Raw genomic sequence first — 144,179 nt, forward strand, 5'->3', positions numbered from 1 at the left:
ATGTATGTACGTAGGTATGTTTCATACTTGTACGTAGGTATGTCTCATGTATTTACGTAGGTATGTCTGGTGTGTATGTAGGTTTAGGTATGTGTGTATGTATGTACGTATGTATGCATGTATGTATGATCAAGTGATTCGCATCGCTCGGTGCATCTTGGGACCATTTTGGCTGAGGACGACTTCCCTTGCCCTAGAGCTTGGTTGGTTCCTTTTAGTTGGGTAGTTTCGGGGGTGTCTACCATAAAGGTGCATGAGTGGTTTTTGGTTTGCTAAGGGTGGTTGGCTCTTTGCTTGCGCAACAACTTCCACCCGGCATGCCCTCAAGTTGCTGTCCACAAGGTCTTTTGGCTCTTTTATCGAGGCAACGACAAGCGTCGTTTTAGTGGCGTCTTGACTGCAGCTCAGAGCCTAAATTGATTCTTAGGCATGCTTTAAACCCCATGAAAATCTGATTCTACCATCTTCATAGCGTCCCCCCTATATTTTATTATTATTACTATTATTATTATTATTATTATTTTTATTATTGTTTTTTATTTATCTTTGTATGTTTTAATTTATTTTTTAATTTCTATTTTCTAGCTAAAAAAGTCTTTTTTTAGCCGGAGGTCCTCACGGAAGCAATCTCTCTACCCTGGAGTAGAGAGGGGGATGAATTTCCTTTACCGTGGGTGGAGAATTCTCTCGACTCGTGGTAACAGAAACGACTTCTCTTCTAGTTTAGGGTAGAGGAAGGATTGTCTACACCTTACCTCCCCCATACCTCGCAGGCGCGGGATTGGGTATTGTTGTTGTTGTTGTTGTTGTATGTAAATAATGTTATAAATTATATGCAATTAAAAATAAAATAAATAACATGTATATACTATTACTATTACTAGCACCTATAACCTACTACTTATATTGTAACATAAAAACATTTTGGGATATGTATTAGAGATGTATAGATCTTCGAACATTCTTGACGAATGGTTTCTATGAGATTCTAGGCAGAGGGTTTGGACTTCCGATTTAAAGGGTCCTATGGCTCAAGCCCCTAGATCTAAATTAGCCATTCGAAGGGAAATGGGTGATTGGAAGCTTATCTAATACGGCAAGTATCCTAAAATGGAAAACACTGATAAAAGTAGAAACTCTCTAGTCATAGAAACTTAGTAAAATAAGAAACTTTCTAAAAATGGAAACTTTATAAAAATAGTAACTTACTAGGAATAGAAACTTAGTAAACGAACTATACTTAAACACATACTTAAACTTAAACATGGGCAAAACACTTAACTACTCTTAAATGTCAATAGGTTGACTTTCCTGCTCACTCGTTCAACTCTTTATTCCGAGGAATAACTCTCTCTACTTACTAAGGTGATTTTCATAGCCCCACTTTTACTATTTACTTAACTATTTATAACTTTTAGGATGAGACACATGCTTGCTTTATAACTGTTTTACACTTAGACACAAGTACTAAATTGTTAACTATGCTGTCATGCTTTGATTCATGCTAAATCCCTACCGTAATATCGTCAATTGCTACGTTTAAATGCAAACTTAATTATTGTGAGTAGGCCTATTGAGAGTAACGTCTCTAACCATTCGACCGTTGGTCTTTGGTTACATAATAATGATTCCACGACACTGACAGTACAAGGTGTCATAGGGTAAATTTTTTAGTAGCGATATTACAAACTGCAGCAACACTTTTAGATTGATATATTTGGTATCAATCAAACTTAAACTAAATCTTGTGGTCTAATGCATATTATATAAACCTATGAACTTCACTCAACCTTTTTGGTTGACACTTTAAGCATGTTTTGTCTCAGGTGATGAATAAGATGATTGTTATGACTGCTACTTGATGAATTGAATGCTGCATAGAGTCTTCATTTCATTACATCTACTTTGCATTTTAAAACTATTACTATTTCAGTTTAGATTTGATGTAAACATTCTTAATGCTTCCGTTGTTTTATTAATAAAGGTTTATTTCAAAACGTCTCATATAGAGTCGTTCTCGTTTATACAACTGTAATTTGATATAATTAGTCACAATATTTGGGGGTGTGACTAATTATATCAAATTACAGTTGTATAAACGAGAACGACTCTATATGAGACGTTTTGAAATAAACCTTTATTAATAAAACAACGGAAGCATTAAGAATGTTTACATCAAATCTAAACTGAAATAGTAATAGTTTTAAAATGCAAAGAAATGAAGACTCCATGCAGCATTCAATTCATCAAGTAGCAGTCATAACAATCATCTTATTCGTCACCTGAGACAAAACATGCTTAAAGTGTCAACCAAAAAGGTTGAGTGAAGTTCATAGGTTTATATAATATGCATTAGACCACAAGATTTAGTTTAAGTTTGATTGATACCAAATATATCAATCTAAAAGTGTTGCTGCAGTTTGTAATATCGCTACTAAACAAGTTTACCCTATGACACCTTGTACTATCAGTGTCGTGGAATCATTATTATGTAACCAAAGACCAACGGTCGAATGGTTAGAGACGTTACTCTCAATAGGCCTATTCACAATAATTAAGTTTGCATTTAAACGTAGTAATTAACGATATTACGGTAGGGATTTAGCATGAATCAAAGCATGACAGCATAGTTAACAATTTAGTACTTGTGTCTAAGTGTAAAACAGTTATAAAGCAAGCATGTGTCTCACCCCAAAAGTTATAAATAGTTAAGTAAATAGTAAAAGTGGGGCTATGAAAATCACCTTAGTAAGTAGAGAGAGTTATTCCTCGGAATAAAGAGTTGAACGAGTGAGCAGGAAAGTCAACCTTTTGACATTTAAGAGTAGTTAAGTGTTTTGCCCATGTTTAAGTTTAAGTATGTGTTTAAGTATAGTTCGTTTTACTAAGTTTCTATTCCTAGTAAGTTACTATTTTTATAAAGTTTCCATTTTTAGAAAGTTTCTTATTTTACTAAGTTTCTATGACTAGAGAGTTTCTACTTTTATCAGTGTTTTCCATTTTAGGATACTTGCCGTATTATATAAGCTTTCAATCACCCATTTCCCTTCGAATGGCTAATTTAGATCTAGGGGCTTGAGCCATAGGACCCTTTAAATCGGAAGTCCAAACCCTCTGCCTAGAATCTCATAGAAACCATTCGTCAAGAATGTTCGAAGATCTATACATCTCTAATACATATCCCAAAATGTTTTTATGTTACAATATAAGTAGTAGGTTATAGGTGCTAGTAATAGTAATAGTATATACATGTTATTTATTTTATTTTTAATTGCATATAATTTATAACATTATTTACATGTTTTGGTAAAAATAATAACTTAAGTAAAAAGTAAAAAGTAAAATAGTAAAAAAAAAGTAAAAAGTAAAAAGTAAAAAAAATAAAAAGTAAGAAAAGAATACTTACTAGTAGTAATTCTTCAAAGAGAGAAATGAGAGATTAAGGTGCAAGTTTGAAATGAGAAATGTATGTGGTATTTATAGTTAAAAATAGTAGGTGAAAAAGAAAAAAAAAATAATAAAAATTTCAAGAATGCCATATTTGACAAAAATGAAAAAAATGTGGAAAATGTTTTTGATAAGATTGTTTTTGAAAAAAAAAATAAAAAAAAATATTAGTCAAATTTCATGGGCTCATTATTTAATTTATAAAAAAATCTCTTTTTTTATAAGCTATATATATATATATATATATATATATATATATATATATATATATATATATATATATATATATATATATATATATATATAATGATTAAAATAACTTATCATTTAATTAATAATTATGTTACATATAGTTTTAAATATAATACGCATTAATATTAATATTAACTAAAGTTATTTTATATAATTAGTGTAAACTTTAGTTAACAAAAAGTGTCGACTAAAAATAAATATTGGATCAACGTCGAATTTAATTATATATTACGTATGGATAACAACCCTATTGGCAAATTAGTCAATTCAAGTATGAAAATATGAGGGTTGTTATAGTACCTACCCGTTAAAAGAAATTTCGTCCCGAAATTTAGTTGTTGCCATCAATCGGCGTTGTTCGTACATAGACGAGGATATTTACGTTTTATTTGGTTTTCACGTTCCCAGGTATGATCGAGGCCTTGCGTGAATTCCAATGGATAGAATATTGTTCTGTTTCAAGAATTAAAATTATACAAACCATAATTTCTACAAGTTCTTCTACGAAGTGCATTTTATTATTAATGCGGAGATCATTCAAAATGATAATGTTATATAAGTCATTTCAGTAAATTGGATATATAAAATGTGTTATGAATAATATTGAGCTCATTTAAACCTTGAGCTTTTATGCCACCACGCTAGGGTAGACAAAATAGAGAGGAGTTCATGAAAATCATAGTCGTGAAATTTTATAGAGATTGTCATTCTTTACAACAAGAATGATGAAATTAAATGAAGAGTATAAACGAAGCTATCACAAAAGAGTGAAATGAGGAAATTAAATGTTCGCCTTAACTTTTGACGTAGTCACGATTGATTTCCGGAATTTAAGAAATTTAAAGGAAATTTTCGTAATCTATAAGATTTGATTCTCCGGTAATTAAGGAATTTATGATTTTCTTTGATTAAATGCGGTGAATTGCCTCGATTGCTGTGTCTAGAATTTCGCTATAAATTAGCTTCTTTTGTTTCATTATCTTCACTACTTCTATACCTTCTTCCTCAAATCATACTTCCAAAAGATTCGTCAATATGCTTCATCCAGTTCTAATTTTGGATATAGTCCTGACTTTTATATCTATCGTTCTTCTTTTTTATCTGTCACCGGAAGAGTCTATTCACTTCCACTATTACCTTGGGTTTATAGTGTTTTTAATTCTCCCGTGTCTTTACGTTGCGATACGTATTGATATACATGGTTTGTAATTTCCGTGTTGCTATCGGGCTTTATATTTTCCCTTATATGTCGGAGCTCTATGCTCTTGTTTTTCCTTCCCGACTTCAAGTCAAGCGAGTAATGGTCCAGAATTCGTAGGTATGGAGTTTCGAATGGACCTACTGTTCTAAGCGTAATATCATGATTTGATTTGGTAAATTACCAGATTTACTGAGGATAGAACTATCAAGAATATATTTTCTTGATATGCTCAGAGATTAAGTAGAATGTAAGAGTCGTGTAACATGGCAAATGATGATTATAAAGTCTATAAATCATCATCTTCCATTAAAAATTTAGCATGACTTACTGTAATATAATCACGTTGGCCTGACGTCATTATATTATACTAACTCATGCTTCAATTCCCAACACTTCTTCAAAAAATTTGTAATTTAAACTTGAATTTTAAAGAATATAGAAACTAATACAGTTTCCTTTATGATATAATAAAGATATCGCAAAGAGATAATTAATTGCGGACAAGAATCGTTATGTAGATATCTTCAGAAATATAGAGGATATTTATAACGAAGGATACAATGATATCTTAGAATTTTCTAAGATCAAAAGAATGAGGAAAATTCTTCTGTAAGGATTTAAGATAAGTAAGGAGCAAGGTATTCATTAAGGATTTCAGCAGATACTGAATCATCTGGATTCTTTGAATATAGGGTTTAGTCCTTGTATTTGTCCTTGGTCTCCTTCATGGTTAGCTCAATCCGTTTTTCAGTTCCAAATCTGAGCTTTTTCAATACGTCATTCTTTATCATCAAACTTTTGACCATTAAGACCATCTATAGCTTTTGCTGCTTCGTCAGCATTCTCAAGGTTAACGAATCTGAATCATTGATTATCAATCCGAGATGGTTTCAAGAAATTTCGTTTTTAGATGATTAAACGCTGATTATAATTGTCAACGGATCTAATGGATGACGAATAGCCGTTGTTGATTTCAAAAGTAAGGAATGATAATTTCGATGGTTTGATGTGATAATTTATCATAGAATACGAATGAATATAATACATGAATGTAGTGATCTTTAGGAAGATAACACTTGCTAAAGCTTTAATTGGATTCTGATATGTCAAAATCAGAATATGTAATTGAATTTGTATGAAAATGGTTATTCTTTAGTGAACGGATACATATATATGTGGATGTAAGTAGTATAGTTATTGATTATTGAATCAGATTTTGAAGAATGTACAATGTAACATATTAATGCGAGATATAAATATTTCTCGGGTTTTACCTACCCGCTAAAATATTTTCACAATTAACAGTTTGTACAAATAAATTTTAATTACAATCTTTATGAAGATATACGTTCATATATGTATTCTTCAGATGTAATATAGATTTAATGAGTTAATATAATATTAAACTCATTTGATTTATGATTGAAACGAGAATAAATAATCTCCAAAACCTTAGAGATTTCATTATTGTTGCGATATATTTCGCTAATGAAGTTATGAATCAATACTTCATCGTTCATTGTTATTGATATACCTCGGTATATGATGTTGGTGTTCGTGGAATCCTTGTGAAATTTACAAGACACGAATAATGTTTTCTAGAAAGTTTCGAGTATGTCGAAAATGAAAGTGTAAAACCAAACATGTAATTGAATAATACACTTGGTTTATTATGAAATGGAGTTTATTGTGTTGAAGCAGTGATTAACGATTGTTAAGTCATTAATAAAGGATGTACATCATAGCATATTAGTGATATGATTTATCCAAGTAGTACATACTAGTTAAGATTCACACGTAATAGCTTAGTACGAAAAGATTTATTATTGTTCCAAACCATATATATATAAAGTATACATATATAATTCTTCAGGAAGAATGAGTTAATACATCTTAACTCATTATTACTAATATTCCTTGGTATATATGGGGCGTATGATGTTGATATCCGAGGCACCGAGTGTGATGTTGAGGCGTGGGATGCAGATGTCGTTGTTGGTACTGGTGCTGTTGGTGGTGATGTTGATGGTGCTTACAGTGCTTGTGGTGTTAGTGATGTTGGTGGTACTGATGGTGGTGTTGGTTATGCTGGTGGTGCTGCTGATGCTCTTAGGTTTTGCACCATATTTTCTAAAGCCACTACTCGAGTGCGAAGCTCGTTGACTTCTTCTATTATTCCGGGATGATTGGCGGTTCGGACGAGTGGATAAATAAGATCTGAAATTCTAGATATTATATATTCGTGAGGGGATATCCTGGAAATGAGGGTGAAAATGGTGTTCCGAATTGGTTCGCCGGTAAGTGCTTCAGGTTCTTCGCCAATAGGGCAATTTGGTGGGTGAAAAGGATCACCTTCTTCACTTCTCCATTGATTAAGTCGACTACGAACCCATCCCCAATCCATCCAGAAAAGATGATGGCTAATAGGTTCGTTCGTTCCGGTTACGCTGTCCATGGAGCTCGAGGAATCAGATGAGAAATCCATATTATGTGTTTGGAATAGGGTTTGATATGAAATGAGTGTTGGATACTGAATGATATATTCGTCTCCTTAAATATGTATATATATTAAAAGATTTCCGTAATTTACGGAAGAAATTTAGGAAAAGTGTTAGACAAGGTCTATTGGGATAGATATGATAAGATAGGATTTGGCTATACTCCAATAATGGCAGTATGACGTGTCGAGATTATAAAATGATAAGTATGTAATCTAATAATCTTTCGATTAAGGACTTTCAATTCGTATACTGTGGTAACTCAATGACATTTTTCGGTTCGCAAACCGATGCATAAAGGTATAAGGCATATAGGTACGTGATATAACAGGGAGTTATGTTTGAGTATGAATAGTAATTATTATAGGAGTTTCAAAATTCATGGATAATATTTCATGTAATACATATGTAATACACAAAACCATGATAAATGACAAAGGAATGTCGAGAATGGTGTCGCATTTAAATGTGGTGGCGGAATTGGATAGTACTTCGGAGAATGAGCAGAGTTCTTAGATTGGCTCAGCATTCTAAGATAAGTGAAGTTTCTAAAGTATAGTGTAGCATTTAACAGTTAAAGGCAACAATTAAAGGCACTATAGCCAAAGAAAGTTGTAGTCCTACATTGTTAAGGTACCTAATTGTATAAGGCACACTTAAAATGCAATCCTGGTTCTCTACAACAGTCGAATTAGGAAGCTTTGATGTAGTTGTAGGGATGGATTGGCTAACCCCGTTGAGAGCTGCAATCATGTGTTATGATAAAACCATTAATATTCCTCTTGAGAATGGTGAAACCCTAATCATACAAGGAGAAAAGAGTGGTTTTAAACTTAATATCATCTCTTGTATAAAAACCCGTAAATACCTGATGAAGGGGTATCAAGACATCTTAGCTAATGTTAAGAAAGTTGAACCGGAAAAGAAACGAATTGAAGATGTTCCGGTGGTTAGAGAATTTCCTGAAGTTTTTCCTGAAGAACTCCCTGGTCTCCCACCTCAAAGACAAGTCAAGTTTCAAATCGATCTAACTCCCGGTGCTGCACCTATTGCAAAGGCACCATATCTACTAGCTCCATCCGAAATGAAAGAATTATCCATCCAACTACAAGAACTCTTAGAAAAAGGATTCATTCGTCCTAGCTCATCTCCATGGGGAGCACCTGTTCTTTTTGGTAAGAAGAAAGATGGCACGTTGAGAATGTGTATTGATTACCGAGAACTCAACAAGTTAACTATCAAGAACCGTTATCCACTTCCGCGTATTGATGACCTATTTGACCAACTGCAAGGGTCAAGTATCTATTCGAAGATTGATCTTAGGTCAGGGTATCATCAGTTGAGAGTCAAGGAAACTGATGTTCCCAAGACTGCCTTCCGAACTCGTTACGGACATTACGAATTTCTTGTTATGCCTTTTGGTTTAACAAACGCACCAGCTGTATTCATGGATCTTATGAACCGTGTATGCAAACCTTATCATGACAAATTCGTGATTGTTTTCATCGACGATATCTTAATCTATTCCAAGAACAAGCAAGAGCATGAACGACATTTACGTTTGATCTTAGAATTGCTAAAGAATGAACAATTGTATGCCAAGTTCTCCAAATGTGAATTTTGCTTACGAACAGTTCAATTTCTCGGACATGTGGTTAATAGTGAAGGAATACATGTCGATCCAGCAAAAATCACTACTATTCAGAACTGGGAAGCGCCTAAGAATGCGAAGCATATTCGCCAATTTTTGGGACTTGCTGGTTATTACCGAAGATTTATCGAAGGATTTTCTATTCTGGCGAAACCTCTTACTAAGTTAACTCATAAGGGGAAGAAGTTTGAATGGTCTGAAGAACAAGAATCTGCGTTTAAGATTTTAAAGGAGAAATTGACCACAGCCCCGATTCTATCTTTACCTGAAGGAGACGAGGATTTCATAGTTTATTGTGATGCCTCGAATCAAGGTTTCGGTTGTGTATTGATGCAACGTCAAAAAGTTATTGCATACGCATCTAGACAACTTAAGAAACATGAGAAGAATTATACCACACATGACCTGGAGTTAGGAGCTGTGGTATTCGCTTTGAAGATATGGAGACATTACCTTTACGGAATTAAATTCACGGTGTTTACTGATCATAAAAGTCTTCAACATATCTTCGATCAGAAACAACTAAACATGAGGCAACGACGATGGGTTGAACTACTAAACGACTATGATTGTGAGATTAAGTACCATTCCAGTAAGGGAAATGTTGTTGCCGATGCTCTCAGTCGAAAGGAGCGTAATAAACCTATTCGAGTCCGAGCTTTGAACATGGTTATTCAGACTAATCTTACAACTCGAATCCGTGAAGCACAACTTGAAGCATTGAAGGAAGAAAATGTTCAACTCGAGGGACTAAAAGGTCTTGAAAAGCAACTTGAACTCAAGGGAAATGGAACACGGTATTTTAATAACCGAATCTGGGTCCCAACCTTTGGAAATCTTCGAGAACTAGTCTTGGATGAAGCACATAAGACTAGGTATTCTATTCACCCAGGCTCTAGTAAAATGTATCATGATGTGAAAGAGTTTTATTGGTGGCCTAATCTGAAATCTGATATTGCTGAGTATGTGAGCAAGTGTCTTACTTGTTTGAAAGTTAAGACCGAGCATCAAAAGCCGTCAGGTTTACTTTAACAGCCAGATATTCTGCAGTGGAAGTGGGAATGTATCACTATGGACTTTATTACTAAATTGTCCAAGACTTCTAGTGGCAATGATACTATTTGGGTCATAGTGAATCGCCTTACTAAATCTGCACACTTTTTACCGATCAAGGAAACTGATAAGATGGAGAAATTGTCACAACTTTACATCAAAGAGATTGTCTCACGACATGGAGTCCCTATTTCTATCATTTCTGATCGCGATAGTCGATTCACTTCTAGATTCTGGAAAACTTTACAATCTGCTCTTGGAACTAAACTCGACATGAGTACCACTTATCATCCGCAAAATGATGGCCAAACTGAACGAACCATTAAAACATTTGAAGATATGCTTCGTGCTTGTGTTATCGACTTCGGCAAAGGATGGGACAGACATCTGCCCTTGGCTGAATTTTCTTACAACAACAGTTACCACTCAAGTATTAAGGTTGCACCTTTTGAAGCCTTATACGGATGAAAATGTAGATCACCCCTATGTTGGGATGAACTAGAGGACGGACAATTGACTGGTCCTGAAATCATACATGAAACTACCGAAAAGATCGTACAGATTAAGAAACGATTGGAAACTTCCCGCAGCCGACAGAAGAGCTATGCTGATAAACGTCGAAAGGATTTGGAATTCCAAGTTGGTGATAAAGTCATGTTGAAAGTATCCGCTTGGAAAGGCGTCATTCGTTTTGGTAAACGAAGCAAACTAAGTCCGTGTTTTGTTGGACCTTTCAAGATTACTGAGAGAATTGGTCCCGTGGCGTATCGATTAGAACTACCTGCTGAGCTTAGTAGAGTACACGACGTATTTCACATCTCGATCCTGAAAAAGTGTCTTGCTGATGACCCACTTGTTATTCCTTTGGATGATCTCCGCATTGATGATAAAATGCACTTCATCGAAGAACCAATTGAAGTTATGGATCGTGAGATTAAATGCTTGAGACAAAGCAACATTCCCATTGTTAAGATCCGTTGGAATTCACGACGTGGCCCCGAGTATACCTGGGAACGTGAAGACCAAATGAAACGAAAATATCCCCACCTCTTCTCAACCGCCGATGCATCCGAGAAGTCTACTTGAAACTTCGGGACGAAGTTTTCTTTAACGGGGATGTACTATAACAACCCTCACATTTTCATACTTGAATTGACTAATTTGCCTATAGGATTGTTATCCATACGTAATATATAATTAAATTCGACGTTGATCAAATATTTATTTTTAGTCGACACGTTCTGTTAACTAAAGTTTACACTAATTATATAAAATAACTTTAGTTAATATTAATGCGTATTATATTTAAAACTATATGTAACATAATTATTAATTAAATGATAAGTTATTTTAATCATTATATATATTTTTAGCTTATAAAAAAAATAAAAATAAAAAGAAATAAGATTTTTTTATAAATTAAATAATGAGCCCATGAATTTTGACTAAATATTTTCAAAAACAAAAACTTATTAAAAACATTTTTAACATGTTTTTATTATTTTGTCAAAATTGACACCTTTATTTTATTATTATTTTTTCTTTTCACCAACCATTTTTACCTATAAATACATGGCTCCTCATTCATTTTTTCTTTCCAAACACAAAAACTTAAGTTATTCTCTCAAAACCTTGAAGAAAATTTGAGGTACTTTCTATTTTTATTAAATTTTTTCAATATTGTCATTTATATTTATATTTATTGTATATTCTTTGTAAAATTCGAAATTAATTATGTTTATATGTTATAATTAGTATTATAAGTGTTATGATGCATAAAAATAATTTTGATAATTTATGGAATATTATTTATAATTAAATACGAATTATGTAGTGTTTAAACGTAAAAACAATGTAAAATTCGTAATAAATACTTTTAACCAAAAATAAAATATATAAATTTTTTTTTTTGAGTTTTTAAAACTTATATAGATCTGAAAAAATTATAAAAATAATTACTTGGGTCGAATTGGTATTTATTATATAATTAAACTCTATTATTATGTAATTCGAAGGTAAATTAAGAATAAATATAAAATAATAAAAAATATTTTTTTTAATATTTTTCTACAGGTTATTAGACTGATAGAAACTTATAAAAATTATAAAAATAATTATTTGGGTTTATTTAGTAATTATGTAGAATTAAAATTGTTTTGTGAATACATTAAGGGTAAAAACAAAAATAAATACAAAAATATAATAAAAACGTTTCCATAAATTTTTCTACTAATCTATATAATTAACTAAGACTATAAAAATTATGTATGTAATTTTTAGATATTTAATTTATTATTTAGACATTTTTGAATAATGTTCGATTAATAAAACACTATTATTTTTGAAGTAATTTAGGTATTTATTTAAAGGTAATTATATTTAATATATATAAGACATACTAAGGTATAATAACTAAATATTAAATAATACTTAGGTTATATTATCACATATATAATTATTAAGTACATTAATAATTCGTTGTGTGTATACACCTAAAGTGAAGGTTAATCAAAGATAATGTATAATTCATGTAAACTTCATCGCTACTCACGGTCGTAAGTGAATGATGTCTAGGTTGCCATTTATGGGTAAGCTTGTGGATCTCGAATGCCATGACTTAGATTCTGGTCAAGAGTCCTGGGCCCCCGGTTACATCTGGTCATTCCTGACTTATTTTATAGCAACGAAGTTTGAGTAAAGTTGTACAACGTCTTGCTAAAGATTAACCCGAAATTTTTAAAATTGGAAAATTACTATAAGTGGAAACTTTCCATAAATAGTAACCTTCCGAGAATGGAAATTCTTTAGTGAACCATTACTATCAATATAGTACTATATACTATTGTCTGTTAGGCAATGTCTGATCATACGTTCTATCTCTAGGTTGAGATCTCGGTCACGTCCTTCCGTTCAATTCTTTCGTGGAATACTCTTTTGTGCTACTAAGGTGAACTTCATAGCCCCACTTTTTACTGTTTCATAACTGTTTTATAACTTTTTGGGTGAGACACATGCTTGCTTTATAACTGTTTTACGCTTAGACACAAGTACTAAATTGTTAACTATGCTGTCATGCTTTGATTCATGCTAAATCCCTACCGTAATATCGTCAATTGCTACGTTTAAATGCAAACTTAATTATTGTGAGTAGGCCTATTGAGAGTAACGTCTCTAACCATTCGACCGTTTGTCTTTGGTTACATAATAATGATTCCACGATACTGACAGTACAAGGTGTCATAGGGTAAATTGTTTAGTAGCGATATTACAAACTGCAGCAACACTTTTAGATTGATATATCTATATTGATCAACTTTAAACTAAATCTTGCGGTCTAAAACTTTGGATATTATTTATAAACCTATGAATTTCACTCAACCTTTTTGGTTGACACTTTAAGCGTGTTTTGTCTCAGGTGATGATTGAGCTAGCTGTTACTTACTACTAGATGATTGATGTATGCTTTGCTGCTTGCATGGAGTCCATCATTCATATCTATCATTTTGTTTAAGACATTTTCCATTTACTGTACTCTTATGATGTAAAACTTTGAATAATGCTTCCGCTGTTTATTTAATAAATAAAACGTCTCATTTAGAGTCGTTCTCTCTTATACAACTGTGTTATGATATGATATGATTGCCCCTTTTTATTAAGTCTGATAATCTAAGAATTAGGGAACAGACACCCTAATTGACGCGAATCCTAAAGATAGATCTATTGGGCCTAACAAACCCCATCCAAAGTACCGGATGCTTTAGTACTTCGAAATTTATATCATATCCGAAGGGTGTCCCGGAATGATGGGGATATTCTTATATATGCATCTTGTTAATGTCGGTTACCAGGTGTTCACCATATGAATGATTTTTATCTCTATGTATGGGATGTGTATTGAAATATGAAATCTTGTGGTCTATTGTTACGATTTGATATATATAGGTTAAACCTATAACTCACTAACATTTTTGTTGACGTTTAAAGCATGTTTATTCTCAGAGATTGGTATCAGAGCAGGTTGTTGTAGAGAACCAGGATTGCATCTTATGTGTGCCTTATACAATTAGGTACCTTAGCAATGTAGGACTACAACTTCCTTTGACTATAGTGCCTTTAATTGTTGCCTTTAACTGTTAAATGCTACACTATACTTTAGAAACTTTACTTATCTTAGAATGCCGAGCCAATCTAAGAACTCTGCTCATTCTCCTAAGTACTATTCAATTCCGCCACCACATTTAAATGCGACACCGTTCTCGACATTCCTATGTCATTTATCATGGTTTTGTGTATTACATATGTATTACATGAAATATTATCCATGAATTTTTGAAACTCCTATATTTGTTACTATTCAAACTCAAACGTATATAACTCCCTGTTATATCACGTACCTATATGCTTTATGCCTTTATGCATCAGTTTGCGAACTGAAAAATGTCATTGAATTATCGAGAATCTCAAAGACATTATAATGTCATCACTACTCATATTCATTACTTTTATACCTTTTATTTCTCGTTATTGAATTTTCTTGACGGATGGCGTCTACGAAACTCTAGAATGGAAGGGTTTGGATTACCGATTTAAAGGATCCTATAGCTCAAGCCCCTAGACCTGAATAGGCCATTACGAATTGAAAGTCTTTAATCGAAAGATTATCATATTACATACTTATCATTTTATGATCTCGACACGTCATACTGCTATTATTGGATTATAGACACATCATATCTTATTATATCTTATCATATCTATCTTAATAAACTTTGTCTAACACTTTTCCTAAATTTCCTCCGTAAATTACGGAAATATTTTTGCTATATATACGTATATCAAGAAGACAAATATATCATTCAATATTCAACACTCATCTCATAACAAAAACCCTTATTCCGATCAGATAATATGGATTTCTCACATGATTCCTCGAACTCCTCAAGCTCCAATGGCAGCGTAACCGGAATGAACCAACCAATTAGTCATCATCTATTTTGGATGAATTGGGGATGGGTTCGTAGTAAACTTAATCAATGGAGACAAGAAGAAGGTGATCCCTTCCACCAACCGAATTCACCTCTTGGTGAAGAACCTGAAGCACTTACCGGCGAACCCGTTCGGAACACTATTTTCACCCTCATTTCCAGGGTATCCAGTCACGAATATATAATATCTAAAATTCTAGATCTTATTCATCCACTTGTCCGAACCGCCAATCACCCCGGAATAATAAAAGAAGTCAATGAGCTTCGCGCTCGAGTGGTGGCTCTGGAGAATATGGTGCGAAACCTACGAGCACCAGCAGCAGCACCAGCAGCATAACCAGCATCACCACCAGTACCAACAGCATCACCACCAACAACATCAGCTTCACCAATAACAAACACCATAATCTGTACCTCAGATATCAACATCATACGCCCCATAGATACCAAGGAATATTAGTAATAATGAGTTAAGATGTATTGACTCATTCTTCCTGAAAATTATATATGTATACTTTATATATATATATATATATATATATATATATATATATATATATATATATATATATATATATATATATATATATATATATATATATATATATATATGGTTTGGAACAATAATAAATCTTTTCGTATTAAGCTATTACGTGTGAATCTTAAATAGTATGTACTACTTGGTTAATTCATATTACTAATATGCTATGATATACATTCCTCGTTAATCACTGCTTCATCACAATAAACTCCATTTCATAATAAACTTAGTGTATTATTCAAATACATGTTTGGTTTTACACTTTCATTTTCGATGTACTCAAAACTCTTTAGAAAACATCATTCGTGCCTTGTGAATTTCACAAGAATTCCACTAGCATCAACATCATATACCGAGGTATATCAATAACAATGAACGATGGAGTATTGATTCATAACTTCATTAAAGAAAGATTCTGCGATGATTATGTAATCTCTCAAGTTTTGAAGATTATTTATTCTCGCTTCAACCGCAAATCAAATGATTTTAATAGTATATTAACTCATTAAATCTATATTATACGTGAAGAATACATATATGAACGTATATCTTCATAAAGATTGTAATTAAAAATCCTTTTGTACAAACTGTTAATTGTGAAAATATTTTAACGGGTAGGTAAAACCCGAGAAATATTTATATCTCACATCAATATCTTACATTGTACATTCTTCAAATTCTGATTCAATAATTAGTAACTATACTACTTACATCCACATATGTATCCGTTCACTAAAGAACAACCATTTTCATACAAATTTAATTACCTATTCTGATTTGGACATATCGGAATCCAAGTAAAGCTTTAGCAAGTGTAATCTTCCTAAAGATCACTACATTCATCAATTATATTCATTCGTATTCTATGATGAATTATCACATCAAACCACCGAAATTATCGTTCATTACTTTTGAAAGCAACAACGCCTATTCATCAACCATTAGAACCGTTGACGATTACAATCAGCGTTTAATCATCTAAAAATGAAATTTCTTGAAACCATCTCGGATTAATAACCGATGAATCAAATATGGCTGCATTAAATGCAGAGGAAACAGCAAAATTGTAGATGGTCTCAATGGCCAAAAGTTTGATAATAAAGAATGGTACGTTGGAAAAGCTCAAAAGAAAATTTGGAACTGAAAAATGGATTGAGCTAACCATGGAGGAGACCAAGGATAAATACAAGGACCAAACCCTATATTCAAATAATCCAGGTAATTCTGGATCCGATGAAATCTTTAGAGAATATCTTGCTCCGAAGTTATGTTAAAAGCTTGCGGAAAATTTTTCTTCATCAACCTTCGAACTTAGAAATTCCAAAATGTCGTTATAAATATCCTCTATATTTCTGAAGATATTTTCATAACGATTCTTGTCCACAATTAAGTATCTCTTTGCGATATCTTTATAAAGGAAACTATTTTAGTTTCTATATTCAGTAAAATTGAAGTTTAAATTATAAATGTTTTGAAGAAATGTTGGAAATTGAAGTATGAGTTAGTATAATATAATGACGTCAGGCCAACGTGATTATATTACAGTAAGTCATGCTAAATTTTTAATGGAAGATGATGGTTCATAGACTTTATAATTATTATTTGCCATGTTACACGACTCTTACATTCTACTTAATCTCTGAACATATCAAGAACATATATTCTTGATAGTTCTATCCTCAGTAATTCTGGTAATTTACCAAATCAAATCGTGATATTACGCTTAGAACATTAGGTTCATTCGAAACTTCATACCTACAAATTCTGGACCATTACTCGCTTAACTTAGAGTCGAGAGCAGAATAAAAAGGTAAAGAGCTCCGACATATAAGGGAAAATACAAAGCCCGATAACAACACGGAAATTACAAATTGTGTATATCAATGCGTATAGCAACATAAAGACACGAGAGAATTAAAAACACTATAACCCCAAGAGCATAGTAGAAGTAAACAGATTCCTCTGGTGGTAAAAGAAAAAGAAGCATGACTGCATATATGGTCAATATAATAACAAATATCAATACGGGATTGAGCATATTAACAAATCTTTTGGAAGTATGAATCTAGGAAGAAAGTATAGAAGCGGTGAAGATAATGAAACGGAAGAAGCTAATTTATAGAAAAATTTCCAAACACAGCAATCGAGGCAATTCATCGCATTTAATCAAAGAAATCCCAAAATTCCGTAAATACCGGATAATCAAATCTTATAGATTACGAAGATTTCCTTTAATCCCTTGAATTCCAGAAATCAATCGTGACTACGTCAAAAGTTAAGGCGAACATTTAATTTACTCATTCACTCTTTTACGATAGCTTCGTTTATACTCTTTCTATAATCGAATCGTTCTATCCATATTATTCAATAGTGATAAAACTTTATTCTTCAACTTATATTCATCATTACAATATTCTTGTTGTAAACAATGATGATCTCTATCAAACTTCATGACTATAATTTTCATGAACTACTCTCTGTTTTGTCTACCCTGACATTGTGGCATAAACGCTCAAGGTTTAAATGAGCTCGATATTATTCATAACACATTTTATATATCCAATTTACTGAAATGACTTGTATAACATCATCATTTTGAATGATCTCCGCATTAATAATAAAATGCACTTCGTAGAAGAACTTGTAAAAATTATGGTATGTATGATTTTAATTCTTGAAACAGAACAATATTCTATCCGTTGGAATTCACGCAAGGCCCCGAGCATACCTGGGAACGTGAAAACCAAATAAAACGTAAATATCCTCATCTATGTACGAACAACACCGATTAATGGCAACAACTAAATTTTGGGACGAAATTTCTTTTAACGGGTAGGTACTATAACAACCCTCATATTTCCATACCTGAATTGACTAATTTGACTATAGGGTTGTTATCCATATGTAATATATAATTCAATTCGACGTTGATCAAATATTTATTTTTAGTTGACAAGTTCTGTTAACTAAAGTTTACACTAATTATATAAAATAACTTTAGTTAATATTAATGCGTATTATATTTAAAACTATATGTAACATAATTATTAATTAAATGATAAGTTATTTTAATCATTATATATATTTTTAGCTTATAAAAAAAATAAAAATAAAAAGAAATAAGATTTTTTTTAATAAATTAAATAATGAGCCCATGAATTTTGACTAAATATAATAAAAACTTATTAAAAACATTTTTAACATGTTTTTATTATTTTGTCAAAATTGGCACCTTTATTTTATTATTTTTTTTTTCTTTTCACCAACCATTTTTTACCTATAAATACATGGCTCCTCATTCATTTTTTCTTGCCAAACACAAAAACTTAAGTTATTCTCTCAAAACCTTGAAGAAAATTTGAGGTACTTTCTATTTTTATTAATTTTTTTCAATATTGTCATTTATATTTATATTTATTGTATATTCTTTTTAAAATTCGAAATTAATTATGTTTATATGTTATAATTAGTATTATAAGTGTTATGATGCATAAAAATAATTTTGATAATTTATGGAATATTATTTATAATTAAATACAAATTATGTAGTGTTTAAACGTAAAAATAATGTAAAATTCGTAATAAATACTTTTAACCAAAAATAAAATATATATAATTTTTTTCTGAGTTTTTAAAACTTATATAGATCTGAAAAAATTATAAAAATAAGTACTTGGGTCGAATTGGTATTTATTATATAATTAAACTCTATTATTATGTAATTCAAAGGTAAATTAAGAATAAATATAAAATAATAAAAAAATATTTTTTTAAATATTTTTCTACAGGTTATTAGACTGATAGAAACTTATAAAAATTATAAAAATAATTATTTGGGTTTATTTAGTAATTATGTAGAATTAAAATTGTTTTGTGAATACATTAAGGGTAAAAACAAAAATAAATACAAAAATATAATAAAAACGTTTTCTTAAATTTTTCAACTAATCTATATGATTAATTAAGACTATAAAAATTATGTATGTAATTTTTAGATATTTAATTTATTATTTAGACATTTTTGAATAATGTTCGATTAATAAAACACTATTATTTTTGAAGTAATTTAGGTATTTATTTAAAGGTAATTATATTTAATATATATAAGACATACTAAGGTATAATAACTAAATATTAAATAAAACTTAGGTTATATTATCACATATATAATTATTAAGTACATTAATAATTCGTTGTGTGTATACACCTAAAGTGAAGGTTAATCAAAGATAATGTATAATTCATGTGAACTTCATCGCTACTCACGGTCGTAAGTGAATGATGTCTAGGTTGCCATTTATGGGTAAGCTTGTGGATCTCGAATGTCATGACTTAGATTCTGGTCAAGAATCCTGGGCCCCCGGTTACATCTGGTCATTCTTGACTTATTTGATAGCAACGAAGTTTGAGTAAAGTTATACAACGTCTTGCTAAAGATTAACCCGAACTTTCTAAAATTGGAAAATTACTATAAGTGAAAACTTTCCATAAATAGTAACCTTCTGAAAATGGAAATTCTTTAGTGAACCATTACTATCAATATAGTACTATATACTATTGTCTGTTAGGCAATGTCTGATCATACGTTCTATCTCTAGGTTGAGATCTCGGTCACGTCCTTCCGTTCAATTCTTTCGTGTGCTACTAAGGTGAACTTCATAGCCCCACTTTTTACTGTTTCATAACTGTTTTATAACTTTTGGGGTGAGACACTTGCTTGCTTTATAACTGTTTTACGCTTAGACACAAGTACTAAATTATTAACTATGCTGTCATGCTTTGATTCATGCTAAATCCCTACCGTAATATCGTTAATTGCTACGTTTAAATGCAAACTTAATTATTGTGAGTAGGCCTATTGAGAGTAACGTCTCTAACCATTCGACCGTTGGTCTTTGGTTACATAATAATGATTCCACGACACTGACAGTACAAGGTGTCATAGGGTAAACTTGTTTAGTAGCGATATTACAAAATGCAGCAACACTTTTAGATTGATATTTCTATATCAATCAACTTTAAACTAAATCTTGTGGTCTAAAACTTTGGATATTATTTATAAACCTATGAATTTCACTCAACCTTTTTGGTTGACACTTTAAGCGTGTTTTGTCTCAGGTGATGATTGAGCTAGCTGCTACTTGCTACTAGATGATTGATGTATGCTTTGCTGCTTGCATGGAGTCCATCATTCATATTTATCATTTTGTTTAAGACATTTTCCATTTACTGTACTCTTATGATGTAAAACTTTGAATAATGCTTCCGCTGTTTATTTAATAAATAAAACGTCTCATTTAGAGTCGTTCTCGCTTATACAACTGTGTTATGATATGATTGGTCACAATTACCCCTGGTCCATTTTGGGGGTGTGACAAAACCAAATTAAAATGACCCATTTCAATCTATAATTTGTTTCGACCTTTTACCCAACCCACCCATTATTATACTTAATCTATAAAAAAATCATTTCGAATGACGAATTGGCACACAATGAGTACAATCATGAGGAAAACTAAAAGGTTACTCCGTAATAAACATGAACTTAGAGGTGGCAATTTAAACTTCTGCATGCAATTAAAAAAATAGAACTTCATCAACCATTGACTAATAAGACACCTGCAAAACACTCATGAACTTATAGGTGGCAATTTAAACCCATTTACTATTTTTTCAACCAATAAAATGGTATATGCCTTGAGGTGTGACCAAGTGAAAAAATGCCACGATAAAACCATATATAACTCCTACTAAAGTAAGCCAAAACACTATGCAACATATTAGCCATTGGATCAAAGGGTATTAGGAGGTAATTTTTTGATCTAAGGGTATTGAAAGGGGTTTTAGAAATATTTATTAGTTAATAAAAACTCTCTTTTAATGTATACTTTTAATGTATAGAGTGATATACCATTGACACTATTGTTGTTCATGCCAAAAAATACTATGAAACGTGTCTAAATCTGTCACCTTTATATGAACTTAAAGCGATATAAATACTTCCATTTTCTACATATATTAGAGAGAGAAAAAAGTTAGGAGGTAATTTTAACAGAACATTGAGGTACATACCGAGAGTCGCAGAGGGGAGAAATAGCCATATTATAATATTATCAAATACGATAATATCTTAAACGATAATAAGATCTAGTTATCAAATATCAGATGCAGGAAGATGTACCTTAAAAACCAGTGAGGTGATCAATTGCAGCATAATCTTCTGCTATCGATCCAAAAAATGTTGCTATAGATCCAAGCTCCAACGCCACACGCCAGGGTAGTCAGTAAGATGAATATTACCAATTAAATTCACCAAAACCTCCAGTTGCGCCGACTTCTTGAACCGATGCAATCTCTTTTCCAATACCAAGACCAAGTGTTATTTACTCGACGATCACTAACCATGCAATCAGGAAGAACATCTAAATGAAAGAGGAGGTTGAACCCATCCATCAAAATACCCGAATTGCACCACGCATCTTTCCAAAAACGCACACTTCGACCATCACCAATTGTTTACACATATAGTCCTGAAATATAATGTTATTGTCATGTAGCCATCAAACGGTTTTAACAATGTCTAACCAAATAGAATTCCCATTCAAGAATAAAGAAGCCGAGAAACAATCATTACCATGAATGGCGATTATCGCCTTTGCCCATAACGAATCCGGATTAACAAGAAAACGCCATCTCCATTTTTGAAGTAACACAAGATTGAAAGCCTTAAGACTTCCTATTCCCAAACCACCTTTCTCCTTGGCTGCCATGACTTGATCCCATGACACCCATGCCATCTTCTTTTTACTCGAGGAACCACCCAAAAAAAAATGAGGAACTGATACTTTCTAGCCGATTCAACACTGTTTCGGACATTTAAAAAGAGACATAAAATAAACTCCGATACTCCCAACGACAGATTTAATCAGAGTTAGACGACCCCCTATCAATAAAAGAGAAGCATTCCAACCCGATCAACGCTTAGAAAATCTTTCCACAACATCATTCCAATTTTCGATTCTGCGCATATTAACACCATTCTGCTCATATTAGCATCCGAAGGGAATCCTACATATTTGAAAGAAAACCTACAGGTGAACAAACTGTAATCGTAGCAAGGCCTTGCAATTCTTCCTCAACAACATTAATACCAAAAATATTCGATTTATCAATATTCAGTATGAGACCAGAACATGAATAAAAGGAATTAAACACCTCTATAATGAGTAACATCTATTGGAAACTCCACTCAGAAAACACAACATCATCCGCATAAAACGGGTGAGATAACAGACGACCCGAATCACGAAGTTTGATCCCACTAATGAGGCCCGAAGCAACTGAATCCTTAAGCGCTAAATGAAGACTTTTCATAACTAGAAGAAACAAAAACGGACTAAGCGGGTCACCTTAAGGAATACCTTTCTTAATGTCAAATTCCGACGAATGACTACCGTTCACTAAAATAGACACTCTGGCCGACTTCAAACAAGAAATAATCCAACGTCTCCATTTCATCCCAAAACCAAGAGTACCCATCATATAAGAAGAAGTTTTGCACTATCTTCTTATAAACTGTCCCCACCTCTAAATGTATTTATTTTAAAACAAGGTTAATATTGTTGCTAATTGGATCCAATAGGTCATCATAAGCATATTATTCTCAGTATCTTATGGGTTCTCATGTTGCTTTCACACAGCATTGAATCATTTAGTTGGTTGTTCTTGTGTGAAAAGCTTGATTCTATCGAACAAAAACATCCGAATATTCCGGCAATATCGTTATTCGTTGCTGAATTTTCAATGGAATCCTTAAATAGCACGAAGGGAGTGGCAATGACTGAAAAGGCAAAACGAAAGGCTGCGTTATCGAATTCTTGTTGGCAACTTGCGTATCAATAATGATCCAATTTTGAAATGCTTTAATGTAAATTTGTGACTTTTGACATTTGACCCATACAGCCTATTTGACCCATAGAGCCTATTTGACCGTTTTCCTTTTTATCCAATTTCTTTATTTTAGCATTAGAAAGATAACCAGAATTGACCCATTCTGAAGTCTGGGTCGAAATTTTTACCTCTAGTTGCCATGTGGGCAAGGATCTACTTTCATATTAGTATCCTTTCATAATGATCTATTTATTAGTGGCCTATGTTCTATAATCTGAGAAGAATCTGTCAAAAGGTTTCAAAAATTTCTACTCGGGGGAGTACTTGGTCGCGTGACTTTTTAGGGAGTTGGGGAATACTCGGTGTCAACCAAGTTTAACTTTGACAGATTTTGGCCGATTTTCCGAGTAATCTCGAGTTTTGGCCGAGTTTGACCGAGTCAACGACAGGAACTTATACAGAGGCAAGAACAACTTGAACACATTCATGATCATCTAGCTGACAACTCAAAAACTATATTAGCTGCCCAGGTTGACCTTTTTGATTTAGCATCTTTCATATCGAATAAATTGCATGTATTATAAATTAAATAGATGTTTTTTAAGTTTGATAGGAAGTTTTTGAGTCCAAACATGTTTGTTGCTATCGACAAGCTCTTCACTCTGCATAATGCAATTTTACGTAAATCGCGAATAATAAAAGCTTTCCTTATATAGTCTATATTAATCTTCACTCTCTACATGTAAACAAGCAATCGAGATTGACATAACGTTTATAACATTATCAATCGAACATGATTCCTAAAAAGAAAATCATCGATGAACCCTTTTAGCTTGTCTCTGTTTCTTTTCATTCTCATTGTAAATATCACATACTTGTACCCAAAAAACCTTCCCATCTTTATCAATACCTTCCTAAACCAGAAATAAGCTCTAGCAAAACAACTCCAAAAGCGAAAACATCCATTTTAGTCGTTACCACGCTATCATGCAAGTACTCAGGGGCTATGTAACCCGTTTCTAATACTAATCGACCATTGACACTAGTGTTGTTCATGCCAAAAAATAGTATGAAACGTGTCCAAATATGTCAACTTTATATGAACTTAAAGCGATATAAATACTTCCGTTTTCTACATGTATTAAAAAAAGTTAAGAGGTAATTTTACCGGAACATTGAGGTACATCCCGAGAGCCGCAGAGGGAAGAAATAGCCATGTTATAATATTATCAAATACGATAATATCTTAAACGATAATAAGATCTAGTTATCACATATCAGATGCAATCACATATCAGATGCATGCAGGAAGATGTACCTTAAAACAAGTGAGGTGATCAATTGCTGCATAATCTTCTTCTATCGATCCAAAAAATATTGCTGAAATGAAAATTTGGATCATTAGACCAACCAATGAATATACCATATTCATCTTTCTGTGGTTATATGTTTTGGGTCGGTTTATTATTAGATAGTTCTCACACTATTAAGAAAATACTTGCTAAACGAAAATATTAAAAGATCCAACACAAATGGACAAAAGATCAATAGTTCAGAGTTGAAACAAATTTTACTTACATTTGTCATCTCCTTCATTGGAATACAAATTTTGGTTTACAAATTGAAATTCATTGAAGAAACATAATATTAGTTTCAAACACAAAGGTTTTACCTTTTAGGCAAGATTCATTAAGCTTAAAAAACATAAGTACTTAATAATTAATCAAATTACTAAACTTCTCCTAGCAGTAATCAAATTTGTTACCTTTATCACCTTTTTAAATTTAAAGAAGAGAAAAGAAAGAAACATACATTACTGATACCACTATTGTCCCATCGATCTACGGGATCTTCATTAAGATCAGGTTCGATATCGGTTAATCCATCAGCATTCAATCTCCTTATCCCTTTTCTACTACACCCACTGTTGTTGCTTTTATATCCAACAACAAACACTATAGCTAGTAGAGAAAATTAAGAACAACTCAACATAACAAACATATTACTGAATTAACGATTTATGTGGTTACTAAGAAACATTATACATGCTAAAGCTAATAGTTGCTTTCAAAGGCCAAGTTCAAACCAAACATGATAACAAATTTATGCATGATCTCAATTTTTTATCACCGTGAAAGAGTTATAAAAAAGTGACTGTAATACCAGATCTGCAAAACATCCCTAATTTTCATAAGTTTAGAATTGTATGATTACTAATGTGAAAGATTAAACGATTTTCACCCTGCTACGGTTGAAGACAAAAATCCTGGTGGAATATGTATGAACTAAACATATCAATGGCATTCATCCAAAGTTCCAACTTTAACTATTAAAGCTACTAAATACAAGGAATACATACATATCTATCATGCATCATCAGTGCAACTAACGTATCATAAGATTTTAGCTTACAACCATAACATTAAAAGAACAACTTCATATACAACTAGAGTAACATAAATTCATGAAAATTAGCATTCCACAGTCTAAAAACTTATAAAAAGCCACAAGTGATTAATCATCACCTGATTACAAGTTTAAGAAAAAGGCCTTAATTGATAATAAATTAAATTCTATTAGGGACACAAAACCCAAAATGATGACCAAATCTATCAATAAGTAAAATTTAAAACCCTAATTGATGTCATAAATTTATCAACGGCAGAAAGATTCATTTATAAATCTAAACCCTAATTGATAGTCTAAACCATCAGTAACACAAAGGCCCTAATTCATACTGAAGTAAATCTATCAATGGCAATGAAACCCTAATTTTAGTTTTGAGCCCAAACTGAAGATCCAAACATAACAACTAGACCAAAACCCTAAATCACACAGAAATAACACTATCAATGGCAGAAAAAACCCTACTTGAGCCTAAACTGAAGATCCAAACATAACAACTAGACCAAAACCCTAAATCATACAGAAGTAACTCTATCAATGAAAAAAAAAAACCCTAATTACATAAAGACAGAGCAAAAATATCGAAAATTTTGAGCAAATATCACCAAATTACAAACAAATATCGAGAATTTTGATCGAAAAAAAATTTGGACCATTTCTCAATTTGTGCGTGTCATTCTTGCGCAGGGGCCATGCTAATCTTCTCTGTATCGTTCCAATTTTATCGGATGTCCCCGAAGGGACGATAGTTAGGGCTTGCCTGCGTACTATAAACTTGCAGACGAAGCAACTTCTGGTCGATGTGGGACTAGCTACAGTAGCCTAACCAAACTATATCTCTGGTAAATTTTACGGAGTAACTTTTTTGGATTGTATTTTCTTTTGATTTAAAAAAAAAAAAAAACACTCAATTCGTATAACTAGTGCGGATCCGGCCCGCGCGATGCGGCTGGGGCTTTCGGCAAGCGTGTTCATATTTAACGTAATGTGTTAAGCGCCGTTGTAGAAATCGTTGTGTTTAGCGTTTTTTAAAACGTGTCCGTTTCGAATGTAGTTAGCTTCATTTTGTTCATAAAATTATTTCGAGTCTAACGGTGTTGTCGAAAAAATTTAACTCGCGACAAACAGGAAGATAGGGGGTGTCGTTGTGTTTAGCGTTTTTTTAAAAATGTCCGTTTCGAACGTAGTTAGTTTCGTTTTGTTGGTAAAATTATTTCGCGTCTGACGGTGCTGTCGAAAATATTAACTCGCGACGAGGAAGATACGGGTTGTCGTCGTGTTTAGCGTTTTTTAAAAAGTGTCCGTTTCGAACGTAGTTAGTTTCGTTTTGTTCATAAAAATATTTCGAGTTTAATGGTGTGGTTGGTGTAATTTAACTTGTGGCGAGCAGGAAGATACGAGCTGTCGAAGTGGTTGGGTGGAGTTTTTATTTTAAGTAAGAGAATTTATGTTTTACCCCCTGAAGTTTGACGTATTTTTTGCAAGTTAGGTATAGTTGGGGGGTTAAAGTGAAAAATGAGTGGGGGAGGGGATGTCGTTTCCCCTGATAGAACGACCAAAGTTTTCACTTCCTTGATAGAACGACCAAAGTTTTCACTTCCTTTAGTATATTTGTAATGTAATTTGTTTATTATTATTATTATATTATATTATATTATACCTACATACTAAAAGTCACGCCATATTTCGCCGTTTCAGTTCTATCGGATTGTCGTTTTGAGTTTGCGTTCACATTACAAACGGTCCCTCAACTTCGGCTCAATTTACACAACGGCCCCTCAAGTTTCCACTTTTTCGGGGAAGAAACCGTAAATATATAATTTTATTAAAATAAAAGAAACCAATTCCACCCGAATTTTTAGCGGGCCCTATCTTCACTCGCTCAGTGCGAGTTAAATTTTTCCGAAACAACCGTTCAACTCGAAAAAATCAGACGAACCCAACGGGACTAACTATACGCGAAGCGGACATCGTTAAAAAAAACACTAGATAACGGGCCATATATTCTCGCTCGGTGCGAGTTAAATTTCTCCGAGACCACCGTTTAACTCGAAATAATTTTACGAACACAACGCGACTAACTATACGCGAAACGGACATCGATAAAAAAACGCTAAATATTTTGGGCTATATTACATACATATACATACACGTCCAAGAAACAACCCAACCTACTAGATATATTAGGTACCAAACAACGTATATTCAAATTCGATCGCGCGTCGAATACAAGCGCAGCAACGCGTGGTCGAATTTTTTTCTAGTTATTATTAATTATAATTATAATTATAATTATAATTATAATTATAATTATAATTATAATTATAATTATAATTATAATTATAATTATAATTATTAATTATTATTTAACTACATTAGGTACTTCTAGATTCATTAATCATCCAAATTATATGTATATATTTGTTACGGTAGGAAGGATTATCTATATCTCACCTCCTCATTCCTCACATATGCGGGATTAAGTATTGTTGTTGTGTTGAGTTATTAACTATAGTGTTCCTGGAATGAAATGCTTCACAATCTTTATGAATGAGATTGACAACAAGGACGAGATAGGTGTTCCTGAAAGAAAGAAAAAAAAGTAGCTAGTTTTGATTGTTATGACTCTGGGAGGGCTCGATTTTTTCTTCTTTGCGTTTTTTGTATATATTCTGCTCATGCTAGCCCAACAAAACCCAAATTCGTAGAGAAACGCTCATTTTATAGAAGAAGTGTCTTACCTCAGGCTGACAGTTTATGTCAAGCAACCACAGCTCCGAGAGTTGCTTTACATGGTACCACTATTTCATTTGGATGTGCCTACAACAAAAAACATTATTCTTTATAGTTATCTGTATAGCATAAAAGAATCAAGAAAATAAATGATCTGGAGGAAAGCAGCTTATACTGCATTTGTGCCTAACTAAATTAATTACAGGAAGCCAAGTTTTGGTCTACAAAATAAAGATTAAATTACAAAAATTATTTAATGTTTAAAGGTCTACACTCTTGATTTTCTTGAGATCAGATTCAACATATTTAATTCTCACCAAAGATCCGAGCTCGCAAAAGGTCACACCACGCATGGCGTTCCTCTACTTTGAGAATGGTCCGTTCGCAGGTAAAGAGGTCATTCTGTAAAACATTATAGCTATCAGCTCTGGAAATGTACTTACAGGGTAAAGTTTGAGGTCCTGTTCTTGCAAGTATGCTAGCGTTTCTCTGTTCCGTTCTGTTCAAGTGTAGTGTTGATTTCGATGAATATTTCTCCCTGTAGCTGCTTATAGTAAACGGGTCAGCTGATTTCATTTATATATATATGATATATGATTGATGGGTGATAGTTATTTGTACAGACTTACGCATTGATTGATTCGTGGATTTCAGACACATCTGTAAGTTGCACTCTTCGTGCATTATAAATTATATGAACATTTTTGGTATATTTTGTTGGACAGAGGTTATTTACATGACTGCTTTTATATAGTGTCAGGTTACTAATTACCTCTTCGTTTTTGACCCAGCAGGAACTAACAGCTATGAGGACTGGCTTTTGCAATGATTCATATAGCTGTATGTCGAAGCTCGTGGCTTGTTCGTTCCATAACGTCAACTTGGTGATGTCCTTACTGTATATGTTTAAGGCGTTGTATGGTGTTAGTAACAAACACTTTGCTCTATGTATGACATTGTAATGAAATAAATATGTTGTTTTTGTTACCTGAGATTGCTGATATCGATTTTCCGACATCGTTTTTGTGTAGTGTTTGCATCTCCGTATGGGCTTATGTCGCCGACGTAGTGAATCGACCCAATATAATCCGACTTTTGTTAGGTAATACAATTAGTAGCTGTAAAAATGAAAAATGAAAAATAAAGAATAAAAGGTGGTTATTAAGTGTGTTTACCTGTGAGAATCGGAATTTCTTTTCTTGTGTATGGTAGTTCGTAGTTTGGTGCTCTTGTAGATGGTTGTATCTCCATATGAAATGAATCTGAAGTAATGCGTCGGGAACCCAAATGCAGGGATAGATTTAAATTTTTTAAATCGGCCAAATCTTAAAGTTGTTGGACACTCTATTAGACGTTGTTGGGGCCTTGTTGGTTCGCATATGAAATTTGTGATTTTGTATGATGTATGCAGCACCCGAATCTCGAATACCAAGTTGAGATATTGTATATCGTATGCGCTCATATTTTCTTGAATTGCGTCACCTATTAGTATAGTTATGTGTAACAAATGTCAGCTATATGTTTGATATAGATAAGTATTAAATGCAAGGTTGTCGAACTCGCGACTTGGGGAGAACTCGGCAGGACGTTTTTGAGGAGTTCTCGGCGACTCGGAGAGAACTCGGATGTTGACTTTTGTTGACTTTTAGATATATAAATAATAAATTCAAAAATATATGTAATAATTCTAACTTTTCTAATTATTTTTATTAAGTTTTATACATAGATTGAGTATTTATAATAGTTAAAAACTTGATTTATTCAAATTATCATATAACCTATAAGAGTGTATTATGTTGATACTAGAATCACTAAGTTACTATACTATGGGGACTGGACTTGTATATATATAGTACAAGAATGAAGTTACAGGGCCACAAATTGACATCCTTTAGAAATATAGTAATAATCCGTATCATCTTCCCCCATAAAGTATCTGCAACTTTTTTTTATCTATTAAAACCTAATTTATAATTGCAGCCATCATATTTTTCCCTAAACCCAAACTATATTATCTTTCCTCTAAGCTTTATCATCTTCCCCATCAATTCTCATCTTCCTCATCGATTTTTGTGAAGTTTTCTTTTCAAAATATTCGCCAACAAGAGGAAATGGGACATTAGATTGAAAAAGACGCCCGGATTGAACAAATCTGATGACGATTTCAACAGATCTGGTGACGTTTTTGAACAGATCTGTGCCTTTTGACCGCGTTGGCCGAGTTATTGAACGAGTAGGAGTACGAGAACTCGTCAGGCCTTTGATTCCGAGAACTCGTCGAGACCTCGGCGAGTAAATCCGAGTTTTGCAACAGTGATTAAATGTATTACTCTACACATAATGCTTGAAAACTACAGAATGTATATTATTAAAGTTACCATTTCTTAGAGTAACATACAGCAAAAACCGAGTGGAGTTCTATCAGGCGGGTTTTTTACGATTGATTAGTGATATAGGTTGACTTCGATGATTTTCAGTGTATCGTTGGGCCTGAGATCGGCAATCGCTGTTATTCCAGCCATGTTATTAGAGACTGAAACAGTTGACAGGAAAAGTAAGATAGCAGGAAGTGATATACACTACGTAGACTGATTTCAGAAACACTCAGTTGCATCGAAGATACGGAGGGCACACCGGCAGTATCTTCATGTTCGTTAACAGGCTCAAAGGGAAATATTAGTTTGTCAGCCTGATCCCCTTTGGCGTTTTCTAGTTGCTATTAGACTATTAGAGCGTAAAGCATCGGGCTCACATACATTTAACTTATAGTCCAACAATGTGAGGCAATAAAGAAGGATATAGTTAACAATATTAAATATGTGCATATCGTATAATAGCAAATTAGAAACAGATAAGAAGCTGCAAACACGACATCTGCTAATAAAACAATGGTGCAACATAATTCTAAAAGGAGCATCAGTAACACACATAAGAAAACACATAGTATGATGGGACTATAGCAAACTGTCAACATATGCTAACGACAAAGTACACAAAAAGCGAACAAAAACATACATAAACAATAAATGAGAACTATTACCTATAATGAGGTAAACTCAGTTTATCGAAAGCAACCTACAACAAATAAGAACCCTAATTTAAAACCAAAATTGCAACTGCAGCCTTTTAGAAAGAAGTTAAAAGGTGTATAAACAAAACATCAAAGGAGAATCTTACGTGAGTGTTTTTCTGCGCAAAAAAGAAGGAACAAAAGAGATGATAACCTTTATGTTAAACTAAATAAGTAAATAAATTTAATTTCTAGGTACTGGAAGATGAACAACCATCTGTTGTTCAGGAAAACATCAAGCAATTTTTGTTTATAACCTAATGGAAAGAACAAACAAAATCAAACACCAATCAATAGTAAACTTTTACACCAATAAATAATTTTTGAGTACATGAGGCTGGAAAGAGTCGAACACTGAGGGTGAACCGATGAACATGACGGTGGTGGTTTAGCTTCCTGTTTTCTCCTCAACAGCTGCCGGTAAATCATTGATGAAGAGGGCGGTGGATGAAGGGAGGAAGATGGTGGTGGTGTTTCATATCTTTATTTTGAGGAAGATGGCGGTGGTGCTTCAGATCGTTTCTGACCTCCAGCAACGCACCACAATCGCGACCTCCAGGAAGAGTAAGTAGGTATAGAAAAGAAGAAAGAAAGACAGAGAAATAATGTTAGGGTTGGATGAAGAATGGGTGAAAAAGTGGGTGTTAGGGTTAATTATAATTATAATTTTTGAGAGCAGATGGGATTACGGTCGGTGATGATGTTTTGGAGAGATCAGGCGACATAATCTGGCGAGACAAATAGTATGTGAAGGGTTAATTTAGGGAGATTAATGTTAAGAATGTATTTATGAACTAATAGTGTTAGAGGATGATTTTTAGCCATTGGATCAAAGGGTATTAGGAGGTAATTTTTTGATCTAAGGGTATTCAAAGGGGTTTTAGAAATATTTATTAGTTAATAAAAACTCTCTTTCAATGTTATTAGTTAATAAAAACTCTCTTTCAATCTGTATAGAGTGATTTACCATTGACACTATTGTTGTTCATGCCAAAAAATACTATGAAATGTGTCTAAATCTGTCACCTTTATATGAACTTAAAGCGATATAAATACTTCCGTTTTCTACATGTATTAGAGAAAAAAAAAGTTGGGAGGTAATTTTAACAAAACATTGAGGTACATACCGAGAGCCGCAGAGGGAAGAAATAGCCTTAACGCCATCTCCATTTTTGAAGTAACTCAAGATTGAAAGCCTTAAGACTTCCTATTCCCAAACCACCTTTGTCCTTGGCTGCCATGACTTGATCCCATGACACCTGATAATCTTTAATATTATAACAGCAGCAAATTAAAGTAAAACAGTAGCAGAAATGAAAATTGCAACAGCAAAATACCAAGAACAGGGTATGAGAAGTGCAAATACAATCTAGAACAGAGTATGAAATAGAAATGGAACTTATTTAATAGATTCAAATATTAAAATACTAGCAATCAAAGATGATCTCATATGATCAATCTTTGCCAATCAGACAAGATGAACAATATCTTGCTGCCCAAACTCTATAAGAGCCGATACCAACAAACACTAATTTTCTCACTGCCCAACCCTAATCACTAAGTATATAAAGCCTTTTCATTGGGCTTGGGCTTGGGCTTGGTTGTTATCTATCACTATTGGGCTTGGGCATGGCCATGGCATGTTCTCTATCAATACCGACGTCATGAAGAAGAGGCTTGTCCTCAAGCCGAGAGTCGGGGACTTGTGTCTGAATTTTCCAAAGGTCTTCCAGAATGGCCTCGTCATCCATTGGCCATTACGGGGCTTGAACAACGGCTTTGTTGATGGTATGAATAGCTAATCGATTTTGTGGATTAATTCTGTGTAGTTTCACAATACCAGGGTCCCATAAACGAATTTCCTGAATCACACAATTGAATTTTCCAAATTGAAGTGTGATATCCTTATGTAGCTCGAATATGTTAATGAGTTTATCATTCCCAAATCGAATGTTCAATCGTGGAATAGGTATGACCATTAAGCCCAAACCATCCATCAGTGTGTTGGAGATGGAATTAAGAGTGTCTCCAATGTCAATTAAAATCACAGTAGGAGAATTGTTTAGCTTACCCATGAATTTCAAAATATTGAGTGGTGGAGAAGAATCATTAATGATGCCCAGGTGCTCCAAATCTTGGCATTCGGCATCGATAAATTTGTCGTGTGTTTCCTTTGTTTGAAAATTGGTCTGGTCGACTTCTTGACTGAATTCACCAATGACACTCCACTGAATTTTGGAGTTTGCCCAAGTGGTGCCATCTATAAAATTAGATCGCCATGCAATAAGCCATTGTCGTGTTTGTTTTTCATCTTTCACGAATGCATAAGGTGTTAAACAACTACCCATGGTGGGATCAAATGAAATAGTGTCCATGCTACGAAGATAGTTGAAATTACCAGTGGTGTCAATAGTGATGGGATCAAAGGAATTAGTAGTTTTTCTTTGTTTGTCTTCCCAATCATATTTCAAATTAGTTGATAAGGTAGCAGCAGGGTTTTTAGTTATTGTGAGTTTGTGGGTTGTTGTAGTCATAAGCTTAGAGAGTGGGCTCGAGTAAATGGGCTTGTCCAAAGGATTATTGGGGTAATTGGTGTTGTAGGCCTGATTAGAGTAAGGGCATGTTTGCAATTTGGGCTTAGAAGTGAATTGAGAATAGTCACAATTAATTGGACCTAATTGTGTAACGGGCTTACTTAATTCAGCAGAGTGATATGTCAATGGACCTGACCAACAGAAGCGTAATTGCATGTACGGCTTATTCTCTATCCTATCTGTGGAAACGGCAGCAGTAGCTATTCCCATATGAAGAGAAGGTTCAATCGCGTGAATTAAAGCAGAGGGGTTTAAGGAATTAAGTATTGTACCTGACAAATCGCTGCTCATAGCGTGAAAGGAGGTGGTTTCTGCAGTATGTAGCGATTGATTGGAAGAATTAGGGTTTAATGGACTGATCAGATTTTCTATTTTTTCTTTGAGCCCCTTTAGAAACATACCAGTTACTTGTTCCCTCGATTGATCCAGAACTAGGGTTGCCGGAGGTGATGAGCAACTCAGTGGTGGTTGTTGATTATGTTTTTGGATACTGGTAGCTATTGTCTTCTCAATTGAGTCAGGTAATTTGTTCAGTAATTCCTTGATGGAATTCACAGTAGAACATATATCTGAGATCTGGTTTGAAAGCAACTCCAATTTTTTATCATGAGCATCAACTTGTTCTTCTAATCGGGTGATGATGAAATCTTCATCTGGATTCACCATCGTTGGAGAGGATAAGGTAAGTGGCAATGGAACCATTGATAATGTTTAATATTATAACAGCAGCAAATTAAAGTAAAACAGTAGCAGAAATGAAAATTGCAACAGCAAAATACCAAGAACAGAGTATGAGAAGTGCAAATACAATCTAGAACATAGTATGAAATAGAAATGGAACTTATTTAATAGATTCAAATATTAAATTACTAGCAATCAAAGATGATCTCATATGATCAATCTTTGCCAATCAGACAAGATGAACAATATCTTGCTGCCCAAACTCTATAAGAGCCGATACCAACAAACACTAATTTTCTCACTGCCCAACCCTAATCACCAAGTATATAAAGCCTTTTCATTGGGCTTGGGCTTGGGCTTGGTTGTTATCTATCACTATTGGGCTTGGGCATGACCATGGCATGTTCTTTATCAACACCCATGCCATCTTTTTACTCGAGGAACCACCCAAAAAAAAATGAGGAACTGATACTTTCTAGCCGATTCAACACTGTTTCGGACATTTAAAAAGAGGCATAAAATTAAACTCCGATACTCCCAACGACAGATTTAATCAAAGTTAGACGACCCCCTATCAATAAAAGAGAAGCATTCCAACCCGATAAACGCTTAGAAAATCTTTCCACAACATCATTCCAATTTTCGATTCTGCGCATATTAACACCATTCTGCTCATATTAACACCCGAAGGGAATCCTAAATATTTGAAAGAAAAGCCCCTGGTGAACAACCTCTAATCGTAGCAAGGCCCTGCAATTCTTCCTCAACAACATTAATACCAAAAATATTCGATTTATCAATATTCAGTATGAGACCAGAACATGAATAAAAGGAATTAAACACCTCTATAATGAGTAACATCTATTGGAAACTCCACTCAGAAAACACAACATCATCCGCATAAAACGGGTGAGATAACAGACGACCCGAATCACGAAGTTTGATCCCACTAATGAGGCCCGAAGCAACTGAATCCTTAAGCGCTAAATGAAGACTTTTCATAACTAGAAGAAACAAAAATGGACTAAGCGGGTCACCTTAAGGAAGACCTTTCTTAATGTCAAATTCCGACGAAGGACTACCGTTCACTAAAACAGACACTCTGGCCGACTTCAAACAAGAAATAATCCAACGTCTCCATTTCATCCCAAAACCAAGAGTACCCATCATATAAGAAGTAGTTTTGCACCATCTTCTTATAAACTGTCCCCACCTCTAAATGTATTTATTTTTAAACAAGGTTAATATTGTTGCTAATTGGATCCAATGGGTCATCATAAGCATATTATTCTCAGTATCATATGGGTTCTCGTGTGGCTTTCACACAGCATCGAATCATTTAATTGGTTGTTCTCGAGTTAAAAGCTTGATTCTATTGAAAAACCATCCGAATATTCCGGCAATATCGTTATTCGTTGCTGAATTCTCAATGGAATCCTTAAATAGCACAAAGGGAGTGGCAATGATTGCAAAGGCAAAACGAAAGGCTGCGTTATCGAATTCTTGTTGGCAACTTGCGTATCAATAATGATCCAATTTTGAAATGCTTTATAGTAAATTTGTGACTTTTGACATTTGACCCATAGAGTCTCCTTTACCGTTTTCCTTATTATCCAATTTCTTTATTTTAGCATTAGAAAGATAACCAGAATTGACCCATTCTGAAGTCTGGGTCAAAATTTCTACCTCTAGTTGCCATGTGGGCTAGGATCTATTTTCATGATAGTATCCTTTCATAATGATCTACCTTTAGTGGCCCATGTTCTATAATCTGAGAAGAATCTGTCAAAAGGTTTCAAAAATTGCTACTCGGGGGAGTACTTGGTCGCGGGACTTTTTAGGAAGTTGGGGAATACTCGGATGTCAACCAAGTTTAACTTTGACAGATTTTGGCCGATTTTCCGAGTAATCTCGAGTTTTGGCCGAGTTTGACCGAGTCAACAACATGAAATTATACAGAGGCAAGAACAACTTGAACACGTTCATGATCATCTAGCTGACAACTCAAAAACTATATTAGCTGCCCAGGTTGACCTTTTTGATTTAGCATCTTTCATATCGAATAAATTGCATGTATAATAAATTAAATAGACGTTTTTTATGTTTGACAAGAAGTTTTTGAGTCAAAACAAGCAAAGATGTTTGTTGCTATCGACAAGCTCTTCACTCTGCACAATGCAATTTTGCTGGAATCGCGAATAATAAAAGCTTTCCTTGTATACTCTATTAATCTTCACTCTCAACATGTAAACAAGCAATCTAGATTGACATAACGTTTATAACATTATCAATCGAACATGATACCCTAACAAGAAAATCAACGATGAACCCTTTTAGCTTATGTCTGTTTCTATTCATTCCCATTATAAATATCACACACTTGTACCCAAAAAACCTTCCCATCTTCATCAATACCTTCCTAAACCAAAAATAAACTCAAGCAATACAACTCCAAAAGCGAAAACATCCATTTTAGTCGTTACCACGCGATCATGTAAATACTCAGGGGCTATGTAACCCGTTTCTAATACTGATCGACCATTGACACTAACGTTCTTCATGCCAGATAATAGTATGAAACGTGACCAAATCTGTCACCTTTATATGAACTTAAAGCGATATCGATACTTCTGTTTTCTACATGCATTAAAAAAAGTTAGGAGGTAATTTTACCGGAACATTGTGGTACATCCCGGGACCCGCAGAGGGAAGAAATAGTGTAACAACCCGAGTTTTTTCGTTAAAACTTCCGTTAAATACTTGACGATCGTTAGTTAAATCATACAATTTTCATACGCCAATTTTTTTTTCCAGAATAGTTAACAGTGGCTACGTGAAACTTTTTCGTATTTAAAGTAAATAAATGCGTACTTAATCCTTAGTGGATTACTTGAATTAATATGTTATATTAATTAGTGAACTTAATTCAGTTGACGAATTAAACTAGAAACGATACGATTAAAGTTAATCGCCTAGAAAACTTTTCAGTTAACGGAACTCAGAAAAACGATAGAATAATTATTCTTAATAATTATTGAACCTATGAAAGAAATTTAATTTATTATTTACTTAATAAATTAAACATGGTGATTTTGTTTCAACGACTAGTTAACGTTCCGGAGATTCGGTACGGTTAATGGCACTCGAAACGAACCACGCGCGAACGAGCTTTTACACAAAACGAGCCTGAGACCCGAGCCCGAGGCCACATGGCCATGACCTCATACCTCATCATCCTTGGTCCCATGAGTAGCCAATGCATGTTGACTATTAGTTTAGGCCCATGTTTGTTGACTTTTGGTTGTTTAGGACACTAACTATATTCTCTTAATTTCTAAGTAACAAGAGAACATGTCCCATTCTTTTTCCTATCATTCTTGCTCCATGATTGCAGCCCCATACACACCAAATAATCCCATACCTTCATCCCTACAATTCTCCATCAAGTTTTGATCTCTTGTTTTTGCTTCTTTGATCAATATTGTTGCTTGCATCGTTCTCTACGCGTTTGTATAAACGATTTTGTGATCAAAGGTATAAACACATAAACTCTAATCTCTAAAATCAGATTGTTATTAAGGTTTCATGGATTAGGTTGTCTATTGCTCAAGTCTTGATGTTTGATGAATACTAGATGCGATAAATTGCTCGTCTTAATTGTTTTATGCGAAAACCGAATTTGTATTTGATGTGTACAGTAATTTTAATTTTTCAATTGTATGATATTATATTATAATTAGATTTCTTGCGAAAAACTATTAATTTTAGGCTTTGGATTCGCTTTATTTCATTTCCGGATGATCAAGTTATGGCCAATTGAAATTAACGTTGTGTTTTTGTGATTGATCAGAAATATGGGTTTGATAGACCACGAATTGAATTGTGAAATTTATACCATTGGATAGGTAATTTAAAAACACTCAGTTTACACTAGGATATCATGTCGTTTGCTTATGTAAAACCCGAGATATGCTTGAATTAGTGTAAAAGTAGTTTTATACAGCACTTGCATGAAAACGACCTTGTATGATAAAATGTGTTAGATTCTGTGATTAAAGCTTTGCATATTTGAAATCTACACAAAAATTAATTCATCTTTCATGTAGATATCATAGGCTAATTGTATCTAGATCTTCAGCTAATCGCATACGAATGTGACTAGCGAAACTAGAATCGAATCTGTAAATTGTTCTCTGTTTTATACTCTGTGGATTGTGTTTATTGAATGAGCATGTAAGCTTCTGGAATATGAATTTTAACATGATATGTGACTTATTATTAGTTTATGTAAATCTCCGAAACCTTATGCATTGGGCACAATAGGGCCATACTTTATGTAAATTGTGATTTGAGCTGAAAAACTGAATGTTCAATTTGCATGAATAAACTGTAGAAATTGGCTAAACCAAAATTTCTTTATTTTTGATATGTGTTAGTTTAACTTGTTTGTGAACTATGGCCACTGGTCTTGTATCGATTGCATGTTCCTAACTCCGGTTATAGCTAAAACCAAATCAGTGCGCGGTCAGAAACTGACTTGGTGAACCCCAAATGTACCCCTTCTGATTCCTGACTTTTAATTATCGTATGAGACCCTGGACGGACTTTTTGGAATCAATTTTGAGTATACTTATGATCTGGAGTTTTCCAAGTTTACTTGAATTTTGTACTATGAGATAATATGCTAAGTTTGCTACATGTACATGAACTTTGTGCACAACGATAAACTGAAATTGTGAAATTGACCAATTATGATCTAAAACGTGTTGTTTGACTTAGGTTTGATATGTTGACCAACATTTGACACGAAACTACTGATGTTGACTTTAGTTGACTACTTTGACCAAGTTTGACTTTCGGTTTGACTTCGGTTGACTTTGTTTGACTTGCATGAATTAGTTGACTGTATGTTGACTTCTACTTTGAAACGCGTCGATTCGAGCAATAAGACAACTTATACCATGAAACCACACTTGTTTAAGACATATTTATTGACCAACCTAAATACATATACTTAGGTTGCATTACTCGGCTATAAACCGTACAAGTAAATTGTCCACTTTTCAATCCGAGCTTTATTCAAAGGTGAGTCTACAGTCCCGCTTTTTACATGTTTTCAGGGATGAGAATACACGCTGTTATACTTATATTATCAAATGCTTTTTGTATTGACACGAGTACTATATCTGCATATTGAGTTTGTACACAAAGCCTCTAGCTTGAATACTTTAAATACCATCGGTGTAGGCACAATTTAGATGGACGGATCCGTTAGGTTGACAACCTCACCCGCTATAAAAACTGTGGTGCATTTACTTTGAACATAATACATTCGTACAAGTGTATAACATTTTTATGAGGTAAAGGCAGGTATAGTGGATTCTATACTTGGGTCATTGCTAGTATTCAGGTGCTCATAGATTATGCAAACGTTTCGCAAGTTGGAGTTGTACTTGTAAAATCTCGTGGTCAAGGAAACTAAACTATATTTCTGATAACTGTTTTTCAGATACTATACAACGTTATTTAAAACTGTGGTTTACGAACAAATGAGATAAAACTTGACATGGTATTGTCTACGAATATTTGAAACTTGACATGGTATTGTCTACAAATGATTGAAACTTGACATGGTAGTGTCAACAAACTTTTGAAATGGGACACGGAGTTGTCTAACTTTTAACATTAAACCTTGGTGGTCTTCCACTAATAACCGTTTTCGAAATGTATTTCTTAAACATATTGTATTGTTTACCTAAAACTTGTAGATTCACTCAACATTGTTGTTGATCCGTTTTGCGTGTTTTATTCTTAGGTATTAATTGCTTCTGCTGTAGAATATTGCTGTTACGTAGAAGTCAAGTCAAGCACTGGGACCAGAGTTAACATTCGGTTAAAGGGATTTTTGACGGGGTGTTAAAGATGGTATCAGAGCTTTGGCTATAGGGAACTAGGATACATTAGTGTGTCTAATCGTAGGGCGCATTAGTGAAGTCTAGTCTATAGTTGTGTGTCTTGGATGACTTTTATACACCATACATGCACTATTTGCTTCACAATATGACATGTAGGGCTACACATTACATCACGTACATATACACCCTATACCCATATGATATGGACTTGAACTAAACTTTATACTACGAATCACATACGTACACGCGACGCGAGATTTAACTAAATTAAGTTGCTTACGCCATCTTGAACTTATGGAGTTATGTCGAATGGAAATGTGAGATAGCGTAATGTAATGACCGGGATTACATTACGGTAACTCATATAGAAGTTTTGACATCGCAAAATAAGGAATTGGGAGCGAGTCAAGTAGGTTACTTGGATAAATACCGTTTAGAACATAAACCGTTTAATTTCAAATATGAGTAGAAATTTACACCGTACAATTTAATTGTTATTATAACCTATAAGGAGCGTGTAATCACGTCACAATTCGTCACTACCCGACACTGTCCGTCACCCCTGATTTCTACTTGGCACTACGAAGACACTGCCTGGACATACTCATCATCTTATACCACTACTCCTTGCTATTTATCGTTGGTTACTACTACTCAACGCCGCCTCTCACCACTAGTGGCGACCGATCACTACTTCTCACTGCTTATCATTTTTGATCTACCGACATCTTACTGCAATTATTGTACCAATTACATATAGGCTAATCCTGTCGCTATCATACTTATTATATTAGATTTTGTCTGATATATTTTCTAAATTTCCTCCGTAAATTATGGAAATCTTTTTGCTATATACACGTATTCAAGGAGACAAACATAGCATCCAACACTCAATTCATATCAAACCCTATTCCAAACACATAATATGGATTTCTCATCTGATTCCTCGAGCTCCATGGACAGCGTAACCGGAACGAACAAACCTATTAGCCATCATCTTTTCTGGATGAATTGGGGGTGGGTTCGTAGTCGACTTAATCAATGTAGGCGAGAAGAAGGCGATCCCTTCCACCAACCGAATTTACCTCTTGGTGAAGAACCTGAAGCACTTACCGGTGAACCAATCCGGAACACCATTTTCACCCTCATTTCCAGGATATCCAGCCACGAATATCTAATATCCAGAATTCTAGATCTTATTCATCCACTTATCCGAACCGCCAATCATCCCGGAATAGTAGAAGAAGTCAACGAGCTTCGCGCTCGAGTAGTGGCTCTGAAGAATATGGTGCGAAATCTAAGAGCATCAGCAGCACCAGCAGCATAGCCGGCACCACCAGTACCATCAACATCACCACCAACAGCATCAGCTTCAACAACAACAACATCCGCATCCCACACCTTAACATCACACTCGGTACTTCGGATATCAACATCATACACCTCATAGATACCAAGGAATATTAGTAATTGTGAGTTAAGATGTATTGACTCATTCTTCCTAAATATATATATATATATATATATATATATATATATATATATATATATATATGTATATGTATACTTTATATATATATGGTTTGGAACAATAATAAATCTTTTCGTACTAAACTATTACGTGTGAATCTTAACTAGTATGTACTACTTGGTTAAATCATATCACTATGTACATCCTTCGTTAATGACTTAACAATCATTAATCACTGCTTCAGCACAATAAACTCCATTTCATAATAAACTAAGTGTATTATTCAAATACATGTTTGATTTTTCACTTCTATTTTCGATGTACTCGAAACTTTCTAGAAAACATTATTCGTGCCTTATAAATTTCACAAGAACTTCGCAAGCATCAATATCATATACCGAGGTATATCAATAAACAATGAACGATGAATTATTGATTCATAACTTCATTAGCGAAATATTTCGCGACAATTATGAAATCTCTAAGGTTTTGGAGATTATCTTCAATCGTAAATCAAATGAGTTTAATATTATATTAACTCATTAAATCCATGATTACATCTGAAGAATATATACGAATATAGATCTTCATAAATATTGTAATTAAAAACTCTTCTGTACAAACTGTAAATTGTAAAAATATTTAACGGGTAGGTAAAACCCGAGAAATATTTATATCTCACATTAATATGTTACATTATACATTCTTCAAATTCTGATTCAATAATCAGTAACTATACTAATTACACTCACAAGATATGTGTATCCGTTCACTAAAGAACAACTACTACATATTCTGATTTTGACGTATCAGAATCTAAGTAAAGCTTTAGCAAGTGTTATCTTCCTAAAGATCACTACATTCATGAATTATATTCATTTGTATTCTATGATGAATTATCACATCAAACCATCGAAATTATCATTCATTACTTTTGAAATCAACAACGCCTATTCGTTAACCATTAGATCCGTTAACGATTACAATCAGCGTTTAATCATCTAAAAATAAAATCTCTTGAAACCATCTCGGATTGATAACCAACGATTCAGATTCGTTAACATTGAGAATGCTGACGAAGCAGCAAAAGATATAGATGGTCGTAATGGCCAAAAGTTTGATGATAAAGAATAACGTATTGAAAAAGGCTCAGATTTGGAACTGAAAAACGGATTAAGCTAACCATGAAGGAGACCAAGGACAAATACAAGGACCAAACCCTATATTCAAAGAATCCAGGTAATTCTGGATCCGATGACATCTTTAGAGAATATCTTGCTCCGAAGTCATGCTGAATTTCTAATGGAAGATGATGATTCACAGACCTTACAATCATCATGAACCATGTTACATAACTCTTTCATTCTATTTAACTTCTAAACATATCAAGGAAATATATTTCTTGATGATTCGGTCTTTTTCGGATATTCTGGTAATTTGACAAATCAAATTGTGCTATTACATTTCCTTTCTACTTTGTATATTATGATCATTTGAAACTCCATACCTACGAATTCTGGACCATTACTTGCTTGATTTAAAGTCGAGAAGAGAAAACAAGGTGAAAACGGATACTATGACGATGAACAGCGAATGTTTCTGCATTATCACCAGCCATTGATCCGTATTATTTGACCATGTATAGAAGAACAAGTTGAAGATCTTCTTGGATAAAAAGCACGAGTCTTCGAAAAATAGGTCAGAATATAAAAGACAACAAACATGGAAGATCATAAACCATTTATATCAATAAGTATTGAAAAACAGAGGAGTGGTAGAATTAAAAATACTGTCACCCCTAGAGCATTATAGAAGAACAGAGATTCTTCTGGTGGTAGACTAAAAAGAAGAATGACTGTATACACAGTCAAAATAGTTACGAAAATCAAGAGCGGATGAAGCATCTTCACAAAATTTTCGAAAATAGAATTTTGAAAGTAAGAAGATTGAGGTTGAGAAAATAAGGACGCAGAGATGATTAATTTATATCAAAACTTTTTACCATAGCAACGCGTTAGCCGATTAAGATGATCGTATTAAATCAAAAAGAAAAGGATTCTAATTTCCTTAATTACCGGATCCAAATCTCACAGATTTCAAACGATTATATTCAAATCCCTTAAATTTAGGAGATTCAATAGTGATTACATCGAAAAGTCAAGGCGGACAACTATTACTTCAATACATCCGTTAGTGAGATATTCAGTCGTATTTTTACACGTAACCGAATCATTTCATTCATATTCTTGATGATAAGAAATTGTATACACTTAACTCGTATTCATTACGAAACCGAACGGACCTTAGAAGTCCATCCGTATAGAGATCTCGAAAGATTATTTAATCTTATCATATTATTTGACGAAACACTCGTATATGACCAAATTCTATTATTAAAAGAATGTATGAAGGCTTACGTCTGGAAAGACAAACTATTCAAGCCAAGTATAAACTTTATTTGCAAACTTAGTTATAGAATTCAAGCTCACGTTGAAACGTGGATTTCTAATGATACGAAAATATTTTATTTTCATCAATAACTGCCATCATCCAAATTTCGGGACGAAATTTTCAATAACAGGTGGGTAATGTAACAACCCGAGTTTTTCCGTTAAAACTTCCGTTAAATACTTGACGATCGTTAGTTAAATCATACAATTTTCATACGCCAAATTTTTTTTTTCCAGAATAGTTAACAGTGGCTACGTGAAACTTTTTCGTATTTAAAGTAATTAAATGCGTACTTAATCCTTAGTGGATTACTTGAATTAATATGTTATATTAATTAGTGAACTTAATTCGTGTAGCGACCCCGAAAAATCGTCAAGTGACGGCGTCGACTACGTAGGTCCCATTACATGGTCATAAGTCTTTAAGACAACGTTTGACCAAAATATGTCGCATTCATTTCAATGTAAAATGGTGTTTCAAGTTTACAAAAGAAGTTCGACGGCTAGTTACATTACAATGTTAAACGTACAATTGAAACCTATGCGGCACAATTTAAAAGTAGCCAAAAAGATGCTCCAAATATGCATGTATACTCGACATCCAAGCAAGTATCAAAAGAGTGCGGAAGCATGTATCACTTAAGCATTCAAAACCTGAGAAAAACATAGAAGAATCTGTCAACGAAAACGTTGGTGAAATCATAGGTTTAGTAAATGAGTATGTAAGTAAAATAAGTTGAACCACAAGTTATAGTATAAGTCGATTTTCCGAATCGTTTGAATTCCAAAAGTATTGTTGTTTACCGAGCACCCAATTATCAAAGCTTAACCGTATCATTTACCTCAGCATAAAAGTGTTAGAACATACACCGTACCAGAATATATTTGATTCGCTTAACGGTAGCGAACCGTCCGAATGAGGGTTAGTCAAACCCGTATGGATCCACACAACATAGTCTCGCTTACACCATCTGATGTAATTAATGATAATTGAATTGAGGATTTTCGTTCAAACTCGTCCGTATCTTTGTATTCGTATTCGTGTTCGATGTACAAAAGTATGAAAGGTATATATACATATGAAATGTATATAAGTATGTAACGTATATGTTTCTCAGCCCACGATTTAAAAATATAAAAGTTATTGAAAAAGTGGGACTATGATCTCACCTCGAGTGCACGAGTATAAAAGTACTTCACAAAGTAAACGTGTGCATGAAAGTTGCTTAGCCTTGACCTAAACAAGTAAGTTGTATCAATTTACCGGTTACGACACAAGGTCGGGTGAAATGTGCTCAATTAGTCCTATGGCTCGTTACGACTCGAATAAATAGCATGTGAATCACGTTATCAAGTTTCATGCAAGAATCAAGTATAAAATAAGATTAGAACGATTGCATAAGTGTTTTGTTAAGTTTGACTAAAAGTCAAACTTGGTCAAAGTCAACGAAAAAGTCAATGGGGTCGGGTCGGGTCCCGAACTATTTTCCTAAGCTTAGAAATCATATATGAGCATGTTAGAACAAGTTGCATGTGAATCGGAGGTGCGTAGCACAGCAAACATTATTCAAAAATCGACAAAGTTGGACAGACCACATTGGCGCGCCGCGCGGCTGTGCAGAGAAATCTGGCAGTTTTTAAGTTTTATGCACGAACCTAACTTCAAACAATCACCATTTATGACCCGCAAACAACCAAAACATGTATCTTATATCATCGGAAAGGTATTTTGACAAGGAACACAACTAACTACTTTTCATCAAGCGAAAACATCATTTACAATAACCGATTTCTCACCAAGTGGTCATTCAAGGTCCATTTTCAAAGTTTCAAGTTCTTGAAATGCATTACATGATTCGGGAATCCAATCCACACATGTGATATGCCGTTTTGAAGGTAATTACTCATGCAATACAACTAAACACTTACTAACAACATTTCATGGCATCCAAAGTATCAAAAGTTCATTTCAAGTTCATCAAACCCTAATCAGAATTCACAAAAATCACAAATCATGTATTTGAAGTTTTCTTAATCAACCTACGCATCAAAACGAAGCTAGTGATACTAGTAACACAATTAAAACATGAACTTTAACAATTTAACAACATTTAATCTTCCAAAATCAAATATTAAGCAAACCCATTTTCAAGTGTTCAAACTAGTTACTCAAATCAACAATTCGAACAAACAAAACATATATTCATGTTATACACGAGCCATAGACACTAATTAACACTTTTATAATTCAAAAACATCAAGAACACAAAATCTAGTGATTTTAGAAAGTTACCCAAATGAGATGAAATTGGTATCTAGCCGAAGAGGATGAAGAGAGGATTCCAAATATGTAATTTTTTTGATGTTAGCCTCCAAATCCGAAATTAGATGATGAATCTTGTTTGAGTTCTTGAGAGGAAAAATGGAAGTATGAAAAGAGAGAAAGGGAAAAAATGAGAGGAGGAGGTTGAAGGTTTGACTAGTTGACCTAGTCAAATCTTTGGCCTCTTTGCAAGTTTAGTCCCTCTAGTTCGGGTGCGGGTGCGTGAATTAACCAAACGAATTATTTTGAATTACACGAGAGTACGAGAGATGTTATAATCCAATAACGAAAATATTTTAAGAATTTTAGCTAATGGAGGATACGAATCGAGATACTGAGGATATTATTAAAATACAAAGACGGGCGTTAAAATAATTTAATGGAAAAATGCGGGATGTTACATTACCCACACCTTAAAAGAAATTTCGTCCCGAAATTTAGTTGGAAGCAATAGTCGTGGTTTCTTACTCGAGACCTAGTGTTGTCAATGCTGTGAATAAGTGAAGATACGTCCTCGGATATTCCCACAAATTTTGACAGTCGAGATCTCAGTTTGTATTAAGACTTGGTTTTACGATCCACAATTTCAACCATTTTCCCATGAAGGGGAGTTTGCCATCAATAGTAAGTTTATCTAGGAGAGTAGCACGTTCCTGTTCCGTAGGACACATCTCTAAGTTTGTTGCATGGAACGTAGGGTAAACGGGAACTTAATTGAGTCGAAAGTTCTAAACGGTAGGAGCGGTTCCAATACGCCCCGAGGTTTCAAAAGGATTAATATATCGCGATTTTAACTTTCCCTGATTCCCGAAACGGATTACACCTTCCCAAGGTGCGAGTTCTCAATATTACACGGTTACTGGCTTAGGATTCGAGAGGTTTACGTCGAATATCGGTATAGCCCTTTTGGCGACTACGAGTCGTCTTGAGTCCTTCTCGGACTTGTACGATCTCAACTGTTATTTCTTGAATGAGTTCGGATCCGGTGATTTGATTGCCACATGATTTGGTCCAACGAATAGGGGTATGACATTTGTGGTCATATAGGGTTTCGGAAGTGCGGCGTTAATACACGAATGGTAACTGTTGTGTGAGAGGAGACAACTAAAGGCAACAATACATGTTTGTAACATGTCTTTCCAAGATGTGAAACGTACGTTTGTTTGGTCCGTTGGTTGTGGATGATACATGGTACTCATGTTTAAACGTGTCTCTAAGGCTTCTTGTAACACTAGAAGTGAAACGAGTATTGTGATCCGAGATAATCGACAATGGTACACCGTGTTGGAATAGAATTAAGATATGTTTGAACAAGCTAGTTAGGGTTTGAAAACGTTCATTGGAACAAGTTCCTTACCGGCTACAGAGAACATTTTTCAGGGCTATTCACCCTCGTGGTGAATACTAGTAATACATGATGAGTCTCTCTCTCCATTGAGAAAGTATATAAAAGGTTTCCTTATACAAAAGTACAAGCAAAAGGACAGGAGTGGAATGAGAACTTAGAATAGGATGAGCTCACATCCTGAGGTAGCCATATCGCGCATCTAGTGGTCAAATGTTGAGACCTGGTGGGAAAACGAGATAGAACACATAGTTGTATAGTTCGGGGTTGAGTAGTAGTTGTCCGTATCAGGAGCATGAGGATGATAAGTCAAAGAGAAAGGAAGTATCCTTGGATTGTGTGTTATCTTGGGTCCCAGTAATATCAGACGGTCATAGTGAAATAACAGTGTTATGTAACGTGGTACGTGGTGATGAGAAGATTGATCGGATCCATAATTAAGTATTCCAATCGTTCGTGCAAAAATAACGAATTTCAGTTTCCTTGATTTCGAGTCGAGAAAGTATGCCTTTCGGGCGTTCGAGTAGAAATATTTCCATATTTGAATTTCATTGTGTTAAATGAATTTAGTTAGTAAGGTTGGGGTGAATAATCGCGTTAAAAGTTCGGACACAGAGAGGTTTAGTCCTTTCCTGGGGGAGTTAACGGGGTTAAAGGACGAGTAACACGAGAAAAAGTCAAAAATGAATCTGCGGTAATAATCGGCGAGATCTAAGATTTTACGAGTACAAGTCAGAGTCGTGAGGGTTTCCCGATTACGTGTGGCTTCGATTGCGAGATTTATTGTAATACCCTGACCACTAACAACATGGTCTAGAAATTGGACTTTGTTTAACCAAAGTTCACACTTGGAGATTTTGGTATAGAGTTGCTCTTTCCTCAAGAGTTCAAGCGTAAGACAAAGATGTTGTTCGTCTTCTTCTTTGCTTGAATTGAATAGGTTAGATCATCACATATGAATATGATGACAGATCTGTCTAGATAAGTTTACATATGTAGCGACCCATCAGGCCCATCAGGCCCATGAATACGGAGGAAGCCTTTGTTAAACTGAACGACACTATAAGAAATTCATAACTATCGTAACGAATTTTGAAAACCGTTTTGGAGATAACCGGAATGGGGGTTGATTTTGGAATACACACGGAATTCTTGTGATTGATCAAGAGGTCATCGGTACGGGAAAGGGAATATCGGTTCTTAACCGAAAATTATTTAGTTCACGATAATCTATACACATGTAAGGGATCATTTTCTTCTTAACGAATAGGTTTTGAGTTCCCTAGTTCTATAGGTGTCAAGTCAAAATTCAAATTCTCCACCCAAAAAGTTTAACGTAATAGTTTTTCGTCGGTCACCTGAATGGCATAGGTAGTGTCTAGGGGATATGGTGGTGTGCAAAGAGTACGAGTCAAGGCCTTGGTCATAAAACGTCTAACGGTACCCGAATTGAATAAACATAAAATATAAGGGTTGTTGAGAAGAAACGTACCCGTGACTAGTTGTCACCTCGGGCTTCCTCGGTGTTAATGTTGAAAGCTCGGCCGCGTGTATTGGGGATTGTCTTCTTCTCCGGGCACGCATTCTTAAAATGACCCGGTTGGCCACATTCGAAACAAACGCCCGTCCGGTGTGCATTGGGCGCCTTTTGGGCGACGGGAGCGACGCTCCTACAATCGTTGGCCGTATGACCACTTCCTTGGCACCGGTGGCAAGTTAACTTACCACATTCACCATAATGACGGTTGCGGCATTTGTTGCAAAATGGTTTGCTACATTCGCCATAATGATGTTTGTGGCACTTGTTGCAAGATGGTAGACTTCCGGCATAGCCTTTCTTGTCGTTGGAGGTGAAAGGCTTCTTGGCGGGGTTGTTGTTGTAGTTGCTCAATTCGGGGGCTTCCCATTTTCTTTTGTTGCCACCCGACTTATCCTCGGCTTTATATGCCGACACCTCAATTTCGTCCACCGTTTCGATCAATTGGCGGGCCATATTCAAAGCCTCTTGGTGATTAGCGGGTTTGGATGACATTACTCCTTGTTTGATGCTCTTAGGAAGACCATCCATGTACAGCTCAACCCTTAGAGACTCGGTACTCACGAGATTTGGGCACATCAAGGCTAGCTCAGAAAATCGTTGATTATAGGCCTTTAGGTCATTCCCGACCGCTTTTAAAGTTCTTAGCTCGTGTTCAAGCTTGCGGGTCTCTTCGCGCGGGAAGTATTCGGTGATCGTCTTTCCTCTTAAGTCGACCCAAGAGAGAGCGTGGGCTTCGTGGATACCCACCGATTGTACATACGTATTCCACCATGTGAGAGTGATACCGGCGAAGGTGTGAGTGGAAAATCTGACCTTGTCTTGGTCCCGACAACCGCTTATGCTAAAGACGGCTTCTGTTTGCTCAAACCATCGGGTGAGCACGACCGGTCCCCCGGTTCCATCAAAAGTGTGAGGTTTGCACCCCATGAAGTTCTTATAGGAGCACCCTTCGTTTGAATTACCGGCTCCATTGTTGTTGTTGTTGTGATTGTTGTTATTGTTATTGTTGTTGGAAGAGTGACCGGCCATGGCCGCATCCACGTCGGTGGCTATCATTCGTTGTATAGCTTGTTCGGGAGTTTCGGGAGGAGCGCGTCGACGAGCCATTGTTCCTTCAAGACACAAGAATATCGTTGGTTAGTATTCTCAATAATACCAACCGTGATATGGAATAAGGATAAAGAGAAAATTTCCTTAACCCGCCTTAAATTCTTTATGTCATAATGTCGGAACGTCCATGTGAACCACCGTAATATAATCCCGGAAATTATATTACCCTGATTCACATGTGCATTTAACATTACTTCATAAAGTCAAGGTGGCGTGTCAATCAAATTTAACAACGTGATATCAAAATCGAATAAGAGTTAGATATGATAGGAGAGTTCGAGTATAATGCACAAATAGTCAAGTAGTTCCTACCTCAGTCTATATGCCGGTTGTAGTCTAGATTCACTAATGTACCCTATGACTTGGGGTCGACACCAATGAACTCTAAATCCCTACAACCAACGCTCTGATACCACTTGTAGCGACCCCGACAAATCGTCAAGTGATGGCGTCGACTACGTAGGTCCCATTACATGGTCATAAGTCTTTAAGACAACGTTTGACCAAAATATGTCGCATTCATTTCAATGTAAAAGGGTGTTTCAAGTTTACAAAAGAAGTTCGACGGCTAGTTACATTACAATGTTAAACGTACAATTGAAACCTATGCGACACAATTTAAAAGTAGCAAAAAAGATGCTCCAAATATGCATGTATACTCGACATCCAAGCAAGTATCAAAAGAGTGCGGAAGCATGTATCACTTAAGCATTCAAAACCTGAGAAAAACATAGAAGAATCTGTCAACGAAAACGTTGGTGAAATCATAGGTTTAGTAAATGAGTATGTAAGTAAAATAAGTTGAACCACAAGTTATAGTATAAGTCGATTTTCCGAATCGTTTGAATTCCATAAGTATTGTTGTTTACCGAGCACCCAATTATCAAAGCTTAACCGTATCATTTACCTCAGCATAAAAGTGTTAGAACATACACCGTACCAGAATATATTTCATTCGCTTAACGGTAGCGAACCGTCCGAATGAGGGTTAGTCAAACCCGTATGGATCCACACAACATAGTCTCGCTTACACCATCTGATGTAATTAATGATAATTGAATTGAGGATTTTCGTTCAAACTCGTCCGTATCTTTGTATTCGTATTCGTGTTCGATGTACAAAAGTATGAAAGGTATATATACATATGAAATGTATATAAGTATGTAACGTATATGTTTCTCAGCCCACGATTTAAAAATATAAAAGTTGTTGAAAAAGTGGGACTATGATCTCACCTCGAGTGCACGAGTATAAAAGTACTTCACAAAGTAAACGTGTGCATGAAAGTTGCTTAGCCTTGACCTAAACAAGTAATTTGTATCAATTTACCGGTTACGACACAAGGTCGGGTGAAATGTGCTCAATTAGTCCTATGGCTCGTTACGACTCGAATAAATAGCATGTGAATCACGTTATCAAGTTTCATGCAAGAATCAAGTATAAAATAAGATTAGAACGATTGCATAAGTGTTTTGTTAAGTTTAACTAAAAGTCAAACTTGGTCAAAGTCAACGAAAAAGTCAATGGGGTCGGGTCGGGTCCCGAACTATTTTCCTAAGCTTAGAAATCATATATGAGCATGTTAGAACAAGTTACATGTGAATCGGAGGTGCGTAGCATAGCAAACATTATTCAAAAATCGACAAAGTTGGACAGACCACATTGGCGCGCCGCGCGGGTATATGGCGCGCCGCGCCATTACCTGTGCAGAGAAATCTGGCAGTTTTTAAGTTTTATGCACGAACCTAACTTCAAACAATCACCATTTATGACCCGCAAACAACCAAAACATGTATCTTATATCATCGAAAAGGTATTTTGACAAGGAACACAACTAACTACTTTTCATCAAGCGAAAACATCATTTACAATAACCGATTTCTCACCAAGTGGTCATTCAAGGTCCATTTTCAAAGTTTCAAGTTCTTGAAATGCATTACATGATTCGGAAATCCAATCCACACATGTGATATGCCGTTTCGAAGGTAATTACTCATGCAATACAACTAAACACTTACTAACAACATTTCATGGCATCCAAAGTATCAAAAGTTCATTTCAAGTTCATCAAACCCTAATCAAAATTTACAAAATCATAAATCATGTATTTGAAGTTTTCTTAATCAACCTACGCATCAAAATGAAGCTAGTGATACTAGTAACACAATTAAAACATGAACTTTAACAATTTAACAACATTTAATCTTCCAAAATCAAAGATTAAGCAAACCCATTTTCAAGTGTTCAAACTAGTTACTCAAATCAACAATTCGAACAAACAAAACATATATTCATGTTATACACGAGCCATAGACACTAATTAACACTTTTATAATTCAAAAACATCAAGAACACAAAATCTAGTGATTTTAGAAAGTTACCCAAATGAGATGAAATTGGTATCAAGTCGAAGAGGATGAAGAGAGGATTCCAAATATGTAATTTGTTTTGATGTTAGCCTCCAAATCCGAAATTAGATGATGAATCTTGTTTGAGTTCTTGAGAGGAAAAATGGAAGTATGAAAAGAGAGAAAGGGAGAAAATGAGAGGAGGAGGTTGAAGGTTTGACTAGTTGACCTAGTCAAATCTTTGGCCTCTTTGCAAGTTTAGTCCCTCTAGTTCGGGTGCGGGTGCGTGAATTAACCAAACGAATTATTTTGAATTACACGAGAGTACGAGAGATGTTATAATCCAATAACGAAAATATTTTAAGAATGTTAGCTAATGGAGGATACGAATCGAGATACGGAGGATATTATTAAAATAAAAAGACGGGCGTTAAAATAATTTAATGGAAAAATGCGGGATGTTACAATTCGGTTGATGAATTAAACTAGAAACGATACGATTAAAGTTAATCGCCTAGAAAACTTTTCAGTTAACGGAACTCAGAAAAACGATAGAATAATTATTCTTAATAATTATTGAACTTATGAAAGAAATTTAATTTATTATTTACTTAATGAATTAAACACGGTGATTTTGTTTCAACGACTAGTTAACATTCCGAAGATTCGGTACGGTTAATGGCACTCGAAACGAACCACGCGCGAACAAGCTTTTACACAAAACGAGCCTGAGACCCGAGCCTGAGGCCACATGGCCATGACCTCATACCTCATCATCCTTGGTCCCATGAGTAGCCAATGCATGTTGACTATTAGTTTAGGCCCATGTTTGTTGACTTTTGGTTGTTTAGGACACTAACTATATTCTCTTAATTTCTAAGTAACAAGAGAACATGTCCCATTCTTTTTCCTATCATTCTTGCTCCATGATTGCAGCCCCATACACACCAAATAATCCCATACCTTCATCCCTACAATTCTCCATCAAGTTTTGATCTCTTGTTTTTGCTTCTTTGATCAATATTGTTGCTTGCATCGTTCTCTACGCGTTTGTATAAACGATTTTGTGATCAAAGGTATAAACACATAAACTCTAATCTCTAAAATCAGATTGTTATTAAGGTTTCATGGATTAGGTTGTCTATTGCTCAAGTCTTGATGTTTGATGAATACTAGATGCGATAAATTGCTCGTCTTGATTGTTTTATGCGAAAACCGAATTTGTATTTGATGTGTACAGTAATTTTAATTTTTCAATTGTATGATATTATATTATAATTAGATTTCTTGCGAAAAACTATTAATTTTAGGCTTTGGATTCGCTTGATTTCATTTCCGGATGATCAAGTTATGGCCAATTGAAATTAACGTTGTGTTTTTGTGATTGATCAGAAATATGGGTTTGATAGACCACGAATTGAATTGTTAAATTTATACCATTGGATAGGTAATTTAAAAACACTCAGTTTACACTAGGATATCATGTCGTTTGCTTATGTAAAACCCGAGATATGCTTGAATTAGTGTAAAAGTAGTTTGATACTGCACTTGCATGAAAATGACCTTGTATGATAAAATGTGTTAGATTCTGTGATTAAAGCTTTGCATATTTGAAATCTACACAAAAATTAATTCATCTTTCATGTAGATATCATAGGCTAATTGTATCTAGATCTTCAGCTAATCGCATACGAATGTGACTAGCGAAACTAGAATCGAATCTGTAAATTGCTCTCTGTTTTATACTCTGTGGATTGTGTTTATTGAATGAGCATGTAAGCTTCTGGAATATGAATTTTAACATGATATGTGACTTATTATTAGTTTATGTAAATCTCCGAAACCTTATGCATTGGGCACAATAGGGCCATACTTTATGTAAATTGTGATTTGAGCTGAAAAACTGAATGTTCAATTTGCATGAATAAACTGTAGAAATTGGCTAAACCAAAATTTCTTGATTTTTGATATGTGTTAGTTTAACTTGTTTGTGAACTATGGCCACTGGTCTTGTATCGATTGCATGTTCCTAACTCCGGTTATAGCTAAAACTAAATCAGTGCGCGGTCAGAAACTGACTTGGTGAACCCCAAATGTACCCCTTCTGATTCCTGACTTTTAATTATCGTATGAGACCCTGGACGGACTTTTTGGAATAAATTTTGAGTATACTTATGATCTGGAGTTTTCCAAGTTTACTTGAATTTTGTACTATGAGATAATATGCTAAGTTTGCTACATGTGCATGAACTTTGTGCACAACGATAAACTGAAATTGTGAAATTGACCAATTATGATCTAAAACGTGTTGTTTGACTTAGGTTTGATATGTTGACCAACATTTGACATGAAACTACTGATGTTGACTTTAGTTGACTACTTTGACCAAGTTTGACTTTCGGTTTGACTTCGGTTGACTTTGTTTGACTTGCATGAATTAGTTGACTGTATGTTGACTTCTACTTTGAAACGCGTCGATTCGAGCAATAAGACAACTTATACTATGAAACCAAACTTGTTTAAGACATATTTATTGACCAACCTAAATACATATACTTAGGTTGCATTACTCGGCTATAAACCGTACAAGTAAATTGTCCACTTTTCAATCCGAGCTTTATTCAAAGGTGAGTCTACAGTCCCGCTTTTTACATGTTTTCAGGGATGAGAATACACACTGTTATACTTATATTATCAAATGCTTTTTGTATTGACACGAGTACTATATCTGCATATTGAGTTTGTACACAAAGCCTCTAGCTTGAATACTTTAAATACCATCGGTGTAGGCACAATTTAGATGGACGGATCCGTTAGGTTGACAACCTCACCCGCTATAAAAACTGTGGTGCATTTACTTTGAACATAATACATTCGTAGAAGTGTATAACATTTTTATGAGGTAAAGGCAGGTATAGTGGATTCTATACTTGGGTCATTGCTAGTATTCAGGTGCTCATAGATTATGCAAACGTTTTGCAACTTGGAGTTGTACTTGTAAAATCTCGTGGTCAAGGAAACTAAACTATATTTCTGATAACTGTTTTTCAGATACTATACAACGTTATTTAAAACTGTGATTTACGAACAAATGAGATAAAACTTGACATGGTATTGTCTACGAATATTTGAAACTTGACATGGTATTGTCTACAAATGATTGAAACTTGACATGGTAGTGTCAACAAACTTTTGAAATGGGACACGGAGTTGTCTAACTTTTAACATTGAACCTTGGTGGTCTTCCACTAATAACCGTTTTCGAAATGTATTTCTTAAACATATTGTATTGTTTACCTAAAACCTGTAGATTCACTCAACATTGTTGTTGATCCGTTTTGCGTGTTTTATTCTCAGGTATTAATTGCTTCCGCTGTAGAATATTGCTGTTACGTAGAAGTCAAGTCAAGCACTGGGACCAGAGTTAACATTCCGTTAAAGGGATTTTTGACGGGGTGTTAAAAATAGCCATGTTATAATATTGTCAAATACGATAATATCTTAAACGATAATAAGATCTAGTTATCACATATCAGATGCAGGAAGATGTACCTTAAAAACCAGTGAGGTGATCAATTGCTGCATAATCTTCTATCGATCCAGAAAATATTGCTGAAATGAAAATTTGGATCATTAGACCAACCAATGAATATATCATATTCATCTTTCTGTGTTTATACGTTTCTATGTTTTGGGTCGGTTTAATATTAGATAGTTCTCACACTATTAAGAAAATACTTGCTAAACGAAAATATTAAATGATCAACACAAATGGACGAAAGATCAATAGTTCAGAGTTGAAACAAATTTTTCTTACATTTTTGTCATCTCCTTCATTGGAAGTGTGGTGTCCATCATACACTCCGTACACAAAATCATCCTATACCCGAATACAAATTTTGGTTAATAAATTGAAATCCATTGAAGAAACATAATATTAGTTTCAAACACAAAGGTTTTGTCTTTTAGGCAAGATTCATTTTAGTTTAACATAAGTACTTAATAATTAATCAAATTACTACTAAAATTCCCCTAGCAGTTATCAAATTTGTTATCTTTATCATCTTTTTAAATTTAAAGAAGAAGAGAAAGAAACATATATTACTGATATTGTCCCATCGATCTACGGGATCTTCATTTAGATCAGGTTCGATATCGGTTTCATTTCACTGAAGCACTTTTGTCCTAAGACCATGATCCATTACGACCCAAATCCAAACAAAATCAAAGTTTAACGTTAATCCCGGTGGTCTAAATTGCTTTCATCATCATTTAAAATACCATACAGGTTACTGAACCACTAATTCATCAGAATCATCTAAAGAACTCCATCTGCACAAACAATACAACTGCCTAACTAAATCATCACTAATTATGATTCACAGTCTTGTTGTGCATATAACATTGACTAATTGTTCATGGATCATATGAGGATTAAGCTAGCCTTGATGCCAACTACTAACTAGCCTTAATATGCCCCTTTTTGTGCTAAACCTCCCTAATTTTCATAAATGTAGAATTGTATGATTACTAATGTGAAAGATTAATCGATTTTCACCCTGCTACGGTTGAAGACAAAATCCTGGTGGAATATGTATGAACTAAACATATCAATGGCATTCATCCTAAGTTCCAACTTTAAACATTAAAGCTACTAAATACAAGGAATACATACTATCATTGCATGATCAGTGCAACTAACATATTATAAGATTTTAGCTTACAACCATAACATTAGAAGAACAACTTCATATACAACTAGAGTACAATAAATTCATGAAAATCAGCATTCCACAGTCTAAAAACTTATAAAAAGCCACAAGTGATTAATCATCACCCGATCACAAGTTTAAGATAAAAGCCTTAATTTAAAACCCTAAATGATGTCATAAATTTATCAACGGCAGAAAGACTCATTTATAAATCTAAACCCTAATTGATAGCCTAAACCATCAGTAACACAAAGGCCCTAATTCATACTGAAGTAAATCTATCAATGGCAATGAAACCCTAATTTTAGTTTTGAGCCGAAGATCTAAACATAACAACTGGACCAAAACCCTAAATCACACATAAGTAACTCTATCAATGGCAAAAAAAACCCTAATTACGTGAAGATAGAGCAAAAAGATAGAGAATTTTGGGGAGAAACATCAGATTACGAAAAAATATCGAGAATTTTGGTCGAAAAAAAATTTGGACCATTTCTCGATTTATGCGTGTCATCCTTGCGCAGGGGCCATGCTAATCTTCTCTGTATCATTCCCATTTTATCGGATGTCCCCGAAGGGACGATTGTTAGAGCTTGCCTGCGTACTATAAACTTACAGACGAAGCTATTTCTGGTCGATGTGGGACTAGCTACAGTAGTTTAACACAAAATACGTAGTTACGTTCCTTACATTTGAACTATTCTCAATTTTTATTTATTTAATAAATACTTTCTTAAAAGCCAATTTTTTTTATTATTGTCAGTATTATTTTTCCTAATAACATTTGGGTGCTTCTAGTTTCATCAATTATTAAGTAAAATATAGCTTATGTAATATGTTGATTATAACAATACGAAACTTTATTTTAGAGGCATTAAAATTTAGTTTATGTAATACTAGTTTATAACTCGTAAATTTGCGAGCTTAATTTGATATAGATTAACAATAAATATATATGAATGAATGTACAAATTTAGTTACAATTTAAGAATACTAGATAGTCATACGAAATCACGGATAAATAATATTAGGGGTACAAACTCGATAAGTAAAATCACTTTTTCTTACTTTTAATTTTTTTTGTTTTAAGATTCATAAATCAGTATCAAAATATTCTCCTAATCTATATTTTTATAAGACAAAAACATTCGATGAATGATTATAATAATCGTGATGAATGATTAACTATAATAATCGTGATCGTCTAAAAATCGGTGATAAATTATAATAATCGTGATGAATGATTAACTATAATCATTCATCAAAAACGAGTGATGGATGATAAAATAATCATTCATCACTCGTTTGATGAATGATTAATTTAATCAATCATCACGATTATTATTATTCATCACCAATTTTGTTAACGATTTTGTTAAAAAAAAAAAAATTGTATTTTTTGTGTTTTCTTCTATTTGCATATTAAGAGACCCTAAAAGATGATTTCTTTTAAAAAAAAAATAAAATTCTGCTTAGCCGGTTTGTACCCGTTTTAAAACTTATCCATGCATCTTGCCCCTATATATATATTTAGGTTAAGGGGTTAGAATTAAGGTTTATATTGAGTTTTAACACGGACAGTTTATAGTTTAGCGTTTACCCTAAACTCTAAATCGTGCTAAATTTAGAAGGAAAAAAAAAAAAAAAAAAAAAAAAAACCTCAATTCAAACAAACTTATCCAATTTCGAACAAAACTAGATGAATTCGAACAATTTTGTCCAAGTTGGAACAAATTTTCATTCTACAATTTGTTAATACAAATATGAATTTGAACAAAAAAATGGCATTACAAAAATGTTGGAACCTACATTATTACAAGTGTTGGAGCTAAAATTTTCCCTCATGCTCTAATACTAAAATATAAAATGAATAAAAGAGTAAAAGAACATCAAAAACTCCATGGACTACATTTCTAATAACTCTTTGCTACCTTTCATAAGCTAACAAAGGCTTTATAATAGTCAAGATATAAACATACAATAATCAATATTTAACTACCTACTAACCACTATCTATTTAACTATCTAATATTATGTGTACGTGGATCACTACTCACAATACTAAAAAATGGGTACCCTATCTCACGTACACCTTTTGAATCCATGCATTTGTTACAATTGTGCACCAAGGAGTTTGAATTCATTTAACTCCTACTTGGGCTGCAATATCTAAATGGGTCACACTATTCTTTCTGGTTGCCAAAACAATGGGCCATACTTAGACTTTCAAGTTTACCCTAACAATTATTCCCCTAATCTTGAATTTCTTTCTAGATCTTGTCGCCGCCTACTACTGCTTTATTTTTTTCTTGATCAAAAAATAAAATTATGATCAAACAATAAAATTATGATCAAACCTGCTATTTTTCTTCTATATACGGCTGTAATTTTATGCTTTTTTATTGCTATGTCGTTGCTTCTTCCTGCTAATCTGATGCTTACTACCACTGATCAAACTACTACTTTTTATCAGCTTTACTGCTGGCGCTTTTCATGTTGTTGTGCTTTTTCTGCTGCTGTAATCAACTGCCTTTTACAGCATCTTTCTTGCTAATTTTAATCTATAAATCAACTTCTTAACTGCTGCTGAATTTTTGCAATTTAATGCTTTTTAATAGCTATTTACAGCCGTTGTTTCGTGCTTTTACAACCGGTAGTTACTGATGCACGCTTTCCTACTGCGTGCTTTCCTGCCTTATGCGCGCTTTTGCTTTCGCAACCTCTGCCGCACTTTCTGTTATTCTACTAATCTTTCATAAGATCTTTCTACTGTCTGCAAATCTGCCTTCTTACAACCTGTTGTTACATCTACTGCTACGTTTTTGATGATCAATGGTGATCATCCCTACTTTTCTCCTACTGCCTTTAGTCTATCTTATTGCGAACCAAGATCTACTACCTGCTCTAGATACCAATTGTTGGAATATACATTTTCCTTCATGCTCTAATACTCAGATATAAAATAAATAAAATAGTAAAAGAACACCAAAAACTCCACGGACTACATTTCTAATAGCTCGCTACTACCTTTCATAAACTAACCAACAAAGACTTTATAATAGCCAAGATACAAACGTACAATAATCAATATTTAACAACCCACTAACTATTATCTAATTAACTATCTAATATTATGTGTACGTGGATAACTACTCACAATACTAAAGAATCGGTACCCTATCTCACGTACATGTTTTAAATCCATGCATTTGCCTAAAATTGTGGACGGAGCCACCAAAGAGTTTGACTTCTTTAATCCTTCAATCACGTACACTCTATTTTTTCATTTAACTCCCACTTGGGCTGCAATATCTAAATGGTCCAAACTATTCTTTCTAGTTGGACTTGACTTGGACTGCCAAAACAACGCGCCATAACAAAAAGAACAGATGCAAAAACACATTTAGCATGCTTTTAGAAGATGAACTGCTACTGTAATTTGTATTACATTATCGAAATAACGAACCAGTTTCAAATTTTATATACTTATAGGCTTATGATATAGATTTGTAAAACCGTAACGTGAAATTTCGGCACTCAAAAGTATAAAAATTCTAATGAAAACCTAAAGGTTGATCAGTTTTCACCCAGCTCCTATTGAACACAAAAATCCTTGCGGATTATATGGACCAAAAATATCAAAGGCATTCATCCAAAGTTTCAAGTTTCAACCATAGAGCTACTAAATAATAGGAATACATATACATATTTATCGTGCATCATCACTGCAACTAACTTATTTTATGATTTTAGCTTACAACAACCATTTAAGCTTGAACTACAACATAAACAGAACATAATCATTCCAAAATCTAAAACTTATGAGAAGCCACAAGTTATTAATTGATCATCACCCGATTACAAGTTTAAGACAAAAACCGTAATAGATAATGAACTGAAATTTACCAGTGACACAAAACCCAAAATGAGGATCAGATATATCAAAAAGTAAAATTTAAAAACCTATTTATGTTCTAAATCTATCAACAGCATAAAGACACTAAATTATAAATCTAAACCCTAATTGAAAAAAAGAAAATTTGTTTGAAAAAACATTGAACTTTCACCAATTCCTATTGTATCATTTTCAAAATCGAGCATTTGCAGGTTTTCGATCTCGACCTTTATAATCAAGACCCATTTTCAAAATCGACGAAATGCCTTCATTTCCGACTTAGTGTCTTTCATTCTTCAATTCTGACGGTGGTGGTGTACGACGGTGATTGTGCGCTTCGATTCTCTCATGTGAATTGAGATTTTTTTTTAATGTAATGAGTAATATGCGTTGGATGGTATACAATGCGTTGGATAATACGGTTGTTAACACAACAAATAAGCTGAAATTTGAATGTAAAAGAAGATGTGTCTAGTTGAATACTTTCGTAAAATCAGAAAGTAATTCTGATCTGATTTGGTTGAAAGGTTTGTTCAATTTAGTGTAATGTGTTATGTTAATTTAAGTAAATATTGTGTGCATCAGTTACAAAAATAAAGATATATGTGAGAGACTAATAATGTAATTTTGTGTAGAAAAAATAAGTGATGTAATGTGATGCCCCGTACATAACCATCGTGTATGAATCATCAACAACAGGATCATTACAAGGTCAAATACTATATGCGGTTTCAAAATAAGTTTGCATTCATGATAAAAGGTGACGTTTAACCAACGTCAAATGTTTAACAACCAAAAGTATGCTTCTACGAATAGCAAGCAATAATAGTACGTGACCCATATGTCGTTACAAATATATCGTTTCAAAAGTAATAAAGTTTGAATGCAAGATAAAATATTTCATGCGGTGACATCTCTAATAAGCACAGCGGAAGTCTACAAGGCATTACTAGTACAACAGCGGAAGCAAGCAAACCTTAAGCACCTGAGAAAAACATGCTTAAAAACGTTAACACAAAGGTTGGTGAGCTATAGTTTAAGTATAACAGTAATGTAATGTTGGCCACGAGATTTCAGTGCTGCAAACAGCGTTTCAAAATAGTATGATAAAGTATATGTTTAACCGTGGGCACTTGGTAACTAACTTAACGTTTATCACCCCCCTAAAAGTACACTTGGCGAGTGTGTATGTTTACGAAGTATTAAACACTCGTTAAATGCTAGCGCTACTAGCCCGAGTGGGGATGTCAAACCCTATGGATCCATATCTAAGATTCGCGTTCACCGGTTCAAAAACCAATGACTAAACGTTACCGAGCTAAGGGAAAAGTTTATGCCGTTGTATAACCCACACATATATAAAGTTTAAGTACTCGTGCCTAGTATGTAAAACGTAAAATGCGCATGTATTCTCAGTTCCCAAAATAGTTAAAGTAAAAAGGGATGCTATAACTCACAGTGGAAAGTAGTAAAAGTCGATACGCGGAAAGGTAAGCAAAGTGGTTGGTCCGAAAAGTCTTCAACCTAAGTCAAAAGTTACTAAGTCAGTAAAACGTTCACAAAGGTTTAAATGTATGTAAATTAGGTCTTAAGTATCATCATCATTCATCATCAAACAAAAAGTGTAAACTAAGTTTCAAGTCAAGACTAGGGTTTGAAATAAAGGCTGACTTCGTTCAGTCTCCACGACCTCTATACAAACTGAAATGAAGTGGTCATGGCTCCGTATATGAGTCTCCTAGAGGCTGACCAATTTCCAGAACCAAACTCGTCTTCGTTTGACCGTGGTGACGGTTTAAGTGCGAGTGGGTCAGAAATTTCAGCACAACGTTAATAGGGTGTAGTGACTTTCGGGAGGCCATAGATCCTAAACCACGGATTAAGACGAGGTCTAAATGAAAAATCATCTACTCGAACCGAACTAACTAAAAATCAACTTTACAGTAGCCTAGGTAGTCTGATCAGTTCCAGAAACAGTAGCTAAAGGTGTTCCGGTGGGTTCTTGGTGCTTGATGCTCATCACGGTTCTCATCCTTGATGCGTATAGCTTCAAGTGTACAATTCGTTGATGGGTTTGCATCATCTTAACCAAGATTTGACCATCATAACACTAGTGTAAGTCTAAGATAAGTAGCACAACTCATTTAAGTGTTGCAAGTAGTTTGATGAACCAAAGTTACATCAAGATCTTAGATCCCACACATACAAGAGTTATAAAAGTAATATTAAGCTACAAACTTGAAAGTAAACTAAATAATCAAGATCTTAAGTTGTAGAACTTAGATCTTAGCTAGATCTTAAAGATCCTAGACTAGAAAGTCTAGATCTAGTGTTCTTAAGTTAGATCATAAGTTACAAAACTTGGATCTTAACTTTAATGAAACCATAAGTTATGAAACTTAGATTTTCAACTTGAAAAATGTATGTAAGCTTGTAAGCCCTTATTTACAACAAAATTAGAAGACCATAAGATATAGAAACTTAGATCCAACATAAATGTATGAAGTTATAACTAGAAAGTTATACTTCCATGTTCTTGAACTTATAAAGTTAACTTTTAGTTTCAAGAAATATGAGATCAAGATTAACTAGTAATACTTGATCAAAATAACAATATTACAACTTTAATGTACTTACAAAAGAAAGAAATAAACTAAAGTACAAGTATTATGTTCATGTTTTGTTTCATACTTAGGAAGATTCAAATCAAAGTTTGAATCTTAGGATTTAAGTCTACAAACATGAACACAAGTATGAATATGAAACTTATGAACTTTAAATCTTGAAAACACTTAAATGTAGAACCATAAACTAGTAAGTTTAGATTCTTGTTCTTGGTTCTTCATCAAACAAAAGATGGAAGTAACCAAGATTACATGAAGATACAAGTTAGAAAACTTGATCTTTAATCATAAACAAGAAACAACAACAAGTAACAACAACTACAACTAGTAAATAATGATGATGGATGGTGGTTTTAATGGAAGAAAAAGAAAGAAAATAAAGCTTGTTACTTACAATATTTGAGAGAAAAAAGAGAGAAAAATGTAAGTAAGTTGTGTGTGTGTAAAAGTGAAATGGAGACTAGTGTATAAGTAACAAAATAAAAAAAAAAAAAAATTGAACTCCCTCACACCCCATGAAGCTCACGGTTTGGAGGTGCCAAAAGGGGGAAGTCAAGTCTTCAACTTTCATGCATGGAGAGATGGGGTGAGCTTGAAATGGTATTAAAGCTAAAGGGTGTGGGAAAATGGTGTAAATGTACTAGTAACTAGATTCCTTTACTAATTAATCCAAGTTAAGTCCTTAACAAGTCATTAACATAATGTTGGGCTCCTAATAGTCCATCAAGAGAAGTAGGGTGGGCTTCCAAGTCCATTAACATGAATCCATTGATAAAAGCCCAAGTCTAAGCAAGTAAGCAACAATTAATTTAAATAAAGCCCAAGTAATTAACTAGTAACCTTAGTTAATTAAAAATGACTAATATTAATTAATCATGAATGTAAATAATATTCAAAAATATTATTCGTGTAAAGTACGTGTGTCACAAAGACAAATCGGGCCATGAAAAGTTAATCCCGGTAACAAGTAAATGTAATAAAATACATTCATTAATGCGCAAGTATTAATAATAAATATTATTAATAAAGGTTGGAAAAACCAGGGTCGTTACATTACCCACATGTTAAAGAAAATTTCGTCCCGAAATTTTAAGCTGAGGTAGATGAAGGAGTCGGGAAAAGGTGAGGATATTTCTGCATCATTTGATCCTCTCGTTCCCAGGTAAACTCAGGTCCTCGTTTGGCATTCCATCGTACTCGGACAATCGGAATCTTGTTGTGTTTCAAAACTTTGACCTCACGGTCCATAATTTCGACCGGCTCTTCCACGAAGTGGAGTTTGTCATCAATCGTAAGTTCCTCCAGTGGTATGACAAGTTCCAGTGGAGCAAGACACTTCTTCAAATTCGATACATGAAAGGTAGGATGAACTGAGCTCAATTGAGTTGGAAGATCTAAACGGTAAGCAACGGGTCCAACACGCTCCAAGATTTCAAAAGGACTAATGTATCGCGGGTTTAACTTCCCACGTTTTTCAAAATGGATCACACCTTTCCAAGGCGCGACCTTCATCATTACACGGTCACCCACGTTGAATTCAAAGTCTTTACGTTTAAGGTCTGCATAACTCTTTTGGCGATCACGGGCCGTCTTGAGTCTCGCCTGAATTTGAACAATCTTCTTAGTTGTTTCATGGACTATCTCGGGTCTGGTGATTTTTGTTTCGCCTACTTCAGCCCAACAAATAGGAGATCGGCACTTGCGGCCATACAACGCTTCAAAAGGTGCGGCATTAATACTCGAATGATAACTGTTGTTGTAAGAGAATCGGCTAGCGGCAAATGCCTTTCCCAAGCCTTTCCAAAATTAATGACACATGCACGCAACATGTCCTTCAAAGTCTGAATTGCGCATTCGCTTTGTCCGTCGGTCTGTGGGTGATACGTAGTACTCATGTCGAGATGAGTTCCCAAGGCTTCTTGTAAAGAACTCCAAAATCTGGAAGCAAAACGGGGATCATGATCTGAGATGATCGATAAGGGCACACCATGATGAGATACAACATCTTTGATGTATAGTTGAGCTAGTATCTCCATCGTATCTGTTTCCTTCATGGCTAAGAAGTGTGCAGATTTGGTAAGACGGTCAACGATAACCCAGATGGTATAGTATCCGTCCACCATCTTTGGTAACTTCGTAATGAAATCCATTGTTATCCTTTCCCACTTCCATTGCGGGATTTCCGGTTGTTGAAGTAACCCAGAAGGCCTTTGATGCTCGGCCTTAACTTTCGAGCAAGTCAAACACTTCCTAACATAAGTTGCAATGTCCTTCTTAAGATTAGGCCACCAATACTGTTCCTTAAGATCATGGTACATTTTGCCGGCTCCTGGATGAATCAAATATCTCGACTTGTGGGCTTCATCTAATATAAGGTTCCGTAGATCTCCATAAGGAGGTACCCAAATTCTTCCGGCATAGCATCGGAGTTCAGTCTCTTTAACTTCAAATCGAGAAACGAGAATGTTCAAGTATTCATGAGATATATTCTCTTCCTTGAGAGCCTCATCTTGGGGTGCTCGGATTTGGCTATTGAGGTTCGAATGAATGGTGATGTTCAGTGCCCGAACACGAAGAGGTGCCATCCTCTCCTTTTTGGCTCAAAGCGTCGGCTACAACATTGGCCTTGCCAGGGTGATAACGAAGTTCACAATCATAGTCGTTCAGCATCTCGATCCATCGACGCTGTCTCATATTCAGTTGCTTCTGATCAAAGATGTGTTGGAGGCTTTTATGATCGATGAAAATAGTGCTCTTAGTTCCATAAAGATAGTGTCTCCACAGTTTTAATGCAAAGACAACGGCTCCAAGCTCGAGATCGTGAGTGGTGTAATTTCGCTCGTGAATCTTCAGTTGTCGGGAGGCGTAAGCAATAACCTTTGTGTGTTGCATCAGTACACAACCAAAACCACTTTTTGAAGCATCGCAATAAACGACAAAATCGTCACTGCCTTCAGGAAGTGATAAGATAGGTGCGGTGGTTAACTTCTTTTTCAAGGTTTGAAATGCTGATTCCTATTCGGGTTCCCAAATGAACTTCTTGCCCTTGTGAGTCAGCGCGGTCAAAGGACGCGCAATCAGAGAGAAACTTTCAATAAATCTTCGGTAGTAACCGGCGAGGCCTAAAAATTGGCGGATGTGTGTCGGGGTAGTGGGGGTCTCCCACTTGCTGATAGCTTCAATCTTTGCGGGATCTACTTTGATACCCTGGTCGCTCACAACTTGACCCAGAAATTGGACTTCCTTCAACCAAAACTCACACTTGGAGAACTTTGCATAAAGTTGCTCTTGTCTCAAGAGTTCAAGCACTAATCGCAGATGTTGCTCATGTTCTTCTTCGCTTTTGGAGTAGATGAGGATATCATCTATGAAGACGATAACGAACTTATCCAGGTATGGATTGCAGACACAATTCATGAGATCTATAAACACGACAGGTGCGTTGGTTAAACCGAATGGCATCACGAGAAACTCATAATGACCATAACGAGTTCTGAATGCTGTCTTCATCACATCGCTTTCTTTCACCCTCAATTGGTGATAATCGGATCGCAAATCGATCTTAGAGTAAATGCTCGATCCTTGTAGTTGATCAAAAAGATCGTCAATTCGGGGAAGAGGATACCGATTCTTAATCATCAATTTGTTGAGTTCACGGTAGTCGATACACATGCGGAATGACCCGTCCTTCTTCTTCACAAATAAAATAGGTGCGCCCCAAGGCGAGAAACTTGGTTGGATAAATCCACGGTCTAGCAGTTCTTGTAATTGGCTCTGCAACTCTTGCATTTCGGAAGGTGCGAGTCGATAAGGTGCGCGAGCTACAGGTGCAGCTCCTGGCACTAAATCGATCTGAAACTCTACTGCTCTCGGCGGTGGTAATTCAGGCAATTCTTCTGGGAAGACATCGGAAAATTCGTTCACAATTCGTACGTCATCCACACTCTTCACCTCAGTTTCTAATGTTTTCACATGTGCTAAAACAGCAAGACATCCTTTCTTCATGATCTTTTGCGCTTTCATGCAGCTAATGAGATTTAGTTTCGAGCTACATCTCTCTCCGTAAATAATCAGTGGCTCACCATTTCCGTGTGGTATACGAAGAGCTTTATCTCCACAGATAATGTCAGCCCTTATCTTGGTCAACCAGTCCATATTGACAATAACATCAAAGCTTCCCAACTTAATGGGTATCAAGTCAATCTCGAAATCCACACCAGCTATGTTGATAATAGCTCCTCGGCTAACTTGGTCAACTTTCTCAAGTTTTCCATTGGCTACCTCTACAAGCATACTCTCCTTTAAAAGAACTAACGACCAATTTATCTTAGAGCAAAAGTGTCTACATACATAACTTCTATCGGCACCAGTATCAAACAGAACAGAAGCTAATAGATTATTGATAGTGAATATACCTGTCACCAAGTCGGAGTTCTCACGGGCATCCCTTGCATTTACATTGAAAGCTCGCCCACGCGGTGGTCCGCCGTCCTTTCGCTTGTTGGGACACTCATTTCTGAAGTGGCCCGTCTGTCCGCATTCATAACACTTTCTCAGTCCATTGGGGTTCGGCTTCCCAGTCATGGCGGTGATCTTGCAGTCTCTGCCAATATGCCTGGTCTTTTTGCATTTTTCACAAACAACGTTACAGTACCCGGTATGGTGCTTGTAGCACTTCTTGCACTGTGGCAGACTACCCTTGTGGTTGGGGTTCGAGTTGGTATTTGAATTAGGGTTGTTTCCCTTGAAACCTTCATGTCGCTTGGCCGGATTTTGATCATAGGCTCTCCCCTTGTTGTTGTCCCATTTACGCTTCTCACTACTACCCGCTTCGAATTTTGCCTTCTCCGGTTCATCACTGATGATTTGGTTCATTAAGGTATGCGTCATGAGCATTGCTTCTGGGACATTAGGTGGCTTAGACGAGGTGACATTTCCCTTAATGGACTTAGGAAGTCCCCACAAGTACCTTTCCATGCGCTTAAACTCCGGGGTAACCATGGTAGGACACATCAGGGCTAATTCTAGATACCTACGGTTGTAACCATCAAGATCGTTTCCCACAACCTTCAACTGCATAAACTCAATCTCCATTTTTTGGATCTCTGTTCGGGGACAGTATTATTCAATCATGGCCCCCTTGAACTCTTCCCACGGCGTAGCATATGCCTTGTCAATACCCTTTGCTTGAGCCAGTGTGTTCCACCAAGTTAGTGCACCGTCTGACAGCGTACATGAAGCATACTTGGTTTTGTTCGCCTCTGAGCAGTTACTAACTCGAAACACAGATTCTAATTTCTCAAACCACCTAGTGAGACCAACTGACCCCTCAGTTCCACTAAAGTTGTGGGGCTTGCAGCTTTGAACCTCTTTGTATGTACACCCATTACGAATGGGCTGGATAATCGGTGGCGGTGGAGCTTGGGGGTTCATTTCTGCTAAAGCTGCGGTGACTCGTTCATTGATCATTTCCTCGATTTGGGCTGCGGTGGGTGTTGATCTTCCTTTGGCCATTGATGTTCTAAATAAAATTTTTAACTCAAGTCAAAATCCAGTATTCAAATAGATAATAATACAGTATATGGTAACCAACATGGAATCAACACATCACATGTTTATTAAGTAGTGCAACCAGGTACAAATACCACAGAATCATCATACAGTAACGTAAATAGAACACCGTGCAAAAATTAAACAACATAAAGTTCCATTCATTAATAATAAGTTGCATACATCCGCATATGTTCGTATAGTACATAAGTAATACATGAAACTATAAATGATATTACATAATGAAATCTAATACAAATGCCCTATGGTGATGGTGGGTGTAGGATGTCCATTACGTGGGACACCTGGTCCTCGAGCTCAGTTACCCGAGAGCGGAGGGTCTCCACTTCCCTTGTCAGTTCCTCGACAGAGGGAGATGGTGGGGTAGGCAGTGCAGTCGGTACGGGTGGTGCTGGTGGTGCAGATGGTCCGGCTCCAGAAGTGGATGGTGCATAGCGGTAAGGCTTACGGATGAAGGGATCAGCATGATACGGCACAAGCCACTTACGGGCGGTAACTCTAGTCCTCAATCCATGTGCGTTAACGGACGATCTCCCTCTGTTAACCCCAGGAATAACAGTACCGTCGAAACGATACCGCTTCTTCGGCGGGTTAGAGGGTGGCTGCACGGGTGCCTCATCAGGGTCACTGGAGTCGTCGGAGGATGAGTCGTCGGATGATGAGTCGGCGGATGATGGGTCGTCTAGATCGGCTGGGGGTGGCTGCACGGGTGGCTCTCCTCGGGCGGCCATCATCAGTCGGTATCTGAAAGGCGGGATCGGCACGAGACTTCCATCGAGAAGGCGTCGGCACCAATGGTTATGCTCATTACGAACCGGTCCTTCCCCAAGTTCCGCGGGAATCACGGCACCACTGGAATGGTGCTGTGGCTCCGAGGGTCCTGGGGCAAGTGGAGCTGGAATCTCTTGTAGGTCCTCGGCTCCGTCAGAGGTGATCACTGGGCCGGGCGCATGGCTACTAGCTCCAGAGGACGAAGCGCCTGAGTCACTGGAGGGTGTAGATGACGGGATCGAGTCAGCAACAACGGTAGGTGAGGTGGCCGATGAGTCCGAGTCACTCTCCAAGTGAATGATAGTGGGCGGGGCATCCGACATCTGAACAAGGAAAAATAACTTTTTCCATGTCAGTAAGTCATAAAGCAAGCATGTATTAGGCAAAGTAACTACGACAGTCCAGATCATATATAGCAGTAAGTAGCATGGCAATAACGACAAGTATCATGCAATCAAAAGCAGATAATAGCATGCAGTAGTGAAATCAGGTAGTAGCATAAAGCATATAGCAGTAAAAGTAAGCAGCAGCATGCAGCAAGTTCCGCAGAAACAAGTAAACTAGCAAGTTGTAGATTAGTCCTATTAGTGAATCCTACTCGGGTCGGTCCAGACTCACTAATGCAACCTAATTCCCTACAACCAATGCTCTGATACCAAATGTGATGCCCTGTACATAACCATCGTGTACGAATCATCAACAACATGATCATTACAAGGTCAAATACTATATGCGGTTTCAAAATAAGTTTGCATTCATGATAAAAGGTGACGTTTTAACCAACGTCAAATGTTTAACAACCAAAAGTATGCTTCTACGAATAGCAAGCAATAATAGTACGTGACCCATAGGTCGTTACAAATACATCGTTTCAAAAGTAATAAAGTTTGAATGCAAGATAAAATGTTTCATGCAGTGACATCTCTAGTAAGCACAGCGGAAGTCTACAAGGCATGACTAGTACAACAGCGGAAGCAAGCAAACCTTAAGCACATGAGAAAAACATGCTTAAAAATGTCAACACAAAGGTTGGTGAGCTATAGTTTAAGTATAACAGTAATGTAATGTAGGCCACGAGATTTCAGTGCTGCAAACAGCGTTTCAAAACAGTATGATAAAGTATATGTTTAACCGTGGGCACTTGGTAACTAACTTAACGTTTATCACTCCCTAAAAGTACACTTGGCGAGTGTGTATGTTTACGAAGTATTAAACACCCATTAAATGCTAGCGCTACTAGCCCGAGTGGGGATGTCAAACCCTATGGATCCATATCTAAGATTCGCGTTCACCGGTTCAAAAACCAATGACTAAACGTTACCGAGCTAAGGGGAAAGTTTATGCCATTGTATAACCCACACATATATAAAGTTTAAGTACTCGTGCCTAGTATGTAAAATGTGAAGACCCGTCCTAATCCAACCGGACGAAGTTCATATCGATTATAAACGATTTACAACAGTTGATTACATCGCGAAGTACTTGACCTCTATATGGTACATTTTACAAACACTGCATTCGTTTTGAAAAGATAATCTTTCATTACATCTGAAGTTGACAGACATGCATACCATTTCATAATATATCCAACTATAATTGACTTAATAATGATCTTGATAAACTCAACGACTCGAATGCAACGTCTTTTGAAATATGTCATGAATGACTCCAAATAATATCTTTAAAATGATCAAATGCACAGCGGAAGATTTCTTTCGTACCTGAGAATAAACATGCTTTCAAGTGTCAACCAAAAGGTTGGTGAGTTCATTAGTTTAACATAAATAATCATTTCATAATTTTAATAGACCACAAGATTTAATATTTCCATTTCTCATAATCATACGTCTCATGCATAGAGACAAAAATATCATTCATATGGATTGAACACCTGGTAACCGACATTCACAATATGTATATAAGAATATCCCCATCATTCTGGGATTCTCCATCGGACATGATATAAATTTCGAAGTACTAAAGCATCCGGTACTTTGGATGGGGCTTGTTGGGCCCGATAGATCTATCTTTAGAGTTCGCGTCAATTAGGGTGTCCGTTCCCTAATTCTTAGATTACCAGACTTAATAAAAAGGGGCATATTCGATTTCGATCATTCAACCATATAATGTAATTTTGATTACTTGTGTCTATTTCGTAAAACAGTTATAAAAGTTGCGCATGTATTCTCAGCCCAAAAATATAAAGGGTAAAAAGGCAAATGAAACTCACGCATATAATTATTGTAAAACAGTTAATAAAATATTTGCATGTATTATCAGCCCCAAAAATGTAAAGAGTAAAAGGGGAATCAAATGAAACTCACGCATATAAATATTGTAAAACAGATAATAAAGCATTTGCATGTATTCTCAGCCCAAAAATGTAATGAGTAAAAAGGGAGCAAATGAAACTCACCGTACTGTATTTTGTAGTAAAAATACATATGACGATATTTGAACAATGCAGGGTTGGCCTCGGATTCACGAACCTATATCATTTGTATATAAATTAAAATGTGTAACCGTAATCGAACGAATTTATGTATTATTTCTTAAATTATATATTGTACTTATTTAGCTTGTGTATATATCTAAAATGTTTAATATCTATCTTCTTAATTATATTAATATATCTACATATATATATATATATATATATATATATATATATATATATATATATATATATATATATATATATATATATATATATATATATATATATATATATATATATATATGGTTAGTATTATAAAAATATATCATTAGTTTGTTAAATATAAGTATTTATATAACTAATATTATTATGTTTGATTTATGGTATATAAACTATTATTATAATTATAATATATGTATTAAGTATATTTTAAGTACAAAATATTTATTCGTAGCAAAAGTGATAGTTTTCGATAATAATGACTTACTAATAATGACTTACTAATAATGATAATCTCTTTTGATATTGAAAATACTAATTATAATGACTATATTGTTAGAAGTGATACTTTTGTTAATTATAATAATAGTAATACTACCGATTAAAAAAAATGATATTAATACTAATATTAGCGAAAATAATAATAACTTGTATTATTTTTTTTTATAGTAACAACAATAATAACCCTAATCACAATTATAATAATATTAGTAGTCCTAAAATGATAATTCAATAAAAAAGATTACATTATTACTAGCGATACTAATAATAATTGTTATATCACTTATTATGATATTAATAGTAATTAGTATAATACTTCTAATAAAAAAATAATAATAATAATAATAACACAACAATAATAATAATTATAGTAATATCACTAATAACAATAACAATAATAATAATAATAATAATAATAATAATAATAATAATAATAATAATAATAATAATAATAATAATTAATAATAATAATAATAATAAAAGCTAAATAAAAGGAACTACCTCAAAAAGAATTTGTTTCAAAAAAACATCACAGCCCCTGCATAGATTCGAACTTCTGACCACTAGTTAACCCGCAAGCACATCAAACCACCCGACCATTTCAATATTTCTGAGATAAACTCATTTAGATTAAATATAATCTGTATTATTCTCTACTCCATTCCCTCCTTCTTCCCAAATTCGATCGACAGGAGAAATTTACCAAATCCATAACAACAATTACTTTGTTTGATTTTTGAGACTTGCAAATGAAATAGAAACGATTCTGATGTGATTGGACTGAATTTCATAACAGAAAAGAAAAAAAAATAGCTGAAACAATCCGTGAAGTAACCTACGAACTCAATTCCTAATATCGACTTCAAGGCTGTTTTACAATATCCTTACAACATGAAAAGTGTTTTAAATCACTAATAGAAACCTTTTGATTTCTCAATTTCAACAGAAACACTTTATCAGGAACGAATTTTTGTGAAGAATCGATATTTTGACTTTTTAATATTAACGTTTGACTTCGAAATTTGGATTCGATACTAAAATTTGGAAGCTGTAACTTTCCAGATAGTTTGTTTGCAAAATTCCTAACAACCTAGCATTAACACATTTTGGAGTTTGTTTCATAATCGGGATAATTGAAAAATGAAATAAAAACAGGGTGTTCGCCTGTTTTCTTAAAAATTTTAGATTTAAAATCAAACAAGCAATGGTTGTGATAGTTTTAATTGATAATGATAATGAAAGTTTGAAAGAGTTAATTGATATCACTGTATAATTCGTTTGATTTATAATCAATTGGTCGACAAGGAAAAAAAAATCAAGCAGGTACCAAATAAAAAAAATAAAAAATAAAAAGAGATAGAGACTCCTAACAAATTTTGGACGTTTTTGCTGATCAGTTTCTGTAATGGGATCAAATTAGAGACAGTAGTACAATTTTAACATAGCTGATCGATCCATATAACAACTTGTACGATTTATTTTTCATATAATTAGGTAATGTATATTATAATTCTAAATAATAATAACAAATAAATAATAATAAGTAAAATTACTGGTTTCATATATATATATCTGTATCTATATATATATATTTTTCCGTATATATATATATATATATATATATATATATATATATATATATATATATATATATGTGTATATATAACTGTGATTATATATCTATGTTAAATTCTAAATTTTTGGAATTTAACAATTAAAAATATATATTAATACTATTAATAATACTAATAATAATATTACCAATATTAATATTATTGATAAAGGGATTAGTAAATGATAATTAATAATATGATAATATGATTACTAATGATAATTTTTAGTAATAATAATAATAAATAGTCATAACATTAATTAAAGTTTTGTCTTTAATCATTCTTATAATAATTTTTCTGTTTAATATCTCAATTTTAATAATCATAACTTTTTAATTAATTTTATAACAGTAATAATAACAGTAATATTATTAATACTGATGTTGATATTAATATTAATAGTAGTAATGAAAGTAATACTAATATTACTATAATACTATATTTTTAATTTGTAGTTACATCTAATATATTAATATTACATATTGTTAATTTATATATTAATATATATCATATAATAACATACATTTAATATTTTGTGTATTACAATATACGTATAATCATCAGTTATATATGAAAATCATATTCATATATATATATATATATATATATATATATATATATATATATATATATATATATATATATATATATATATATATATATATATATTCATTTTTATGTTACACTAAATTAATCTGTATCTTAGTTTACATATCTAGTTTTATGTTTAATTTATATTTTAAGAATTTCAAATTATTATATGTATTTACATTCATATATATATATATATATATATATATATATATATATATATATATATATATATATATATATATATATATATATATATATATATATATATATATATATATATATATGTATTTTTATTTTACAACCAATTGTTCGTGAATCGTCGGGGATAGTCAAAGGTTTATGCATTCATGTAATCTGTTCCAAAGTTTTCGAGACTCAACATAACAGACTTTGCTTATCGTGTCAGAAACATATAAAGATTAAGTTTAAATTTGGTCGGAAATTCCCGGGTCATCACATAAAACGTAAAATGCGCATGTATTCTCAGTTCCCAAAATAGTTAAAGTAAAAAGGGATGCTATAACTCACAGTGGAAAGTAGTAAAAGTCAATACGCGGAAAGGTAAGCAAAGTGGTTGGTCCGAAAAGTCCTCAACCTAAGTCAAAAGTTACTAAGTCAGTAAATCGTTCCCAAAGGTTTAAATATATGTAAATTAGGTCTTAAGTATCATCATCATTCATCATCAAACAAAAAGTGTAAACTAAGTTTCAAGTCAAGACTAGGGTTTGAAATAAAGGATGACTTCGTTCAGTCGTCACGACCTCTATACAAACTGAAATGAGGTGAGACCAGTGGCCATGGCTCCGTATATGAGTCCCCTAGAGGCTAACCAATTTCCAGAACGAAAATTGTCTTTGTTTGACCGTGGTGATGGTTTAAGTGCCAGTGGATCAGAAATTTCAGCACAACGTTAATAGGGTGTAGTGACTTTCGGGAGGCCATAGCTCCTAAACCGTAACTCGGATTAAGACGAGGTCTAAACGGAAAATCATCTAATCGAACCGAACTATTGGAAAATAAACTATAAAGTAGCCCAGGTAGTCTGGTCAGTTCCATAAACAGTAGCTAAAGGTGTTCCGGTGGGTTCTTGGTGCTTGATTCTCATCACGGTTCTCATCCTTGATGCGTATAGCTTCAAGTGTACAAATCGTTGATGGGTTTGCATCATCTTAACCAAGGTTTGACCAGCATAACACTAGTGTAAGTCTAAGATAAGTAGCACAACTCATTTAAGTGTTGCAAGTAGTTTGATGAACCAAAGTTACATCAAGATCTTAGATCCGACACATACAAGAGTTATAAAAGTAAACTAAATAATCAAGATATTAAGTTGTAGAACTTAGATCTTAGCTAGATCTTAAAGATCCTAGACTAGAAAGTCTAGATCTAGTGTTCTTAAGTTAGATCCTAAGTTACAAAACTTGGATCTTAACTTTAATGAAACCATAAGTTATGAAACTTAGATTTTCAACTTGAAAAATGTATGTAAGCTTGTAAGCCCTTATTTACAACAAAATTAGAAGACCATAAGCTATAGAAACTTAGATCTAACATAAGTGTATGAAGTTATAACTAGAAAGTTATACTTCCATGTTCTTGAACTTATAAATTTAACTTTTAGTTCCAAGAAATATGAGATCAAGATTAACTAGTAATATTTGACCAAAATAACAATATTACAACTTTAATGTACTTACAAAAGAAAGAAATAAACTAAAGTACAAGTATTATGTTCATGTTTTGTTTCATACTCAGGAAGATTCAAATCAAAGTTTGAATCTTAGGATTTAAGTCTACAAACATGAACACAAGTATGAATATGAAACTTATGAACTTTAAATCTTGAAAACACTTAAATGTAGAACCATAAACTAGTAAGTTTAGATTCTTGTTCTTAGTTCTTCATCAAACAAAAGATGGAAGTAACCAAGATTACATGAAGATACAAGTTAGAAAAGTTGATCTTTAATCATAAACAAGAAACAACAACAAGTAACAACAACTACAACTAGTAAATGATGATGGATGGTGGTTTTAATGGAAGAAAAAGAAAGAAAATAAAGCTTGTTACTTACAATATTTGAGAGAAAAATGAGGGAAAAATGTAAGTAAGTTGTGTGTGTGTAAAAGTGAAATGGAGACTAGTGTATAAGTAACAAAATAAAAAAAAAATTGAACTCTCTCACACCCCATGAAGCTCACGGTTTGGAGGTGCCAAAAGGGGGAAGTCAAGTCTTCAACTTTCATGCATGGGGAGATGGGGTGAGCTTGAAATGGTATTAAAGCTAAAGGGTGTGGGAAAATGGTGTAAATGTACTAGTAACTAGATTTCTTTACTAATTAATCCAAGTTAAGTCCTTAACAAGTCATTAACATAATGTTGGGCTCCTAATATTCCATCAAAAGAAGTAGGGTGGGCTTCTAAGTCCATTAACATGAATCCATTAATAAAAGCCCAAGTCTAAGCAAGTAAGCAACAATTAATTTAAATAAAGCCCAAGTAATTAACTAGTAACCTTAGTTAATTAAAAATGACTAATATTAATTAATCATGAATGTAAATAATATTCGAAAATATTATTCGTGTAAAGTACGTGTGTCACAAAGACAAATCGGGCCATGAAAAGTTAATCGCGGTAACAAGTAAATGTAATAAAATACATTCATTAATGCGCAAGTATTAATAATAAATATTATTAATAAAGGTTGGAAAAACTAGGGTCGTTACATGTAATATGTGACAAACATGAGGGACCAATAATATAATTTTGAAATGAGGGTGACTTGAAATTTACCTGTTATAACAGGTTAAATACATATAATAGAATAATTTAAAAAGTTGAATGTATACATTAAAAAATCTGAAATTTGAATGTATATAATAGAAATTTGATGAAAGTTTAATGTATTTTTATAAATTTTATCTTGAATAAAAATCCCACTTATTGAAAGAAAAAAAAACCTCATTGATAATCAAAATCATCAGTAGCATAAAAAGCCTAATTCATAAAATACATCTATCAATGGCAACGAAACCCTAATTATAGTTCTGAGCCCAAACTGAAGATCTGGACCACACAAATTTGGACCATTTCTCGATCTGTCCATGTCATTCTTGCACAAGGGACATGTTAATCTATTATGAATCGTTCCAATTTTATCGGATGTCCCCGAAAGAACAATAGTTAGGGCTTGCTTGGATTCTATAACTTACAGGCAAATCAATTTTTGGTCGATGTGAGACCAGCAACAGTAGCCTAATCAAACAACATACCGTAGATCTTAGTTTTTTGAATTATTCTTATTTTATACTCTATAATACGTATGTTGTATGTAACTAAAATATTTAATCTAACTTATTAGGTTTTATTTATATATTTATTTATTATTTACCGAGTATTAATACTCTTAATATTAAATACTGTACAGCCCCGGCGCCCAGCTCCGCTGGAGAGGCCTCACCTGATCTGAGAAGTGCTAATTTGGTTCGGATAGACTTCATTCAAGAACGCCGCCCTCTAGTCGGGTGGGCACCGGCCGATATTTCGACCAGATCCCCCTAAAAACCGTCTCACCATTGGAATCCCATAAGAAATTAGTCATAACACTTTTCATCTTAGAAATCCCGGTCTTAGGGGGACCCCTCGGACCTTTCATTAGCAACACTAACCCAATCTCGATCGATGAAGAAAAGATCCAATCGATCTTATTGGTCCAAATAACCATCTTATTATTATCTTAAAATTTTTTTTGTCAACTTTAACCTTTTAATTTTTTTTTCTTTTTAAATTAAATTACTATTTATTCTTTTTTCCTTTTTACATTTAGTTACCAAATATTTATTTCTCACTACCATTTTTAGTTACAGATTATGTGTTAACTATTTATGACGATTAATTTTTTTTATTTTTTTATTTTTCGTGTAACATCAATTTGTATATAATAACTGTTAATTTGGATTGCTTTCAATTTAAGTTCACTATGAGTAAAATGGTCCAAGTGAAAACATATATCTTTGTGACAATCATTGATATATATATATATATATATATATATATATATATATATATATATATATATATATATATATATATATATATATATATATATATATATATATTAATTGTACAACTATTAAAATAAATGTTTAACCTATATGCTGAAATTTATTGCAAACGATTTTTCGCAGCAACACGCGATGACTCTTTCGCCCGTTTAATTACATTGGGCGTGCTTCTAATTTCATTTATGTTTTTAAAATATTCGTAGACATTTGTTATCTCATATATTATTTTTGAACGGCAGTATCAACATCACCTAGAGAGGATTTAACCACATTCGCAATCATATGCCATCCACACACACGTTGAAGAAACTCCTCACACACCATCGCACAATACGTATCCTGTGTGCTTTGGATTAAACCGAGTGGCTTACGACATGTACCTTGTCACCACAACAGAATCCTGGTAAATCCTTTCAATGGAATTTGAACCCTACTGTAAGACCCAAATATTATGGTACATAGAGTGTGACGACCCGGAAATTTTTGACCAAATTTAAACCTAATCTCTATATGATTTCGACACGATAAGCAAAGTCTGTATAGTTGAATCTCAAAATGTTGAACTTTGTTCATGTATTTATTTTAACCTTCGACCATTACCGACGATTCACGAATAATTAGTTACAAATAAATATATATAGATATATATAAATAAGTGTGTGTGTATATATATATATGTATATATAAGTATATATCTATTTATATAAATATAAATAAAAGTATATATAATAATTGGAAATAATAAAATACAATTTAATCAGTTGAAATTAAACATGTAAACATTATAATATGCGTTCAAACCTTTCATGATTCTTGAAAACACCTCAATCGAGAGGATGAACCAATCACACTTCATCTACAGATGGAAAGATTTATGCATATAGATTGCACCTGAAAAACTCTCGGAACCTGAGTAAACGTTTAACATGTATCTGTGTTCCTCCTTTGGCATTGTTATTACCGAAAATAACTTTGCAACTCCTGTTCGAGATAGCCAGTTTTGTGACAGCTCCAGCAAGTCAACTTCGACTTTTCGTTCGAAATAACCTTATTATAACCTTGATATATACGTTGTCTTTTCACCTTCGTTACCGGAAAACTGTTTATATTCCACCACATTAACAGTAAACGTACCAGTAACTTCACTACTCTTTTGCGTAAGTCACTTCGATAAATCACTATATTTATTCATTAATACCCTATCATATACTCATCCGCATTTTATAACGATAATTGCCATACCAATTACCGAGAATCAGCAATCAGTATTTCGAATCTCGCAACGTTTCTACATCAATAATTATATGTATACATATAACATTTATCTCTTATCTCTTAGAATTATGATCTTCTATTCTGAAATTCTGAAAAGCACACAGTCTACGAATCAACACTCCAAAGTTTGAAAAAGTTGAATGAAGTAACAAAAACTATAAACAACCGTAAATGACCTTAACAGTCAAAAGTTTAATGATAAAGAATAATGTGTTGGCAAAGCTCAGAAAAAGAGAAGGTTAGGAACTGGAAAACGGATTGAGCAAATCATGAAGGAGACTGTGGGCAAATCACAAAGACTAAATCTTCCTTCAAAGAATCCAAATGATTCAGTAGCTGCTGAAGTCATTAATGAATACCTTGCTCCTGACTCTAAACCGTTACGGACAAATCTGCTTCATCATCCTCTGATCTTAGATATTTCAAGATATCATCTTATTTTTCATTATAAATATCCTCCATATTTCTGAAGATATTTTCATAACTATTCTTATCTAAAATCATGAATCTCTTCGCACTATCAGTGTTACATCATATAAGAAACTTTTAGTTTCTATATTCTGTAAACCTTCGAATTTAAAATATGAATGTTTTTGAATTAGTGTTGGAAATTGATGCATGAGTTAGTATAATATAATGACACTTGATCAACGTGATTATATTACAGTAAGTCATGCTGAGTTTCTAAATGGAACATGATGATTCACAGATCATAACGTCATCACGTGCCATGTTACACGACTCTCACATTCTATCTAATCTATAGTCAAATCAAGAACATATTTTCTTGATAGTTCTATTTTTTCTCTTGAATTCTAGTAATTCAACCAATCAAGATCGTTCTATTACAATCTCTCTCTTAGAACATCAATCATGTTCATTCGGAACTTCATATCTATGAATTCTGGATCATTATTCGCTTGACTTGAAGTCGGGAAGATGAAATAAAAGTATGGATCTCCAAAATATAAAGCGAAGGGAGTGGATCTATAGTGAAATATCCGACAAAGCAATCGAAACATATCCTCGCAATTAATCCAGGAAGATTCTGATTTCCTTAATTACCGAAGAATAAAATCTTATATAGATTACGAAGATTTCCTCTAAATCCCTTAAATTCCGAAAATCAACCGTGACTACGCCACCGGTTAAGATGAATTTTCATTTATTCATTTCACTCTTTTGTGATAACTTCACTCGTACTCTTCACATAAATGAATTGTTTTATCCAAATTTCTCGATGATGATAAAACTCTAATTTCTAGCTCCTATGTGTCATAAAAACATACTTATTATCAACCATGACCATCCCAATCAAATTTCGGGACGAAATTCTTTAACGGGTAGGTACTGTGATGACCCGAAAATTTTCGACCAAATTTAAACCTAATCTCTATATGATTTCGACACGATAAGCAAAGTCTGTATAGTTGAATCTCAAAATGTTGAACTTTGTTCATGTATTTATTTTAACCTTCGACCATTACCGACGATTCACAAACAATTAGTTACAAATAAATATATATAGATATATATAAATAAGTGTGTGTATATATAAGTATATATCTATTTATATAAATATAAATAAAAGTATATATAATAATTGGAAATAATAAAATATAATTTAATCAATTGAAATTAAACATGTAAACAGAATAATTAAGTTGCTATATATATATATATATATATATAAATATATATATGGAATCTATATATGAGTAATAATATATATATAGTAATACATATATATAATTTATAAATATTCAATATTTGATAAAATATATTATGTAATAAATATATTACATACCTATTAAATATTACATCAAATTAATTACAAGTTTAAAATATAATTGTTATACTAATGTTATTATTACTTCCATTATTATTATTATTATTAATATCACTACTTGTTTAAATTATTATTTTCAATTTCAATATATATTATATAGATATGAAGGTTATTAATAATATTGTTAGCATTATTAATAACATTGTTATTATAATTAATAGTAAAATTGAATTAGTATTATGATTATTATCTTTATAATTATCATTATTATTCATAAAAATTATTATTTTTATTATCTTTACCATTACTAGTATTATTCTTATCATTATTAACATGATTACTAAGAACTATCATTTTATTTGAAATTATTATTATCATTATTACTTCTTATTATTAGTATTATTTTTATAATAATATTAATATCATTATTAATTCCATTATTATTATTAGTATTAATTTTATCATTATTATTATTATTATTTCTATTAATATTATTATTTTAGACACTATCAGTATTTTACTTTTTAACATATTCATACTTAAATTATTATTCAGATGAAAACAAAGTAAATGAACATCAAGATCTTTAAATATGTACGAATCTGATTACAGATCTTTATCTGTTTATTTTTTCTTTCTTTTTCTTTTTGGTTGAACAACTCTATCCTTCTTGTCTATTTCTGTTACCAGTCGAGATCATGATCACAATATTACAATTTCAATCAATTAATACTACAGTACCAATCACTCAATTACAATACATAATTCATCCTCTGCAATTCAAGTTTTTAAAAACAGCAAAATGTAAAAATACAGCTTGAAACCTCTGTACATCTATTTATTTTGCCAAAAACTCGAATTTGAACCAATATCTTTATCTCAAATCCTTCCTCGTGAACAAACAATAATCACCACCACCTAAATCGAACACCATGAACAATATCATCAATCTTCTACGTTTGTTTTCTATTTTACACAGAACCAAACATCATTTAAATGTTTATGCGATCCTACTACTGCTGCATCTGCTAATTATTTCAACTGTTATCAATTCTTGTTGCTGATGTATACACCATAAGATCATCAAACCGCTGCACATGATTCTTGTTAACATTCATATCAGACCTTTGATCACACAATCCGCCACTTGTGACTCAACTACAACCACCATCACCTTAACCGGCTGCAATCGACTATCTCCCTATTTAGTCTCTAATTCGGTTCAACTCAGGAAGACAACAAGAACCACCACCTCACCACCTACCAACTCATCTATCTATTTACTACTAAAAACCATTTTTCATTATAGTCGATTGTGTCTGTTGCTACCACACAAGACCACCAACACTTCACTTTCTTCTCCATTCCATAACCACACCTACACTAACATTTCGATCAACCATCTAAACCGCTACCCATATCACCACCTTGATATTTAACTAGATCATCAGTTACCTTGTATTGTTTTGTGAAATCCTAAACCGAACCAAATGGACATTGTCGACTACAATCACTTCCACCTTCGTCAAGAACTGCCAACAACCACGTTAAACCCATTACCATCTTCAACCTACGATCACCCTCCTTCCACCAATAAAAACCCCCACAACCGTGAACCACCTCAATTTATTCTCTCTCTCATCTTCTCTCCTTGAAACCGAGAACTACGAACAACTACCATCACCTTCATTATTCAAGAACCACCTCTTCACTTCTTCGTTGTGAACCCACAACAACTCACCACCATGATTGAACTGCTCCTACTTGTATTCTCCTGTTTCTTCGAATATCACACACAAACCCATTCATTTAAACTGTGAATGAATTTAAGAATGAAGGTAATGATAATGGTGATGTGCTGTGATGGTATATTGATGACATATATTGATGATTGTTATAAATAGAAAATTTAATTGGGTTAATGGCAGACAAAGGGAAGTGGAAAGGGTGCAAGCATTATATGATATTCATATTTAATTAAGATGGGAATAGGTTAGGACACAAGGTGAACAGAATGGTTAAAAAGAACAGTTCGATTATACTGTAATTTGGTATTCGGTCATTTTTATTTTTTTTGTTAACTTACAGTTGGGTCGAAGGGTTTAGGCACTTAGAACTTGGGCCACCATAAACTAGTTGGGCCGTGAGTTTGGTTGCAAAGTGGGTCGAAATTCAGTTGGGCTGATTTTATAGAAGTAATACAAGTTTATGATATTAGGGTCTGAGATATAAACAAAAAAAAAACAGAAATGGTGCGGTGGGTTGAGGGTGTTATGGATAGCCGAGAGGTCTCGGGTTCGATCCCGGGCTATGGCGTTTATTTCCTTTTAAGCTTGCTTTAAAGGTAGATTTCTTTTTATTATTATTATTACTAACATTATTATTATTATCATTTACATGATTCTTATTCTTATTATTATTATTATTATTATTATTATTATTATTATTATTATTATTATTATTATTATTATTATTATTATTATTATTATTATTATTATTATTATTATTATTATTATTATTATATTATTATTATTATTATTATTATTATTATTATTAACATTATTTTATCAAATAAATATTAGATACATAAAAATATATTTGATACATAATATAATTTTATTAGTATTACATAAGATTATAGAATGAACATATTAACATTAATTATATAAATATTACCTATAACAAATTACTGATTTTTAACAAAATACTAACTACTTGTATACATATATTAATATAACTATATGTAAAAATATTAATTATTTTACAAAATAAATATATGTAACACATAATTAAATAAATAAATATATATATATATATATATATATATATATATATATATATATATATATATATATATATGTATATATATATATATGTATATATATATCTTAAATAGAATTGAGTATGATTATTATATAATTAAAATACTTAAATAAATATCATATAATTAATAAATGGAATTATTTGATTATATGTTTTAATACATATATGAATGATATAGGTTCGTGAATCCGAGGCCAACCCTGCATTGTTCAGTATCGTCGTATGAATATTTTTACTACAAAATATCGTATTGTAAGTTTCATTACTCCCTTTTTAAATGCTTTTGCAATATATATTTTTGGGACTGAGAATACATGCGCTTTCATAAATGTTTTACGAAATAGACACAAATAATCGAAACTACATTATATGGTTGAATGATCGAAGCCGAATATGCTCCTTTTGCTTGGTAACCTAAGAATTAATAAACCAGTCTACTAATTGAAGCGAATCCTAAAGATAGATCTATTGGGCCTAACAAACCCCATCCGTTGTAGCGGATGCTTTAGTACTTCGAGTTTTTTTATCATGTCCGATGGATGTCCCGGAATGATAGGGGATATTCTTATATGCATCTTGTTAATGTCGGTTACCAGGTGTTCAATTCATATGAATGATTTTTGTCTCTATGCATGGGACGTATATTTATGAGAAATGGAAATGAAAATCTTGTGGTCTATTAAAATTATGGAAATGATCGATTATGATAAACTAATGAACTCACCAACCTTTTGGTTGACACTTAAAAGCATGTTTATTCTCAGGTATGAAAGAAATCTTCCGCTGTGCATTTGCTCATATTAGAGATATTACTTGGAGTCATTCATGACATATTTCAAAAGACGTTGCATTCGAGTCGTCGAGTTCTTCAAGATTATTATTAAGTCAATTATAGTTGGATATATTATGAAATGGTATGCATGCCGTCAACTTTCGATGTAATGAAAGTTTTTCTTTTAAGAATGAATGCAATGTTTGTAAAATGTATCATATAGAGGTCAAGTACCTCGCGATGTAACCAAATGTAATGTATTCATCCAGATGGATTAGGACGGGTCCTTTCATAGAGTTAAAATGATGTACGTATAGTGGGTGAACCTTGGTATAATTTATAAACAGACTGACTGTTTTGAGCTTCGTGCATGCCGCGCATGATTGAGGGCGCGCGCCGCGCACACTGCCAGGTGGCAGATTCCTGTTTCCTCAATTAAAGTTAAATGAAAGGCATTTTGGTCTTATCGCGTATGGACGTTTTTACACCTCAAAACTGATCCATATCTTATCCAAACCTCATTTCTCCTTTTCTCTTTCACATCCACACACTTCAAACCCTAGAGTGAGAAACAAGAGAGTTTAGAGAGAGAGAGCTTGGTTTGGAGAAGAAGGAGTTGGATTTTCACTAAAGCTCGAGTGTTAAAGTTGTTCACCTCGTTCCTAGCTACGTTTTGGTTGTTGTGGTAAGTTCTAACTCCGAATTTCATTGTTTGATTTGATGTTCAAAGTTAGGGTTTGAACTTGGTTTGTTGAGAAACTCATTTAAACTCTTGAAGTGAGTTCATTGATGCTAGTACTCGGGTTTATTGTTGTTGTTGGTGGGTTTTGGGTTGGAAACCGACTTGGCCATGATTTAGGATTTGTAAGTGGGTTTAATCACTAGGTTTAGTGATTATGGAAGTGTTAGAACCCATTTAGGGGTGTTTAGTTGATTAATTTTGAAATAAGTCAAAATTAGGGTTTATGGGTGATTTTTGAGAATGAGAAGTGTTTAATACTTGTGTTTGGGTTTGATTGGCGTATTAGGGCCATTTTCACTTGTGTTAGTGATTATTGGTTAGTTTGGGGACGTTTTGTGCTTGGAAGTGCAATGGGTCGAAATTGCACTAAGTGTCATTTTGAGTTGGTTTGTAAAACCACTCTAAGTATGTTACCTGTATTGTGATATTGGATTAGGTACTTTCCATCGGTGAGTTGCGGATTACTTGGTAGCATTCATCAAGACGACAAGGTGAGTGTTAATATCCTATGTGCATATGTATGTGTAGGATGGGTGCGGGTCGGGTGAAGTGGTTCTCGGTTATAGAGCTCACTTCACATATAGGTGGATTTGCTGGACTTGTGTAATAGGTCCAATTGGCACGGTTGTGCATTTTAGTTGACCACCTTTGGCGAGGTGTACACTTTATGTGTACGTTATCACATGTGCTTGTGATGTGGATTATATAACCCCAATGGCAAAGGGTTGGTGTTGAGTTGTGATGTGGATAACCCCGATGTGGTGGATTTTATAATCCCGTGACCGTGGGTTTTGATGTGGGAAGTGGATCACGTGTGGATGCGGATTCACTGTGACGCGTGTAGTTCGGTCATCTTATTGAGGTAGTGATCTAGTGTGGTTGCGGATTCACTAAGGCTCGTGTAGTTCGGCCGACCTCAATGTTGTTGTGATATTGAAGATAGTAGTCTCTTGTGATTGCGGATTTACTAAGGCTCGTGTAGTTCGACCAATCTTCATTTGGTATTGGGTTAAGGGGTTAACCTTGGGTGTTTTACGCGTTTTTATATACATAGATATATATATTGTTGTATCGTTGTGATGTAGCTAACCCACCAGGTGTTGCTTGTTGGAGTTGTTCACATCGTCGTTGGTGAACTTACTTTGTTGACTTCTTAGCTTTTGTATAGCGCTCGAACGGTATGCTTAGTTAGTTGCCTTATACTTGGATGCTCCGGTATGTGTTGTTTGATTATTTGTGTGGCGTGTCCATTTTATGCATATATATGTATGTAGTATATTCTCACTCACTAAGCGTTAGCTTACCCTCTCGTTGTTTACATTTTTATAGATTTGCATGGAGGCGGTGGCTCAGGTAAGCGTGGGAACTAGTGGACTCGCATAGGTTGCTCTAGAAGATGTGCTTTTTGGATTGATTAGGATTGGGTAGCGTATTCCCAATCGCCATGCTCGGTCTTTATTTTGTGTTAAAAATCACGTGGTCGAAAACTTGTATTTTGTATGAAAGTCGTAAAACGGCCGATGTGGGCCCGGTGTCGTAAAACCCATTTTATTATTGGAACGTGTTAGTTTTAACTAATATTATATGTTGTGAAAAGCGTTTAGTCTAAAAGTGTCGGGAAGTGGTAGATCTTTAAACGAAAAATGGAAATTTCGGACAGAAGCTGTTGGGGCCTTGTGCGCGCCGCGCACCCTACTGTCTTATATATATATAAAAAATTGCTGCGTAATTGGTTGGATGACGGGTTGGGTCGTTACACCTACTTGATTTGAACCCTGGTGGACCCGTCTCAACGAAAGGCTTCCATACCGTTCGGGCATCGCCTACTTGATTTTTTATCTCATATATTTACCCTTATAATGCTAATAATTTTAAATTTCTTTCACTTTCATTTACTTTTTTTTTTAAAAAAAACAACCTTGAAAACAAAGCCTAAGGATACATAAACCGTAATTAATAAATGTAGGCTTTAGTAAAATTGTGCAAATTGTTCTTACTACATTGAGTTTGTTTATGTTTAGCAAGTTATAAATTTTATAATTTGTTATAATTCAGTAGGCTTATAACTACCTTTAGTGGTTTGATTTATGTTATAATTCAGTAGGCTTATAACTACCTTTAGTGGTTTGATTCTTGATTAAGAATACTAATAATGAAGTGTAAGAACAAAGATGATAATGGAGAGAAAGAAAGAAAACACTTTGTAAGTGTGAGAAATGGTGCAAGTGTTTTAGCTTGCAATACATGACTATTTATATAAAAACAAAGCTACCCAATATTGACTAAGTATTGGTACAAAATTGACTATCCACATATATATAATATTATTATTATTATAACACTCCCCCTTGGATATCAATTTTGTTTTATTGAAGATCAACTATAAGTTACTGCCTCGTTAAAAAACCTTGCTAAAGAAAACCCAGTGGGAAAAAACTTTAGCTAAGGGAAAAAGAGTGCAGCATGGAGTTGACTCCCCCTCAAGTAGACATCATTGAGTCGTCACATCTTTTGAACTTGACTCATGCCAATATTGTGAACGTGTGTTCTGGAAAAAGCAGTTGACAGTGCTTTGGTATAAAGATCAGCAGAGTTGTTGATTAAACGTATCTCATTTCAATCTGGTTGGCCTTTATGAGATCTTGAGTATATGAGAAGAATCTGCGGTTTTCATCTGAAACTGTATCATCTAAATCTTTTATGTACAAGTTTAGCCCCTGTGATTTGTCTACAGTCTCCTTCATGGTTTGCTCAAACCCTTTTTTCAATTCCTATTCCCTTTTAATCTTTTCTGAGCCTTAACAACATACCATTCTTTTCCATCAAACTTATGACCGTTAAGACCGTCTATGACTTTGGTGCCTCGTCAGCATTTATATTTTGTTCTGTCACTTTTGATACTCTTCTTTCATTTGTAATATGCAAGCTGCATTATCTTCATATATAGTTGTTGGTGAAGATAGTTATTGGTCTTTTATAGCGTTCTAGTCCACAAGAATCAATAATGATTTGTGTCATTGATCTCAACAAACACATTTCCGAGTAGTTGCATATAATGCAATCACTTCGTCATGATTTGATGATGTTGTAACAAGTGTTTGTTTTAAGAACGCCATAATTTTGTGGTACCTCCATTTAGGAATACATATCCAGTTTGAGATTTAGCTTTATGTGGATCAGATAAATAACTTGCATCTGCATAACCAACCAAATCTTGTTTTGATTCGTTAGAATAAAATAATCTTAAATTAGTAGTTCCTCGAAGGTATCGAAATATGTGTTTGATCCCATTCTGGTGTCTTTTAGTAGGAGCTGAGCTGAACCTTGCCAACAAATTAACTGCAAAAGAAATGTCAGGTCTTGTACAATTTGTAAGATACATAAGAGCTCCAATTTCATTAAGATATGGTACTTCTGGTCCTAGGAGATCTTCATGATCTTCATAGGAACGAAATAGATCAGTGTCAACATTAAGTGATCTAACAACCATAGGAGTACTTAATGGTTTTGCCTTGTCCATATTGAAACATTTTAAAATCTTTTCTGTATAAGTCGTTTGATGTACAAGTAAACCATTAGGAATATGCTCAATCTGCAAACCAAGGCAATACTTGGTTTTTTCGAGATCTTTCATTTCAAATTCTTTCTTTAGAAGTTGAATGGCTTCATGGATCTCTTTATTTGTACCTATGATGTTAAGATCATCGACATAAACGGCTATGATCACATATCCGGATGTTGTTTTCTTAATAAGAACACATGTTCAAATAAGATTATTTGTATACCCTTTTTCTTATTAAGTTATCACTTAATTAGTTATATTATTGTATCAACCCATATAAAAATATTTGTGACTCAATGGAATGAATTTCTTTGGGTTTTGCATTAGATGCTTCTGATACCTTGAACCCTTCATTGATATTCATGTATATATCACTATCAAGTGATTCATTTAAATAAGTAGTAATAACATCCATGAGATGCATTTCTAATTTTTTTTAGAAACTGTTAGACTGATTAAGTATCTAAAAGTAATTGCATCCATAACAGGAGAATAAGTTTTTCTCATAATCTATTCATGGTCTTTGAGAGAAATCTTGAGTTACAAGTTTAGCTTTACCTTGTAACTTCATTTTTTTTTCTTTTTCGAATAAAAATTCATTTTATATCTCATACGTTTCACATCTTTAAAAGTCATAACGATTGATCCAAAAACTTTTCTTTTATTGAGCGATTCTAATTCAGCTCGTATTGCTCCTTTCCATTGAGTCCAATCATGTCAATTTTTACATGCAATGACAGATTTTGGTTCCAGATCATCATCTTTATTCATGATGTCATTGTAAGATTATATGAAAAATCAATATTTGTCATTTTGTTTCGGCTCCATAATATTGCATAATTTATTGCAATTTATGTATTAACATCGTCAATATCCTCTGCAGAAGGAATATTGATTTGTGGTTCTTCTTGAACACGTTCTTTTACCTCATTATCAGCTGATTTTATTTTTCGAGGATTTTTATCTTTTGAACCAATTGTTCTCCCACGTTTCTGGTGTGGAAAAGTGTGATGCCCCGTATAAAACCATCGTGTACGAATCATCAACAACAGGATCATTACAAGGTTAAGTACTATATGCTGTAATAAAAGAAGTTGCATTCACGATAAAAAGGTGACGTCATAATCGACATCAAATATTTTACACCAACAGTATGCTTCTACAAATATCAAGCATGAATAAATGTATGTGACCCTTAGGTCATTACAAAACATAGTTTCAAATGTATTAAAGTTTGAATGCAAGATAAACAGTTCATGCGGTGATGACTCTAGAGCAGCGGGTGTCTACAGCAAGACTAGCACGACAGCGGAAGCAAATAACCTTAAGCACCTGAGAAAAATATGCTTAAAAATGTCAACACAAAGTTTGGTGAGCTATAGTTTAAGTATAACAGTATGTAAGGTAGGCCACGAGATTTCAGTGCTACAAAGAGCGTTTCAAAACAGTATGATAAAGTATATGTTAACCGTGGGCACTTGGTAACTAACTTAACGTTTATACCCCCTGAAAGTACACTTGGCAAGTGCATATGTCTACGAAGTATTAAATACTCGTTAAATGCTAGCGCGACTAGCCCGAGTGGGGATGTCAAACCCTATGGATCCATATCTAAGATTCGCGTTCACGGTTCAAAAACCAATGATTAAACGTTACCGAGCTAAAGGGAATGTTTATGCCGTTGTATAACCCACACATATATAAGTTTAAGTACTCATGCTAAGTATGTAAAACATAAAATCCGCGTGTATTCTCATTTCCCAAAATAAGTTAAAGTAAAAAGGGGATGCTATAACTCACAATGATAAAGTAGCGGTAAGTATGACTCGGAAAGTAAGCAAGTAATGAAGGTTGTCCAAACAGGTCCTCAACCTAAGTCAAATAGTACTAAGTCAGTAAATCATCCGAATAGGTTTAAAAGTATGTAAATAAGGTCTTAAGGGTCATCATCATTCATCATTAAACAAAAGGTGTAAAGTAAGTTTCGTTCATGAAAGTAGTTTAAAACAAAGGCTGAGTGCGGTTAGTCACCACGGCCTCTATACCTACTGAAATAAGGTGAGACCAGTGGCCATGGCTCCATATATGAGTCCTTTAGTTGTGGTAAAAATTACAGAAGCAAACTCATCTTCGTTTGACCGTGGCGACGGTCTAAGTGCGAGTAGGTCAGAATTTTCAGCACAACGTTAAATGGACATAGTGACGATCGGAGGGCCATAAATCCTAAACCGTAACTCGGATTAAGACGAGTCCTATATAAAAAGTTATCTACTCGAACAGAGATATCTGAAAATCATAATTACAGTAGCCCAGGTCATACGGGTCAGACACAAAAACAGTAGAACAGTAGGGTCAGTAGGTTCCGGTGGTTCTTGGTGCTCGATGCTTATCATGTTTCTCATCCTTGATGCATATAGCTTCAAGTGTACAACTCGTTGATGTGTTTGCATAATTTTCACCAAGGTTTGACCATCATAACCCAAGTGTAAGTCTAAGACATGAAGCACAACTCACTTAAGTGTTGCAAGTGTTTTGATGAACCAAAGTTACATCAAAGTCTTAGATCTAACACATACATGAACTTTAAAACTAATAATAAGTTACAAACTTGAAAGTGAACTTATGAAATTAAGATCTTAAGTTGTAGAACATAGTTCTTAGTTTGATCTTGAAGATCCAAGACTCAAAAGTCTAGATCTAACATAAGTGTACAAAGTTATAATTAAAGAAAACTTACTTACATGTTCTTGAACTTTTAAAGTTAACTTTTAGTTCAAGATTAATGAGATCAATGTTAACTAGTAACACTTGACCAACAAGAACATAAATCATGAAATTAAAGTGCAAGTAAATGAAGTAAATAAGCTAGGTAAACAAGTTAATAAGTTCATGGGTTGCATACTTTAAAGATTCAAACCAAAGTTTGATCTTTAAGAAAGTAAACTTTAAAGTTTACTAACATGAATTACAAGTATGATTTACAACACATGAACCTTAAATCTTTTGAAACAATAAAAGTAGAACATAAACTAGTAAGTTTAGTTCTTGTGTGTTCTTGTAATTACAAGATAAAATGAAGAATGAAACTAAAGAGTTTGATTCTTGTAACTAGTAAAGAATAACAACAACTAGTAAGTAATTAACAAAGACAAGTATCAAAACAATAAACAAATGATGATGATGATGATTTAGGGGTTCATGGCTACGGTTTTAAGAGAGAAGAAAAGGAAGAACTCAAGCTTTGTTACTTATAAAATGTAGAGAAAGATGAGAGGAAAATGGAAGTAGCAAGTAAGTGTGTGTTTGGAATGAGTGAAATGTGAGAGTAAGTAATGAAAAAAAAAGATTTGAATCCCCTTGTAGACCCCCTTGGCCGACGGTTTAAATGAGGGGAGGGAGGAGGAGAAAAACCACTAGTTTCATACATGTAAAGCTTCAAAAGTAGGATAATAAGGGTGCATGCATGGGGATGGTGTAGTAATTAGATTCTAAACAAAGTTAACTAACTAGTTTGTTTCCAAAGTGATACTTACATGCAAGAATGGGCTAAAGAATCCATTTAAAATGTAGGGTGGGTTTATAAGCCCAAAATCATGAGTCTATTAACATTAATCAAGCCCAAGTTCAAGTAATTAACAAGTAAAAGTCCAATAACACTAATAAAGGCCCAAGTAATTAACTAATAACTTTAGTTAATTAAAATGATTAATAAAACTTAATCATGAATGTAAATAATATGTGAAAATATTATTTGTGTAAGTTTCGCGTGTCATAAAGACGTTTCGGGCAATTAAAGTCAAGTACGGGCAATCGTGGCAACATGTAAATGTAATAACATACATTCGTTTAATCACAAGTATTAATAATAATAATTATTAATAAATAAACATTGGAAAATCCAGGGTCGTTACATTACCCACCTGTTAAAGAAAATTTCGTCCCGAAATTTTAAGCTGAGGTAGATGGAGGAGTCGGGAAAAGGTGAGGATACTTCCGCATCATTTGATCCTCTCGTTCTCAAGTAAACTCAGGTCCTCGTTTGGCATTCCATCGCACTCGGACGATCGGAATCTTGTTGCGTTTCAAAGTTTTGATCTCTCGATCCATAATTTCAATAGGTTCTTCCACAAAGTGGAGTTTGTCGTCAATCGTAAGTTCCTCAAGTGGTATGATAAGTTCAGGTGCAGCAAGACACTTCTTCAAGTTTGACATGTAGAATGTAGGATGAACTGAGCTCAATTGTGCTGGTAGATCCAAACGGTAAGCAACGGGTCCAACACGTTCCAAAATTTCAAAAGGACCAATGTATCGCGGGTTTAACTTTCCGCGTTTTCCAAAACGAATCACACCCTTCCAAGGTGCAACCTTCAACATTACACGATCACCAACGTTGAATTCAAAGTCTTTACGTTTAAGATCAGCATAACTCTTTTGACGATACGGCCAGTCTTAAGTCTAGCTTGAATCTGAGCAATCTTTTCCGTTGTTTCATGGACTACCTCGGGTCCAGTGATTTGATTTTCGCCCACTTCGGCCCAACAAATAGGAGATCGGCACTTGCGGCCATACAATGCTTCAAAAGGTGCAGCATTAATGCTTGAGTGATAACTGTTGTTGTACGAAAATTCGGCTAACGACAAATGCCTTTCCCAGGCCTTTCCGAAATTGATGACACATGCACGCAACATGTCTTCCAAGGTCTGAATCGTTCGTTCACTTTTCCCGTCGGTCTGTGGATGATAAGCAGTACTGATGTCGAGACGAGTTCCCATGGCTTCTTACAAAGAACGCTAAAATCTAGAAGCAAAACGGGGGTCGCGATCTGAGATGATCGATAAAGGTACACCATGACGAGATACAACCTCCTTGATGTATAATTGAGCAAGTCTCTCCATCGTATCTGTTTCTTTCATCACTAAGAAATGTGCAGAATTGGTAAGGTGGTCAACAATAACCCAAATGGTATCGTATCCGCCCACCGTCTTTGGTAGCTTGGTGATGAAATCCATTGTTATCCGTTCCCACTTCCATTGTGGGATTTCTGGTTGTTGAAGCAAACCAGAAGGTCTCTGATGCTCGGCTTTAACCTTTGAGCAAGTCAAACACTTACCAACATAAGTCGCAACGTCCTTTTTAAGATTCAGCCACCAATACTGTTCTTTAAGGTCGTGGTACATTTTGCCCACACCGGGGTGAATCGAATATCTCGATTTGTGTGCTTCATTAAGTATAAGGTTCCGTAGATCTCCATAAAGAGGTACCCAAATTCTTCCGACATAACATCAGAGTCCAGTCTCCCTAACCTCGAATCTAGAGATAAGTATGTTCAAATGTTCATGAGATATATTCTCCTTCTTGAGAGCCTCATATTGGGCTACTCTGATCTGGCTGTTGAGGTTCGAATGGATGGTGATGTTTAGAGCCCTAACACGAATAGGTGCCGTCCTCTCCTTTCGGCTTAAAGCGTCAGCTACAACATTGGCCTTGCCAGGATGATAACGTAGTTCACAATCGTAGTCGTTGAGCGTCTCAATCCATCGACGCTGTCTCATATTCAGTTGCTTCTGATCAAAGATGTGCTGGAGACTCTTGTGATCGGTGAAAATAGTGCTCTTAGTCCCATACAAATAGTGTCTCCACAATTTGAGCGCGAAGACAACGGCTCCAAGTTCAAGATCATGAGTAGTGTAGTTCCGCTCATGAATCTTCAATTGGCGGGAGGCATAGGCAATAACCTTTGATCGTTGCATCAGTATACAACCAAAACCACTTTTCGATGCATCACAATAAACGACGAAATCGTCACTGCCTTCAGGAAGCGATAGGATAGGTGCGGTGGTTAAATTCTTCTTCAAAGTTTGAAATGCTGATTCGTGTGTGGGTTCCCAAATGAACTTCTTACCCTTGTGAGTCAGTGCGGTCAAAGGACGCGCAATCAGAGAAAATCCTTCAATGAACCTTCGATAGTAACCGGAGAGACCTAGGAATTGGCGAATATGGGTCGGAGTAGTGGGGGTTTCCCACTTGCTGATAGCTTCAATCTTGGCGGGGTCAACTTTGATACCCTGGTCGCTCACAACATGACCCAGAAACTGGACTTCCTTCAACCAAAATTCACACTTGGAGAATTTGGCGTAAAGTTGCTCTTGTCTCAGGAGTTCAAGTACTAGTCGGAGGTGTTGCTCATGCTCTTCTTCGCTCTTAGAGTAGATGAGGATATCATCTATGAAGATGATAACGAACTTATCCAAGTACGGCTTGCAGACACGATTCATGAGATCCATGAACACGGCAGGTGCATTGGTTAATCCGAATGGCATCACGAGAAACTCATAATGACCATAATGAGTTCTAAATGCAGTTTTCATCACGTCACTTTCCTTCACCCTCAACTGGTGATAACCGAATCGTAAATTGATCTTTGAGTAAACGCTCGATCCTTGTAGTTGATCAAAAAGATCATCAATTCGTGGAAGAGGATACCGATTCTTGATAGTCAATTTGTTGAGCTCATGGTAGTCGATACACATACGGAAGGATCCATCCTTTTTCTTCTTCACAAACAGAACAGGTGCGCCCCAAGGCGAGAAACTTGGTTGGATAAATCCACGGCCTAACAGCTCTTGTAGTTGACTCTGTAATTCTTGCATCTCAGAAGGTGTGAGTCTATAAGGTTCGTGAGCTACAGGTGCAGCTCCTGGTACTAAATCAATTTGAAACTCTACTGCTCTCGGCGGCGGTAATCCAGGCAATTCTTAAGGGAAGACATCGGAAAATTCTTTCACAATTCGAACGTCGTTCACATTCTTCACCTCGGTTTCTACCGTTTTCACATGCGCTAGGACAGAAAGACGTCCCTTCTTCATGATCTTTTGTGCTTTCACGCAACTAATGAGGTTCAGCTTCGAGGTACATCTCTCTCTGTAGATGATCAGTGGCTCACCGTCTCCTTGTGGTATACGAAGAGCTTTATCTCCACAGATAATATCGGCCCTTATCTTACTCAACCAATCCATACCGACGATCACGTCAAAACTTCTCAATTTGATGGGTATCAAATCAATTTCGAAATCTGCACCAGCTATGTTGATAATAGCTCCACGACTAATATGGTCAACCTTTTCAAGTTTTCCATTGGCGACCTCGACAAGCATACTCTCTTTTAACGGGACTAATGACCAATTAATCTTATCGCAAAAATGTCTACATACATAGCTTCTATCCGCACCAGTATCAAACAAGACAGAAGCTAAATGAAAGGACCCGTTCATATACATTATAAACGATTCACAATAGTTGATTACATCGCGAGGTATTTGACCTCTATATGATACATTTTACAAACATTGCATTCGTTTTTAAAAGACAAACTTTCTTTACAACGAAAGTTGACGGCATGCACACCATTTCATAATACATCCAACTATAATTGACATAATAATAATCTTGATGAACTCAATGACTCGAATGCAACGTCTTTCAAAATATGCCATGAATGACTCCAAGTAATATCCTTAAAATTTGCTAATGCACAGCGGAAGATTTCTTTAATACCTGAGAATAAACATGCTTTAAAGTGTCAACCAAAAAGGTTGGTGAGTTCATAGGTTTATCATAACAATCATTTCAATATATTAATAGACCACAAGATTTCCGTTTATAAATATATGTACACTCGCAAGTGTATAAGAGTATTCTATAAATTGTAGGCACCCGGTAACAAGCCTTAACATTCATGTTTTACCCTCTGAAGTACACCAGATCAGGTGTGTTTAAAATAACCTCGAAGTACTAAAGCATCCCATAGTCAGGATGGGGTTTGTCAGGCCCAATAGATCTATCTTTAGGATTCGCGCCTACCGTACATAGACAAATAGTTTAATGTTACCAAGTTAAGGGTATATTTCTGGTTTAAACCCACATAGAATTAGTTTTAGTACTTGTGCCTACTTCGTAAAACATTTATAAAACAGCGCATGTATTCTCAGCCCAAAAATATATATTGCAAAAGCAATTAAAAAGGGAGCAAATGAAACTCACCATACTGTATTTCGTAGTAAAAATACATATAACGTCATTTAACAAGTGCAAGGTTGGTCTCGAATTCACGAACCTATATTAATTATATATATTTATATGTTGGTCAATATTTGTCTAACAATTTTTGGTCAAGTCATAGTGTACCACAATCCTAATGCTCGAGACTAATATGCAAAAGTCAACTTGACCCAAAATGACTTCTAAAATTTATACGTGTTTATTATATAACTTAACTATAGTCGTTTTATATATTTAAATATATTTATTAGATTTTATAATAATAAAAGTCATTTATTAATAAAAATTTATATTAACGTTTATATATGATAAAATATACTTTTATATATCTTAAGTAGTAAAATTTATTAAGTTCACTTAATATCGTAAAACTATAGTGGTAAGTATTATTAATGTAATTATATTACGCGTGGTGAAAAATATCTTTGTATCCCCTATTTATTTGATAAAATAATATTGATCATAATAATAATAAGTAAAAGTTGTATTATTTTGTAATAATAATTATTATTATTCTATAAAAAAATAACAATATTTATATTTACTAAAAATGGTATTATGATAGAATGATAATACTAACATAATAGTAATAATGATATTTTATAATAACAATGATATTTCTATTAAAATAATAACGATGATAGTAATAATAATCATTTTAACAATAATACTAAAATTCAGTTGACTATAACTTCTAATCCGTTCATCGAAACCATTCGATATCTAAATGAAAAGTTCTTAATTTTTCGCTAGCTTTCCAATGACATGCATATCATATATCCTATCTCAGTAGCATATGTATCTAATTCAGGATTCAACAAACCTATCTAAGGACAATATCGAATGTACAAGCATGCATAATCCTATATACTCGAGCACTAGTCAGGGATACACTATTGATATATAAAAGTTAAGTTATGAGTGCTCACGTATCAATATTGAGATTCAATATTGCAGGAAAGTACGTAGACGCAACGGAGATGATAAACACTAGATTGACCTCACGAGCATACCTATGAACCATACCCATCACCTCCATAGCTATAACCTATAATTTCCTTAGCTTCGACTCATTCAAAAAACAATTTTGAAATCACTCGGACATCACTCCGTCGTAATATTTTATGTATACTAATAATATCTTGAAATAATACAGAGCAAATATATATATATATATATATATATATATATATATATATATATATATATATATATATATATATATATATATATATATATATATATATGTAAATCGATTGAGAGAGTTTAGAGAAATATATTTTTAAGTTTCTATGAAATAATGAAACCTATTGAATTCTATTTATAATAGATTTTTGAATTATTAAAGTAAATTATTAAAGTATAAATTATTAAAGTATGAATTATTAAAGTGAATTATTAAAGTATGAATTATTAAAGTGAATTATTAAAGTATGAATTATTAAAGTATGAATTATTAAAGTTAAAATAAAGTAAAAGTAAAGTAAAGGTAAATTTAAAGTATAGTAAAAGTATAAAAACTATGTATGTATAATACGCGTATAAATATATATAATATTAATTTAAATTGTTATATATATTTAATGAAATAAAATATAAATATCGTTATATTTATTATACAGGTTAAGTAATGAGTTGTCAAAAGTGATTCTAGATATTTATAAAAGTTATATACGTTTTAATAATAAAGTTCTTTTTAAACTGAAAACGTTTTTGTACGTTTAAAAATAGATTAATAGAATATTATGGAAACCAATTCTCCACTAGCTTTTGTCTAACTTTCGTAAATGACACTTTTTATTTTTATTTATAAATAGCTTTACAAATTATTCCGAATATCGTTAAGAGGAATAGATTTTTTTTAAATCATAGTGGACCTCTCAACAGAGACTTGTAATCATAATTCAATGTTTCTGATAATTCAATCATTTAATATATTTTTTTTATTTTCGTCGATAATCATATTGAAACAAATACGTTTATATAAAGCATTATACGTTTAAATACTTTGTTGACATTTTCAATTTATAACATATACACATATACATACATATTCATATATGTTCATTTAATGGTTCGTGAATCATTGGAATTTGGTCGAGGTTTAAATGAATGTATAAACATAGTTTAAAATCCTTGAGATTTAACTTAACAAACATTGCTTATCGTGTCAGAATAATATAAAGATAAAGTTTAAATTTAGTCAGAAATTTCCGGGTCATTACAGTACCTACCCGTTAAAGAAATTTCGTCCCCAAAATTTGATAGAGGTCGTCATGGATAACAATAAAAATGTTTTCATGACGAATATGAGGTGATAATGGAGTTTTATCATCATTAAGTAATATAGATAAAACAATTTGATTATGCAAAGAGTATAAGTGAAGCTATCGCAAGAGAATGAAATAGGTAAATGTAAAATCGTTTTAACCGATGACGTAGTTATGATTGAATTTTTGAAATTCATGGGATTTAAAGAAAATCTTCATAATAAGATTTGGTGTTTTCGGCGATTTAGAAAATTAGAATCTTCTTTGATTAATGCAACAATCTGTTCTGATTCCTCTGTCGAATATTTCACTATAAATTCACTCCCTCATTTCCTTATTTTTCCACAACTCACACCTTCTATTCTTTCTCCTCAATTCATACTTTATAGTATTTGTTAATATGCTCCATCCTATTCTGATCCTTGATATACTTCTAACCTTCATATCTATCATTCTTCTTTTTCATCTACCACCGGAGGATTTTATTTACTTCTACTATTATCTTGGGGCTATAGTGTTATTAATTTTCCCGTGCCTTTACGTGGCAGTACATATTGATATGCACGGTTTGTAGTTTCTGGATGATTGTTGGGTTTTATATCTTCCCTTATATTTTGATGTCCCTGCTTCTGTCTTCTATAATCATTATCATCTACGGTTAATGCTCTTTCCTATTTGCTGCGATTTATACTCCAATTTCTATTTTGGAGTTTTGTCCTTTCGTTTCTTCTTCTTGCGATTAAGCAACGTTTGTAATGGTCCAGTATTCGCAGATATGAATTTCAGAATGAACATAGTTAATGTTCTAAGAAGGAAATGGTAATGGCACGATCTTGATTTGTTAATTTACCAGAATACCCTAAAAAGACCGAATCATCAAGAAAATATATTCTTGATATTTTTAGAAATTAAATAGAATACAAGAGTCGTGTAACATGGAACATGATGACGGCATGGTCTGTGAATCGGCATGTCCCATTAGAAACTCAGCATGACTTACTGTAATATAATCACGTTGATCAAGTGTCATTATATTATACTAACTCATGCTTCAATTCCCAACATTACTTCAAAACATCCATTTTTTTCGAATTTTTCGGATTTTAGAAACTAAAATAGTTTCTTTTATGATGTAACACAGATATCGCAAGGAGAAAATTGATTTCTGATAAGAATGATTATGGAATTATCTCCAGAAATATGGAGGATATTTATAATGAAAGATACGATGATATCTTAGAATTTCTAGTATCAAAGGATGATGAAGAATATTGTCCGCAAGGGTTTAGATTCGGAAGCAAGGTATTCGCTAAGGATTTCAGCAGACACTGAATCATTTGGATTCTTTGAAGGCAGGTTCAGTCTTTGTGATTTATCCACAGCCTCCTTCATACTTTGCTCAATCCGTTTTCCAGTTCCAAACCTTCTATTTTTCTCAGCTTTACCACCATACTATTCTTTATCATCAAACTTTGGACTGTTAAGGTCGTTTACAGTTTTTGCTGCTTCATCAACTTTTTTTTCCAAATTTCGGAGAACTAGTTTCGTAGTTTGGGGTGTTTTTCAGAAACTTCACATTCGAAGTATGTAAGTCCAGGAGGTAGACGTTATATGTACACATATAACTGTTGGCGTAGACGTGCTGCAAGATTTCAAAATACTGATTTCTAATTCCCGATAATTCGTATGGCAATTCTCGTTACACGATGCAAATGAGTAAATGATAGGGTTTCAATGAGTATTAGGATTTTTCGAAAGGTCAAAGATCAATGAAGTTGTTGGTAAATTTACTGCTAATGTGGTGGGACATAAAAGGTTCCCCTGTAACAAAACGTATATATCAAGGTTACATTAAGGCTTAATCTGAAAAGTTGAAGTTGACTGGTTGGAAGTGTGATAAAACTGGATACTTTAAAAAAGGATTGCAAGGTTATTTTCGGTAAAAACAACGCTAAAGGATCTTTCACAGTTTTGAAGTCAAAGTATAGCTTTGAAAGATGTAGAGATCTAAGAATGATGTTACCGGTTCAGAGTTATGACTTGGATTCTGATCCGTCAATATCAGAATATGTAATTGAATTTTTATGAAAATGATTGTATATCGTTGTGAGTATTGTTAATAATTTTTGAATCAAAGTTGAAGAATGTACAGTGTGACATATTAATTGCAAACTTAAATATTTCCCGGGTATTACCTACCCGTTAAAAAAAAAAATTCACAATTAATACTTTGTACAAAGAATTTTCATTACAGTCTTTGTGAAAATATCTGTATGTATATTTTCTTCAGATGTAATACAGATTTAATGAGTTAATATCATATTAAACTCATTTGATTTTCGGCTTGACTTAGAAATGATTAATCTCTAAAACATTAAAGATTACATAATCTTTACGGAGTTTTTCACTAATGAAATCAATACTTCATTATTTATTCTTATTGATATTCTTCGGTGAAGGATGTTGGTGTTTGTGGAATTTTTGTGAACCTTACAAGGCACAGATGATGTTTTCTAGAAAGTTTCGAATACACTGAAAATGAAAATGTAAAATCAATTATGTAATTGAATAATACTCCTGGTTTATTATGAAATGAAATTCATTGAGTTGAAACAGAGATTGTAGTTAACGATGGTTAAGTCGTTAACGAAGGATGTACATCATAGCATATTAGTAATATGAACTAACCGAGTAGTACCTACCAGTTAAGATTCACACGTAATAGCTTAGTACGAAAAGATTTATTTTGATTTCAAAATTCATATATATTAAATATACATAAAATTTCTTCAGGGGAAATGAGTTAATACTTCATCGGTTATTGTTGCTGGTATTTCTTGGTAACTACGGTGCGTATGACGTTGATGCTCGTAGAACAGATTGTGAAGTTAAGGTTTGCGATGCGGATGTTGGTGGTGGTCGTAATGGTACTGTTGGTGTTGTTGTCAGTGGTACTGTTGATGTCGGTGATGCTGCTGGTGCTTGTAACCTTTGCACCATATTCTCCAAAGCCACTACCCGAGCGCGAAGCTCATTGACTTCTTCTACTACACCGAGATGATTGGCGGTTCGGACGAGCGGATGAATAAGATCCAGAATTTGAGATAGTATATGGTCATGATGAGATACTCTGGAAATGAGAGAGAAAATGGTGTCTCGAACAGGTTCGCCGGTAAGTGCTTCAGGTTCTTCGCCAAGAGGGCAATGTGGTGGATGGAAGGGATCGCCTTCTTCTTGTCTCCAATAATTAAGTAAGCTACGAACCCATCCCCAATTCATTCAGAATAGATGATGGCTAATTGGTTGATCCATTCCAGTTACACTGTCTTCGGAATTCAGGTGAATATCCATATCGGAATAGCTGTCAGAGTTTAAGGAATTTGAACTAAATACGGGATCCATCTTGTATAATTAGGGAGATGATTTTTGATATGAATTAGATTATAGAATTTAGTTTGGTATTCTTCAATACATAATTTACATATGTATATATAATACCAAATTCCATAAATCACGGAGAAATTTTCGGAAGATGTCAGGAAAAGTTTACAGTAACAGATACGCTAAGATATGAATTTTGTCTATACACTATTCATGCAATCAATGCAGTAAAACGTGTCTAGACTATGAATGATAAGCAGGTAATTTCCGACAAGAAATGATAAGCAAAACTTTAAACATGCAGACACGGTCGAAGTCCAGACTTACTAATGCATCCTAACAACTATCAGTTAGACACACTCATGCAAGACCTGGTTCACTAAGACCAACGCTCTGATACCAACTGAAAGGACCCGTTCATATACATTATAAACGATTCACAATAGTTGATTACATCGCGAGGTATTTGACCTCTATATGATATATTTTACAAACATTGCATTCGTTTTTAAAAGACAAACTTTCTTTGCAACGAAAGTTGACGGCATGCACACCATTTCATAATACATCCAACTATAATTGACATAATAATAATCTTGATGAACTCAATGACTCGAATGCAACGTCTTTCAAAATATGCCATGAATGACTCCAAGTAATATCCTTAAAATTTGCTAATGCACAGCGGAAGATTTCTTTAATACCTGAGAATAAACATGCTTTAAAGTGTCAACCAAAAAGGTTGGTGAGTTCATAGGTTTATCATAACAATCATTTCAATATATTAATAGACCACAAGATTTCCGTTTATAAATATATGTACACTCGCAAGTGTATAAGAGTATTCTATAAATTGTAGGCACCCGGTAACAAGCCTTAACATTCATGTTTTACCCTCTGAAGTACACCAGATCAGGTGTGTTTAAAATAACCTCGAAGTACTAAAGCATCCCATAGTCAGGATGGGGTTTGTCAGGCCCAATAGATCTATCTTTAGGATTCGCGCCTACCGTACATAGACAAGTAGTTTAATGTTACCAAGCTAAGGGTATATTTCTGGTTTAAACCCACATAGAATTAGTTTTAGTATTTGTGCCTACTTCGTAAAACATTTATAAAACAGCGCATGTATTCTCAGCCCAAAAATATATATTGCAAAAGCAATTAAAAAGGGAGCAAATGAAACTCACCATACTGTATTTCGTAGTAAAAATACATATAACGTCATTTAACAAGTGCAAGGTTGGCCTCGGATTCACGAACCTATATTAATTATATATATTTATATGTTGGTCAATATTTGTCTAACAATTTTTGGTCAAGTCATAGTGTACCACAATCCTAATGCTCGAGACTAATATGCAAAAGTCAACTTGACCCAAAATGACTTCTAAAATTTATACGTGTTTATTATATAACTTAACTATAGTCGTTTTATATATTTAAATATATTTATTAGATTTTATAATAATAAAAGTCATTTATTAATAAAAATTTATATTAACGTTTATATATGATAAAATATACTTTTATATATCTTAAGTAGTAAAATTTATTAAATTCACTTAATATCGTAAAACTATAGTGGTAAGTATTATTAATGTAATTATATTACGCGTGGTGAAAAATATCTTTGTATCCCCTATTTATTTGATAAAATAATATTGATCATAATAATAATAAGTAAAAGTTGTATTATTTTGTAATAATAATTATTATTATTCTATAAAAAATAACAATATTTATATTTACTAAAAATAGTATTATGATAGAATGATAATACTAACATAATAGTAATAATGATATTTTATAATAACAATGATATTTCTATTAAAATAATAACGATGATAGTAATAATAATCATTTTAACAATAATACTAAAATTCTGTTGACTATAACTTCTAATCCGTTCATCGAAACCATTCGATATCTAAATGAAAAGTTCTTAATTTTTCGCTAGCTTTCCAATGACATGTATATCATATACCCTATCTCAGTAGCATATGTATCTAATTCAGGATTCAACAAACCTATCTAAGGACAATATCGAATGTACAAGCATGCATAATCCTATATACTCGAGTACTAGTCAGGGATACACTATTGATATATAAAAGTTAAGTTATGAGTGCTCACGTATCAATATTGAGATTCAATATTGCAGGAAAGTACGTAGACGCAACGGAGATGATAAACACTAGATTGACCTCACGAGCATACCTATGAACCATACCCATCACCTCCATAGCTATAACCCATAATTTCCTTAGCTTCGACTCATTCAAAAAACTATTTTGAAATCACTCGGACATCACTCCGTCGTAATATTTTATGTATACTAATAATATCTTGAAATAATACAGAGCAAATATATATATATATATATATATATATATATATATATATATATATATATATATATATATATATATATATATATATATATATATATATATATATATATGTAAATCGATTGAGAGAGTTTAGAGAAATATATTTTCAAGTTTCTATGAAATAATGAAACCTATTGAATTCTATTTATAATAGATTTTTGAATTATTAAAGTAAATTATTAAAGTATAAATTATTAAAGTATGAATTATTAAAGTGAATTATTAAAGTATGAATTATTAAAGTGAATTATTAAAGTATGAATTATTAAAGTATGAATTATTAAAGTTAAAATAAAATAAAAGTAAAGTAAAGGTAAATTTAAAGTATAGTAAAAGTATAAAAACTATGTATGTATAATACGCGTATAAATATATATAATATTAATTTAAATTGTTATATATATTTAATGAAATAAAATATAAATATCGTTATATTTATTATACTGGTTAAGTAATGAGTTGTCAAAAGTGATTCTAGATATTTATAAAAGTTATATACGTTTTAATAATAAAGTTCTTTTTAAACTGAAAACGTTTTTGTACGTTTGAAAATAGATTAATAGAATATTATGGAAACCAATTCTCCACTAGCTTTTGTCTAACTTTCGTAAATGACACTTTTTATTTTTATTTATAAATAGCTTTACAAATTATTCCGAATATCGTTAAGAGGAATATATTTTTTTCAAATCATAGTGGACCTCTCAACAGAGACTTGTAATCATAATTCAATGTTTCTGATAATTCAATCATTTAATATATTTTTTTTTATTTCATCGATAATCATATTGAAACAAATACGTTTATATAAAGCATTATACGTTTAAATACTTTGTTGACATTTTCAATTTATAACATATACACATATACATACATATTCATATATGTTCATTTAATGGTTCGTGAATCATTGGAATTTGGTCGCGGTTTAAATGAATGTATAAACATAGTTTAAAATCCTTGAGATTTAACTTAACAAACATTGCTTATCGTGTCAAAATAATATAAAGATAAAGTTTAAATTTAGTCAGAAATTTCCGGGTCATTACACTAAAAGATTGTTGATTGTGAATATACCTGTCACCAAGTCGGGGTTATCGCGTGCATCCCTTGCATTAACATTAAAAGCTCGCCCACGGGGTGGTCCGCCATCTTTTCGCTTGTCTTGCAAAGGAAGATCTCACCATTCCTCTTGAAGAAATCCAAGTCGATGAGAAACTACAATTCATAGAAGAACCAGTCGAAATCATGGACCGTGAAGTTAAACAGCTCAAGCAGAGCAACATACCAATCGTTAAGGTTCGTTGGAATGCTCGAAGAGGTCCCGAGTTTACTTGGGAACGAGAGGATCATATGAAACAAAAGTACCCACATTTGTTTCCCGAGAACGCAAAATAGGTACAACTTTAAAATTTCGGGACGAAATTTATTTAACGGGTAGGTACTGTAACGACCCTGATTTTTCCGATCGTTTTACACTTATAAGATTAATATTTACATAAATTAAACCTTACCAACATGATAAGCAATCTAAATTGTTGAGACTTATGTTTTTGAAAAGAGTTTTACACAACGTTTGACCGTCCAATTTGACCGATGATATCACGAACTATATAACATACGATAATTATACGTTTGTGTATATATATGTATTTTTATATATTTAACATGATCTAAGAATGTTTTAACATCTCATTGTGTACTAATAACAATGAGTTATAAGTATATTTTGAGACTACTAACTTAAGTTTTCAAAACGATAACTATATGTGACGTTCTTCGACTTAAATACTTAAAACTTATAATGCTTATACATGTATCGTATAGATATGTATTTTATCACTTTTAAAGGATTTATATACATAAAACAATATAAGTATATTTACAAAAGATAGCTATATTTGAATCCTCGTTCCGTTTTCTCAAGATTTTTATACGTATATCTAGGGTATATGTACCCGTATCATACCCAGCTTCTATACGTATTTACTATTGGTATATACACATCACAATCACTTTATTAGCAGCCATGAGTCAGCCAATTTTGGATCTTAGCATGCATGATTAATAAATTTGGCATATTACAAGACTTTTGCACAATATTACAAATTTATACATCTTTTCACCACCATTTATACTCCATTCCATTTTCATTTTTACTACACATTTTCTCTAACCAAAAACACACTCTTAGGAACCTTAAGTGTTCTTCACAATCTCAGCAAATAACCATGAAGATCTAGCTTCAAAAACAACCCTTAATCATCATAAGAAAATCCATTCAAGAACACTTCAAAAATCCTTCCAAGTAAACAAGTTTACTTCCAACCTTTCAATCCAACTCCACCACTCTTTTGATTCTAGGATTTTTCTCATCTCTTATAGTAACTTTGTCCAAGTAACTTGAGGTAGTAACCTTATTCATAATCTTATTCAATTCATATTCATATAGCTATCTTATTTTGTGGTATAAAATTTTAACAACAAGAACATAGTTTGAATGATTTCAAACTTGTTCGCAAACTAAATAGATCCTTCTAACTTGACTTTTAAAACACTTCAAGACCTATAATATATCATAATGATATGCTAACTTAACAAGATATAACTTGGTTTTACAAAGAACACCTTAAAAACTGAATCTACGTCGTCGGAGTGCAACCGGGGGCTGTTTTGGGTTGGATAATTAAAAACCATCTTAAGCTTTGAATTGGAAGTTCATATTCTGGAAAAATGATATTTCTTATGAATATGTTAACACATAAAAATTTCATGGTTTAACTCAAAGTGTAAGTATTTTTAGAAAAATGATCACTAAATGTTGTTTTTATGATGGAAAATGATCACTTTCATAAGTTTCACCAAAGTTTGACCTATAACCTGTGATTTCGAATACAACCTAAGGTATTTTCAGTTCATATTCTTAAAATTTGACTCGATCCAAGGAAGTGGGAAGTTGAACCAACAAAAACGGAGTTGTAATGAAGAAACTACGACTAAAACAAGATCGGGTATGCGAAGCTAGTTTAGCTACGAAAATATTTGGAGAAAAATTAAATTAATCATATATTTCTAATTAATATGATATTTCATATATATTTACTTATGATTTGATTTTATATATTTCAGGACCACCCGTAAACAACACGAGAAGATTAATCATAAGACCTCATGATTGTACGCAACACGTCATTTGACAACATGGTACCATGGGTCAAGATTAATTCTGATCAATACGAATACGATGGGGTATTTATTTATTTTATTGAGCAACTAATTGTGGATCACTAACATTTGACTGCTAACTACGGACTAAGAAAATATTAAAAGTATTAAAAGTATATATATATATATATATATATATATATATATATATATATATATATATATATATATATATATATATGTAACGATTACTTAAAAAGAAAATATGTTGATATATTATATATATGGTTAGGTTCGTGATATCTATCGGAGACCAAGTCGTGATAAATACCTTCAAGGCAAAAGTGAGTATATAGTCCCACTTTTAAACTCTAAATATTTCGGGATGAGAATACATGCATTTTATGATTTACGTTATGGACACAAGTGATTAAAAATATATATTCTACGTTGAGTTGTACCACTGGCATACTTCCCTGTAACTTGGTAACTATTATTTACATGAGGTATTGTAAACGCGAATCCTGTTGATAGATCTATCGGGCCTGACAACCCCAACCGGACTGGACGACCAGTATTCAACGGTTGCACAGTAATTCGTTTCGGTGACAACACTTGGTACGATGTAGTAAGATTTCATAATAAAGGGAATATGCGATGTTGATTAAATGTTAATTATGGTTATCAAGTGCTCAACAACTTAGAATATTTTTATAAAAACATATATATATGAAATCTTGTGGTCTATATTTATAACGCTGCTGGCATTAAACCTATATCTCACCAACTTTATGTTGACGTTTTAAGCATGTTTATTCTCAGGTGATAACTAAAAGCTTCCGCTGCAACATGTTGAATTTAAGCAAGATCTTGAGTATGCATATTTGTGTCAAAAATAAAACTGCATATCGGAGGATTTGTAATGTAAAATATGTTGGAAGTCGTATTGTTATTATCACATGTAAAGTTTGTAAGTCTAAGATTATCGCTAAACGATAATCATTATTATCTTGTTTAAACCTTGTATTTGTAATAAAAGTTATGGTTTGTATTGTAAAAACGAATGCAGTTTTTGAAAAACGTCGCATATAGAGGTCAATACCTCGCGATGAAATCATATGTTATTGTATTCGTCCTTATGGTTAAGGTCGGGTTATGACATGTTGTATCAGAGCGTTGGTCTTAGAGAACCAGAAAATTTGCATTAGTGTGTCTTATCGAGTTTGTTAGGATGCATTAGTGAGTCTGGACTTTGACCGTGTTTGATTTTGAAAACTATTGCTTATCCTTGTTGGTTAAAAAAAAATTAATATGTAAATATTATGTGGTACTAACGTGCTAGTTGTTATGTGATAGATGTCTGGCTTAGAACTTGTTATCACATTCAGCGACTCCGAACCAGAATCTTCAGATGGTGTTCCAGTCATTAACCTGTCCGATGATAAAAACGATACCTTTGGGGAAGACTCAAAATTTTCGGATGAATCAATTGAAGAGGAATCGGAAAGTGATCCTGAGGAGGAAGAAATACAGGAAATTACGAAAGACAAGTTTGAAAGAGGAAAGAAACGAAAGGCTACTGAATTGGAAAATCCAAATCCCAAGTTTAGTGAGGATGTTGTGGTACCAACTCCACCAGACACTTCCACCCCTATTCCCGCTATTCCTATTAGTTCTATCCTGGCATCCAGTTCTTCAGCCCCTCCGCCAAAATGCAGGGAGACAGTCAAGATAATCTATAAGCGATTTCTTTGAACACAAACGTTTTGGGTTAAATGATGCGCTGTTGTTTTAAACTATGGGATCATATAACGTTTTGTATAATATTACTAGTGTGGTTTGCTTAATGTTTGATGTAAGATAAGCATATGTAAAATAGTGAAGTGTGAAATGCAATAATTTTCCATGGTTGAGTATTATTTGGGTGATAGTAATTGATTTATGTACTAAGCTATTAAGTATGAACTTTAACGGGTAGGTACTACCCTAGATATAATTATAAAAAGCTAATAATAAGAAAAGGCTTTTATAATAATAACTGGTTCATATTATTAATAAGCTAAGATGTACTGTAAATACATACTACATCTATAATATTCCATGTGAATAATTATTTTTTTTCATTCTTATTGAAGATTATGGCGCGATTGAACCGAATGACGGAACAAGAAATCGAGGAACTCATCAATCAGCGAGTGGACGACAGAATGTTATGGGTCGAGGCTGCGAGAGGTGCTGCAGTTAACCCAAATCCTCATGTGAGATGTACTTACAAAACTTTTCAAGGTTGCAAGCCCTCATCATTCAGTGGAACAGAAGGACCAGTCGGTTTAACCCGGTGGATCGAAAAGATTGAGTCTGTGTTTAAAATTAGTGGTTGTATTGAGAAGGACATGACCAAGTATGCATCATGCACCTTACAAGATAGTGCACTCACATGGTGGAAAAACTATGTGAAGGCCGTAGGAGGAGATGTAGCTTATGATACTCCCTGGGAAGAATTCAAAACAATGCTAATCAACGAGTATTGTCCAAGGAACGAGGTTAGGAAGTTGGAAGCTGAATTACGAAGCCTGAAAATTGTTAGTACTGAACTCACCAACTACAATCAGCGATTCATGGAATTAGCTTTGCTATGTCCCGAATTGGTACCAACCGAAGAACGGAAGATAGAACTGTACAAAGATGGTTTGCCTAAAAATGTCAAAGCAAATGTTACAGCATCGAAACCCAAGACTATTCACGAAGCCATCACCATGGCGAACGAGTTGATGGACCAGATTATTCTGGATAAGAACACCGATGTCAAGACATCGGGAAACAAAATAAAGTGGGAAGGTAATCATCAACAATCCAACAAGAAACAAGAAACCACGCAAGGTGCGGGTAGCGGTTCGAACTCAGGTTACAAAGGACGAAATCCTTTATGTAACAGATGCCACAAATATCACTCTGGTTATTGTAATGTGGTGTGCGAAAATTGTAATCGAAGGGGTCATCTTGCTGAAGATTGTCGGATTCCTGTTACAAATACAAATGGCACCAAGACTCCTGCCACTAATGCAAATAGAACTGCCTTGGCCACTGTTACCTGTTATGGGTGTGGGAAACAGGGTCATTATAAGAGCCAGTGTCCGAATCCAGAGAAGAATAATAGATTTGCACGTGGAAGAGCATTTGTTATTAATGCTAGAGAGGCGTGTGAAGACCCGGAGCTTGTTACGGGTACGTTTACCATTAATAACTTAGCCACATCTATTATATTTGATACTGGTGCCGATAGAAGTTACGTGAGTAGAGACTTTTACGCTAAATTGAATTGTTCATCATTACCTCTAGATGCTAAGTACATGATTGAGTTAGCTAATGGTAAACTAATTAAAGCCAATAAAATTTGCCGTGATTGTAAATTAAATTTAGCCGGAGAAATATTTAAGATTGATTTGATACCCGTAGAATTAGGAAGTTTTGATGTAATAGTCGGCATGGACTGGATGTCCAAAATAGGAGCTGAAATTGTGTGTGCCAAGAAGGCAATTCGCATTTCTCGTAAGGATAAAACGCCAGTAATGATTTATGGAGAGAAGGGTAACTCAAAGCTAAAACTCATTAGTTGTTTGAAAGCTCAAAAGTGCTTAAAGAAAGGGTGTTATGCTATCTTAGCACATGTTAATAAAGTCGAAATGAAGGAAAAAGTGAAGAGCATCAATGGCGTGCCTGTGGCAAGAGATTTTCCTGAAGTCTTTCCGGAAGAGTTGCCGGGATTACCTCCATTTAGATCTGTAGAATTTCAAATAGATCTAGTACCAGGAGCTGCAAAAGTGGCTCGTGCTCCATATAGACTTGCACCATCTGAGTTAAAAGAACTTCAGAGTCAGTTAAAAGAATTACTGGACCGTGGATTCATACGACCAAGTTGTAGTGACCCGAACTTTTCCATGTTTATATATATTAATTGAGATTGATATTTACATGATTAAATGTTTCCAACATGTTAAGCAATCAAACTTGTTAAGACTTGATTAATTGAAATAGGTTTCATATAGACAATTGACCACCCAAGTTGACCGGTGATTCACGAACGTTAAAACTTGTAAAAAAACTATATGATGACATATATATGGTTATATGTATAGTTAACATGATATTATGATAAGTAAACATATCATTAATTATATTAACAATGAACTACATATGTAAAAACAAGACTACTAACTTAATGATTTTGAAACGAGACATATATGTAACGTTTATCGTTGTAACGACATTTAATGTATATATATCATATTAAGAGATATTCGTACATCATAATATCATGATAATATAATAATTTAAAATCTCTTTTGATATTATAAACATTGGGTTAACAACATTTAACAAGATCGTTAACCTAAAGGTTTCAAAACAACACTTACATGTAACGACTAACGATGACTTAACGACTCAGTTAAAATGTATATACATGTAGTGTTTTAATATGTATTTATACACTTTTGAAAGACTTCAATACACTTATCAAAATACTTCTACTTAACAAAAATGCTTACAATTACATTCTCGTTCAGTTTCATCAACAATTCTACTCGTATGCACCCGTATTCGTACTCGTACAATACACAGCTTTTAGATGTATGTACTATTGGTATATACACTCCAATGATCAGCTCTTAGCAGCCCATGTGAGTCACCTAACACATGTGGGAACCATCATTTGGCAACTAGCATGAAATATCTCATAAGATTACAAAAATATGAGTAATCATTCATGACTTATTTACATGAAAACAAAATTACATATCCTTTATATCTAATCCATACACCAACGACCAAAAACACCTACAAACACTTTCATTCTTCAATTTTCTTCATCTAATTGAACTCTCTCAAGTTCTATCTTCAAGTTCTAAGTGTTCTTCATAAATTCCAAAAGTTCTAGTTTCATAAAATCAAGAATACTTTCAAGATTGCTAGCTCACTTCCAATCTTGTAAGGTGATCATCCAACCTCAAGAAATCTTTGTTTCTTACAGTAGGTTATCATTCTAATACAAGGTAATAATCATATTCAAACTTTGGTTCAATTTCTATAACTATAACAATCTTATTTCAAGTGATGATCTTACTTGAACTTGTTTTCGTGTCATGATTTTGCTTCAAGAACTTTGAGCCATCCAAGGATCCATTGAAGCTAGATCCATTTTTCTCTTTTCCAGTAGGTTCATCCAAGGAACTTAAGGTAGTAATGATGTTCATAACATCATTCGATTCATACATATAAAGCTATCTTATTCGAAGGTTTAAACTTGTAATCACTAGAACATAGTTTAGCTAATTCTAAACTTGTTCGCAAACAAAAGTTAATCCTTCTAACTTGACTTTTAAAATCAACTAAACACATGTTCTATATCTATATGATATGCTAACTTAATGATTTAAAACCTGGAAACACGAAAAACACCTTAAAACCGGATTTACGCCGTCGTAGTAACACCGCGGGCTGTTTTGGGTTAGTTAATTAAAAACTATGATAAACTTTGATTTAAAAGTTGTTATTCTGAGAAAATGATTTTTATTATGAACATGAAACTATATCCAAAAATTATGGTTAAACTCAAAGTGGAAGTATGTTTTCTAAAATGGTCATCTAGACGTCGTTATTTCGACTGAAATGACTACCTTTACAAAAATGACTTGTAACTTATTTTTCCGACTATAAACCTATACTTTTTCTATTTAGATTCATAAAATAGAGTTCAATATGAAACCATAGCAATTAGATTCACTCAAAACGGATTTAAAATGAAGAAGTTATGGGTAAAACAAGATTGGATAATTTTTCTCATTTTAGCTACGTGAAAATTGGTAACAAATCTATTCCAACCATAACTTAATCAACTTGTATTGTATATTATGTAATCTTGAGATACCATAGACACGTATACAATGTTTCGACCTATCATGTCGACACATCTATATATATTTCGGAACAACCATAGACACTCTATATGTGAATGTTGGAGTTAGCTATACAGGGTTGAGGTTGATTCCAAAATATATATAGTTTGAGTTGTGATCAATACTGAGATACGTATACACTGGGTCGTGGATTGATTCAAGATAATATTTATCGATTTATTTCTGTACATCTAACTGTGGACAACTAGTTGTAGGTTACTAACGAGGACAGCTGACTTAATAAACTTAAAACATCAAAATATATTAAAAGTGTTGTAAATATATTTTGAACATACTTTGATATTTATGTATATATTGTTATAGGTTCGTGAATCAACCAGTGGCCAAGTCTTACTTCCCGACGAAGTAAAAATCTGTGAAAGTGAGTTATAGTCCCACTTTTAAAATCTAATATTTTTGGGATGAGAATACATGCAGGTTTTATAAATGATTTACAAAATAGACACAAGTACGTGAAACTACATTCTATGGTTGAATTATCGAAATCGAATATGCCCCTTTTTATTAAGTCTGGTAATCTAAGAATTAGGGAACAGACACCCTAATTGACGCGAATCCTAAAGATAGATCTATTGGGCCTAACAAACCCCATCCAAAGTACCGGATGCTTTAGTACTTCGAAATTTATATCATATCCGAAGGGTGTCCCGGAATGATGGGGATATTCTTATATATGCATCTTGTTATTGTCGGTTACCAGGTGTTCACCATATGAATGATTTTTATCTCTATGTATGGGATGTGTATTGAAATATGAAATCTTGTGGTCTATTGTTACGATTTGATATATATAGGTTAAACCTATAACTCACCAACATTTTTGTTGACGTTTTAAGCATGTTTATTCTCAGGTGATTATTAAGAGCTTCCGCTATCGCATACTTAAATAAGGACAAGATTTGGAGTCCATGCTTGTATGATATTGTGTAAAAACTGCATTCAAGAAACTTATTTTGTTGTAACATATTTGTATTGTAAACCATTATGTAATGGTCGTGTGTAAACAGGATATTTTAGATTATCATTATTTGATAATCTACGTAAAGCTTTTTAAACCTTTATTGATGAAATAAAGGTTATGGTTTGTTTAAAAATGAATGCAGTCTTTGAAAAACGTCTCATATAGAGGTCAAAACCTCGCAACGAAATCAATTAATATGGAACGTTTTTAATCAATAAGAACGGGACATTTCAGTTGGTATCCGAGCGTTGGTCTTAGAGAACCAGAAAATTTGCATTAGTGTGTCTTATCGAGTTTGTTAGGATGCATTAGTGAGTCTGGACTTCGACCGTGTTTTCTTTAAAAATGATTGCTTAACATTTTTGTTGGAAACTATATATTTTTAACATATGAATATTATGTGATATATTAATCTCTTAACGTGTTTGATATTATGTGATAGATGTCTACCTCTAGAACAAGTCCCATTGACTCACCTAATAATAATGAAGAGTCAAATGTAAATTGAAATGATTTGTGGACTGATTCACAAGTTCCCGAAGAGGAACCGGAAGAAGAGTCGGAACCGGAAGAAGAATCGGAACCAGAAGAAGAATCGGAACCGGATGAAGAAATAGAACCGGTGGGGGAAATAATAAAACGGTTAAGTAAAAGAAAATCCTCAACCAACCGACCAAAGTTAATTATGGTCAATGGTGTTTCCGCCAAGGAAGCAAAATATTGGGAGGATTACAAATTCTCCGATGAATCGGATTCCGACGAGAATTCCGATGATGTTATAGAAATTACCCCAACTGAATTTAAAAAGGCAAAAGAAAATAATAAGGGAAAGGGCATAAAAATAGAGAAATCTAATTCCAACCCCGATGAACTTTATATGTATCGTCAACCCCCGAAGTCCTTAAGTTGTAACAATGACCCGGGAACCTCTAAACCACCAGGTTTTTCTAAACCAATGTGGACAACGACGGCTCGTATTAGGGGAACATCATATATCCCTAGAAACTTGGCAAAACGAACCAAAACCAAAGAAGAAGAAATGAGCGAGTCGGAATAAGATAGTTGTATTCGTGTGGTGTAATATATGGAATATAGTGTTCTTATGCTTTATGATATATGTAAAAATTGCTTGTATTAATAAGTATTTTTTTATGAATCTAACTCTTGTCTATTTTACAGTTTAAAAACACAAAATGGATAGACAACCCAATATTTTAAGAGACCTACCCGGAGACATGATTGATGAAATCTTGTCTAGAGTCGGCCAGAATTCTTCGGCACAACTATTTAAGGCGAGATCAGTTTGTAAGACATTCGAAGAACGTTCCAAGAATGTCTTGGTTTATAAGAGACTTTCGTTTGAAAGATGGGGGATATCACATTGGGAAACCCATAAGTTACGATGTGTTTACTTTGACGCATATATTGCGGGGAACCCAAATGCTATTTTACGCAACGGGTTAAGAAATTATTTTGACTCAATATATCCGAATATTGGACTTCGTGATTTAGAAAAAGCGGCTAACATGCAACATAAAGAAGCATGTTATGCTTACGGATTAGTAATGTTCGCTTCTCACCAAAGTGAGAACAAGAACATCGGGCTACAACTATTAAACAAAACGTTTCCACAAGTGACGGAGTCGGTAATTGGGGTAAGAAATGAGGTTTTTAGATTATTACGGGACTGTTGGACATTACGTAACCCTCGTCCCTTTGATGACGTTACAACACGCTGTCTTATCAACGGCCATAACGGTTATGTTGCACAAGACCAAGGATGGGAAGTAGTCTTAGTAAAACCAGAATGCATGACTTGTTTCTGGACGTATGAATTACGTGTCTTTATTGCCTTTGCTGAACGACTTTTGTACTAGCTAGAATTGTCTTCACAACTATCTTGTATCAAAGTTATTGTGTGTTATATTTCATGCTTTATGTAAAATAAGCGGTATTGTAAGTTTGTAAAATATTGTATAAAAGTTTGAACGCGAAATATTATTATAATCAGTTTTTCATATAGAATTGTAGTAGTTGAATTGTATATTAGCTACTAAGTATGAACTTAACGGGTAGGTACTACCCGAATTTAAACTTATAAAATGCTAATATGAAGAAAAAGCTTTTATAAATGAGTTCATATTATGCTACGAAATACTATTAACTACTCTTAATATTCTGTATGATTAACTTGTTCCATTTGACTATTTTGAAGGAAATGGCACCGACTACTCGACACACCGTGAATATGAATGAAGAGGAATTCCGTACTTTTCTAGCTTCAAACATAGCCGCAGTACAGGCTGCGCTACATACCAACAATAACCTTGGATCTAGCAGTACAGGAAATCGTGTAGGATGCACCTACAAAGAATTCACTGCCTGCAAACCTTTAGAATTTGATGGAACCGAAGGACCGATCGGATTGAAACGGTGGACCGAGAAGGTCGAATCGGTGTTTGCCATAAGTAAGTGTACTGAAGAGGACAAAGTGAAGTACGCTACGCATTCCTTCACAGGTTCTGCGTTAACATGGTGGAATACCTATCTAGAGCAAGTGGGACAAGACGATGCGTACGCACTACCGTGGTCAGCATTCAAGCACTTGATGAACGAGAAGTACCGTCCCAGAACCGAGGTCAATAAGCTCAAGACAGAACTTAGAGGGTTACGAACCCAAGGATTTGATATTACCACGTACGAAAGACGATTCACAGAATTGTGCCTATTGTGTCCGGGAGCATTCGAAGATGAGGAAGAGAAGATCGACGCATTTGTGAAAGGATTACCGGAAAGAATCCAAGAAGATATAAGTTCACACGAGCCCGCCTCCATACAACAGGCATGTAGAATGGCTCACAAACTAGTGAACCAGATTGAAGAAAGAATTAAAGAACAGACTGCTGAAGAGGCCAATGTGAAGCAAGTCAAAAGAAAGTGGGAGGAAAACGGTGATAAGAATCACCAATACAACAACAACAGCAATTACAACAATAATCGCAACAATTATCCCAACAATCGCAACATCAATCGCAACTACAACAAACGGCCCAACAACAACAACAACAACAACAACAGCAACTACAACAATCATCCCAACAATAATAATAACCGCAACAACAACAACAATCAGAAGCAACTATGCCAAAGGTGTGAAAAGAATCACTCGGGGTTCTGCACCAAATTTTGCAACAAGTGTAAAAGAAATGGTCATAGCGCGGCGAAGTGTGAGGTCTACGGACCAGGGGTTAATAGAACAAAAGGAACAAATGGTGTCGGAACGAGTAATGGCGGAGCAAGTAGTGTCGGAGCAAGTTATGCCAATGTAGTTTGTTATAAATGTGGAAAACCAGGCCACATTATTAGAAATTGCCCGAACCAGGAGAACACGAATGGACAAGGCCGTGGAAGAGTTTTCAATATTAATGCGGTAGAGGCACAGGAAGACCCGGAGCTTGTTACGGGTACGTTTCTTATTGACAATAAATCTGCTTACGTTTTATTTGATTCGGGTGCGGATAGAAGCTATATGAGTAGAGATTTTTGTGCTAAATTAAGTTGTCCATTGACGCCTTTGGATAGTAAATTTTTACTCGAATTAGCAAATGGTAAATTAATTTCAGCAGATAATATATGTCGGAATCGAGAAATTAAACTGGTTAGCGAAACATTTAAGATTGATTTGATACCAGTAGAGTTAGGGAGTTTTGATGTGATAATCGGTATGGACTGGTTGAAAGAAGTGAAAGCGGAGATCGTTTGTTACAAAAATGCAATTCGCATTATACGAGAAAAAGGAAAACCCTTAATGGTGTACGGAGAAAAGGGCAACACGAAGCTACATCTTATTAGTAATTTGAAGGCACAAAAACTAATAAGAAAAGGTTGCTATGCTGTTCTAGCACACATCGAGAAAGTACAAACTGAAGAAAAGAGCATCAATGATGTTCCCATTGCAAAAGAATTTCCCGATGTATTTCCGAAAGAATTACCGGGATTACCCCCACATCGATCCGTTGAATTTCAAATAGATCTTGTACCAGGAGCTGCACCAATAGCTCGTGCTCCTTACAGACTCGCACCCAGTGAGATGAAAGAACTGCAAAGCCAATTACAAGAACTTTTAGAGCGTGGTTTCATTCGACCAAGCACATCACCGTGGGGAGCTCCTGTTTTGTTTGTCAAGAAGAAAGATGGTACATTCAGGTTGTGTATCGACTACCGAGAGTTGAACAAACTTACCATCAAGAACCGCTACCCACTACCGAGAATCGACGACTTATTTGATCAACTACAAGGCTCGTCTGTTTATTCAAAGATTGACTTACGTTCCGGGTATCATCAAATGCGGGTGAAAGAAGATGATATTCCAAAGACTGCTTTTAGAACACGTTACGGTCATTACGAGTTTATGGTCATGCCGTTTGGTTTAACTAATGCACCAGCTGTGTTCATGGACCTTATGAACCGAGTGTGTGGACCATACCTTGACAAGTTTGTCATTGTTTTCATTGATGACATACTTATTTACTCAAAGAATGACCAAGAACACGGTGAACATTTGAGAAAGGTGTTAGAAGTATTGAGGAAGGAAGAATTGTACGCTAAGTTTTCAAAGTGTGCATTTTGGTTGGAAGAAGTTCAATTCCTCGGTCACATAGTGAACAAAGAAGGTATTAAGGTGGATCCGGCAAAGATAGAAACTGTTGAAAAGTGGGAAACCCTGAAAACTCCGAAACACATACGCCAGTTTTTAGGACTAGCTGGTTACTACAGAAGGTTCATCCAAGACTTTTCCAGAATAGCAAAACCCTTGACTGCATTAACGCATAAAGGGAAGAAATTTGAATGGAATGATGAACAAGAGAAAGCGTTTCAGTTATTGAAGAAAAAGCTAACTACGGCACCTATATTGTCATTGCCTGAAGGGAATGATGATTTTGTGATTTATTGTGACGCATCAAAGCAAGGTCTCGGTTGTGTATTAATGCAACGAACGAAGGTGATTGCTTATGCGTCTAGACAATTGAAGATTCACGAACAAAATTATACGACGCATGATTTGGAATTAGGCGCGGTTGTTTTTGCATTAAAGACTTGGAGGCACTACTTATATGGGGTCAAAAGTATTATATATACCGACCACAAAAGTCTTCAACACATATTTAATCAGAAACAACTGAATATGAGGCAGCGTAGGTGGATTGAATTGTTGAATGATTACGACTTTGAGATTCGTTACCACCCGGGGAAGGCAAATGTGGTAGCCGATGCCTTGAGCAGGAAGGACAGAGAACCCATTCGAGTAAAATCTAAATGATTCATAATAACCTTACTACTCAAATAAAGGAGGCGCAACAAGGAGTTTTAAAAGAGGGAAATTTAAAGGATGAAATACCCAAAGGATCGGAGAAGCATCTTAATATTCGGGAAGACGGAACCCGGTATAGGGCTGAAAGGATTTGGGTACCAAAATTTGGAGATATGAGAGAAATGGTACTTAGAGAAGCTCATAAAACCAGGTACTCAATACATCCTGGAACGGGGAAGATGTACAAGGATCTCAAGAAACATTTTTGGTGGCCGGGTATGAAAGCCGATGTTGCTAAATACGTAGGAGAATGTTTGACGTGTTCTAAGGTCAAAGCTGAGCATCAGAAACCATCAGGTCTACTTCAACAACCTGAAATCCCGGAATGGAAATGGGAAAACATTACCATGGATTTCATCACTAAATTGCCAAGGACTGCAAGTGGTTTTGATACTATTTGGGTAATAGTTGATCGTCTCACCAAATCAGCACACTTCCTACCAATAAGAGAAGATGACAAAATGGAGAAGTTAGCACGCCTGTATTTGAAGGAAGTTGTCTCCAGACATGGAATACCAATCTCTATTATCTCTGATAGGGATGGCAGATTTATTTCAAGATTCTGGCAGACATTACAGCAAGCATTAGGAACTCGTCTAGACATGAGTACTGCCTATCATCCACAAACTGATGGGCAGAGCGAAAGGACGATACAAACGCTTGAAGACATGCTACGAGCATGTGTTATTGATTTCGGAAACAGTTGGGATCGACATCTACCGTTAGCAGAATTTTCCTACAACAACAGCTACCATTCAAGCATTGAGATGGCGCCGTTTGAAGCACTTTATGGTAGAAAGTGCAGGTCTCCTATTTGTTGGAGTGAGGTGGGGGATAGACAGATTACGGGTCCGGAGATTATACAAGAAACTACCGAGAAGATCATCCAAATTCAACAACGGTTGAAAACCGCCCAAAGTCGACAAAAGAGCTACGCTGACATTAAAAGAAAAGATATAGAATTTGAAATTGGAGAGATGGTCATGCTTAAAGTTTCACCTTGGAAAGGCGTTGTTCGATTTGGTAAACGAGGGAAATTAAATCCAAGGTATATTGGACCATTCAAGATTATTGATCGTGTCGGACCAGTAGCTTACCGACTTGAGTTACCTCAACAACTCGCGGCTGTACATAACACTTTCCACGTCTCGAATTTGAAGAAATGTTTTGCTAAAGAGGATCTCACTATTCCGTTAGATGAAATCCAAATCAACGAAAAACTCCAATTCATCGAAGAACCCGTCGAAATAATGGATCGTGAGGTTAAAAGACTTAAGCAAAACAAGATACCAATTGTTAAGGTTCGATGGAATGCTCGTAGAGGACCCGAGTTCACCTGGGAGCGTGAAGATCAGATGAAGAAGAAATACCCGCATCTATTTCCAGAAGATTCGTCAACACCTTCAACAGCTTAAAATTTCGGGACGAAATTTATTTAACGGGTAGGTACTGTAGTGACCCGAACTTTTCCATGTTTATATATATTAATTGAGATTGATATTTACATGATTAAATGTTTCCAACATGTTAAGCAATCAAACTTGTTAAGACTTGATTAATTGAAATAGGTTTCATATAGACAATTGACCACCCAAGTTGACCGGTGATTCACGAACGTTAAAACTTGTAAAAAAACTATATGATGACATATATATGGTTATATGTATAGTTAACATGATATTATGATAAGTAAACATATCATTAATTATATTAACAATGAACTACATATGTAAAAACAAGACTACTAACTTAATGATTTTGAAACGAGACATATATGTAACGTTTATCGTTGTAACGACATTTAATGTATATATATCATATTAAGAGATATTCGTACATCATAATATCATGATAATATAATAATTTAAAATCTCTTTTGATATTATAAACATTGGGTTAACAACATTTAACAAGATCGTTAACCTAAAGGTTTCAAAACAACACTTACATGTAACGACTAACGATGACTTAACGACTCAGTTAAAATGTATATACATGTAGTGTTTTAATATGTATTTATACACTTTTGAAAGACTTCAATACACTTATCAAAATACTTCTACTTAACAAAAATGCTTACAATTACATTCTCGTTCAGTTTCATCAACAATTCTACTCGTATGCACCCGTATTCGTACTCGTACAATACACAGCTTTTAGATGTATGTACTATTGGTATATACACTCCAATGATCAGCTCTTAGCAGCCCATGTGAGTCACCTAACACATGTGGGAACCATCATTTGGCAACTAGCATGAAATATCTCATAAGATTACAAAAATATGAGTAATCATTCATGACTTATTTACATGAAAACAAAATTACATATCCTTTATATCTAATCCATACACCAACGACCAAAAACACCTACAAACACTTTCATTCTTCAATTTTCTTCATCTAATTGAACTCTCTCAAGTTCTATCTTCAAGTTCTAAGTGTTCTTCATAAATTCCAAAAGTTCTAGTTTCATAAAATCAAGAATACTTTCAAGATTGCTAGCTCACTTCCAATCTTGTAAGGTGATCATCCAACCTCAAGAAATCTTTGTTTCTTACAGTAGGTTATCATTCTAATACAAGGTAATAATCATATTCAAACTTTGGTTCAATTTCTATAACTATAACAATCTTATTTCAAGTGATGATCTTACTTGAACTTGTTTTCGTGTCATGATTTTGCTTCAAGAACTTTGAGCCATCCAAGGATCCATTGAAGCTAGATCCATTTTTCTCTTTTCCAGTAGGTTCATCCAAGGAACTTAAGGTAGTAATGATGTTCATAACATCATTCGATTCATACATATAAAGCTATCTTATTCGAAGGTTTAAACTTGTAATCACTAGAACATAGTTTAGCTAATTCTAAACTTGTTCGCAAACAAAAGTTAATCCTTCTAACTTGACTTTTAAAATCAACTAAACACATGTTCTATATCTATATGATATGCTAACTTAATGATTTAAAACCTGGAAACACGAAAAACACCTTAAAACCGGATTTACGCCGTCGTAGTAACACCGCGGGCTGTTTTGGGTTAGTTAATTAAAAACTATGATAAACTTTGATTTAAAAGTTGTTATTCTGAGAAAATGATTTTTATTATGAACATGAAACTATATCCAAAAATTATGGTTAAACTCAAAGTGGAAGTATGTTTTCTAAAATGGTCATCTAGACGTCGTTCTTTCGACTGAAATGACTACCTTTACAAAAATGACTTGTAACTTATTTTTCCGACTATAAACCTATACTTTTTCTATTTAGATTCATAAAATAGAGTTCAATATGAAACCATAGCAATTTGATTCACTCAAAACGGATTTAAAATGAAGAAGTTATGGGTAAAACAAGATTGGATAATTTTTCTCATTTTAGCTACGTGAAAATTGGTAACAAATCTATTCCAACCATAACTTAATCAACTTGTATTGTATATTATGTAATCTTGAGATACCATAGACACGTATATAATGTTTCGACCTATCATGTCGACACATCTATATATATTTCGGAACAACCATAGACACTCTATATGTGAATGTTGGAGTTAGCTATACAGGGTTGAGGTTGATTCCAAAATATATATAGTTTGAGTTGTGATCAATACTGAGATACGTATACACTGGGTCGTGGATTGATTCAAGATAATATTTATCGATTTATTTCTGTACATCTAACTGTGGACAACTAGTTGTAGGTTACTAACGAGGACAGCTGACTTAATAAACTTAAAACATCAAAATATATTAAAAGTGTTGTAAATATATTTTGAACATACTTTGATATTTATGTATATATTGTTATAGGTTCGTGAATCAACCAGTGGCCAAGTCTTACTTCCCGACGAAGTAAAAATCTGTGAAAGTGAGTTATAGTCCCACTTTTAAAATCTAATATTTTTGGGATGAGAATACATGCAGGTTTTATAAATGATTTACAAAATAGACACAAGTACGTGAAACTACATTCTATGGTTGAATTATCGAAATCGAATATGCCCCTTTTTATTAAGTCTGGTAATCTAAGAATTAGGGAACAGACACCCTAATTGACGCGAATCCTAAAGATAGATCTATTGGGCCTAACAAACCCCATCCAAAGTACCGGATGCTTTAGTACTTCGAAATTTATATCATATCCGAAGGGTGTCCCGGAATGATGGGGATATTCTTATATATGCATCTTGTTATTGTCGGTTACCAGGTGTTCACCATATGAATGATTTTTATCTCTATGTATGGGATGTGTATTGAAATATGAAATCTTGTGGTCTATTGTTACGATTTGATATATATAGGTTAAACCTATAACTCACCAACATTTTTGTTGACGTTTTAAGCATGTTTATTCTCAGGTGATTATTAAGAGCTTCCGCTATCGCATACTTAAATAAGGACAAGATTTGGAGTCCATGCTTGTATGATATTGTGTAAAAACTGCATTCAAGAAACTTATTTTGTTGTAACATATTTGTATTGTAAACCATTATGTAATGGTCGTGTGTAAACAGGATATTTTAGATTATCATTATTTGATAATCTACGTAAAGCTTTTTAAACCTTTATTGATGAAATAAAGGTTATGGTTTGTTTAAAAATGAATGCAGTCTTTGAAAAACGTCTCATATAGAGGTCAAAACCTCGCAACGAAATCAATTAATATGGAACGTTTTTAATCAATAAGAACGGGACATTTCACAAGTACTTCACCGTGGGGAGCTCCGATTTTATTTGTCAAGAAGAAAGATGGATCTTTTAGGATGTGTATAGATTATCGTGAATTAAATAAGTTAACTATCAAGAATCGGTATCCACTACCGAGAATTGACGACTTATTTGATCAACTGCAAGGATCATGTGTGTACTCGAAAATCGACTTAAGATTGGGCTATCATCAATTACGTGTCAAAGAAGAAGATATTCCGAAAACTGCTTTTCGGACACGTTATGGTCATTACGAATTTTTGGTTATGCCGTTTGGGTTGACTAATGCGCCAGCTGTATTCATGGACCTCATGAATCTAGTTTGTAGTCCGTATTTAGATAAGTTTGTTATCGTTTTCATTGACGATATTCTTATCTATTCCAAGAGTGAGCAAGAGCATGAGCAGCATTTAAGGTTGGTATTAGAATTGTTAAGAAAAGAACAGTTATACGCCAAATTTTCTAAGTGTGCATTTTGGTTGAAAGAAGTGCAATTTCTTGGCCACGTTGTTAGTAGCAAAGGAATTCAGGTTGATCCAGCTAAAATTGAGGCCATTGAAAAATGGGAGACTCCTAAGACACCAACGCAGATACGCCAATTTTTGGGTTTAGCTGGTTATTATAGAAGGTTTATTCAAGATTTTTCCCGAATAGCTAAACCATTAACAGCGTTAACGCAAAAAGGGAAGAAGTACGAATGGACTTCTGAGCAGGAAAGTGCATTTCAATTACTGAAGAAGAAGTTGACTACATCACCTATTTTATCGTTACCTGAAGGGAACGATGATTTTGAGATATATTGTGACACTTCGCGACAAGGTTTTGGTTGCGTCCTTATGCAACGGAAGAAAGTTATAGCATACGCATCTCGACAATTGAAGATTCACGAGCGGAATTATACGACGCATGATTTAGAATTGGGAGAAGTAGTGTTTGCATTGAAGATATGGAGACACTATTTATATGGGGTTAAATGCACTGTGTTTACTGATCATAAAAGCCTTCAACATATTTTTGATCAGAAACAGCTGAACATGAGGCAACGTAGGTGGGTTGAGCTGATAAACGACTATGATTGTGAGATTCGCTATCATCCCGGGAAAGCGAATGTAGTGGCCGACGCTCTAAGCAGAAAGGAACGAGAACCAATTCGAGTACGAGCGATGAACATAAAAATTCGCATGAATCTCAACTCACAAATCAAAGAGGCTCAACGAGAAACTCTTACTAAAGAAAACATAGGAAATGAAATAATGAAGAAGTATGGGAAACAACTCGTTATACGGGAAGACGGAATTCGATATTTTGCAAACCGTATTTGGGTACCAAAGTTGGGTGGATTAAGGAAGTTGATATTGAACGAGGCACATAAGACAAGATACTCGATACATCCTGGAGTTGGAAAGATGTATCAAGATCTTAAGACGCATTATTGGTGACCTAATTTAAAGACAGATGTTGCAACATATGTTGGGGAATGTTTAACTTGTTCCAAAGTCAAAGCAGAACACCAGAAGCTGTCAGGGTTACTTCAACAACCAGAAATCTCATAATGGAAATGGGATGGTATTACCATGGATTTCATCACAAAGTTACCTAAGACTGCCTGGGGTTATGACACCATTTAGGTAATAGTTGATCATCTCACCAAATCTGCACATTTCTTGCCTATAAAGGAAACAGATAGAATGGAGAAACTATTACGATTATACATAAAGGAAATTGTTTCAAGGCATGGAATACCTATTTCCATTATATCCGATCGTGATAGTAGATTTACATCAAAGTTTTGGCAATCACTACAGGAGGCCCTGGGAACTCGTTTGGATATGAGCACCGCATATCATTCACAAACTGACGGGCAGAGTGAAAGAACAATTCAGACTCTTGAAGACATGCTCAGGGCATGTGTGATTGATTTTGGAAACGGATAGGATAAGTATCTACCATTAGCAGAATTCTCGTATAATAACAGTTATCATGCTAGCATTAAAGCTGCACCATTTGAAGCACTGTATGGAAGGAAGTGTAGATCCCCTATCTGTTGGAATGAAGTAGGAGATCGACAATTAACTGGTCCCGAGATCATACACGAAATGACTGAGAAGATAGTACAAATCAAGGAGAGATTGAAAACAGCCCGTAGTCGCCAAAAGAGCTACGCAGATGTCCGAAGGAAACCATTAGAGTTTCAAATCGGTGACATGGTTAAGCTAAAGGTGTCACCTTGGAAAGGTGTAATACATTTTGGAAAAGGGGGTAAACTGAACCCAAGGTATGTAGGCCCGTTCAAGATCATCGAACGCATCGGACCGGTAGCCTATCGACTCGAGTTACCACAACAACTCGCCGGAGTACATAATTCATTTCACGTCTCAAACCTCAAGAAATGTCTTGCAAAGGAAGATCTCACCATTCCTCTTGAAGAAATCTAAGTCGATGAGAAACTACAATTCATAGAAGAACCAGTCGAAATCATGGACCGTGAAGTTAAACGGCTCAAGCAGAGCAACATACCAATCGTTAAGGTTCGTTGGAATACTTGAAGAGGTCCCGAGTTTACTTGGGAACGAGAGGATCAGATGAAACAAAAGTACCCACATTTGTTTCCCGAGAACGCAAAATAGGTACAACTTTAAAATTTCGGGACGAAATTTATTTAACGGGTAGGTACTGTAACGACCCGGATTTTTCCGATCGTTTTACACTTATAAGATTAATATTTACATAAATTAAACTTTACCAACATGATAAGCAATCTAAATTGTTAAGACTTATGTTTTTGAAAAGAGTTTTACACAACGTTTGACCGTCCAATTTGACCGATGATATCACGAACTATATAACATACGATAATTATACGTTTGTGTATATATATGTATTTTTATATATTTAACATGATCTAAGAATGTTTTAACATCTCATTGTGTACTAATAACAATGAGTTATAAGTATATTTTGAGACTACTAACTTAAGTTTTCAAAACGATAACTATATGTGACGTTCTTCGACTTAAATACTTAAAACTTATAATGCTTATACATGTATCGTATAGATATGTATTTTATCACTTTTAAAGGATTTATATACATAAAACAATATAAGTATATTTACAAAAGATAGCTATATTTGAATCCTCGTTCCGTTTTCTCAAGATTTTTATACGTATATCTAGGGTATATGTACCCGTATCATACCCAGCTTCTATACGTATTTACTATTGGTATATACACATCAAAATCACTTTATTAGCAGCCATGAGTCAGCAAATTTTGGATCTTAGCATGCATGATTAATCAATTTGGCATATTACAAGACTTTTGCACAATATTACAAATTTATACATCTTTTCACCACCATTTATACTCCATTCCATTTTCATTTTTACTACACATTTTCTCTAACCAAAAACACACTCTTAGGAACCTTAAGTGTTCTTCACAATATCAGCAAATAACCATGAAGATCTAGCTTCAAAAACAACCCTTAATCATCATAAGAAAATCCATTCAAGAACACTTCAAAAATCCTTCCAAGTAAACAAGTTTACTTCCAACCTTTCAATCCAACTCCACCACTCTTTTGATTCTAGGATTTTTCTCATCTCTTATAGTAACTTTGTCCAAGTAACTTGAGGTAGTAACCTTATTCATAATCTTATTCAATTCATATTCATATAGCTATCTTATTTTGTGGTATAAAATTTTAACAACAAGAACATAGTTTGAATGATTTCAAACTTGTTCGCAAACCAAAAAGATCCTTCTAACTTGACTTTTAAAACACTTCAAGACCTGTAATATATCATAATGATATGCTAACTTAACAAGATATAACTTGGTTTTACAAAGAACACCTTAAAAACTGAATCTACGTCGTCGGAGTGCAACCGGGGGCTGTTTTGGGTTGGATAATTAAAAACCATCTTAAGCTTTGAATTGGAAGTTCATATTCTGGAAAAATGATATTTCTTATGAATATGTTAACACATAAAAATTTCATGGTTTAACTCAAAGTGTAAGTATTTTTAGAAAAATGATCATTAAATGTTGTTTTTATGATGGAAAATGATCACTTTCATAAGTTTCACCAAAGTTTGACCTATAACCTGTGATTTTGAATACAACCTAAGGTATTTTCAGTTCATATTCTTAAAATTTGACTCGATCCAAGGAAATGGCAAGTTGAACCAACAAAAACGGAGTTGTAATGAAGAAACTACGACTAAAACAAGATCGGGTATGCGAAGCTAGTTTAGCTACGAAAATATTTGGAGAAAAATTAAATTAATCATATATTTCTAATTAATATGATATTTCATATATATTTACTTATGATTTGATTTTATATATTTCAGGACCACCAGTAAACAACACGAGAAGATTAATCATAAGACCTCATAATTGTACGCAACACGTCATTTGACAACACGGTACTTTATGTACGCAACACGTCATTTGACAACATGGTACCATGGGTCAAGATTAATTCTGATCAATACGAATACGATAGGGTCTTTATTTATTTTATTGAGTAACTAATTGTGGACCACTAACATCGGACTGCTAACTACGGACTAAGAAAATATTAAAAGTATTAAAAGTATATATATATATATATATATATATATATATATATATATATATATATATATATATATATATATATGTAACGATTACTTAAAAAGAAAATATGTTGATATATTATATATATGGTTAGGTTCGTGATATCTATCGGAGACCAAGTCGTGATAAATACCTTCAAGGCAAAAGTGAGTATATAGTCCCACTTTTAAACCCTAAATATTTCGGGATGAGAATACATGCATTTTATGATTTACGTTATGGACACAAGTGATTAAAAATATATATTCTACGTTGAGTTGTACCACTGGCATACTTCCATATAACTTGGTAACTATTATTTACATGAGGTATTGTAAACGCGAAACCTGTTGATAGATCTATCGGGCCTGACAACCCCAACCGGACTGGACGACCAGTATTCAACGGTTGCACAATACTTCGTTTCGGTGACTACACTTGGTACGATGTAGTAAGATTTCATAATAAAGGGAATATGCGACGTTGATTAAATGTTAAGTATGGTTATCAAGTGCTCAACAACTTAGAATATTTTTATTAAAACGTATATGTATGAAATCTTGTGGTCTATATTTATAACGCTGCCGGCATTAAACCTATATCTCACCAACTTTATGTTGACGTTTTAAGCATGTTTATTCTCAGGTGATAACTAAAAGCTTTCGCTGCAACATGTTGAATTTAAGCAAGATCTTGAGTATGCATATTTGTGTCAAAAATAAAACTGCATATCGGAGGATTTGTAATGTAAAATATGTTGGAAGTCGTATTGTTATTATCACATGTAAAGTTTGTAAGTCTAAGATTATCGCTAAACGATAATCATTATTATCTTGTTTAAACCTTGTATTTGTAATAAAAGTTATGGTTTGTATTGTAAAAACGAATGCAGTTTTTGAAAAACGTCGCATATAGAGGTCAATACCTCGCGATGAAATCATATGTTATTGTATTCGTCCTTATGGTTAAGCTCGGGTTATGACAAGTCCCCAGAAGTATCTCTCCATTCGCTTGAATTCTGGGGTGACCATTGTCGGACACATCAGGGCTAGTTCCAAAAATCTCCTGTTGTAACCATCAAGGTCGTTCCCAACGGCCTTTAACTGCATGAATTCCATTTCCATCTTTTGGATTTTGGTTCTCGGACAATACTCCTCAATCATGGCACACTTAAATTCTTCCCATGGCATAGCATAAGCCTCATCAATGCCTTGTGCCCGTGCCATTGTGTTCCACTACGTGAGCGCGCCGTCAGATAGCGTGCAAGAAGCAAATTTAGTTTTGCTGTCCTCCGAACAGTTGCTAACTCGGAATACTGATTCAAGTTTCTCGAACCATCTGGAGAGACCAACCGGTCCCTCAGTGTCGCTGAAGTTATGTGGTTTACAGCTCTGGAATTCCTTGTAAGTACACCCATTTCGAACGGGTTGAATAACCGGTGGCGGTGGAGCTTGGGGTTGCATTTCCGCAATGGCTGCGGCTACACGTTCTTGGATCATCTCTTCAATTTGAGCAGCAGTAGGTGTGGATCGACCGTTAGCCATGGTGTTCTAAACAAAATTTTTGACTCAAGTCAAAATCCAGCATTCAACATATAATAATACAGTATATGTAACCAACATGGAATCAACACATCACATGTTTATTAAGTAACGCATCTAGGTACAAGTACCACAGAATTATCATACAGTAACGTATATAGAACATCGTGCAAGAATTAAATAACGCAGTGTTCCATTAATAATAATAAGTTTCATACATCTAAATAAGTCTGTACAATACATAAGTGAAACATAAAACTACAACTAGATTACATAATGAAATCTAAATACAAAAGCCCTACAGTGAAGGTGGGTGAAGTATGTCCATAACATGGGCCATCTGGTCCTCTAGCTCAGCAACTCGAGCTCGGAGGGTCTCCACCTCCCTTGTCAATTCCTCGACAGTGGGAGATGGTGGGGCAGGTGGTGATGGAGGTGCCGGTGGTGCTGGTGGTGCGGGTGGTGCCGGTGGTGCAGACATTACATAATGGGGTGCAGATGTTCCGGCTCCAGAAATAGTCAGTACATAATGGGGTGCCTTACGCACTTGTGGGTCGGCAGGATACGGCACAAGCCGCTTACGAGCAGTAATCCTACGACGTCGACCAAACACGTCAGTGAAGGCTCGTCCTCCGTTGATCCCCAGAATGATGGTACCGTCGAAGTGATACCGCTTCTTCGGCGGGGTGGAGGGTGGTTGAATAGGTACATCAGCAGGGTCATCATCATCACTGGAGTCGTCTGAGGAGGTGTCGTCGGATGAAGCATCAGTGGATGACGGGTCGTCCGAATCATGTGGTGGCTGTATGGGTGGCTGAACTGGCCGTCCTTGAGCGGCCATCATCTGTCTGTACCTAGCGGGTCCGATCGGAATGAGACGTCCATCAGGGGCGCGTTGGCACCAATGGCAATACCGGTTACGGAAAGGACCTTCCCCGAACTCCGCGGGAATCACAATCTCACCGGAGCGGGGCTGTGATCCTGAGGGTCCGGGGGCAGATGGAGCTGGAATCTCCGAAGGGTCCTGGGCTCCGCTAGAAGTAACCACTGGGGCAGGCGCCTGGCTGCTAGTCCCGGAAGATGAAGCGCCGGGGTCACTCGTGGGTAGCGGGATCGGTGTGTCGGCAGCAGCAGCAGGTGGGGTGGCTGACGAGTCTGAACAGCCCAAAATGATAGCAGGTGGAGTATCCGACATCTGAACAAGGAAAAATAAATTTTTCCATATCAGTAAGTCATAAAGCAAGCACGTATTAGGCCAACAGTTTAAATCATATATAACAATAAGTAGCATGGCAATAATAACGAATCGTATGAAAGTAGCATGCCATCAAAAGTGAGTAATATCATGCAGTAGTGAAAACATGTAGTAGCATACGACATATAGCAGTAAAAGTAAGCAGCAGCATGCAGTAAGTTCAGCGAAAACAAGTAAACTAGAAAGTTGTAGATTAGCCTTATTAGTGAATCCTACTCGGGTCGGTCTTAGACTCACTAATGCAACCTAATTCCCTACAACCAATGCTCTGATACCAAATACGATGCCCCGTACAAAACCATCGTTTACGAATCATCAACAACAGGATCATTACAAGGTTAAGTACTATATGCTGTAATAAAAGAAGTTGCATTCACGATAAAAAGGTGACGTCATAATCGACATCAAATGTTTTACACCAACAGTATGCTTCTACGAATAGCAAGCATGAATAAATATATGTGACCCTTAGGTCGTTACAAAACATAGTTTCAAATGTATTAAAGTTTGAATGCAAGATAAACAGTTCATGCGGTGATGACTCTAGAGCAGCGGGTGTCTACAGCAAGACTAGCACGACAGCGGAAGCAAATAACCTTAAGCACCTGAGAAAAACATGCTTAAAAACGTCTACACAAAGGTTGGTGAGCTATAGTTTAAGTATAACAGTATGTACGGTAGGCCACGAGATTTCAGTGCTACAAAGAGCGTTTCAAAACAGTATGATAAAGTATATGTAACCGTGGGCACTTGGTAACTAACTCAACATTTATACCCCCTGAAAGTACACTTGGAAAGTGCGTATATCTACGAAGTATTAAACACTCGTTAAATGCTAGTGCGACTAGCTCGAGTGGGGATGTCAAACCCTATGGATACATATCTAAGATTCACGTTCACGGTTTAAAAACCAATGATTAAACGTTACCGAGCTAAAGGGAATGTTTATGCCGTTGTATAACCCACACATATATAAGTTTAAGTACTCGTGCCTAGTATGTAAAACATAAAATCCGCATGTATTCTCAATTCCCAAAATAAGTTAAAGTAAAAAGGGAATGCTATAACTCACAATGATAAAGTAGCGGTAAGTATGACTCGGAAAGTAAGCAAGTAATGAAGGTTGTCCAAACGGGTCCTCAATGTGATGACCCGGGAATTTCCGACCAAATTTAAACTTAATCTTTATATGTTTCCGACACGATAAGCAAAATCTGTAATGTTGAGTCTCGAAAATTTTGGAACAATGTTCATATATTCAATTGACCTGCGACCATTACCGACGATTCACGAACAACTATTTGTAAATAAATATGTACAAGTATATACATATATAAATGTAAGTATTGGGAATAATAAAAATGTTAATAAATCATTAGGAATTAAATATGTAAAAATAATAATTAGAATAAATAAATTATTATATATATATATATATATATATATATATATATATATATATATATATATATATATATATATATATATATATATATATATATATATATATATATTATGAGTCTTTATATGACTCTAAATAAATAGAATATATATAAATATTAACTATTCAATAAATGACATTAGATAATAAAAATAATAATATTATATTATATTAAATTACAAGATAGAATAAAACTGATACATTAACATTATTATTATCACTTTTTATAGTTATTATTGCAATATTACTACTAATATAAAATATGTATATAAAATATAATCTGTTTAAATTGTATTATCATTATTAATATTAATATTATTGTTATCCTGAATAATATTAAAATTATTATAACTAGTATTATTATTATTATTATTATTATATCAATAATAAGATTATCATCATCATTTTATTATAACATATGAAACTAAACATTTCTTCAAGTTTGCCACTTGATTTCATTCTAAACTTCATTAGTATCTTGACGATTACAATCTGCGTTCAAACCTTTCATGATTCTTGAAAACACCTCAGTCGATAGGATGAATCAACCGCACTTCATCTACGGAAGAAAAGATTTATGCATATAGTTATGCACCTAAGAAACTCTCGACAATTGAGTAAAAGTTTAAAACGTAGCCGCGTTAGATCCTTTGACATTTATTAGCAAAAATAACTTTGCGATCCCTTTTCAAAGTAGCCAAGTTTGTCACAGCTCCAGCAGGTCAACTTCGACTTTTCATTCGAAGTAGCCTTACTATAAAACCTGATATATACGATTACCCTTTTGATACCGGAGAATTCTTTTATATTTCACCATATTACCAGCAGACGTACCAGCAACCTCGTTGCTTCTTGGCTTAAATCTCTCTGACAAATCATTATATTTATTCATCGAAACCCTATCATATACTCATCCGCATCTTGTAATGAGAACTGCCGTATCAATTACCGGGAGTCAGCAATCAGTACTTTGAAAACTCACAGCATATCTACATCAACAGTTATATGTATGACATTTATCTCTTAGAATTATGATCTCTCATTCTGAAATTCTGAAAAGCATTCAGTCATAAATCAATACTCTGAATGTTGAAAAAGCTGGATGAAGCAGCAGAAACCATAGACAACCATAAACTACCTTAATTATCGGAAGTTTGATGATAAAGTATAGTATGTTAGAAAAGCTCAGAAAAGTTAGAACTAGAAAACTGATTGAGCAAACTACGAAGGAGTCCTTGAACAAATCACAAGAAACTAAGCTTGTACATTAAGAATCCTGATGATTCTGTTTCTGATGAAATCTTTAGCGAATACCTTGCTTCTGACTCCAAACTCTTGCGGACAAATTTTCTTCACCATCCTTCGATATTAGAAATTCCAAGATATCATCGTATCTTTCATTATAAATATCCTCCATATTTCTGAAGAAATTTTTATAACTATTCTTATCCGAAATCATTAATCTCTTCGTGCTATCAGTGTTACATCATATAGAAACTGTTAGTTTCTATATTCTGTAAACTTTCGAACTTAAAATATGAATGATGTTGAAGTAATGTTGGGAACTGATGCATGAGTTAGTATAATATAATGACACTTGATCAACGTGATTATATTACAGTAAGTCATGCTGAGTTTCAAATGGAACGTGATGATTCACAGATCATATCTTCATCACGTGCCATGTGACATAACTCTTTCATTCAAATTGACTTCTGAACATATCAAGAAAATATATTCTTGATAGTTCTATTCTCAGTGATTCTGGTAATTTGACAAATCAAATCGTGCTATTACGTTCTTTCTTGTTTAGAACATTAAATTAATTCAAAACTCCATACTTACGAATTCTGTACCATTACTCGCCTTACTAGAGGTCGGGAGGATAATAAAAAGGCAAAGAGATCCAAAATATAAGAGAAAATATAAAGCCCAATGACAACACCAAAATTATAAACTGTGGATATCAGTACGTATAGCAATATAAAGACACGGGAGGATTATAAGTACAATAATCCCTAGACCATAGTAGAAATAAACAGATTCATCCTGTGGAAGTTGGAAAAGGAGAATGATTGTTACGACAGTCAGGATAAGGATAAGGATTAGAATTGGATTAAGCATTTTCACAATCTTTTGGATTTGGGAATTGAGTATAGAAGTGGTGAAAACTAATGGAACGGAAAAGGTAAATTTATAATGGAAATATCAGATGTAGTAATCGGGACAAATCGTCGCATTTAAGTTATCACTTAATTAGTTATATTATTGTATCAACCCATATAAAAATCTTTGTGACTCAATAGAATGCATTTCTTTGGGTTTTGCATTAGATGCTTCTGATACCTTGAACCCTTCATTGATATTCATGTATATATCACTATCAAGTGATTCATTTAAATAAGTAGTAATAACATCCATGAGATGCATTTCTAATTTTTTTTAGAAACTGTTAGACTGATTAAGTATCTAAAAGTAATTGCATCCATAACAGGAGAATAAGTTTTTCTCATAATCTATTCATGGTCATTGAGAGAAATTTTGAGTTACAAGTTTAGCTTTACCTTGTAACTTCATTTTTTTTTTCTTTTTCGAATAAAAATTCATTTTATATCTCATACGTTTCACATCATTAAAAGTCATAACGATTGATCCAAAAACTTTTCTTTTATTGAGAGATTCTAATTCAGCTCGTATTGCTCCTTTCCATTGAGTCCAATCATGTCAATTTTTACATGCAATGACAGATTTTGGTTCCAGATCATCATCTTTATTCATGATGTCATTGTAAGATTATATGAAAAATCAATATTTGTCATTTTGTTTCGGCTCCATAATATTGCATAATTTATTGCAATTTATGTATTAACATCGTCAATATCCTCTGCAGAAGGAATATTGATTTGTGGTTCTTCTTGAACATGTTCTTTTACCTCATTATCAGCTGATTTTCTTTTTCGAGGATTTTTATCTTTTGAACCAATTGTTCTCCCACGTTTCTGGCGTGGCAAAGTGTGATGCCCCGTATAAAACCATCGTGTACGAATCATCAACAACAGGATCATTACAAGGTTAAGTACTATATGCTGTAATAAAAGAAGTTGCATTCACGATAAAAAGGTGACGTCATAATCGACATCAAATATTTTACACCAACAGTATGCTTCTACGAATAGCAAGCATGAATAAATGTATGTGACCCTTAGGTCGTTACAAAACATAGTTTCAAATGTATTAAAGTTTGAATGCAAGATAAACAGTTCATGCGGTGATGACTCTAGAGCAGCGGGTGTCTACAGCAAGACTAGCACGACAGCGGAAGCAAATAACCTTAAGCACCTGAGAAAAATATGCTTAAAAATGTCAACACAAAGTTTGGTGAGCTATAGTTTAAGTATAACAGTATGTAAGGTAGGCCACGAGATTTCAGTGCTACAAAGAGCGTTTCAAAACAGTATGATAAAGTATATGTTAACTGTGGGCACTTGGTAACTAACTTAACGTTTATACCCCCTGAAAGTACACTTGGCAAGTGCATATGTCTACGAAGTATTAAACACTCGTTAAATGCTAGCGCGACTAGCCCGAGTGGGGATGTCAAACCCTATGGATCCATATCTAAGATTCGCGTTCACGGTTCAAAAACCAATGATTAAACGTTACCGAGCTAAAGGGAATGTTTATGCCGTTGTATAACCCACACATATATAAGTTTAAGTACTCATGCCTAGTATGTAAAACATAAAATCCGCATGTATTCTCATTTCCCAAAATAAGTTAAAGTAAAAAGGGGATGCTATAACTCACAATGATAAAGTAGCGGTAAGTATGACTCGGAAAGTAAGCAAGTAATGAAGGTTGTCCAAACAGGTCCTCAACCTAAGTCAAATAGTTCTAAGTCAGTAAATCATCCGAATAGGTTTAAAAGTATGTAAATAAGGTCTTAAGGGTCATCATCATTCATCATTAAACAAAAGGTGTAAAGTAAGTTTTGTTCATGAAAGTAGTTTAAAACAAAGGCTGAGTGCGGTCAGTCACCACGGCCTCTATACCTACTGAAATAAGGTGAGACCAATGGCCATGGCTCCATCTATGAGTCCTTTAGTTGTGGTAAAAATTACAGAAGCAAACTCGTCTTTGTTTGACCGTGGCGACGGTCTAAGTGCGAGTAGGTCAGAATTTTCAGCACAATGTTAAATGGACATAGTGACGATCGGAGGGCCATAAATCCTAAACCGTAACTCGGATTAAGACGAGTCCTATATAAAAAGTTATCTACTCGAACAGAGCTATCTGAAAATTATAATTACAGTAGCCCAGGTCATAAGGGTCAGACACAAAAACAGTAGAACAGTAGGGTCAGTAGGTTCCGGTGGTTCTTGGTGCTCGATGCTTATCATGTTTCTCATCCTTGATGCATATAGCTTCAAGTGTACAACTCGTTGATGTGTTTGCATCATTTTCACCAAGGTTTGACCATCATAACCCAAGTGTAAGTCTAAGACATGAAGCACAACTCACTTAAGTGTTGCAAGTGTTTTGATGAACCAAAGTTACATCAAAGTCTTAGATCTAACACATACATGAACTTTAAAACTAATAATAAGTTACAAACTTGAAAGTGAACTTATGAAATCAAGATCTTAAGTTGTAGAACATAGTTCTTAGTTTGATCTTGAAGATCCAAGACTCAAAAGTCTAGATCTAACATAAGTGTACAAAGTTATAATTAAAGAAAACTTACTTACATGTTCTTGAACTTTTAAAGTTAACTTTTAGTTCAAGATTAATGAGATCAATGTTAACTAGTAACACTTGACCAACAAGAACATAAATCATGAAATTAAAGTGCAAGTAAATGAAGTAAATAAGCTAGGTAAACAAGTTAATAAGTTCATGGGTTGCATACTTTAAAGATTCAAACCAAAGTTTGATCTTTAAGAAAGTAAACTTTAAAGTTTACTAACATGAATTACAAGTATGATTTACAACACATGAACCTTAAATCTTTTGAAACAATAAAAGTAGAACATAAACTAGTAAGTTTAGTTCTTGTGTGTTCTTGTAATTACAAGATAAAATGAAGAATGAAACTAAAGAGTTTGATTCTTGTAACTAGTAAAGAATAACAACAACTAGTAAGTAATTAACAAAGACAAGTATCAAAACAATAAACAAATGATGATGATGATGATTTAGGGGTTCATGGCTACGGTTTTAAGAGAGAAGAAAAGGAAGAACTCAAGCTTTGTTACTTACAAAATGTAGAGAAAGATGAGAGGAAAATGGAAGTAGCAAGTAAGTGTGTGTTTGGAATGAGTGAAATGTGAGAGTAAGTAATGACAAAAAAAAGATTTGAATCCCCTTGTAGACCCCCTTGGCCGACGGTTTGAATGAGGGGAGGGAGGAGGAGAAAAACCACTAGTTTCATACATGTAAAGCTTCAAAAGTAGGATAATAAGGGTGCATGCATGGGGATGGTGTAGTAATTAGATTCTAAACAAAGTTAACTAACTAGTTTGTTTCCAAAGTGATACTTACATGCAAGAATGGGCTAAAAAATCCATTTAAAATGTAGGGTGGGTTTATAAGCCCAAAATCATGAGTCTATTAACATTAATCAAGCCCAAGTTCAAGTAATTAACAAGTAAAAGTCCAATAACACTAATAAAGGCCCAAGTAATTAACTAATAACTTTAGTTAATTAAAATGATTAATAAAACTTAATCATGAATGTAAATAATATGTGAAAATATTATTTGTGTAAGTTTCGCGTGTCATAAAGACGTTTCGGGCAATTAAAGTCAAGTACGGGCAATCATGGTAAAATGTAAATGTAATAACATACATTCATTTAATCACAAGTATTAATAATAATAATTATTAATAAATAAAAGTTAGAAAATCCAGGGTCGTTACATTACCCACCTGTTAAAGAAAATTTCGTCCCGAAATTTTAAGCTGAGGTAGATGGAGGAGTCGGGAAAAGGTGAGGATACTTCCGCATCATTTGATCCTCTCATTCTCAAGTAAACTCAGGTCCTCGTTTGGCATTCCATCGCACTCGGACGATCGGAATCTTGTTGCGTTTCAAAGTTTTGATCTCTCGATCCATAATTTCAATAGGTTCTTCCACAAAGTGGAGTTTGTCGTCAATCGTAAGTTCCTCAAGTGGTATGATAAGTTCAGGTGCAGCAAGACACTTCTTCAAGTTTGACATGTAGAATGTAGGATGAATTGAGCTCAATTGTGCTGGTAGATCCAAACGGTAAGCAACGGGTCCAACACGTTCCAAAATTTCAAAAGGACCAATGTATCACGGGTTTAACTTTCCGCGTTTTCTAAAACGAATCACACCCTTCCAAGGTGCAACCTTCAACATTACATGATCACCAACGTTGAATTCAAAGTCTTTACGTTTAAGATCAGCATAACTCTTTTGACGATACGGCCAGTCTTAAGTCTAGCTTGAATCTGAGCAATCTTTTCCGTTGTTTCATGGACTACCTCGGGTCCAGTGATTTGATTTTCGCCCACTTCGGCCCAACAAATAGGAGATCGGCACTTGCGGCCATACAATGCTTCAAAAGGTGCAGCATTAATGCTTGAGTGATAACTGTTGTTGTACGAAAATTCGGCTAACGACAAATGCCTTTCCCAGGCCTTTTCGAAATTGATGACACATGCACGCAACATGTCTTCCAAGGTCTGAATCGTTCGTTCACTTTTCCCGTCGGTCTGTGGATGATAAGCAGTACTCATGTCGAGACGAGTTCCCATGGCTTCTTGCAAAGAACGCTAAAATCTAGAAGCAAAACGGGGGTCGCGATCTGAGATGATCGATAAAGGTACACCATGACGAGATACAACCTCCTTGATGTATAATTGAGCAAGTCTCTCCATCGTATCTGTTTCTTTCATCGCTAAGAAATGTACAGATTTGGTAAGGTGGTCAACAATAACCCAAATGGTATCGTATCCGCCCACCGTCTTTGGTAGCTTGGTGATGAAATCCATTGTTATCCGTTCCCACTTCCATTGTGGTATTTCTGGTTGTTGAAGCAAACCAGAAGGTCTCTGATGCTCGGCTTTAACCTTTGAGCAAGTCAAACACTTACCAACATAAGTCGCAACGTCCTTTTTAAGATTTGGCCACCAATACTGTTCTTTAAGGTCGTGGTACATTTTGCCCACACTGGGGTGAATCGAATATCTCGATTTGTGTGCTTCATCAAGTATAAGGTTCCGTAGATCTCCATAAAGAGGTACCCAAATTCTTCCGACATAACATCAGAGTCCAGTCTCCCTAACCTCGAATCGAGAGATAAGTATGTTCAAATGTTAATGAGATATATTATCCTTCTTGAGAGCCTCATCTTGGGCTACTCTGATCTGGCTGTTGAGGTTCGAATGGAAGGTGATGTTCAGAGCCCTAACACGAATAGGTGCCGTCCTCTCCTTTCGGCTTAAAGCGACAGCTACAACATTGGCCTTGCCAGGATGATAACGTAGTTCACAATCGTAGTTGTTGAGAGTCTCAATCCATCGACGCTGTCTCATATTCAGTTGCTTCTGATCAAAGATGTGCTGGAGACTCTTGTGATCGGTGAAAATAGTGCTCTTAGTCCCATACAAATAGTGTCTCCACAATTTGAGCGCGAAGACAACGGCTCTAAGTTCAAGATCATGAGTAGTGTAGTTCCGCTCGTGAATCTTCAATTGGCGGGAGGCATAGGCAATAACCTTTGATCGTTGCATCAGTACACAACCAAAACCACTTTTCGATGCATCACAATAAACGACG

General features: G+C 34.1%; 1 long non-coding RNA gene and 3 other non-coding genes across 4 annotated transcripts; all 4 read right to left on the minus strand.

Annotated features, from left to right (window-relative positions):
* Positions 1–23,067: 23,067 nt before the first annotated feature.
* Positions 23,068–58,231, minus strand: LOC139893291 (uncharacterized). Its single transcript, XR_011774452.1, has 4 exons — positions 57,610–58,231; positions 57,322–57,384; positions 57,057–57,116; positions 23,068–23,468 (listed from the first exon to the last, which is right to left on the minus strand). It is a non-coding gene; the product is annotated as an uncharacterized lncRNA (long non-coding RNA).
* LOC139895489 (U6 spliceosomal RNA) lies at positions 26,566–26,668 on the minus strand. The gene has a single exon (XR_011775928.1). It is a non-coding gene; the product is annotated as a U6 spliceosomal RNA (small nuclear RNA).
* Positions 58,232–58,694: 463 nt separating the features above from the next.
* LOC139895490 (U6 spliceosomal RNA) lies at positions 58,695–58,797 on the minus strand. The gene has a single exon (XR_011775929.1). It is a non-coding gene; the product is annotated as a U6 spliceosomal RNA (small nuclear RNA).
* A 20,502-nt stretch (positions 58,798–79,299) lies between these two features.
* On the minus strand, positions 79,300–79,402 carry LOC139895497 (U6 spliceosomal RNA). Its single transcript, XR_011775935.1, has one exon. It is a non-coding gene; the product is annotated as a U6 spliceosomal RNA (small nuclear RNA).
* Positions 79,403–144,179: the final 64,777 nt, after the last annotated feature.

The sequence above is a fragment of the Rutidosis leptorrhynchoides genome, chromosome 2, assembly GCF_046630445.1.
Source record: "Rutidosis leptorrhynchoides isolate AG116_Rl617_1_P2 chromosome 2, CSIRO_AGI_Rlap_v1, whole genome shotgun sequence".
Lineage (NCBI taxonomy): Eukaryota > Viridiplantae > Streptophyta > Magnoliopsida > Asterales > Asteraceae > Rutidosis > Rutidosis leptorrhynchoides.